Below are 144,179 nucleotides of genomic sequence, written 5' to 3'. Positions count from 1 at the left end.
ATGTCGACATGTGAGATTTCAGCCACCTGATCAAATTAGACACTTCAGGAGGCTCCCAGATGGAAGGTTCTTAAACCAACTTTGCCTTGACCTACTCTAAAGTAGACATTTTTTTTACAGCACCCCCTTCACAATACAAAATTATTTTAAGCCTATACCTCTACTACAGCGCAACAATCTGGGAGATACATATTAAACAGGTGAGGGCTGGGGCTATAGCTCAGTTGATAGAGTGCTTGCCTAGCACATGTGAGGCACTGGGTTCGATCCTCAGCACCACATAAAAATGAAATAAAGGTATTGTGTCCATCTACTATAATAAACATCTTTTAAGAATTATACAGTTGACCTAAAATGCAGTTACACAATCCGAGTAAGCATAGGTCTTATTCAAGAAGGGTTCTTGCTGGTTACAGGCATCCCTGAGAATTTTAGACTATAGCCCAGCTCCTAATTCCAGAGCTCTTACCCAATGACACTACTTCTCTCTACAGGCCTAACGGAGTTCCCTTTAACCCTCAGAACCCAAGAAAAGCAATGCTTTTGCCCCCAAGGTACTCTTGACTATAGGGCAAATCAATTCTTCTCAATTGTTCAATGCACTAACCCTGGTAGGATCCTGATTTGACCCATTAAGGCACAGTCAAATGTCCTACAATTAAAAGGTGATTTGTGGGTTGGTGTCCTCTGTAGACTGTTTTTTATGAATTCATCAGTGCAAAAATTAAATGTTTAAATTTTTATACAGCAACCTGACATTACCAAGATATCCAAACTGAAGATCATTGGACTCATCTCACACAGGGTTTATAACACATGTTGTATAAACATGTGATTAGTCCTATGTAACATACTGTATGCTAGACATGTACAAAAGAAAAATTTCTCTATGAAAGATCAGCAGTGGGAGGAGGGGATTAATCCTTAATTACAGGTAGTCTGAGAAGCACTGTTTTAATCTCTTAATTCAATTTTCCAAAGCCAATCCAGAAAAATCTTATTTAACACATTAGCAATCTTTTTTATTTTCAAAAAGTTTAAAAAACATGAATGGCAAGGTAAAGGGTCAGCAATATAGCATGTCCATCTTTTAATTTTTCAATGAAAGACATTTTTGAACTACAGTAAATAACCAAAGGCTACAATTCTCATAATTATTCATAAAAACAAATTTAATGTAAAAACAAGAAAGCATAAGTTTCTGACAACTGTAAGTTATCTTATGTGGACATGTACAGCTATGTCTGAAGCATTTTATCTGTGTTTTTGTCGTTATCTCCCTTTGAATTAGTGGAAACACTCATAGACTATTATTAGACTCACATTTAGGAACTGCTGGTCTATTAAGCTTTCCTGGTCCCTATTTCACCCACCCTTAATTCTTACCATGCTACCAATGACCTTGCTAGAACACAAATCAATCATACATATAGCCCTACTTCAAACCCAACTGGCTTCCCTTGGCAAGAATGAAGTTCAGTTTCCTTAGCCTAATACATGAGTTTCTCAGTGATTTAGGTGCTGTTTACTTCTCCAACATTCATTCATAAGGTAACCCCCAGCAACACACTAAACATTTTCAGTTCCCTAGAATGTTTGGATGGCCTCAGACATAAGGCATTTCATATAGGCTGGCAATTACAAATAAATGAGATTGACAGAATCCAGTTGGTCCCAATTTAATATGCTGGAATGCTTATGAGAGCTCAGGCCCCTTTATCTCCTCTCTGACCTGGTCATTTTCCTCTCCATCTCAAAAACAGATTTCAAGGACCAATTCCCTTTTTGCCAACTACCTAGAAATACTCATGGATTCAATTAACAAGTATCACTTGCAATGTAGTTACCACATAACTACATTTTTTTTTCTGATGCTTGGAAAAAAATCTGAATTATGAGGGCAACATCAGATTTATGGAAAATTTAAATACCTCATACCAGCAGATGTGTTTCATGCTGAGAACTAACATTAATATTTCTTTCTGATTTCTTTTGTAGATAGCTTCTATATTCTATGGGAAGTTTCTGATTAACTATTTCCTTCTCAGGATCTTTTTTATCTTTATTTTTTAAAGAGAGAGAGAGAGAATTTTTTTTTTAATATTTATTTTTTAGTTTTCAGCGGACACAACATCTTTGTTTGTATGTGGTGCTGAGGATCGAACCTGAGCCGCACGCATGCCAGGCAAGCACGCTACCGCTTGAGCCACATCCCCAGCCCCTTTCTTATCTTTTTAATTGTTTTTATTTTTTTAAATACATGACAGGGAATGCATCACAATTTTTATTACACATACAGAACACAATTTTTCATATCTCTGTTTGTATATAAAGTATGTTCACACAAATTCATGTCTTCATACATGTACTTTGGATAATGATGTCCATCACATTATACCATCATTGTTAACTCCCTGCCCCCTCCCTTTCCCTCCCACCCCTCTTCCCTATCTAAAGTTTGTATATTCCTCCCATGCTCCCTCTCCCTACCCCACTATAAGTCAGTCACCTTATATCAAAGAAAACATTCACCCTAACCTAAATAGACATGTGGTCATAAATACAGTTATCTCATACTATACAAAGATGCCAAAAACACATATTGGAGAACAGATAGCCTCTTCAACAAATGGTGCTGGGAAAACTGGAAATCCATATACAGCAAAATGAAACTAAACCCGTCTCTCACCATGCACAAAGATCAACTCAAAGTGGATCAAGGACCTAGGAATTACACCAGAGACCCTAAGCCTAATAGAAGAAAAAGTAGGCCTAAATGTTCATCATGTCGCATTAAGCCCCGACTTCCTTAATAAGACTCCTAAAGCACAAGAAATAAAATCAGGAATCAATAAATGGGATGGATTCAAACTAAAAAGCTTCTTCTCAGCAAAAAAAAAAAAAAACAATCAATGAAGTGAACAGATAGCCAACATTTGGGGAGCAAATTTTTGCCACACGCACATGAGACAGAGCACTAATCTCCAGGATATATAAAGAACTAAAAGTCTTAACACCAAAAAAACCAAACTACCCAATGGGCTAAGGAGCAGAACAGATACTTCTCAGAAGAAGATATACAACTAATCAACAAATATATGAAAAAATGTTTAAATCTCTAGTATTAAAGAATTGAAAATCAAAACTACGATTTCATTTCACTCCAATCAGAATGGCAGTTTTCAAGAATACAAACAATAAGTGTTGGCAAGGATATGGGGGAAAGGCACACACATACATTGCTGGTAGGACTGCAAATTGATGCAGCCAATCTGGAAAACCATATGGAGATTCCTTAGAAAACTTGGAATGGAACCACCATTTGACCCAGCTATCCCACTCCTTGGTCTATACCCTAAAGACTTTAAAACAGCATACTACAGTAATGCAGCCACATCAATGTTCATAGCAGCACAAATCACAATAGCCAAACTGTGGAACCAACCTAGATGCCCTTCAATAGATGAATGGATAAAGAAACTGTGGTACATATACACAATGGAATATTACTCAGCAATAAAAGAGAATAAAATTATTCATTTTCAGGTAAATGAATGGGGTTTTTGGAAAATATGCTAAGTGAATTAAGTCCAAAAAAAATCAGAGGCTGAATGTTTTCTCTGATAAGTGGATGCTAATTCATACTGGGGGCGGGCATGGAATGGATGGAGAAACTTTGGATGGGGCAAAGGGGAGAGGCAGGTAGGGCATGAGGGTAGGAAAGATGGTGGAATGAAATAGACATCATTACCCTAGGTACATGTATGATTGCACAAGTGGAGTGACCCTACTTTGGTAAACTAGAGAAGTCAAAAATTGTGCTCCGTTTGTATACAATGAATCCAAGAGCATTCTGCTGTCATGTATAACTGATTAGAAAAAAATAAATAAATTTAAAAAGAATTTAAAAATAAATAAAATAAAATAAAGGTATTGCATCACATAAAACCCTGTAAGACCTCAGGGTCTTATTTTCTTCCTATCCTCCTTAAATCAGAAGATAGTTTCTATCATTTTAGTAATAAATGTCACATGGAATTTGAAAATGGATTCTTCAGGGAGAGGGACTTAAAGTTAAGTTGATCACCAACTGTAGGGCATGACTTGCTGCCCACTTCGTGGTCTTGGGGCCACACATGTGGCTGGGATGGCGCCTGGAGATCAGCCAGGGGGCGGTGCTGTGGGTGGTGACGGAAAAGGCGGACCACCTCCAGGATAGGTCCAGGACTCTTCTGCCCTCTGGACAGTTCGTGCCTTCCCTTATGGACTATGGGATGGGTGTATACATGAACTCGCTCCGCCCCTCTGACCTTTATCCTGATTGGCCCCTGTGCAGTATATAAGCTGTGTGTACTTCCTCAATAAACAAGATCCTGCTTCAACTCTTCTCCTTGGCATGTCTGCAAGGGAGGAGGGAGGGCTGGGTGCAGGCCGCCAGTCGACCTTTAACTTTCTTGGCTCGTCCTGGTCGGGGCGTGCTTTCCCCACTTCTCCCGCTGGTCAGGAGGAGACAGGGGGGCTAAAAACCCCAACATCCAACAGCTAAGAATTTAATCAATAATGCCTATGTAATGAAGCCCCATTAAAACTAAAAAGTTCAGGGTCCAGAGAGCTTCTGGAATGCTGAGCATCTGGAAGTACTTAGCCAGGAATCTTCTCATCTTTACCCTTATACCTTGGCCTGTGCATCTCTTTCATCCAGCCATTTATCTATTTTGTAGTTTTGTTTTCTTGGGTTTTGGGAGATGGAACCCAGAGCTTTGTGCATGCTAAGCAAGCACTCTACCATTGAGCTATATCCCCAGTTTTTACTGTTGGCCTTTAACTTGCAATCCTCCTGTCTCAGACTCTCAAATAGCTGGGAATTTTGTAATAACCTTTAAAATAAAGTGGTAAACATGTGTCCTTGACTTCCAAGACGCCCTTGCAAATTAATGAAACCTGAGAAGAAAAATATGTGAACCCTGATTCAGAGCCACTCAGGCAGAAGTATAGGTGACAAACCATTGTCATTGATGTCTGAAGTAGGAGGCAGTCTTGAGGGACTACACCCTTAACCTGTGGGATCTGATTCTATTCCATCCTCTGCATTGTGGTATATTTAGCATCATCTTTGACCTTTCACCAATAGATGCCAGAAGCAGGCCACCACCAATTGTGACAACAAAAAATGTCTAAAAAATGCCAAATGTCCCTTTGATAGGGAAGCAAATTACCTCCCATTGAGAGCCACTGGCCTATACAAATACATTCACTCATTCTATGAAAGAGAAAGACATGATTGAGAATTTGAAAGAAAAGGAGGGTTGAAGTTAACCTAAGGGGGAGATGGAAGGGAGAGAGAACCAAATCATAGATTAAACAAATTAGTAATACAGTTTTGAATATGTACCTAAGAAATTTGGATTTTGTTTTACAAGTAACAGAAAACCATTAAAGGATTTTTAGAAAGGGAGTGGTATGATTAGATTGCCATTTTAAGAATGGCAATTCTTATACATATGGAGAAAGTAGCATCCTGGGAGTCAAGGATAGACATTTTCAGGGTGTGTAAGTAATCAACAGAGATAAAGACTGTAGAGAAGGTGGAGCCAAAGAAGCCAGTTGTTCTAGTAACCTTAGCTTAGGGAGTTTAGTGGAAGTGGAAGTCAATCTCTATGGGTTAAGAAATGAGGGGTAGAAAAGAGAGGAAGTATAGCTAACAACTAGCCCAAAGGACAACTCCACTTTGAGGGGCAGGAGGAGCATGTGGACCCAATGTAGGTGGAGTCAGCATCAAGGCTTTATGGACAGATGTGTATGCTCTGCGTTGATTTTCAGTGTCTATATTTACATCATCACTCATGCTTCCTTCTGGTATTTCGGTCACTTTTTTCAGAATGCCTTTCATTTTATGCATCCTGGCTTGTTTATTTTTAATCTCATTTACCATAAATTTCCAGCATGCACATCTCCCTCTTTTTCTCATGGCCCATTCACACAGATTGGCATGTTTTCAAAGGAACATCAGGTAATCTGCTCTGCCACACCTAGGGCAGATATTTCAGGGATCACAGCTCTATTTGCATGAAGATTTCTTCAGCCTCCTAGAAAAATAATAATGTATATTTGAGGCCTGGCAGTTAGATTCCATGCATTCAGAATGAATAATTTCTCAAACAGAAGGAGGCAGAGCCAAAAACTATGTCAGTCTCCCAGGATACTCCTGATGGGCAGAAAACTCATTCCAAGATAAAAGAAACTTATAGAGGAGGACACTTCCCAAGACTCCAATTGCTTTCTAATTAACAAACTTACTTTCTGACTTCTTACACGTCAATTCTTTCTTCTTTCTTTTTACTAGCAATAGAATTAAAATCCATTTGTTATATATCACCTGAAAACAAATGAATAAATTTTTACTAAATTTAGTGGGTACAATATGGTAAAAATCAGAAGGAACTGGGTCTTAAGCTCCATTCATGCTGGATACTGAAAGGATAAAAGAAATTGAAATTAAAATGTAAAGGACCAGGTTTTGTAAAGTTCCTAAGCTGCATTCAGAACCTTAAATTCCTGTGGCAGTTAAAACAATTCCCGGAACTGCCCATTAGATGTGTGTTGAAATCTCCCCTGACCACCTAGTTGCTTAACCACCCCCTCCCCGAGACCATGCAGTTCAGCATGTATACATCTTAGGGCTTAAACCAATCAGTTTGAATGTATACCCCTCCTTAGGACTGACCTATCACCCCCGCCCGAACTGTTCCTGCCAGTGAATGTACTAATCATGTTTAAGAGTTGTTATTTGATTTTCCTGCGATGTACAGTGATTTGCTAAGGGAGGCTATGATGTATGTAGAGTCCCTGCCGTCTCCAAAGAATGTATATAAACTCTGCTTAAGTTGTTCTTGGGGCTCTTTGTTCTCTGCTCTTCTGAAGTGAGCTCTGACCCCCAGCATGCTGGACCCCCAATAAACCCTTTGCTGTTGCATGAGACGGTCTCCTGGTGGTCTTTTCCTCCGACGTTCGCCCGACCTTTTCATCTGGAGCCCCCAGCGAGATATCCGGCAGCGGCGGACGAAAGACCCCCAACGGGCTCCTCTTGGGGTAAGTAAGGCGCCTCTTTCTGGTTTCGGGTTTCAGGTTAGGGCTTGGCAAAGTGGCTGTCGGTAAAGAGTGTGAGCTCTCTCAGACGGTGGCTGACAGACGTGTCACAGAGCCACAGGCCACGTCCCTGGGGGACGCTCCAGAGGACTCGGGAAATCGAGGAACAGTAGTTTCCTCAACTCGGCAGTATTCTGCTTCGGATTCGGTTTGCTAGCCCATCAGGTTTTGCCGGCTACTCAGTTCTGGTCTCTGTCTCAAACTCGTGTTGAATGTTTACTGTCTGTCTTTAGTGTCTCTGTTAAGTGTGATGGCATTGTTTTACTTTGGACAGATGCAGAGTCCCAAATTCCAATCTTCCTTAGATGTGTGTAGGTAACTTTAGCTAAATTTTAGCCTAAATTGTCCCTAGTATGCTTCTCCCATAAGGGACCAAAAGGGAAATGCCTGCTGGGGATCTAAGAACTTTGATATCTCGCTTTAACTTTTCTCAAAACCCTGTCCTCATTATTAAGTTGGCATTAATTGGCTTTGGGGATGGGAACCGAACTTTCAGTCATAAATTTTGGCACCCCAGAGGGGAATTTAGAGGAGTCCCCACTCTGCCTTCTTGGGGAAGCCTAGCACTCGAAACAACTGCAAGCAGAGGATGAACTTTTTGGGAGCTGACTACTGAAAAGTTAGGAGATGTGGAAAATGCCTGGTGCCTGGGGTCAGACCAAACCAGAGGAACTAATCCTGTAAGTAAAAGGTGGGACTAAGGGACTCCCAGCAGCTGCCAAAGCCATTTTGCTTTGGGGAACTCCCTCTTCCTTACCTGCACTTTAAGGATTACTCCACCTCTGTCTACTTAAAAAAAGGGACAATGAATGCAGTAATGTGTTGATATTATAGATTGTTCTTGGGGATGATCTTGGCTGAATGTGTATCTAAAAGATTTTTTATTGTAACAATCTGGTATCTAAATGAGTTTGAAGCATTGCACAATCTTGCAGTTAAAAGTTGGGGTTAGGTAATTGTTTAGTTTGTGATTTCAGATAATTCATGCCAGAGAACTTAAATAGGATGGAAAATTAAAGAACTCTACTTCCAAGTTGGCAAGTAACTCCCAATCATTTAGTTTTATTTTTTCATCAATTTTGAACTGGGTAGCCTGAAAAGATTTCACTAGGTGTACCAGTACATTAACTTGGACAAGGATAATAAATTATGATATGATATCTGTTCCCCTCAGTGTGTAAGATTCAGGAAAAAAATAAAAGGTGTTAAATTAAAACGTTGGCCTGGCGTATTGAAATGACATTAATTAGCAACAGTCTTGGGAATTTTCAAAGCTTAATTTTGGATATACATGGTAGTGTGTGGTTCTCTTTTAAAATTTTTTCAGGTGATTTAATGTAACTTAATACTACTTTAGGAACTTCAGAACAAAGAAAGTAGCTTAATGATCCTGAAGGAATTTCTTCTGATGGTAACTTTTATATTATCAAGAAAGATCCTGTTTTCAGTTTTGTGTGAACAAGTTTTTCTAGTGTAGAAAGATATAAAGATATAAAATTTTGAGAATTGCATCTTAAACTTGTATCATAATTTTCAACATCCAAACCTGGAAATTATGACTTATAGTTAAAATGCATTAGGCATGAGGTTTCTGCTCAGAATTCCAGTTTTCCCAGTTCCTTCCAGACCTCAGCCAGGACTTAAGTTGATATGCAAATAGAAGAAGCCTGGAGCACTCAGTAGGAGACAGATCTGAGGCCCAAGAAAAAAAAAAGAGTAAAAGTATCTTTTTACCTGAACTCAAACTAGACCAAACCAAAAAGTAAATTGTATGGCATTTACTAATTACTGGCCGGTCAATTTTTTTTTCTAGGATTTTTGCCTTTTCTTAGATTCTGTATTTTTTTTTTTTTTTGAGCTCATGATTTTGATCCTACAGATAAGTTAATGTTTTCTGATCAGTTCTATTTTTGATCAACTGTGGAGTTTTTAAACATTGCAATGGAGATTTCACCTGAGAAAAACTACAAGGCCTTATGTATGTGTGCACACTTGTGTTATGTGTTGTATGTCTGTATGTCTGTATGTGTATGTCCATATATCATGCAGTTATATGACAATTGGCAGATATATGAGGAGCGCTCATAAAAAATTTAAAAAATGGATCCAAATATCTTTGATTCACGTGATTCAAATGGTTCAATTTAAATTGGGTTAACAGATAAAAGTAAAGATGTCTTTAAAATTAAGCTTATAAGTTTTTCTAAGTGTTCAAAAAGACCCTAATAAAATGTTGATGTCTATGAAATAATCTGCTTAAATTCAAAAATTTACAAGTATTGTTTCAAAATGTGAACAGAAGGAGGTTAACAGATGGAAAAGAGAAACTAGAAGGTTCTAGATATGGATTTAATAGAGGGAAAATGTGTTTCTGGATAAGAGAGTCTATGTGATTAAGTAATTAAGAGGGCTTAAGTAAGTGATAAAGAAGGTTTGTGTAAGTTGGTTATATGTGTAAGTTTTTGAGCAAGTAATCTTAAAAGAAATTAAAAATTATACAACTATGGTTAAACAACAACTGTTATTTTTCAATATTGTAATGTTATTTGTTTAAAAGCTAAACTTGGTTAATATAAAATCATCAATGTAATTATGGTGCTATTAATGTGTTCATATCTTCCAGGTATACAAGTTTGTAAGGTAGAAGCTTTAGAAAGAGCATTATATCAAGCTGAGTTCTAAAGTTGTATGGTAATTTTAGGCTTAAAAAAGAAAAACATGTTGGAGATTTATTTATATCATTTGTATTCTATAACTGGACTTGTTATCAATAAGTTATGTAAAGTTCCATGTTACTTTTTACACTGAGATACAATTTAAATATATTTTTAAGTTAATGAGAGCCTAATCTATGTAAAGGTTTCATTGCAAAACACAAAAATATTTTGCTACTTTTCTACAAAAGGTTAAAAGCTTTCAGCTTTTCTTTAATTCATGTTTTAGATGTGATATTATGTTGTGTTAGCTAATATTCATGTGAACTTGAGCAACAATTTATGTAGGCTTTGTAAAATGATGTCTAAAAAGCAAAGATCAGCTTCAGAACTATAGTACTTAAGATTTATGAAGAGCCCCGTCTTACCTGAGATAAGGCTCTACATGTGAAAGTGACTATGAAAGAAGTAGACCAAATTTCAGTACATTTAAAGTTGTGTCCAAAAGTTGGTTTTTGTCACGATTGCCAGGATCTCAAACAGGGGATATACTCCACCAAAAATTCAAGATAGCTATTATATGAACTAAATGTTTTTACTCTTGATAATTTTATTTTGTAGTTTTCTTATAAATGATTTAAGATTGCCTGTTAATGTTTTACAGAGGTACTGATTTAAGAACACACAACCTGGGTTAATTTAGGATAAGGAGTTATCACCTACAGGATAGAGAGATAGACATTAAAGCCCAGTACTCTTAATATAAGGCTGTTAACTTATTTGCTAGATGTTTAAGATTAAGTTTTAAAATTAAAGTTAAATTAAAAAGGCCAAGAAAACCAATATTTGGCTCTTGCCCTCTGAGTCAGTCTGAGTCAGGGAATAGGGGACTTCTCCAAAGAGCTTTGCAACTCTGGGCCACATAACCTCCCGATCAGATCAGGGAGAATAATGAGACGGCTGGAGGACAAAAAGCCAATCAGTGCATTTGCTATGAAGAGGAGGGTCATCAGAAAAGGGAGACATCCCTGATGCTTCCAAGGGAAGCCACATGGTCAAGCAAGGCCTGGACCCATCCTAGCGCAAATGGCACTAGCAGAACTGAGAAGCTGCTGTAAAGTTCCCCAAGGACTCCCAGGGAAACTCAGCTGACTCTTAACAATAGATATAAACAAAAGTCAGTTTGACTTGCTTCATCTTAAACACTTAGCAAAGACAGTCAAAGCCAAAACACAGCTATTCCTGGGCATTTTAAATAATAATAATAGTTAAATGTAACTTCAATAAATAAGTAAACTGGAGGCTGCAAAAGAGATTCTCAGACAGGAATGCCTGATAACTATCAAAAGGAACTGCCAGAGTAGTTTTTAGTTTAAGGCCTTTATTTCTAACCAACACAGGTAGGCTTAATGTTTGCTAGTATGGTTATCCAGCCCTAAGTAACAGAATTAAAGATTTCTCTATTAGACACAGAGGTCATACTAGTAAAAGGATTTTGCAAGATCAGATGACATTAAATTATTAAACTGTATCTTAAGGAAAAGGACATCTGTAACCCTAAAAGTTAAATGTTGTGTTTACATCCCTGACATTTCTGGCAATGTGACAAATATCCTTAAAGATATACATGCTCAGATGAAGCCATGTCCTCAGCAATTTTCTCATGGAAACAATATCTTAGCTCCTAGTTCTCTGTTACTTCCTGGTGGAAAACATTGTTAGTCTTTGTCTTTGCCATCATACTCATTGGCATATTCCTGTGCTATGGCATTTATTGCTGCATCAATATGGTTCCAGTACTAATGAATTCTTGTTTCTCTTATAGACCACCCATCACTCAAATGGCCCTCCAGCCTATTACTTCTCAATCGGACTTTTATCATGGACCACTCAATAGACCCGATTTTTAAAGGGGGACTCCAAACTGCTTGCCCCACATCGTCCCTTTTCAGCCTGAAGAAGCCAGAAAGATCTTCTTCGCCCCCCTTCCTTACAGCAGTAAGGAGTTCCCAAATTAGAGGGGGGAAAGCCAGATTTAAAATTAGGTAGTCAGTGTAGTTAGGTAAATCGGGTCTAATACCGAGTGAAATCTAAAATGGAGGCCATGCTGAGAATGATTCCAGGAAACGCAGGACAACTCATGGAATGTTAATGAAGTCCTGAAAAGGCCTTAGGCCAAAGTCCATCCCAAAGAAGTGTTAATGAAGTCCTTCCAGAGCACTCCTAAGCACATTCCCACCCTGCTAAGTTGTTTATCTACAAATAACAGGAGAGATCTGCTGTGCCAGGTGTGTCCCTTACTCAGTCAGGCTAGGTGGGGACCCATAGCAGCCCCCTAGCAGCCACCAATCAGGCATAGTACGCACTAAAATTAAGCAGCTTCAAGATCTAGAAAAGAGAAAAAGGGAACTATTTGAAAATCCCCTCTGGACTGGGCTTAATGGATTTCTACCCTACCTTCTTCCCCTATTAGGCCTTTTATTGGGTTTACTTTTAATGGTGTCCATAGGACCCTGTGTGCTCAACCGTGTCCTTTCTCCAAGCTCAAATTGGACAAGTTAAACTCATGGTAATTAGACAGCAATACGCTCCGCTGACAGAAATAGAATGTGAGACCCCTCAATAATTATGATTTATTACTTTTAAGATTAAAAGTAGTCAGAAAAAGGAGTGGGAAATGAAAGGATAAAAGAAATTGAAATTAAAATGTAAAGGACCAGGTTTTGTAAAGTTTCTAAGCTGCACTCAGAACCTGAAATTCCTGTGGCAGTTATAACAATTCCCGGAACTGCCCATTAGATGTGTGTTGAAATCTCCCCTGACCACCTAGTTGCTTAACCACCCCCTCCCCGAGACCATGCAGTTCAGCATGTATACACCTTAGGGCTTAAACCAATCAGTTTGAATGTATACTCCTCCTTAGGACTAACCTATCACCCCCGCCTGACCTGTTCCTGCCAGTGAATGTACTAATCATGTTTAAGAGTTGTTATTTGATTTTCCTACGATGTACAGTGATTTGCTAAGGGAGGCTATGATGTATGTAGAGTCCCTGCCGTCTCCAAAGAATGTATATAAACTCTGCTTAAGTTGTTCTCGGGGCTCTTTGTTCTCTGCTCTTCTGAAGTGAGCTCTGAGCCCCAGCATGCTGGACCCCCAATAAACCCTTTGCTGTTGCATGAGACGGTCTTTTGGTGGTCTTTTCCTCCGACGTTTGCCCAACCTTTTCAATACTACAGTTCTGATTGGACTGGACATGCTGGAATGAGGGTGGGCTGAGAAATACCACTGCTCAACTCTAACATGTTTATCACTTGAACCAGACACAGACAGCCTTTCTTTAGGGAAAAAAATATATATGAAGAAAAAATGATTAAAGCCAGTTTTTTTTCTTTTGTTGCTAAAATAAGAAAGTAACTTTTCACTCTATAAAAGCAACTTTCAACTCAACCACAGAGATGACTTTGAGCCTTATAGGCTCTGTCACGAGGTATGAACTCAGCAATAATAACTAAGTACCTAGCAGATCTCAACCTAACACCTTGTGTAAGGGTAAAAGAAATTGAAGTTAAAGCATAAAAGTTAAAGGGTAAAAGACCGGGTGTTGTAAAGTTTCTAAGCTGCAAGGTCTGAGTTAAAATGTAAAGGATTAGGTATTGTTAGGTTTCTATGCTACCTGCAAAACCTGAAATCCCTGTAGCTGTTAGGACAATACTGGAACTGCCCAGTAAATATTCCCACTGACTCCCTGGTTGTCCAATAACTCGGGACTCTGTGTAACTGGTCACGTAGTCCTTTAGGCCCTAAAACCAATCAGTTTGAATGTAACCCCCTCCTTAGGAATGACCTATCACTCCAGCCTGACCTGTTCCCGCCAATGAATGAACTAATCATGTTTAGGAGTTGTTGTTCAATTTTCCCGCGCCTCATGATGATTTGTTCTGATGTATACAAAGCCCTCCGCCCTCCCCAAAAAGTGTACTTAAGCAGTGCTCAGCCCCTGCTTGGGGCTCTGGGCTGCTTTCCCTTCTTGAGTGGGCACGGAGCCCCAGCATGCTGGTTCAATAAATCCCCTTCTGCCAATTGCATGAGTGGTCACTTGGTGGTCTCTTTCTCCGACGCTTCGCCTGACCCTTACACTTGTTATTCCACAGTGATCTGACTTAACATAGAAGTGAATGTGATTAAAAAAAATTACATAGAGCAAGTTAGGAAGATAGGAAGCTATGTACTAAAGAATCTGGGAATGAGTATGTTTTCATCAAGTTTTGAAGGAATGTTATGGTAGTGACTTAAAAGATCAGTTAGGTGGTATTTATGAAATCAACTTTAGGACACAAAAGTCACCTTAGTCACTCAACCTCTGTGCAACTGAGATAAAAATAAGTAGCTTGTATTACTACTAAAATAAGGGGGCAAATGCAATAGTAAGGGGCTGTATGATAAAACAGAGCTTACAAATAAAAGTCTGTTACAAATGACAGAAAACTCAATCTAGCTAGCTATTTATTTATTTATTCTTTACTTTTAGGTGGACACCATATCTTTATTTTACATTTATGTGGTGCTGAGGATCGAACCCAGTGCCTCGTGCATGCTAGGTGAGCATTCTACCACTGAGCCACAACCCTAGCCCCTCAATCTATCTAGTTTAACAAAATATTTTTATCAGCTCATATAGCTAAAAAGTTTAGAAGTAGGTCTGCTTCAGGCCATGCTTGACCTAGTGGCTCAAACAATGTTGGCAAGGAACTAGTTTCCCCGTTTTGCCACTGTTCTCTTTGGCATTAGCTTTATCCACAGGCTCTACGAGGTATCATCTGGAAGCTCTAGAATCTCCCCTTTTCATAGAAAAAAAAATAGTTGCTAGGGTCCCAGGCCTAACATTTTCTTATATGACACACAAGGGACAGAGAATCTCTTTTGGTAGCTTTCAAAGATGAAAAAGTCATTCTTCCAGAAGACTCAGTAAATATCTCATGCCACATAGCTTTGTGGCCAAAGGGATGGGAAAGCTGACTGACAAGCTAAACAGGGTTGTGACACGAAACTCATGAAACTGTGGGTGGATCCAAACCACCTCGCTGAGAACGGATACCTTCCGAAAGAATATTTGGGTTACTCTTGCCAGAAAGAAGTTGAACAGATGACAGAAAACAAGTCAGAGATGACAATTACAGAGTCCTAACTGAAAGCCTCAAAAGCAGATGCTCAGAACTGCAGACATGAATTTGCAATTGAGTTGCTTCTAACACAGGCAACTTTTAACTGGCTACAGCTTGCAATATAGCAGGAACTTATTCATTCCCCCAGGGAATTCTGGGTAGGTTAGCTACTTTTCAGTATTCTATTTCCATACATCCACATTTTCTAATCCTATATTTTTTTAATTTGAAGACAAAATTTTACCATAATAAATTTTTATGCTTTTTAATATATTATTATTGTAACTTATCAGAAAATGTTAATTTCCACTGTTTACATTTCTCCAAAATTTAGGAACTAGGTATTAATATTTTTTTCATCTTCTGACTTTTACATGTTTAGAAAGTGTCATTACAAATTACATCTTTCATGATAGGAACTTAGGGCTTCTAAGTGCCTGCCTATAGGCCTCTGGTAAGGAAAAAAACAGTTGGAACTCTCCTAGTAGGGGCCACCCATTCCCACATGCATCTTCCTAATCCTTTAGAATACCTATCTTTTGCTGTATTTTGGTACTTCTCATTATGTTACTTATGAATCTTGCCACCCAACCACTCAACCTACAAACATTTCCATCTTTGAGCAGTGGCATTCCTAGGGTTGATCACCTTCCCTGATGCTCCATGGTAGGTCCAAACTGTTCCTTCTCTTGCATGATTCTACTTCCTCAGGCTTCTGATGCGTAAACTCTCTTTCCAATTTTTAAGATACTGACCTCATCCAGCACATATTCATCATTCTGACTTTGGGAGCTTACGAATATTTAGGGTTTCGACCATCATCTCCTAGCAGCCCTTGTCCATGTTCCAACCCTATTTCAACTGCTGCCTGTAGTGTTGTCAACACCTCAGGGCTGCCCTTTCTTAGCATCCCTTGCTGGTACCTCCCTCTATCCAGCTCCCTAAATACTGAATTGATATTCCATAGCTCTCTATCCTGGGGTCTTGGTATCTTGCTACATCTTGAAGGCAGCACTGTGTAGAACTTTCTGCAATGATGAAAGCCTTCTAAATCCGTGCTACATAATAAGATGGCTACATATGGTATGCTTGAAAGGTGGCCACATATGATATGCTTGAAATGTGTATAAAGGAACTGCATTTAAAAATTTTAAATAGCCACATGTGGCTAGTGGTTTCTGCATTGGACAGTACAGCTCTAGATTTTATAAATTTCTTCCCATCCTCCAGGGGATTTTGTTCATTGCTTCCCATCCTTTATGTCTCCTGCTCATTTGATATCTCCCAAATAAACAGCTTTAGTCATGGCTAACATGGTGTTCTAGCCCATAATATACAATGGCCAACTTGAACATCTCACCCATATCTCAAATGTGTTAATCCAAAATAAGGGTTATTGACTTCTCCCTTCCCGAGCCTATTCCTCTTCTAATATCATCCATTATAATCAATTGTTCACTCACTTTTTCAAATCAGAAAACGATCCCTGACCCCTCTTAGTCCATTACTCCTTGTATTGAATGCATCTGCACATTATGGCTTTATTTCCAAAATATATCCACCTACTTCTGTCTCCACTACCACCAGTCTCTCTGGGCCATCATCCTTTCCAACCGGGGCTACTACAGTCCCCAACATAATCTCTCCTTCCATTCTTGTCCTTTTACAAATCATTTCTATGTAGCAGAGTGACCATCTTAAAGCATGACTCAAAATATCACTCTTCCATTGGATGGCTTCTTTTCGTTCAAAGAAAAATAATATTCTGGCCTGCCTAATTCCCTCCAAACCCAATTTGTGCCATACACCTTTCATTGTTATACCATATCTAAAAATCTTTTGTGTGTGTGTGGGGGGGGGGGGGGTTGTGTTTATTTGAACCCAGGGCCTTGCAAATGCAAAGCATATGCTCTACACTGAGCTATATCCCCAGCCCCTCTTTTGGTTTCTTGAACATACCAAGCTCCTCATACAGCAGGGAGTCTTCACAGCTGTTCCCTCTGCCTGCTGTTCTTCCTGTTCTTAAGAGGCTCTTTCTCACATATCTTCCATTCTTGTCCTTTTACAAATCATTTCTACATAGAAATCATAGAAATGATTTCTATGTAGAAAGTGCTCTCATATTCTTGGTTTTAATGTTACCTCTTAGGATAGGCCTTCACTGATCACCTATATTAAGTGGGCCCCTCCCATCAGTCCATCTCAGTACCTTGCTCATTTTCTTCATCACATTTAGACTTTTAATAATTTTGTCTAATTATCCTGAAGGGGTACTCTCTCACATTAGGTTAAATGTTCCAGGAAGGCAGGAACAGGTCTGATATATTTAAAAAGCACCTGACAGCGTGCTTTTCACACAAGTAGTTTCCCAAATAATATTTGCATACAACTTCCCACTGTTCACATCAGTCATTTCCATTTCTTGGTTCCATGTGGTACACAAGTTTTGCTGCTTATTAGATGTTACCCAAGCTGGGCTACCCTGGAAAAAGTTCACTTTATTAAATGACATTAGGTTTCAGCAATCAGGAACTCTAAAGTTACGAATATTTGTGACTTTTCAGGAAGCAGAAGTTTGGGGCAGGCAGGCCCACGGTTTCTCTTCCTTGCTCCCTGGTCAAAAAAATGGGATGCCTCAGCAACAGTGAAGCAAACTGCACCATCCACAAAAAGTGGTTCTACAGGTAAAGAGTCTCGTGTTTCAAATCTGTTTGGATCAACGTTCTCCGCTGAACAAGGCCTTTCATCCTCTCAACCTTTAAGGTGGTTAGGGCCACTTTCTAATATCCTGTATCTTTCACAGTACTGGCAGTTTGTATTCTCCTTCTAAAACGTTGAAATCAGACTCCTGATTTCAAAAGGAATTAATTTTAGGCTTCCTTACTTTCCTGCATAGAATCTATGTATTCCTAGCATTTGTTTTCTCTGATCCTGGGCCTAGGAAGAATTTAACTCTGATACCAAGACATTGGGTTATATGGGAATTTTTCAACTGCTAACTGAAGGATGTTACCTAACAGAGCATTAACCACCACCAGAGTAACCACTATCCCCTACCCTTGGTGATGGCCCCATGACTTATTTTAGGATATGGACTATCATAGTGATGAGTAGGGGACAGCCTGGGAGATTTAGGATAATAGAGCAGTAAAGGGTTTTAACTCTACATATTTTTATGAAAAAAAAATCTTCACGGGGTTTATGTTTTCCCAATCCTAGAGTGCTGTCTCATAACACAGGGCAATGTGGTCTCTCAGCATTGCACAACATGAACCCCTCTCTACTGCTTTCCCTAAGTTACCCTGAGACCTCCAGAAGGACCACAACTTCAGAGTAAGGGAAGGTCCTGAAGTTGGCAAATGTGACCTATATCAAATAAGGTTTTCTGTGAGGAAGACTTATGAAAAGCAATATTAAAATTTGCATATACAGAAAATCTCCAAAAAGATTCACAACCTATAAAAGTGATTGCTTCTGGGGAGAACTGGGAGACAAATGACAAGAAAATTTACTTTTCACTGAGCATCCTTCAGAACTCTTTTTTTTTTTTTTAAATCATGAGCATGCTCTATCTAATATTTAAAAAATAAGCTTAAAACTTGAGAAACAAAAGAAATGCAATATTGGTCTTCATAGAGTTATTCAGATGGAGTCAAAACTAAGAGACATGATACTGTTTGAAAAACATGAGATAGCATATAATTAGATACTAACTTGGGTGGCACTGGTTACAAGTAGAAGAGGAAGAAAGGTCTGCTTAATTGAGTAGGTGCTCAATCAAGTGGTGCTTCATATAAACACAGCAGTACAGAGGATCTAGACTTGCTAGAGTGGTATCTGTTCAAGATAATACTGGCTATTAGGGTTATAGCAAATTGTAGAAGGGCATCTTACTTGTCTCTGGGGCTCCTATAGCCTATAAATTATAAGCAAGGATCACCAATATGCATCTCTAATGTTCAAGAATGTGAGAGGTCCAACAGTTATAGGGTTTCTCTTTAGCATGGCGCCTTTGGTGCTTAATCAAGACAGAATTCTGACTGAAGGCCTTCCCACAGTCATTACACTTATAGGGTCTTTCCCCAGTATGGATCCTTTGATGTCGGATAAGGTGTGCCTTGCAAATGAAGCTTTTCCCACAGTCAGTACATTCATGAGGCTTCTCTCCAGTGTGGACCCTCTGATGCTGTGCAAGATCAGAGTTCCACATGAATCCTTTCCCACAATCTTTGCATTCATAAGGCTTCTCCCCAGTGTGGATTCTCTGATGCCTAAGAAGAGCTGGGTTTCGAGTAAAGCTTTTCCCACACTCCTTACATGTGTATGGTTTCTCCCCAGTGTGGATTCGCAGATGTTGTATAAGACTTGTGTTCTGACTAAAACCCTTCCCACATTCCTTACATTCAAAGGGTTTTTCTCCAGTATGTATTCTCTGATGCCTAATCAGGTTTGACTTCCAAACAAAGGCTTTGGCACATTCTTGACATTCATAGGGTTTCACCCCACTGTGAATTCTCTGATGTGCAATGCAATGAGATCTAAAACTGAAAGCCTTTCCACATTCCTTACATCCATAGACCTTGTCTCCATTATGAGTTCTTTGATGTTGACCAAAGTCTTCATTTTGATCAAAACATTTGCCACATTCTTCACATATGTAGAATACCTGCTCATTTAGAATTTTCTGATGCATCCTGAGGTAGTTACTAACATCAGTATTCTCTGAACCCTCTTCTACTGAGACCATCTCATCCTTGACAATCACTTCTACAATGTCATTTGTAGTGTTTTCCAAATTTCTCCTACTGGAGTAGCTAAGCCATATCCTTAACCTGCTTTTCTCCTCTTCACAGGTTTTTCCAAAGGAGAAATCCTGGGAGCCATACCACTGGGATCCACTTGATAGCACCATGAGGTCCTGTGTCTCCTCAAAAACTTCCTCTTTCAGAATAAAATCTTCTTTCTCACTCTTCAACATGTTCTCTGAAAGAAGAAATCAGAGCTGCAAATATCATTACCTATAATAGTGACAAAGGTCACTAAGTCATATAAATATATCCCTGTCTCTCCAAGGTCACCCCTTGTCTCGATGGCCCCATCTTAGCCAAAAATGACAAAAATAGGGCTAACACATGAAAAGCAACCAAAAGTAAAAGGTGGAAACTAGATAGATTCCTCAGGGACTGTAATTCCACAAAACCAAGCTAAGCGCTAAAACCCCAATCCATGACTATTTAATTAATTGAGCTTATCCTATTAAAATGTGGAAGCTCTGGTCTTAAGTTTCCTCTTAATAAATTGGTTGATGTGAAAATTTTGGAAAGTCATTTATTTAGAACATGAATGGCAAAATGGGTTTTTTTTTGGGGGGGGGTGGTATTGGGGATTGAACTCAGGGGCACTAAAGCACTGAGCCACTTCCTCAGCCCTATTTTCTATTTTATTTAGATTCAGGTCTCACTGAGTTGCTTAGTGCCTCACTTTTGCTGGGGCTGGCTTTGAAATAAAGATCCTCCTTCTTCAGCCTCCTGAGCTGCTGGGATTACAGGCATGCATCACTGTGCACAGCCAAAATGGGCTTTTAATATTTTAAAAAGAAAAGACAGAGGAAACTCTATGACTGAAAGAAAAATGCTCATTTCCTTCTCTCTTACCAGTATAAATTAGGCCTGGACTCTCTACTGGTAGTTTCAAGTTCAGTGGCTCTTCCAGCTGCTCAAGATGGGAGATCCCAGCAGGCTTTAGAAATGGATATCCTGCCAGGGGCAAGGTACAAATAAGACTGGCTCAGTTGGAGGAGTGTGACCCATTAGGAATGGAGCAGAAATGGAAGTGGTGAGGGAAGAATTAAGGTAGGTAGAAAGATAGGTTACACAAATGATCAGCAATTCAAGGGAGATAGGAATATAATGAATAGAAAACAGTGGAATAGGAAAGTTGCAATTCCATCCCTTCCCAATGATATGAAAGCATATCACTCATTGTAAAATGTCAAGAAGAAATAGAAAAGACCAAGTCCTCTTCTATGGGTTGTAAAAAGTTCACATACAAAAGAATCAGGATAGGATAGAGTTCAGAAGAGCTGTTCCTAAGGACTTTCTGTCTAGGCAGGATATTCTAGGAAACCATAGTCTCTTGGTTTCCTTTCTTCTTCTCCATCTAATACCATTTATTCCACAAAGGATCAATGATGGGTTTGTCTGTGACATCCATAAGAAATAATATCACAGCCTCACTAAGCCATTTCTAGAAGTCACTTCTTAGTCTATGACAGACATCTCTATTCACAAAAGTTCACTCTAGCAATTTTACTTCAGGCTTACGTAACATCTGTCACTGTGTAGTTCTATCCATAACTGCCTAAGCAACAGGTCAGTTCTACACCTTCAAACGACAATCTTATATATGGCTGAAGCCAAAGACTCTGTGTCCCCTGAGATCATCTTCTCTAAGATGAAAGTGGACTGAGTGAAGACAGATCTACTCCAAGGAAGTCTGCTTCAGGTCAGGGAGTTAGAGTTTTGCTCAAGGAATAACTTAGCTGTTGATTTTTTAACTAAGGCAAAGGAGATAAATTCGCAAAGGTGGAGAGGAAAGGAAGCACTGAGATCCTGAGAAAATGCAGGAGACATTGATTACTCCTTCTACATTCATTCTACACCTCACCATTGTGGAGTAGCTACAGCAGCATGGGGAGTGATCCCAACTTCAGCTCCTAGGCTAGGCTCTGAAATGGTCTAAGCCAAGCAAGTTAATCCTATCCCATTCACCATGGAAAACTGGTTCAGGGATCAGCAATTCAGCCCAGTCAATCAGTATACATTATTTCCCTGGTCAAGTGACTGATTAAGGGCTGGCTTATGACTTAAGAAGGTACATTAGAGCAATACTTGAAACTTTTAATTTTCTCGGATAAAGCCTAAGGAAGATCTATCCTGTTTTCTTTCCCTAGGTACGAAGAAGCAAATCACCTTACAACCACAAGAGAAGCCCAGACTGTAGGCAAAGCCAAATACATGGAGACAGAGCAGAAACTGTTAAACTGTACCTGTAGCTCACGACAGCCCTCCCAGTTACATAAAACAATAAATTCCTCTTTATTATTTAAGCCAGTTTTAATGGGGTTTATACTTGCAATCAAAAGTATCCTAATATAAAAAAAGACTGCCAGAACAAGAACATGGAGGTTGCAGGCACAGTTCAAGTCTCACAGAGCGGTAGAAGAGCTCTGGGGGGGGAAGATGGAAGTTTTCCAGAAAGGCAACAGGGAGACACAGTTCTCACTAGGAGAGCAGGAGAACAAGCTCTTTCTAGGAAAACAAGAAAGATTTGTTTGGGGCAAAAGTAATACCGGGGCTTTTCCTATCAGCAATCCCTTAAGAATAAGAACTATTTGGCTGAGGGTTATTAAGATTCTGTGCTCTTTAATGATAAAGAAGGCCTTCATGTCCCAAAGGGCAGCCAGAATCTTTTGCTGGAAGTCTCTAAGCAGGTCAGGAAAGTAGAAAGGCCACCTCCAGTGGGAGTAATCAGGAAAGTCAGGGAATACATAAATGGTGGTTATGACAACAGCAGAGATGAGGAAGAGGCAGAGTTGAATAAAGATGGCTCAGAGGAGCTAGAATGAATAAAACAAGAACTCAAAGAAAACCATGAGAATACAGAGAAAAAAGGAAATCCAACTAGTATCTATGGCACTAGGTTAAAAGAACACATATCCATTACATTTTTAAAAGACATGATGACTAGCATATGTCCTCACTCACCTGAGGAGATGGCCCTTGGACCCTCTCCATCCAGAGCTCCCCAAGGAGCTGAGCACCAGGGTGCTTCCCCTCGCTCCAGCTGGGAAATCAGAGTCGGTTTGGGAAATGGAAATGCCGCTTGAGGGGAAGGAAATGGGACAGGCAGGTGAGTGGGGTGACACAGAGCAATCCCAGGGCTCCTCCCAGGCCTGTGTCTTCAGGGGCAGAAGAGTAAAAAAAGGAAAATAACTAGGAAGAACAGGGAAAGGAAGTCCAGGGAAAATAGCAGGAGACCCAGGGGAGAGGGACCAGGAAGCTTTTTATATATTTTTTATTCTTACAAAGATTCAGAAGTTGACAGAGTACATAAGAGGTGCTCAATGACAGTTTCAGTCAGGAAATGCCTGATTCCACTGATTAAGGAACTGAACCTTCTTATCTTCTCCCTTTTAGAGCAATCAAGTTTAGACATCTACATGAAGATGTTTGCCACTGGGCAGGATCTCCCTACAGGGGGAACCAAAGACTCAGTGGGGCGCTCAGTGGGGCACTCAATGGGGGTGAGACATTGGGCAGCACTAACTGCTCAGCAAGGGAATCCTGTGCAAGGCCCAAACTGATCCCAGGACTTCCATTTCCCAGCAACTGCTCAGGTTAGATCCTGAAGCTACCACTGATCTGGGTATTATTAAACTCCTGAGCCTTTAAGAAAGAGTCAGGAAACTCTAAAGGGCAGAGGCAGAGCCAAAGGGAAGAGATCCTTACCCAGGGAAGTCACAGTCCCATAATTCTCCAGCATCACATCTCTGTACAGGGCCCTCTGAGCAGGGGCCAGCCCTGTCCATTCATTCTCAGAGAAGTAGACGGCCACATCCTCAAAGGTCACTGATTCCTGAAACAACATGTGTTTAAGTGTCCTAGGTCAATCCCAGGCTCAGGCTTGCCGTAATGGCAGACAGGATACCAAGAGGTACTGGCAGGGATATCTGCTGTGTTTATGGATTCTGAACATCTATGGAAATGCTCAGATTTTTGCCCCCTACTTACAAACATATAAGAGATCAGCCATCAATTTTCTCATGTCTGTTCATCTTTATTTCAGTAATAGAAACATCCTTCTTTTTCATGAATCTCTGCCAAAGTTTTCTTTCCAAAACCACCCTCTGTGGTCTAGATCCCATCCTTTCTCCACAAGAGGTCCTCCTTCAAAGTTCACCACCCCTTGGTAACAACTATATTTTACTGAGCTGTGCCAAGTTCAGTATATTTTCACATATTACTTAATATCTCACTATCTATGGAGAAGGGTACAGATCCATTTTACAGAAGAGGGCACTGAGGCTCAGAGAGATTAGTTTCCTCCAAAGCTACAGAGCTGAAACAGCCTGTGTGACTCTGACTCTTGCATACTGTGTCAGACTGCCTTCAAATGTCACCACTCCTGCTGTGTAGGACCCTTCCTCTTTTTCCCTCCCAGCCACCAAAGTGCCTCTGACCCACCCAGGTTACCCTGGGATAAATCCTGAACTGTGGCTTTATTCTCAGAATCCCCCACCCCTATAAACTCTCCAAAACGTCCCACCCCACTCTCTTCCACAAGGGCCTATCTCGGGATCTGTATCTGTAGGAGCCTCTGCATCTTCTCTTTTTTATCTCATCCTCTTCCTCAGAAAACACCAACAGTGTTAACCTACAGCCATCAAGAGTTCTTATAATTCTATCCACTGCCTCACTCAGCATCTGTCTTTATATTACTGAGGAGCAAGTTCTGCTCTATTCCACTGCCATCCTTGCCCACAAAGTCCCCACAGTGATTTATTAAGCACCACGGGGCTCAAAGGCTTTGGCTGGCTCCCCTCTGCCTACCTAATAAAGATTCCAATTCCTGGGCACGGAGAGAATTCCTTCACTATTCAGAGAGCCAGCTTACCTGCACCATCCCTACTCTCTCACCATTCGGTTGGAAAACCAAACTCTCCTCCCCATGGCTGTGCCCTGGCACCTGCAACTCCCCCTACCTAAACAAGTGCTTCCTCCTGTACCTGTCAATTCTGGTTCATCCTGAACCCAGCTCAAACATAACCAGCTCTATAAAAACAGCCTCATCGAATTTTGACCAGTTCTGGTCCTTCGCCTCCGCCCACACTGATCAGCGAACAGCGCTCCAGCGCTCGACTCCCGCCTGCGCGGAGCATGCCTGCTTCCCCTCCCGGGTGGGCCGTGGAGAGTGCCCAGTGCTCTGGACCCTGCCAGTCCCTCGGGGCCGCCCTCAGGGCTACACCTCATTCCCAGGCCGCCTCCCGCCCCCTCCCCGCCTCCGATCTGCGCCCGGAGCCCGGCAGCTCCGAGCCTGCAGGAGCACCCGCCCGCACTCACCGGGCGCGCCCGTCCCGGCAACAGCTCGAGGACCCGGCGGAGGCGCGCTCCGCTCTCCAGGGCCGCGGCCGCCATGGCCCGGTGGCCCTCCGGGTAGGCGAGCGCAGGGGCCGGCGGCCCGACGCAACACCCTAGTCCTAGGAGCCGCCGGATGAGAGCCGGGTCCTCGTCCAGCCAGCCAGCTCTGGACAGCCGCGCTCAGCGGCCCGGACCCCAGCAGCTGGAGGCCGAAGCCGCGCGCCTTACCGCTATGGCTTCTCTAGGACGGCGGAGGCGCCGCGTCTCTGTGGTTCTTCTTCCCGCCCGGGGCGGGAGGAGAGAGTAGTCGGGTCTCCCCAGACACCAGCAGCCCCGCTGCACCGTGGGGCGCTGGGGGGAAGCAGTTGGAGAAGCAGGCCTCTCTGGGAATCCTTTCCCATGTTCCTGATCACCCCTTCCTCTCCACCTCGCTGCATCGTGATGCTGGCGGGAGGCAGCATGTTGACTGCAACCTTCCTCTACTTGCCTCCGTTTACTAATTTCTCCCTTATCCAAGAGCTGATTATGTCCATGATTTTTTTTCATCCTTGTGCCTCTAATGTTCACCCAACTAAAGCCAGAATTAGACAGGCAGTCAATGTAGATAGGTAAGTCGAGTCAGGTTGGATCAAGGAGGTCAATTTTAAGTGAATCTTGGAAAGTTGGAGACTGTCCCCTGAGGAGTTGAAATGTTAATTCCTTCAGATCCCTTTCTGCGCCCTTATCAAGAACCTGCCCCTGCTCCAACCTGTTGCCAAAGTAACCAGTCCCCCCTACTGGGAGCTATAAGGTTGTTTATGGGTCCTTGGCTACTCCCTCCTGCCCTTCCCCCTTCAGCCCCCCTGTTTCCCACCTTTTGACAATCCCGTGGAGCATTCCTGGGCCTAGTCGCAGGAAGGAGAAAGTTAAGGAGGAAGAGGCAGGAGAATAAAGAAAGCCTAGGACACAAAAAGGGCAGAACACCTCGCTTTTTGGGATACCATGGCCCCCTTCTCCCTCCTGGAAGAAGTATATGTCACCCCTTTTTAAATAAGCCCTGCTTTAGATCTTGCCTCGGTGTGCTTCAAACTTCAACATGTGTGTTCAAACTTCAACATGAGGGGAAGCAGGACTCTGCACCGATAACCACCAATATCACAATGTCTAGCATCTCTGGGAGCCTAATTTTTTTTTTCAAGTATCACCATGTTTATGGATAGATACAAGTATATAACATCAGGGCATGAACATTGCTTGATAAGTAGACTTAATTGCAATACTATAAGAGGGGCCAATTCAAATTCTCACCATTTGTTTCACAACCATGAGCCTCCGTTCTTTAAGCACCAAGGAATATTTGTTCAATAGAAGAAAACTAAATGTGGAACCAGTTTCTTCAGTTGACAAATGTAAGGTCGAAAGAGAGGAAATGGATTGCCTAACATCACACAGCATGCCAGGAAGGTAAAATTTTAAACAGAATTGTGGCAACAAATGAAGACCACCCAAATCAGAACAAGCAAACGCTATTCATTCAGAACTTGCTACAGCAAGGGAGTCAGCCACCACCACTTGCATCTGGCAGACTGAAAATCAGGCAGAAGAGAGCTTTATCAGGGAGAGCTTTGTAGTGATAAAGAGGGAAAACTTCAGGTGGATCCTGATTGGGACTTGTTGACCTGGAAAGCTAGAGACTCTCAAAGGAGAACCCCAGCTTCTTAAGTGATTGGTTAGGGGAGCATATTTGACTTTCTTTAGTTGATCCCAAGTTGGAAGCAGGGGCAAAAATTAAAGAATTTGTCAGTTATTAATCAAATCTTTTGCTGTTTGGGGCTGATTGCGACAGGAGTCATTGTTTTTCTTCCTGGACTGGCTGATACAAGTAGTAGTTTGACTTCCTGATGTGGTTATTGGGGGGGGAAAAAAGACTTGGCTTCATGGACTGGTTGATTCAAATTGTAGGTAGAGTTCTGTTTTCCTATATGGGCTAGTCATTAACCATTCATATAGCCAGGGTGAGCACAGTAGGAAGATTTCTATTTCACAGGAATTCAAGTGCACAGGCTGAGATGCTCAGGTGCCTTACAAAAAAAGTTCCCCAGATACTAAATACTTACCAGAACATGAAAAAAAAAAAAATACAGTGCAAAGGAAACCTTCAATGGGTTCCAGGGCTGGTTTGTTTTCAAGAGGGTACTGAGGAGGCTCATAAATGGACCCTAACTGATAGCCTGTGAGTGCTAGAAGGAAATATTGATTCTTACCATGGGGATAATTACTAGGTAGATTGAATATGACAAAGGCCCCCATGGTTTTCTTGAGAACAAGATGGAGAAAACTGTACTTGGTGACAAAACAACTCAGAGGGTTTTAGTTCTGAATAAGAAACTCTTTGAGATGTATGATTATTCAGCCATGGTCCACCAGGAAGATCTTCTCTTGCTATAAGCAGTGTTTTGGTTCAAAACTTTTGGAAAACTAAAGAGGAGAGGAATAAATAGTCTCTTTTACTTGGCCATATTTTTACTCTTTCCACTATTCTTTCTGTAAAAACACACAGTAGCAGGCAAGGTAAAAAAAAAAAAGCCATTTTTTTAAGATTCAAACAATGTATTATTAAAATAGATAACAAAACTAGTCAAATATGCCAGCTCCCCAGGTATTTGGCCCAGGCACCAAAAAGAAATATATTAGTCCTTTTTATTCTAACAAAATACCAGTGGCAGGCTACTTTATAAAGAAAAGAGGATTGTTTTAGCTCAGAGTTCTGGAGGTACAACGTTTAAAAAGCTTTGGTGATGGCCTTCTTTCTGGCAAAGTCCTGATACAGCTCAGAGTATCACATGGCAAGAAGAAGTGTGTGTGTCTGTGTGTCTAGTCTCTCTCACTCTTCTTATAAAATCACCAGCATTCAATGTTTAGCCACCCTAATGAACTTATCTAAATATAATCCCTTTTCAAAATATAACTAAACACTTCTAAATATCATAGATTAAGTTTCCATCCTCTGAATACCTCTCAAGGGGGTTTAAATTTCAACATGAAGCCTGGTGAGAGTGGGCAGAAGACCTGGAAGGGAATGGGAGAACACCTTAAAAATCTCCTCTCATCTCTCTCGTGTTCTGGAAGGATCTCAAGATAATCTTTCAAGACTTAGATTAGCTGTAGTTCATACCTTGCCAGCATGACTTATCTATAGGATGTACAAGAAAGCCGAGGTAGCATAGTAGAAGAATTCCCCTAGAACTCCACCTCAACATTTACACATACAGTTAATAATTCCCAGGCTCACAAGACACCACCTAGGTTCATAAGATAGTCTAATTAATTTTACTGATAGGGGCTTTGATGAAATCCAATTCTCTTAAGCAATATTGGTCTACAGTGACTACAATTATGATTTAAAGAGGCCCACTGGAGGGTAGACCACAGCCAGGCTTCCCATTTGGAACCATGCCAGCTAAATATGTTCTCATTAGGTGTTGGCAATGGCACATGCCCCACCTGAAAATTACTAGTAGGGAATCCAGAGCAGTGTAACTGTCTACTATCGGTTGTGCTAGAGAATTTCAAACAGTAAGTAGTCTTTGAGAAAGCATCCAAAGAGACCAAAAATATCAGAATGAGGCTAAAGAGAAATTTGTGGGTCTTCAAAGTTAACCTTCTTCTGTTGTTTCTTGCTGAGAGTATTCCATCTGGAGTTGGTGCCTACTGGGATGATTCTGAAAATATTTAAGATTATTTGTTGGCCAGTGGTTGAGAGAGGTGGCAGAAGACTGGGTTAAATTGACCAGATATCTTGCAGAAAATGGCTGAAAGAAATTAATGGTCCCTCCCTCTGATCCTGACTATTCCAGGGCTGAAGATATTCTTTTCTTACCAATTAGGGTTGTTCCTTACCTTCCACAGCCAAAATCAATATGACCAGTCTCTCTGACGATTGTTTCACCATTTCCCTAACCCTCCCCATGTCTTTCCCACACCATACACTGGTGAAGGCCTTCCTGCACCTGCTGTCTGACAGGGTCACAGTGTGGGGGATGCTGCGTCAGGGCCGCACCATCTGGAAACTGGAACCATTAGGAATGTTAAGTGTTTTGTTTATGATACTCATGATATGGATAACAGGGCATATTGTATTGCCCTGTCAATTGTATTGCCTGAGATTGCAGGAAAATTCCCAGAATGAGACTAAGGATATAATTGAGACACGCCATGAGATGTGTTTCAATACCTCTCAGGATACAAACAATGGTGTTATTCCTGAAGCCTAAACAACAGAAATATTTATCCCATGGTTAACAATTTACATTAGCCCCCACCTAACCCCATGCTAAAGCCACAACTTGCACAATAGCCTAGTTACAGAAAAACAATTGCTGTGCCAACAGTACAAGGACCATCTATGTAGCTTATGGTATCCTCTTTGAGGACAAGAGGCTAATAAAAATACATTCCTCCAACCAATAGACCCTCCTTTGCCGTAAACAGAAACTAATGATGAAAATGGAAAACACATAGTTAATATAAATGACAAATGGATTGAGGTGTAAAGCATGCCCTTTAGTTAAAGATTACTAAGACGTAAGAATTGGTATGCTTTGACCAAGGATCAAGGAAGTTCTTTAAGAAAGCAGTTGAATAGGTCATATGAAAAAAAAGAAATTACCTTGGAAATTAAAAATAGAATAATGTAAAATTAACATAGATATAGTTTAGAGGCACTTCAGAGTAGTAGGCTTTTAAATAATAGACTTTCACTACTTTAAGTGTGTTTACTGGGATTTTAGTTTAGAAGTAAGAAAGCTTACCAATAATCATAAGTATGCTTTAAAGTTAAAGGTTAATGAAATAATTATAGGTATGCTTTAAAGTTAGAAGTGAATAATAGGTCAGGAGTCATGTAATCTAGTTGTGTCGCCTAGCACCTAGTGATTGAGGTGAAAACGTAAAAGCTTAATCATGATTGACTAAGGTTACAGAAAAAATATTTTGAACAATGTACTCAATATCTTAGGTAATCAATGTATGTCAGAAAAGGTTGTAACTCTTGAAAATTATGTAACTCAAAAAGTTTCGGGCTTTGAAGCTATCCATTAACTACCTAAAAAAAAAACACCTGTAAAAAAAGGTATAAAAATAAAGATCCGTCCAGGGGCAGCAGAGATTTCTTCTGGAGGCTGCTCATAACTTGCAACCTGTCGACTCTTCTTTCACTGACGTCACTCCTCCTTCAGGACCCCTGGAATCCCACTACTCCCCCTCTACTTACCACCGGGGCTGGACCTCAGCAATACACTAAGACTCATCCCTAGTTAGCTCCGGACTTCTAGTGTATGTGCACATACCCATGTATATGTTGGGAATTCAACCCAGGGCCTCATGCGTGCTAAGCACACACTGAACCTACTCTAGCCCCAGTAGTTCCTTTCTTATGCAATTTGTAGCATCCTGGAATATCTCCTTCCCTCCTGACATGTGGGCCATGCCAAAACCACCTCATGAGCTATCATCTCATATTCATATCACTATCATCACCATAATCTGTAACTGCCCACATCCAGTAAGTATATCTGTGTGACAATAGCAATAGACACACAAACACATTCTTCTCCCACTCCCTGGCTCATGTTTCTTACTTTCAAATTTTAGAAGTCCAGTTTCTCAGGAATAGGCATGAGAAGAAAAATAGGGTGAGAATGATGAATTATGTGGTTTGGGACTCTTGCAGCCAACTGGGACCTTCTCCCACTCCTGAACCTCATGATTACACATTATATTTAAGTGGGAAGCACTTTTAAGGGGGACTTGTCAAATTAAGAGTTCAACTGATGATCTTGAGTTGTACACTACTGAAGTGAGGGTAGAAGTCCTATGCCCTGCCTGACTCCACTGACACTGGTTAGAGCTTGGGGGAATAGAGTGGCAGCTAGCAGTGTTCCACACCATACTACTTATGTCTCAGATGGGGGTGGAAGGTCAGGTTTCACTGGGACCCCATGACTCCTCCCCAGCAGAAAAACCAAAGTACCAGCTAGTACTGCTTTGTATTGCCTAGTTCTGCTGCTTTGCTGCTTGATGAGGTGGAAGTTCAATTCCATTTTCATCTCTTCTGCCAGTTGGGGAAATAGGGCCAACTCACCCCATCTTGCTGCTGCCAGGTTGGACTGCAGATCCAGTTCCTTATTCAGTCCTGGTGGCACCACAGGTTGGGAGTGTAGCCACGGTGGCAGAACCACTCCCAAGATCCTAGACTGAAGGACCCCAAGGCCCCAGGCCCAACATTAGGAAAACTAACCCCTGTGCCCTGAAGCTGCAAGATGTTCCATATAGATAACCCCGGAAGGGCCAAACTTGAGCAAACAGGGTAAAAACAGGAACTAAAAGGACAGGATGCAATTTTATGGTTTTTCTGAGAACTAAAGTGGGAAAACAAGTTTACCCCCCTAGGTGACTCAACTGCTGAATTCAGAGGGACCAATAGGAAGGCTGTTGCTGTGCTAAGCTAAGACCTAACCCACCTGTTCCCTATAAAAGATCTATACCCCAAAGCCCGGTGTGCCAGTTCACCGAAGCTCCGGCTGAGGTTTTGCTGTGCACCCGCAGGCGCCTGTGTGAGAATAAACGCCTCCTGCTTTTTGCAGCCAGTGTCTTGTGTGGTTCATTCCGGGTTTGGGATCTGTGGATATTTCATTGTGGAGGTTCCACCGAGATCCAAGATCCCGGTTCCGGTTCCGATCCCGGTCCCTATCCGGAGGACACCCGACATCACTGGGAGGTAAGCTGGCCAGCTCAAACTGACTGTCTTGTTGTCCTGTTGGTTATCTGTTCTTTGTTCCGCGCAGCGTCTGTAAGACTATATGATCCTAGGCATAGTCATTTAGTATTCTGAGTATTCTGAGGCAGTTCTGTCATTTAGTATTCTGAGGGAGCTTGAGAAGGAGTTGACGAACTCGGACTTCTCCCCTGCCACCCTGGGAGACGTCCCAGGGATCAGAAGGGTCCATTTCTTTGGGGCCCCCGGTGTTTCCAAGGGTTACACCATTTTTGTAGGCGACAAAGAAGTACAAACTTCTCCCAGGCCATCTGATTTGTTCGGTTTCCACCGAAGCCGCGCAGCGATCTCACTGTTTGGTTTCGTTTTTGTGTCATTGTGTCTGTCTCTCTATTTCCTCTCTGAGAATAACATGGGACAATCACTAACAACCCCTTTGAGCCTAACTCTAGATCATTGGCAAGACGTTCAAGATCGGGCAGACAACCTGTCCGTGGCAGTCAAAAAAAAAAAATGGGTAACACTCTGTACCACGGAGTGGCCAATATTGGCCCACCCTCGAAGTTAAATGGCCCCCAGGAGAGTCCCTCCATCTCTCTCTCTAATTTGCAAAGTCAGAGATTGTCTTTCAGCCGGGGCCGCATGGCCATCCAGATCATGGCTTTTAACATTTCAGGACCTCTGCGAATCCCCTCCTGCATGGGTGGGATCCACGCAGTCCGCCGGGAGGATTCCACCCGGCGGTATGGCGGATCTGTCCCGTCCCTGTTCCTCCCGGCCCCTCCACCCCAGGAAGCGAACGGGTCTTCCTGGAGTCGGGCTGCTTGGAAATGCAGCCCAAGGCGGATGATAAATTCTATCTAAGGCTGAATACTGAGACTAGGGAAGCAATGTTTTCTTCCCCCCCCCATAACCGGCTTGAGTGCAAATAGAGATGCCTGCTGGGGATTTAACAACTTTGACATCTCGCTTTGACTTTTCTCAAAGCCCTGTCCTCATTATTAAATTAATGTTAATTGGCTTTAGAGATGGGAACCAAATTTTCAGTCACAAATTTTGACACTCTCAAGGGGACTTTTAAGGAGTTCCCACTCTGCTTTCTTGGGGAAGCCTAGCACTCGAAACAACTGCAAGCAGAGGATGGACTTTTTGGGAGCTGGCTACTAACAAGTTAAAAAAAAAAAAATACCTAAACTAGAGGAACTGATCCTGTGGGTGAAAGATAGGATTAAGGGACTCCCAGCAGCTGCCAGAGCCATTTAGCTCTGGGGAGTTCCCTGGGTCCTTATCTACATCTTAAGGATCTGTTTACTTAACCTCTGTTTACTTAAAAAAAAGGGACACTGAATGCAGTAAAGCCAGTCACACTGAGACCCTTGATTTTACACCTATAGTTGCCCCTACGTGAAAACATCTGGTCCACTCATAGGAAAATCTATGGTGCCACTGTGCCGCAGTCTGGCTGGGCACACAATCACGAGCCACCACACAGCTTGTAGGTTCAAACAGCAACTCTTTATTCCCGAACTCACACCAGCCGTCTACCAACACGTTCTGGGGAAATCCACGTTCTCTTCCCAAATTCACCTCCACTGGGCTTCTATCTCCAAAATATACTGTCTGAATCCCGTGAGAACTCAAGGGGAACTCAGGCAGCAGGATACGCCCTATTCCCAGCAGGAATAATCTTAAACCTTAAACCTGGAACCTAAACTGGGAACGCCCTAAGATTATCTTAAAACCGGGAACACCCTAATCTGCCTTGGTCCTTGAGCAAGGTTAAGTACATTCAATGTTACTGCAACATGGGGTACGCTGGCAAGGAAATTGTCATACCTACTTGGCTAATGGCTCCCAGCATCTCCCCCCTTCTGATTAATTAAACAACAAGCAATGTGGCTTAAGGACCGTGCCTGGTAGGTTGTCCAATTCAACATATGGTTCTTACCCGTCATCGGAAAACTGACCTTTAGGCGTCAGCCTCCTGTCTTAGGTTGATACCACTGCAATTGAATCATACCCGTCACTGACTACCGGTCCAGCATACAGCCATACTTGTGGATAGGTCTATGCACCAGTGGGGGGGTGAGGTTCTTTGCCTCACCTCTGTTGGCCCCCAAATTTGGCCTTGGTGCCAGTGGGGGAGTGAAGTTAATGTGGCTTATGGACCGTGCCTGGTAGGTTGTCCAATTCAACATATGGTTCTTACCCGTCATCGGAAAACTGACCTTTAGGCGTCAGCCTCCTGTCTTAGGTTGATACCACTGCAATTGGATCATACCCGTCACTGACTACCGGTCCAGCATAAGCCATTGGCCCCCAAATTTTAGACCATCACTAGCAGAAGGGAGGAGGATACAGAAATGCCACGACACCAAGCCAATTGACGGCTCCTTGGGAAAAATTGCATCACTGGTGACACCATCAGCAAAGATATGTCAGCACTACCACAATTCGCTGCACCAAATGATAGTTACATAGTCCAGGCAAGTTCTGCAAGCAGTTCAAAGCAGAGGAATCTATCAATATGTCCATTTCCTCCCAAAATCCGTTTCCTCCCAAAGTAAGTTGACTCTTTGAGCATTACTTGTTGAGTTCTTCACCGGCACTGGGATGGAGATAGGAATTCTGGCAATGATCCTAAAAAGACATTATCCTGAAAAGAATTATTAAATATAATGAAAAGGAAAGGTGAAAGTAAACAAACAGATCTGTTAACCTACTTTAAAAACAATGCTTAACAGCTTTTTACCTAATTTAAATTAGTAAACAAACAGATCTGTTAACCACCTTTAAAAACAATCCTTAACAGCTGTTTACATAATTTAAATTAAACCATTTAAATCACGTGAATAAAAAAATAATAATAATTCGGATCCATTTTTTCATGAGCGCTCCTCATATAAGAAATATGGACATACGCACATACAGACATACAACACAAAACACAAGAGTGTACACAAACATACAACACATAAGAAAATAGTAAAGGCCTTGTAGCTTTACCTAGGTGAAATCCCCATTGCAATGTTTAAAAACTCCACAGTCAAAAAATAAAACTGATCAGAAAAACATTAACCTAGGTTTGTATGAGCTCAAAAAATAAAAATAGAACCTTATGATGTGGAAAAATGCAATAATAAAATAGCTATTGAAAAAAGCATCCTGGTTAATCACTGTCGCAGATGTAAGAATGGCCAAGCTGGAGTTCTGGATATCAGCTGTTATGGATTTGAGTCAAATCATCTTCTTTTCGATCTGTAGAAACTGTTTTAGTTAATCTCTCTGGAATCCAAATGGGCTGCTGTTCTCCCTGTGGAAAAACACAAACAGACCCCCGACTCCAGACAATCACTGGGTCAGGACCTTTCCATTGTCCTGTTAGAATATCTTTCCAAAGTACTTTAGGCTTATGTACATTTTTTGGATACATATGCCTTTCCGCAGCACTAAGTCCTGATGAATCCAAATTTAAAAAGTTTAGAGTAAAAAGCGTTATTTTAAGTTTATCTTTGGGGGATATATACCCCTTTCCAATTCCCTCTTTTTGCTTTAATAAGTATATGTCTGTATCTAATAGTTATCTTAGCTTTTTGCATTTTCTATCTGAAATACCTTTACTTGACATTTTCAACCATTTTCTATCTTATTTTTATCTTCTAGTTGTCTTTTTTTAAGGTTTGTATTTTTACCCTTAGTTGCTTATTTTCCTCCTAGTTTTTTTTCTTTTCCCTATTTTGTGGGTTTAAAATTCTTGTCTTTCTACATCTTTTTTATCTTCCTACATCTTTATCTTTTTTCTTTTTAACTTTCTATACTTCCCTCTTTAAAGTTTTTCACTTTAAATTTTTAATCTTCTTTATCTAAATATCTTTTATCCTATTATCTTCCCATTTTTTTAAAGTAATGCCTTTAAGATTAACTAGGCTTCGAATGATGCAATAAAGCAATCTTTTTTCCGCCATGAAGGTATCTCGACCACCTTCAATTTAACCTTTTAAAGCCTTTTAATTATCATCTATACTGTACTTTTAAATGTACTTTTTCACCCCCTACAACTTCACTCTTTTAAACGAGGCTTAGATTCTATTTAAATCGCTTTAATGTTAGTTTACATGGCTGCCCTTCAACCAAAGGCTTTTTTTTTAACTCCATTGAGAAGCTTTGTCTCAATCTGCCATGTACAAATACCTTTTTCTTCTTTCTTCCTTTCTCAAGCTTTTAAATTAAGTCTAGTTTCCTCAAAATTTTTTTAAATGACATTTTACAACTTTTTACTTTACCACACAGAGATTATCTCATCTAGAAACATTTCTTTCTCCTTTAACCTTTTATATTAAAATATATTCCCACATCTTGAATCTTTATCTCTTTTTTAACTGTTAACCCTTTTTATAAATTTACATTCTGAAACAACTCTTATAAAATTTCTGATTTAGACAAATTACTCCACTTTAATAAGATGAAAGACTTTCATGTTTTTTATGATACTATAATACTATAATTGAAACCCAACTGAAACTTCTTATACTCTTTGTATATAAATTACACATGATAGAATCTTAACTCTTAGTAACCTTGTTTTAGCAAAGACACAGACACAAAGCAATATTAAACTTTTTTTCCATTTACCAATTTATGAAAACACACATAATGTTTAAATATATTACCTTATGGAACTTAATAAGTAAAGAGTACTTGATTTCATATTTAGTGGTTGATATTTTAACACTTTAGCTTTGTAAATTAATCAGATGTCTGTAAAAACCAAGATCTTAGACAAGTGTAGTAAACAGAACTAGCCATCTCTTTCTTGTTGAAGAAAAATCCTTCTACAGGATACCATGATGGTCTCATTAATATACTTAATAACTCATCTTTAAAAAGCCATTGGCTACATTTTTGCATTGTATCAACATATGCCCTAACTGTTGTTGGTCTTACTGGGGTGCCTCCTTCCTCTAACAATTTCTCTTCCTCGGAGGCGAACAACTTCAAACCTTGAGTCAACCATTTTCCCCAGTTTGCCTGAGAAAGTTCTAGGAACAGGCAACTTGAAATAAAAACAAAATAAATCAAAACAATAACACATTGTTTTTTGAAATGTTCACCCATTCTTTCTCTCTTCCTCAAGGGTGAGAAATTTCACTTACCTCTAAGCTTCAGAAGTTCCCCGCACGGGCCGCCAAATGCCGCAGTCTGGCTGGGCACACAATCACGAGCCACCACACAGCTTGTAGGTTCAAACAGCAACTCTTTATTCCCGAACTCACACCAGCCGTCTACCAACACGTTCTGGGGAAATCCACGTTCTCTTCCCAAATTCACCTCCACTGGGCTTCTATCTCCAAAATATACTGTCTGAATCCCGTGAGAACTCAAGGGGAACTCAGGCAGCAGGATACGCCCTATTCCCAGCAGGAATAATCTTAAACCTTAAACCTGGAACCTAAACTGGGAACGCCCTAAACAAGATTATCTTAAAACCGGGAACACCCTAATCTGCCTTGGTCCTTGAGCAAGGTTAAGTACATTCAATGTTACTGCAACATGGGGTACGCTGGCAAGGAAATTGTCATACCTACTTGGCTAATGGCTCCCAGCACCACTGATGGGAGTCATAATTAAATGAAAGTTCAAAACCTGGAGAGATATTTTCTTATCTGGTTGTCTAATTGTTTCTTAGGGATAATCTAGGTTAAATATGTGTCTAAAAAATAAATAATAATAATTTTTTATTGTAACAATCTGGTATCTAAATGGGTTTCTAAAGCATTGCACTATCTTGCAGTTAAAAGTTGGGTTTAAGCAATTGTTTAGTTTGATTTCAGATAGTTCATGCTAGAAAACTTAAATACTTGGGATAAAAAAAATTTTAAAAGTTTCAATTTTGAACTGGGTAGCCTGAAAAAAAAAAATTAAAAATAGATCCAAATATCTTTAATTCACGTGATTCAAACGGTTCAATTTAGATTGGGTAAACAGATAAAAGTAAAGATGTCCTCAAAATTAAGCTTATAAGTTTCTCTAGGTGTTCAAAAAGGCCCTAATAAAATGTTAACTCTGCTTAAATTTAAAAGTTTACAAGTATTGTTTCAAAATGTGAACAAAAGGAGGTTTATGTAATTATGGTGTTATTAATGTGTTCATATCTTCCAGGTATACAAGTCTGTAAGGTAGAAGCTTCAAAAGAACATTATATCAAGCTGGTGTTCTAAAGTTGTATGGTAATTTAGGCTTAAAAAAAAAATGTTGGAAATTCAATTATATCATTTGTGTTCTATAACTGAACTTGTTATCAATAAGATATGTACAGTTCCATGTTACTTTCTACTCTAAGATACAATTTATGTATTTTTAAGTTAATAAGAGCCTAATCTGTGTAAAGGTTTTATTGCAAAACACAAAAGTACATTACTACTTTTCTACAAGAGGTTAAAAGCTTTCAGCCTTTAATTCATATTTTAGGTGTGATATTATGTTGTGTTAGCTAATGTTCATGTAAACTTGAACAACAATTTATGTAAACTTTGTAAAATGATCAGCTTCAGAACTATAGTACTTGAGATTTATAAAGAGCCCTGCCTTACTTGAGATAAGGCTCTGTCCCATCTCACTACATGTAAAAATGGCTATAAAAAAAGGTAAGCCAGATTTCAGTACAGTTAAAGTTGTGTCCAAAAGTAGGTTTTTGCCAAGATTACTAGGATCTCAAACAGGAAATTATGATGTATAACCCTGCCAGAATTCAAGGTAGCTATTATATAAGCTAAATATGTTTTTACCCTAGTTAGTTTTGTTTTGTAGTTTGCTTATAGATGGTTTAAGGATTGCCTATTAATATTCTAAAGAGGTATTGCTTTAAGAACACAACCTGGGTCAACATAAGATAAAGAGTTATCACCTACAGGATAGAGAGATAGACATTAAAGCCCAGTGCTCTTAATATAAGGCTGTTAACTTATTTGCTGGATGTTTAAGATCAAGTTTTTAAAATTAGTTAAATTAAAAGGGCCAAAAAAACCAATATTTGGCTCTTGCCCTCTGAGTCAGTCTGAATCAGGGAATAGGGGACTTCTCCAAAGGGCTCAGCAACTCTAGGCCACATAACCTCCTGAGCAGGGAGATTAATGAGACCAGTGGAGGACAGAAAGCCAAATGGTGCATTTGCTGTAAAGAGGAGGGTCATTAAAAAAGGGAGACATCCCTGATGCTTCTGAGGGAAGCCATATGGTCAAACAAGGCCTGGACCCATCCTAGCGCAAATGGCACTAGCAGAACTGAAAAGCTGCTATGAAGTTCCCGAGGACTCCCAGGATAACTCAGCTGACTGTAAACAATAGGTAGAAACAAAAGTCAGTTTGACTTGCTTCATCTTAAACACTTAGCAAAGACAGTCAAAGCCAAAGCACAGCTGTTCCTGGACATCTTAAATGATAATAATAATTAAATGTAACTTCCATAAATAAATAGACTGGAGGCTACAAGAGAAATTCTTAGACAGAAATGCCTGATAACTGTCAAAGGAACTACTAGAATAGTTTTAGTCTAAGGCTTTTATTTCTAGACAACACAGGTAGACTTGATGTTTGCTAATATGGTTATCCAGCCCTAAGTAGCAGAATTAAAGATTTCTCTATTAGACACAGAGGAAAAACAAAAGGCTCTTTTGGAAGCTCGCAAAAATGTGCCAGGGGACGACGGGCGCCCCACCCAACTCACAAATTTGATTAACAAAGCTTTTCCTTTAACCCGGCCAAACTGGGACTATGCGACTGAAGCAGGTGAGAACCACCTACATCTCTATCGCCAGTTACTCATAGCGGGTCTCCATGGAGCAGGGGGGTCTCCATGGAGCAGGGCGACGGCCCACCAATTTGGCTCAGGTAAGACAGACTATCCAGGGGTCAGAGGAAACTCCGACAGCCTTCTTAAAAAAATTAAAAGAGGCTTATCGGAGGTTTACTCCCTTTGATCCTGATAATGAGGACCAAAAAGGAAACATTTAATGGGCCTGCCTTCGTCTCCCAGGTAAGTCAGGCGGTAGCCAATACATTAAAAATTAATTAAAAATTACATTATGGTTATAGACCCCAAAGTTCAGGACAGGTAAAAAAGATAAATAGAACCATTAAGGAGACTTTAACTAAATTGACACTTGAAACTGGCACTAGAGACTGGGTACAACTCCTACCTTTAGCCTTGTGTGGGGCCCAAAACACCCCAGGCCCACATGGACTAACCCCATTTAAAATCCTGTACGGTGCCCCACCTCCCGCTATTAACTTTTATAAAACTAAAACCTATGCCTCCCTCACCCCATCTATGCAGACTCATTTGCATGCTTTGCAATTGGTCCAGAACGAGGTCTGGAAGCCTCTAGCCGCAGCATACAAAGAGGAACTTAAAACCCCCTTGCTGCCACATCCCTTCAAGGTCGGAGATACCGTCTGGGTACGCAGGCACCAGAGCAGGAACCTCGAACCGCGGTGGAAAGGACCCTACACTATCCTGCTGACCACTCCTACTGCACTCAAAGTGGACGGCATCGCTGCTTAGATCCATGCTTCCCACGTGAAGACTGCACATCCACAGGAGTCCGCAGACACCTCTCCGGATCCAGAATGAAAGTTGCAACGTACCCAAAATCCGCTAAAAATAAGACTCACTCGCTGTTAATTTTTCTTGCTTTGTGCTGTGTCTTCCCCATATCAGTTAACCCCAACCAATCTGTGAGCCAGACATGACAAGTATTATCGGGGACAAGAAATATAATTTAAAAAAAAAAAAACAAAACAGGATCCCCCACTTTCTGCCGACTCTTGCAGGAGCCTGAAATGGTACGGGGCAGGGCCATGTACCGCATTTGCCTGCAACCCCTTAAACATTACCTTTACTCAGGCAGGCAAAGCATCAAAAGATTGGATAAAAAAAAAAAACAATGGGGCCTGAGAGTATATCATAAAACTGCCTATGACCCTGGGGTCCTATTCAAAATTAGATTAATAGTAAATACCAACCCCCAACCAGTATGCTGAGCCGTCAGCTGAAATAATGCTGGAATCCGAGCAGATGGGTCAATGGATATAAGATTATATCCATGATATAAAAAAAGGGGGGAATGAAGGACCCCAAGGCCCCAGGCCCAACATTAGGAAAACTAACCCCTGTGCCCTGAAGCTGCAAGATGTTCCATATAGATAACCCCGGAAGGGCCAAACTTGAGCAAACAGGGTAAAAACAGGAACTAAACGGACAGGATGCAATTTTATGGTTTTTCTGAGAACTAAAGTGGGAAAACAAGTTTACCCCCCTAGGTGACTCAACTGCTGAATTCAGAGGGACCAATAGGAAGGCTGTTGCTGTGCTAAGCTAAGACCTAACCCACCTGTTCCCTATAAAAGATCTATACCCCAAAGCCCGGTGTGCCAGTTCACCGAAGCTCCGGCTGAGGTTTTGCTGTGCACCCGCAGGCGCCTGTGTGAGAATAAACGCCTCCTGCTTTTTGCAGCCAGTGTCTCGTGTGGTTCATTCCGGGTTTGGGATCTGTGGATATTTCAAGACTAGAAGACCCATCTGTGGGCAACTCCAGCCTAGGAAGGCCACACATGAGACACCAACCCAAGGGAACTGTTTCATGAACTGTACTCAGCAAAGCTGTGGGGGTGAGGTGAGCTGGAGCCCTGAGACCAGACCATCACCCCAATGGGTCCAGAAGGTAGAACATGGGGTCAAAGATGATTCTCTAGCCTTAAAATTTAATGCTCTTTTCCCTTTTAAATTTTGAATTTACTTGTAACCTATTATCCTTTTCAAATTTCCTGTTTCTCTTTTGGGGAATGGAAGTGTTTATCCTGTGGCTGGTCCCACCGTTGTGTTTTGGAAGCACATAATTTATTCGATGTCACAAACTTCCAACAGGAAGAGAATTGCCTCAGGATGAGTTGCACCTTTGAGTTTTGCCACATCTAGTTTAAATGAAACTCTGGACTTTAGGTTTTGGGGTTGATTCTAGAATTTATTAAGACACATGGAACTATTAAAATGAAATGAATGCATTTTACATGTGAGATAGGCATGAATTTTGGAGTGTCAAGGACAGAGTGCTGTAGTCTGAATGTGTTCCTTTAAAATTCATGTTGAGCCTTGTGCAAAGGCACATACCTATAATCCTATCAACTTCAAAAGCTGAAACAGGAGAGAAAATTTAAGGCTAGCCTCAGCAATTTAGAGAGACTCTCAGCAATTTAGTGAAAACCTGTATCAAAATAAAAAGAAGTGGGGATATAGGTCAGTGGTAAAGTGCTCCTTGGTACAATCCCCAGTAACAAAAAAATAAAGAAAATAAAATTCATGCTGAAGCTCAATCTCCATGTGGTAGTATTAAGAGGTAAGGCCTTTTAGGAACTGATTTAACTGATGAGGTCTCCATCCTCATGAATGGGATTAGCGCCTTTATAAAAGAGATTGAAGGGAGCTTCCTGGTCCCTTCTGCCATAGGAGAATGCAACAAAAAGGTGTCATCCATGAGGAATGGGCCTCACCAGACACCAAATCTGTTGGTACTTTGATATTAGACTTCTTAGCCTCCAGAACTATGTACAATAAATTTGTGTTTATAAATTATTATTTTGATATAGTATCAGGTACAGAGTAACACAAAGTGCTTTTTTGCAATTCAATATGAACTTAAGAATCAGCTTCTCCATATCTGTGAAAAAGGCTGTTGGAATTTTGATCAGAATTACACTGAATCTGTAGATCACTATGGGTAGTATTAACATATTTTGGGGGAGGATACCGGGGATTGAACTCAGGGCAGCTGACCACTGAGCCACATCCCCAGTCCTATTTTTATTATTATTATTATTTTATTTAGAGAAAGGGTTTCACTGAGTTGCTTAGTGCCTCGCTTTTGCTGAGGCTGGCTTTGAACATACAATCCTCCTGCCTCAGCCTCCTGAGCCACTGGGATTACAGTTGTGTGCCACCATGCCTAGCAGTATTAATATCTTAATGATATTAAAATGTCTTCCTGCCCATGAACACTGGATATATTTCCATTTATTCAGATCTTCTGAATTTCTTTCTGCCATGTCTTGTAGTCATGGCATATAAATCTTTCATCAATTTGGTTAGATTTAGTTCTAAGTATTCTTAACAAAATTGATTTCTTAGTTTTCTTTTTGTTCATTTTGGTATATAAAAACATAACTGATTTTTGTGTTTTAATTTGATACCTTGCAATTTTGATAAGTTTTTTTTTTTTTAGCTCTGATAGTTCTCTTTTGGTTTCTTTTGAGATACTCTGTATATAGGTTTATGTTATCTTTGAATATCGTTTTACCTCTTCCTTTTTAATTTTGATATCTTTTACTTCTTTTCCTTCCATTACTGGCTTCTAACTTCATCCCACTGTGGTTGGAGAAGAAATATATAATACCTGTCTTTCTAAATCTACTAAAACTTGTTTGTGGCCTAATGTTTGGTCTCTCTGGGAAAATGTTCAATGTACTTTTGAAAAGAATATATCATCTGCTATTGTTGGGTAAAGTGTTCCATATGCATCTGTTAAGTCTAGTTGGTTTTCTGAGATGTTCACATTCTCTATTTTCCTATTTATCCTCTGATTGGTCTATATATTTTTAAAAGTCTTCCATAGTTTTTGTAAAAATATCTCCCTTCAATTTTATCAATTTTGTTTTATGTGTTTTAAGAGTCTATTAGTAGATGTGTTATAACTGTTACCCTTTCTGCTGTATTGAACCTCTTATTTTTTAATTTATTTTTTAGTTGTAGATGAACAAATACTTTTATTTTGTTTTATTTTATTTTTATGTGGTGCTGTGGTGCTCTACCACTGAGCCACAACCTCAGCCCCAATATTTTAGTTATATATAAAGTCCTTCTTTGTATCTTGTAACCTGCTTCTTGTAATCTGAAACTATACCATCAAGCACTTACGCCCTATTCTCCTAGCCTCTGGAAATCACTATTCTACTTTATGTCTCTCTTAATTTGATTAGTCTAGGAAACTATTGTGAAAGGAATCATAGTACTTGTCTTGTTATGACTGGCTTATTCCATGTAGCATATCTTCAAGGTTCATCTCTGTTATAGCTAGTATCAAAACAAAATGCCCTTCATTTTTAACAATATTTTTAAGTTATACATTGACACAATATCTTTATTTTGTTTATTCATTTTTATGTGGTGCTGAGGATCAAATGTGTGAGGCAAGTGCTCTGCCACTGAGCTACAACCCCAGCCCAAAATGTCCTTCATTTTTAAGGCCAAATAATATTCCATTGTATGTACAATACTACATATTATCTATCCATTCATCTGGCAATGGCCACTTGAGTTGCTTCCACCTATTGGCTGTTGTAAATAATGCTGCTGTAAACATAAGTGTACAAATACCTTACGTCACTTCTTTGGGGTGTATATCTAGAAGATAAATTTCAGGATCATGTGGTAATTCTGTTTAATTTTTTAACCATAGCATTTTCCACACATGCTACATTTTACATTCTCACCAGCAAAGCACAAACCTTCCAATTTCTCCATATCTTATCACTGGTTATTTTCTATATATTTTTAAATAGTAGCCTTCTTAATGGATTTGAAGGGGTATGTGTTTGTCTTTTAAGTCATTTAGAAAATTTAAAGTAGTTACAAATCAAGATTACAATACTAGGTCTTATTATTGCCTATTGTCCATGTACTTACCTTTCACAAAGACTTTATGTCTTCATACAACTTTGAGTTACTATCCAGTTAACTTTTATTCCAACCTGAAGGATTCCCCGTAGCATTTCTTGTAGGACATGTCTAGTGGTAACAACCTACATCATTTTTCATTTATCTGGGAATGCCTTAACTTCTCCCTTATTTTTGAAGGCCACTTTTACCAAATAGACTTACTTTCTTTTCATTTCCCTCCCTCCCTCTCTTCCATCCTTCCTTCACCTCCTCCTCCTCCTTCTTCTCTAACTCTGCCCACCCACCCACCCTCAGCCAATATATTGACCCACTGCCTTCTGGCTTCCATGCTTTCTGAGATATCAGATGATGAACTTATCTAGGACCTCATGGATGTGACAAGGGACTTCTCTCTTACTGCTTTCACATTTCTCTGTCTTTGACTTTCGGCCACTTGATAATAACGCATTTCAATGTGAATCTGAGTTTATTGTATTTGGAGTTTGCTGAGGATCTTGGATTTGTATTCATTTATTTCATCAAATTTGAGAAGTTTCAGACATAAATTTCCTCCAATATTTTTTCTTTCAACCCTTCCCTGATTTTCTGCCTCTCTCTCCTCTTTCTAGGATTCGCATTATATGTACATGTTGGTGTGCTTGATGCCGTTCCGTAAGTCTCTTAGGCTTTGTTCACTGTTCTTCACTCTTTTTAATGATTCAATAATTTCAGTTGTCCTATCTTTAAATTTGTTGAATTTTTTCTGCTTGCTCAAATCCATTTTTAACTCTCTCTAGTGTATTTTCCCTTTCAGTTATGAATTTATTTTCAGTTCCAGAATTTTTTGATTACTTTTTTATAATTTCTATCTCCTTATTGATATTCTGATTTTGTTCATATATCATTTCCCTTTCTTTCCATGTTTCCTTTTAGCCCTTTGAGTATTTTTAAGACAGTTGTTAAAAATCTTTTGTCTATTTAGTCCAATTTCTGTGCTTCCTCTGGTTATTTTTTGTTGTTATTGATTTATCTTGTTTCTTTGAATGGCCTAAATTTCCTTTTTCTTCATAAGCTTTTGTTAATTTTTGTTGTGATTTTTGAACCTGGACACTTGAATCTGGAATATTCATATACTGGAATAATTCTGGAAACCATATCCTCCCTGCTTATCTCAGAGTTTAATTTTTTTAAGTTATTTAGGGTATCTCTTTGCCAGGAAACAGACTTAAGTAGAAGTTTAAGGTTTTCTCAGGTCTTTTTTGAACCCAAGTCTTTCCCTGGGTATGCCTAGTGGCTTTCCAACCAGCCCCATGTTCAGAATTGGTTTTTAATTAAACACACACACACACACACACACACACACACACACACGTACAGCTGCTTTAAGTGTTCTGGAAACTGCTTCCAAACAATGGTAGCCAGCTTCTGTGCTTACATTTCATTGATCAGGAACCAGCAATTACAACACAGAATCCTGATATTTGGAGGACAGGGGTTCTGGCCCCAGTGCACTCTGGCTCTAGCAAGCCACGTTGGAAACATGCTGCAGCTGCCTGCTATGAGACTTGCAGGGTGGGTAGCTGCTACCATGCAAAAGGCTGAAATCAACTGGTACTACCACAGCATAGTACCAGTCAAACTTCCCTCTGGAAGCAGCAAGCATCCCAATAGACTCTAGAATTCAAAACAAGTCACCTCCAACAGTTCTACCAATATAATTGTTGTTTAGATGAGCAGATTCCTGGTGTTTTTCCCTCTGTCAACTTCTTTAATGTAACCCTGGGATCTTCCAACATGCTCCTAAAATTATCCTTCCCAGACAACATGTGTTCATGTAACTCCACTTAAAATACACCTACACTTAACCATAGTGTTAGTTCATTATGCCTAGACTATTTACATAAACAATATGATCCATCCTGAACACCTACTTTCCTCCTAGAGTCTGGAATTTTGGTAGGTGCTAGGCAGAGGGTCCTTGGGCACTGACTCTCTCACAAACTTCCCTGGCTACAGATGTGACATACATGTTGCTGCATTTTCATTGCTAGGAGTGAGCACTGTGTGATCATCACCGGAGGGAGAAAGCATTAGAAAGCCTTCACATGGATTCCTACACTCGATTTGTTTCTTTTCCCCTTATCATCTGGATATGTGTCCTTACTATACAACTGGAATAAATCCTAAGCATGAATATACACATGCTGAGTCCCATGAATTCTTCTAGGGAATGGACTGTGAGGATAGTCTTGGGTACTCCCTGCCACGGGTTAATATGAACATTAAATGCCCTAATATGTGTACAACATTTAACATAATGCCTAGGTCATGAACAGTTCTCAAAATAAGAATGGGGATGGTTTTGGTGGCAGTGGGGATGGTGCTCATAGAACCATAAACCCTATCCCTCCATCCTCTCCCACTATATGCTCTCATATCTCTTAGCCTCTTATTGAATACACAACCTGACACCTTTGTAATAGTATTTTACTAACAAGTATCTCAAATTCAGTCTCCTATTGTGCCACATCAGATTAGCAAGGCCCAAAGAGATCAAATGAAATGGTCCAAGTCATGTCATGGGTCAGTGAGAGCTGAGGGAAGAAACCAAATTTGTCGTTTATGTCCTACATTGGCTTCACTGCCGCCTGGTATATGTGAGGCAGGCTACGAATAAATATAGTTAGCCTTGAGCCAGGCTGTCAAGAACCTAGCTGCCATGAAGGGGTTTTCTTTTTTCTTTTTCTTTTTTTTTTTTTTTTCCGTGAGCGAGAGTGGGGTGGGGGGCGAGGAACATGAAAAGCTAGAAAGGAAAAGGAGCCATAAAAAGAAAATGCACATTATCTGATGTAAAGGCAGGGTGAAATGATTTCTCCTCTGCATCTCCAATTCAACAGTATTACTCCGAGGGTGGGATGAGGGGTAAAGCAGTGAGCAGAAGGTGGCACACCCTGGGGGAACAGTTAATATATTCCAGAGTTGGAAAAAGGCACAAAAAGGACTAAAGAGAGAGCAGAAGCCTACAGCAAAGAATTCCTATATAGGAACCAGAGCCTGTTAAGAGAATCCTCGGTCGGTTCTCAAAATTCTGGATCATATATGCAACTCAAAAGACGGGATCAGACGGGACCAGAGACCCACTTGGGCCCAGTCTAGAGAACTCAGTCCACCCTCCTGCCCTCCACGGAATGAGCCAATGAGTGAGCAAGAACAGAGCACCCAAAACATGCAACAGGACAGCCAAAAAGACGCTCCCGCGGACCTTGGGCGATGAAAACTCCCGGGGCTGTGGACTGAAGAGATGACCTGGCTGAGCGCGCCCGTGGAGAGCAGCGACCGTGGAGGGGAGGAATCAGTCCCCTCCTCGCGCCCTTCCCCAGCCCCGGACCCATCCCCTCCCGGCTGGCCCCGCGACTGACAGATACACCTCGCCTGGGCGCAAAGACCGCAGACCAGCGGCCAGGTCGCCTCTGGCACTGACAGGACCCCAGCACCTGTCCAGGCCTGCTGTCCCGGAGGTCTTCAGAGCCGGAAATGCATCACCCACCTTCCTGCCCTCAGCTCGCGCCCCCCTCTAGCACACCTAGAGGCCCCCTCGGCTTGCGTGTGGGTGGTTCCTCCTGGGCTCCGCCCACCCGCGTAGCTCCGCCCTTAACCTCCCACGGAGCTGGGGATCGCTAGTCCCCAGGGCTGGCAGGCTGACAGCCCGTGGGCAGATTTCCCAGGAACAGGCCAGGCTCTGCTGGAGGAAGAGCCAACATTCGCTACCCGTAAGGAAGGTGGCTGGACCGGCTGGCATTACAGGAATCATTGTCGCATGATGTTTCAAAGACAGAATCCCCTCTATGCCTGGTCAAAGACAGAATCTCCTCTACGCCTGCCGGACAAGACCCTGGGAGAGACTCACTCCTTTTCTGAGCTTTGCAGCCACAGTGCCCCAGAGGGCAGTGCTCCTGCACCTTGGGACAAACTTGTCAGTGTCCCTTGAGTAGCACCTCCCCTCCCATCACCACTGCCACTAACAGCACACATGGACTTGGTCTCCTAGCCCTCCAGGACTGTGCTTGATCACCACCTGATCCACGTGGACTTCCTGACTCCTCATCTCCTTTCATGCTCTGCCCTTTTTTGCAGCATTTAACACAATTATTTAATTTGGGCAATGATTTAACATCTTTCTCCCTCTATTAGACCATAAACTCCAAAAGTGGCAGGGATTGTGTCTCTCTCACTCATGGCTATATTTCCAGCTTTTAGCAAAGTTTCTGCCAGTAAGTGACCAATAAATACCTTTTGAGTGGATGGATAGGGCTACTCCAGAAAGGAGGGAACAAGTGGATATGGGCAAGAATGAATGAACGAAGGTAAGAATGAATGTAAAATAGCCTTTCACCCATTAAAAGCCAGGGAATGCATTTCAGCTCGATGGATTTGGCCCAAGGTTTCTGACTGTGAATTCTAAAGCTAAGAAGTGATAGTGCTAAGTTCTTGCTGTAGCTGCAGTCAGAGAGGGCTTCCTGGAGGCAGAATGTGGATGGTTCCTGCTCTCTACCAAGAAGAACTACACAAGCAAGGAAGCTCTCAATCAGGAAGGCATAGGACTGATGTTTGTCTGAGGAGCCAGAGCTCCTGTTTGCAGGTGAGGAAGTTAAAGAATAATTTAGAGGTTTTCAGAACTGATTGAACCACATCAATTGCACCAGTAGGCTAGGCTGCTTGACTAAAGCCTTGGTGTCAATGTCATAGCTTTCTCTTCAGTGAGCCTGCTGGCAGGAACTGGCCTGACACCCCTTGGAAGACCCCTGGTCAACAGGCCAAGAACAGCTATCAGAGAAAGTCCCTGCTGCACTTGAACCTAGAGCCTCGGGGTAAAAGGAAGCTATTGGTTGAGGTCCCCATTGGCTTTGGCATCTCGTAATTCTGACTTTTTGTTAGAGAAGTGCACAGACAAGGCAGCTGAGCCAATGGGAGGGAGGGCTCCAGGTGAGAGGCTCAGAGACTAAGGGCTGAGCTTCTGCTTGAAGGATCCTCAGTCTAGAAAGTTCTGTGAGCCCCTCAGATGAAATTCACTCACAGTATCTTCCAAATGAAGTCAGTACCCCCCTCCACCTGCTCAGCTTTTCTAGGGTCTAAAGCCCAGCATTGCTGCTTTTATCCTCTGGGTTAGGATAGCAAAAGCCACCATGGAAAGACATACATTGATTCTTCCCTGGCCTTGGACTATGTATGCAGCTAGAAGCAAATATCAAACATGACTCCCACAAGGCTCCATCCACCCCCAGAAAAGATCTTTGACGCCAGAATGGAAGACAGACTAGGGGAAAGATGAAGCAATAAATACAAAGTGGCCCTGGGGGCCAGGGGAGCAGGGTAGAAGTATGAGAAGAGGTTTCAGTATATGAACTGACATGTATGGAATACTAATCTGAGCCTGGGACTGTTCTAAGTCTTTTCCATGTTGTATCTCTTTTTCCCTGTCCCCATTTCACAGATGAAGGAATGGAGGCACAGTGAGGTTAAGTAACCTAACCAACTAGGAAGGGGAGCATTAGTGAAGCTATTAAGAATGAGAAAGGGGTGCATATGAAAATTTGTAAATGCTTGGTACACATCTGCTGAGTGAATGAGCTAGCAAACAAATGTGTGAGTAAATAAAGATTTGTGTTATGGTTTGGATCTGATGTATTCGCTGGCAGCTAATGTATGAGATCATGCTGGAATGGTGAGATGTGAAATGATTAGATTGGGAGAGCTGTACCTAATCCGTGGATAAACCCATTTGATTAAAAATTGTGAAAAGATTACTATGTTGAGTATTACTATACTTAACCACTGTAAGCAGGTAGGATGTAGGAAGTAGGCCATTGGAGGCATACCTTTGGGGGTTTATATTTGGTCCCTCGTACTTCATTTTCTTTCTCTGCTTTTGAGCTCCTATGAGCTGAGCAGCTTTCCTCCACCATTCCCTTCCACCACGGTGCTTCGCCTCACCTTCGGCCCAAAGCGATGGAGTAGGCTGACGTGAATTGAACCTCTGAACCCAAAATAAACTTTTCCTCCTCTAAGTTGTTCTTGGCAGTTATTTTGATTACAGTAACAACAAGATGACCAACACAACATGAGCTGTCAATAGGTCATAGAGGTAGGAGTAGACTCGAGCCAGGCTTAGAGAGAAAGTGCCAGCTCACAGCAAAGAATGCAGCTGGTAAGCAGGCTGTGGCCATAACTAGAGGTTTCTCTCTGACCTTCCTTCTGGGTACCTCCTCCTGCTCTCACCTGATCAGGCTCAGTCACGTGTAAAATCAGGAGCATATATTTCTCCCAGGTGCTAGCTCACTAGGGTTATTTACCACAATTTTCATCCACAGAGCAAGGTTCAGGTGGACAGACCTTTGCATTCCCGACCTGTCAAAGCTTCACAAAACTCTTCTGGCATCCAGAGAACACCAGAGCTTAGCCTGCAGGAGCATAGCCATGGTACTCTGGGGTCAAGTGCTGGGAGTCTTGCTGGTGATCCTTGTGGGATACCTGTGTCTTCCAGGGCTACTCCGACGACGCAAGCCCCAGGAACCTCCTCTAGACAAGGGCTCTGTGCCCTGGCTGGGCCATGCCATAGCTTTCCGGAAGAATATGTTTGAATTCTTAAAGGGAATGCGGGCCAAGCATGGGGATGTTTTCACAGTGCAGCTAGGGGGCCAGTACTTCACCTTTGTAATGGATCCCCTCTCCTTTGGCCCCATCATCAAGGACACTCAGAGAACACTAGATTTTGTGCAGTATGCGCAAGAACTGGTACGAAAGGTATTTGGATACCAACCAACAGAGGGGGACCACCAGATGATACATTCAGCCAGTAGCAAGCATCTGATGGGAGATAGCTTGGAGGATCTCAATAAGGTCATGCTGAACAGCCTGTCCTTGATAATGTTGGGGCCCAAAGGCTGGAGTCTGGATGCCAGTTTCTGGCATGAGGATGGTCTCTTCCAGTTCTGCTACAATACCTTGTTCAAGGCTGGTTACCTGAGCTTGTTTGGCTATACAAAGAACGTGGCACAGGACCTGCTACAGGCAGAAGAGCTATTCATGAAGTTCCGCAGGTTTGATCTTCTTTTTCCAAGGTTTGTTTACTCTCTGCTGAGTCCCCGGGAGTGGCTAGAAGTGGGCCAGCTCCAGCGTCTCTTTCACAAGACACTCTCTGTGGAACACAACCTGGAGAAGGATGGCGTGAGCGGCTGGTTATGCTACATGCTTCAGTTTCTGAGGGAGCAGGGAGTGGCCCCAGCTATGCAGGACAAGTTCAATTTCATGATGCTCTGGGCTTCCCAAGGGAACACAGGGCCAACCTCTTTCTGGGCTCTCTTGTTCCTCCTGAAGCACCCAGAAGCCATGCAGGCTGTGAGGAAGGAGGCCACTGAGGTCCTAGGTGAAGCCAGGCTGGAAGCCACCCAGTTCTTCACCTTCAAACTGAGCGCCTTACAACACACCCCAGTGCTGAACAGCGTAATGGAGGAGACCCTGAGGCTGGCAGCTTCACCCACCCTCCTCAGGGCAATACAGAAGGACTATATCTTGAAGATGGCCAATGGACAAGAGTACCTGCTCCGTCATGGAGATAAAGTGGCTCTCTTCCCCTACCTCTCAGTGCACATGGACCCTGACATCCACCCCAAGCCCACTACCTTCAAGTATGATCGATTCCTGAACCCCGATGGCAGCAGAAAAATGCACTTCTATAAGGAGGGCAAGAAGATCCACCACTACAACATGCCTTGGGGCTCAGGCGTCTCCATCTGCCCTGGTAGGTTTTTTGCCCTCAGTGAAATTAAACTCTTTATTTTGATCATGGTCACATATTTTGACCTGGAGCTGATGGACCCTGATACACCTGTGCCCTCTATGGACCCACAGCGCTGGGGCTTTGGCACCTTACAGCCCAGGCACGATGTGCGCTTCCGATACCGCCTAAAGTGTATGGAATAAGCTCTGCCAAGGCAGCCAAGCCTGGTCAGAGGGGCCCACTGTGGTCTCTCGCCTTTTCTCACTCTTCTGCAGCTCCAGGCCCTCTCTGACTATCCCTCCTTCTGGTTCTATGGCCACTCTGACTCTATCCTGTTGTCCTTGCTGTCTGACCTCCTAGCCATCTGTCAGGTTTACCACTCTTCCTTTAAAACACCATCTCTCCCAACGGGTTCTGCAGAACCCTCTTCTTGCAGGAAGTCCAAGCAGAAGGGGAGATGTCTAAGAGCAATTCAGTTTGAGACATGGTGCCTGCCTTGAGTAGTCCTGCATACAGAAACCGGCTCCCACGCAGAACATGGCATCTTGCAAACATGGAACTCTCACCCCACATTGTTCCACAACACTTATTCCACATCCTTTTGGGGGTTTGCGGGGTTTGAGGAGGTGGGGGTGGGTTTTTGTGTGTGTGTGTGTGTGTGTGTGTGTGGGTGTGTCTTTTCCTTTTGGAACTGGGGGTCTAACCCAGAGTTTCATGTATGTGAGGCAAATGCTTTGCCACTGAGCTACATCCTGGCCCTGAAACTCAGGCTCTAGAACAGTATTGTCATATAGAAATATGAGGCAAGCCATGTATGTCATTTTAAATTTTCTAGTAGATATATTTTTCAAAAATAAAAAAGTAAAATTTCTTTTGTATGTTTATTTAGCCCGATATATCTAAAGAACTCACATTTCAATTTGTGACCAATATTAAAAAAAAATAATGAAATAATTTACATTCCTTTTTCTTTTTTTTTTTTTGTCCTATCTTCAAAATCTGGTAGTGCGGCATTCCTCAATGTAAAATAGACACATTCCAGGCACTCAGTAGTCAAGGGTGGGTGGTGGCTATCACGCAGATCTAGAGAAACGCTCCCTTTGATGTAAGAGTTATTCTAGGTCCCTCCTTGGTGCCCTCATCTCCTCTGTGCACCTCCACCCCAGCGTGGTTTCAATCTCCCTGTAGTTACCTCAACCATTGCTAAGTTGGAGCTTTCTCTAGCCCCAGACCCTCCATCTCCCCATGGGAGACCACAACCTTTGATCCAGCTTGTCCTCCCAGAATAAAGCATTTCTCCTGAGCGCTGTCCGGAACACTCCGTCCTGATTTCCCTGCCTCTCTCTGCTCAGGACTTTCCTCCACATCCCACTGCCAAAGGCACACCCTCACCCTCTCTTGCCCTCCCCCACATATAGTTAGGCCCTTGTCCAGTCAGCTTAATCCCCTGTAATGGCCCTGAAATGTATCCTCTCCTCCTACCCACAGCTAATTTTTAGACCCATGACTTTATAACGAGAATTAAAAGCTGCTTTTGCTAAAAGCACTCACTTTTTACTTGGGCATGCAGATGCTCAGTGGGTAACTGAAAGCAGCATAAAACTTGGCATTTCTGCCTTCATTTTGTATGTTTCCTTTATTGCCTTAAGCTTTGGGTCTCATCCCTGCTCAGCTCTGTATATAGGCATGTAAATATTTAAGGAATGTTCATCCAAAGCTAATAATCCTCCCCCTATGGAGGCTGAAGACATCAAAATAAGGAAAACCAGGGTATTTTCAAGATTTTAAGCGACATCAAAAATCTTGGACAGCTTTTACAATAATCTGTTCCAGATTCCTGGAATGGAGCGTAGAAGTCTCCAATCATTGCTCTACACCTTCCAGGAACAGCAGAGCCTCCCAGGCAGATCGCTGTATGATGAAACTGTCCCCAGCAATTAGAAGCAATTGTTTCATGAGAACTAAATGTCCCCCTTCCAGAAACAAAAGTCTGATGGATAAGAATTCTGTGACGCAGATGAAGATTGCCCCCTCAATTAATAAAGGACTTTTCCAGAGTCACCTCACAGAACCAGAACTGAGATAATGATCCACCAGAACACAGTTTGACTGAAACTGCTTAATTATGCTCACCTCTCACCCCTGCCTCAGTACTTCCTGTATTTAAACCTAAAGTTCATGTCAACACCCCAAGATGGGCTGAGGTGCTTGGTTTCATTGGTCTTCCCAATATGGTCACATTGATGAGAGTCCCTTTCCTGCTTTCCACCATTCCTTTTCCCATTTGGCTTTTGGGACAAGTGAGGCCCAAGCTTAGGACTCTGGTAACACCTCTGCATTTCTCTCTACATTAGGCCTGCCTGTCCTTGCTTCATACAGCCACTAGAGGCCCTTTTCCAAAAGCACCTCTGATTGCCACCTTTTTACTTTCCTGGCTCCCCATCACCTCTACACACTGAACATTTGAGTTTTGCCATATTTGGTCCCCAAATATCTCCATCCAGTGAAATTCAACTTTTTCTGATGGAATTGTTCTTAAAGCAGAAGGATTGCTTTCTGCCAACCCGAGTGCCAGCTATTTCTAAAAGGTTTCCTGTGTTTCAACCACCCCATCCCAGAAATGACCTCTGTCCCCTTGGGTTCCCTAGTACCACTGGTATCACAGAACATATATGTCATTGCTTTATGTCTTGACTGCCTCCTCCTGTCCCAGACTGGAGCTCACCAGGGGATGATATCTTATTCATTTTTATGATTCCCAATTCTCTAAATGTAGATTAAATGCTAGCACCCTGACTTCTAGTCTCAGCTAATTTACTTTGTGTCCTCAAATCCCTTCCTGCCCCTCCCTGGCCTCAGCTTTCTGATATAAGAAATGGAAGTAATTCCCATTGGAAGCATGCTTATCATGGCCAAGAGGAGTTGGGAGGGTGTTGCCGCCAGAACTACAGCTATCTGATAGAGCCATCTGGAATTGGGACAGATCGAGGAGTAACTGTGGGAGCTGGATAGAGGGTCTCAGAGAAGGTGGGCCCAGGCAGCATGGAACCTCACAGCAAGGTCCAGCCAATGGGGCTTCTCTCTCCTATCCTGCATCTCCCATTGGCTTCTCCCCCAATTAGCTGTGTGACCCTGGGTCAGGGTCTGCTTTTCTCTGGGTTTAGCTGTCCCCAAATGATGATGCCTGCCTGGAGAAAAGGCTAGGATATCCCATCCTATTCCACAAGGTCCAGAAGCACAAGGAGAGGAGTTGTGTAGAGGGCACAGGAGGAGGAGGAGAAGGGGGCTGGAAATCAGAAGCCATCTGCAAGGGACTTACCAACAACCTCCCCAGACAGCCAGGCCCTGTGTTCAATAGGGATGAGGGTAAGGGGACACGGTACCTTCCTTGCCCTTGCTGAGATCTCAGTGCCATGTCCCCTCCCTTTCCCCACACCCAAGAGAAAATGGAGCAGGATCTTGGCCTGTGGAAAGGCTGGGACACTGCTGAAGGCTTGAGTCCACTGAGTCAGGACTAAAAGGACTCAACTAGGAGTGACCATATGCAAATCTTAAGGAAATTCATGGACTTTGTGTCCTGTTGAGAGCCCAGAAAGAATGTTTGGGACCAAGGGAAGTTTCAGAGGGTTAGGTGTAATGTGATCGCAGGTGCTCCATCCCACAGTCAGGGATACACAATGTAAACAGTGGGTTTCCCAGGAAACAGCATGCATCCCAGATTGGGGTGTGCAGATGGAGCCTAGTGTTCACCTGCTGGCAGGGGAGGAATTGGGACACCTCTGATTCTGTGCCTTCTGCATGAGGATGGCTAGAAACAATCCTGGAAGAGGCCCTGAGGCAGTAAGAAGTTGAGATCCCCAAAGGTGCAACTAGTCACCACCTGCCCTGACCCAGTAGTTCTGCACCCCACTTCCTCATTTCTGTACCAAATATTCTCTCCCTCTCACCCCTTTTCTCATGAGGACCTCAGAGTAAAGCCTGAAAATGTATTCTCTCTGAGGATCACTTATAACAAAATAAGATCAGGTATTATTCTCCAGTGGTGGAATTCTAGGCAGAGAAATTCTGGAAGAGAAAAGAGATGTTTTTTTTCCATACAGAGTGACTGCTGTGAACATGCAGATCACACTCTGTGGGAGGTTGCCTGTCCAGGGCTGAGCGTCCTCTCTCAGCCTTGAGTAAGGGAGGTGTTTGGTTTGGCATCGCATGCCACACACTGTGCAAAACAAGTGGCCTTCACCTTCGCTCAGCAAAGAAGTTGCTTCAGCTCTGGATCTGAGTGTTACCCAATGGGGTTGGACAACCCTCCTTTGAAATCTTATCCCCTGCCTTATTTGGTGAAGAACATTCCATCAAAACTCCTTTGTGTCGCCCCCCCCCCATAAAAATAAAGAGATTCCAGGTGCACTCTCTCTTTTCAGCGCCTTCCAGCATGGAAGCTGACCCTTAAAGTCTAAGGGCCGTCTTACCCTTGACATGAAAATTACTTCTGTGTTCTGTGCTTTCTCACCGTTTTCTCGGCTTAATGTTGCAGCCAGCTCTTTTGAACCCAGCTCTCTTCAGCGAGGGTTGCAGGCGAGAACACTCCACAGAGTGAAGGGTGGCAGCAGCCCTGCCCACAGCAAAGCCATCCCTGCATTTTCTTCTGAGTGAGCCCTAGAGAAGAATTCGGCTTTTCTCAGAGCCCGAGGGTCAAGGGAATTGAGGGGGGTTTTCTGAGACCCCTGGAGAAGGTTCAGAGAGTGAAGTTGGGGAGTCAAGCCTTGTCAGACCTTTGGGAAGACAGAGAGCAGGAAGAGGAACCAGGCTGGGAAGTAAGGTCAACACGGAGAAAGCTCTGTCTTGGCCTGGGCTGGGATAGCTGGTGAGTTTAGGTACACAGCACTTAAGACAGTGAGAGGGAACAAATGTACTTAGGGCCAGACCCCCTACTCCCTGTGGGAACTACTTACTATACATCTGTCTTTTGCAGGGAGTGCACACATGTGTGTAAACACATACACACACAAAGATACACAAGAAGAAAGAAAATCCACAGGCACATACCCACACCACAAGAACAGAGTTACATATTCATTTTGAATCCATATATACTGTGCACAGCTCACACAGTAATACATGCAGGCATATCAACACAGACATGCACACAGACTCCACAGGCTAACATACAATCACATCCACATACCTACCAGTGCTGGTGACAAGCCCTGCCAGATGTCCCTTACCTGGCATACTTTGTTCCATCTAATCAGTGCACCAAGGGCACAAAGTTAGGGATTTTTTTTTTGGGTGTACCTAGACCTATTGGTACAGCTCAAGCTGCATCACATCAGCATTGTTGGTGTGTGAGCAGGTCAGAAGTCCGTTGTGGGGCAAGATTTCAGGAGTTCTAAAATAGAATGTCATCCTCCACGTCCTCAAATAAATCACCACCTCATTTCCCAGGGGACTAAGCAAGCTCAGAGTCCTTCCTGACAGTGGGGAATCTGGGGCCTTGGAAAGGGAGAACTGAAGGCACCAGTGGTGAACGAGATGGAGGAGGAAAGGCAGAGGTGGAAGAGCACCAGAGGCAACTCAGACAGCATCAAACAGCAGCTGAGCTCACAACCTATGCACCATGAGTAGGCCACACAAAGCTCAGGGGAAGAGAAGAAAAGAGTGGGTAGAATCCTCACTGTGGCTCAGTTCATTAGCCATTCATTCAAAATAGTGCTTAGTAAGAAATTGAGATAGATAGATAGATAGATGGATGGATAGATAGAAAGAAAGAAAGAAAAGAAGAGAGAAGAGGAAGAGGAAGAAAAGGAGGAGGAGGAAGAGGTAAAGAACAAAACATAAGAGGAAGACAGTACAAGAAGTACTTAGTGAAATTTTACTGCATCATGAGCAGCACTGGTAGCAACACGGAGATTAGAGATTTTTCACATGGTGAAGTCCCTGTTCTTGCAGTACCCAATCATCCAATGCTACCCCCCATTCCATCCTCCTAGATGATTCATTTCCTGTGTCCCAGGTTCTTTGTTTGGTCGTACAAGACAGAAGTTTCAAGATGTGGCCAAGCTGTGGTGGTTCTGTGAGGTAGGGGAAATGGCGAGCATTTTAGAAGCTCAGGAAAGAGAGTGCCATTGTGGTCTTGGGGGCTCCCTAGAGAAAGGTTTCTCAGGGGACCTGTCAGAGGGCAGGAAGATGGCAACCATGGGAGATTGAAGAGAAAAGCATCCAGGTGGGGAATATTCATCAGGAATCTTTAAGTTGCAACAAAACAACATGAGTCCACACTGGGAAGGGCTTTATTGGTTCATGCAACTGTCAAAATCTCAGGTTTGGCATGAGTGTCAGCCTGCCTTGATTCTGAGGCACAGATACTGTCCCCAGGCTCTGCTCACTCACTTGTGCTATTCCTTTCATCTTCCAAAGTTCAGATGATGAAGGAGCAGCTCCAGACTTCATACCCCCTCATCGTCAGTTTCATACTTTGTTTCAGCATGTTCTAGCTGCATCATATTTTACTGGCTGTTCCTAGGTCATATGCCCATCCCTGAATGATGCACCAAGGCAAGGGAAATGGAAGGCTGTAACTGGTCTCTATATTGTAAGCTTCGTGGTACCATAACAAAATGCCTGAGCTAATGAGCTTTAAAAGAGAAAATGTTTATTTTGACTCCTAATTTGGGGATTCTAGTCCAAGATCAGGCAGAACATTACTCTGGGCCTGTAGTGGGCCAGAGTAATGATGGGGAGTAGATAGCACAGCAACCTGCTCTCCCCATGATCTAGGAAAGTAAAAAAGGACAGAGAGAGAGAAAGAAGCCAAGGTCTCACAATTCCCTTCAAGGGCACATCTCCATCACATAAGTGCCTCCCACTAGGCCCCATCTCTTACAGGCTCCACCACCTCTCAACAGCGCCACCTTGGGGACAAAGCCTTAAATACATGGGCCTTTGGGGGACACTTATCCAAACCATAGCAGTTTATGCCCTATGTTGTACCCAACCTCCACCCAAAGCACAGGGCAGAATGACAAAGCTTCTGGACTTGATTGTTTAGGCCCCAGGGAGACTGAAAGGCTCCTGAGACAGGGCAGGAAGAGGGTGTGTTCACTGTGTTTCCTCCTGTAGATTGTGCATGTTCTTGGGCTGTTCCCTAGGAGGAGCATCTGCAGCCTCTTCTGATGGCCAGACCCTGGAGCTGCCATCAAGGTTACAAGGATCTTTTCCCAACTGAGATGCAGAAAACAGGGCACTCTGGTGGGTGGAGGACCTCTGGCTTTTCTTCTCCAGCAGTGCCACCAAAAAAAAAAAAACAAAAAAAAACTCTATGCACACATCCCAAAGATATTTCCTGAATACCTTCTACACTCCAGGTCCTATGCTGGGGGCTTTGGAAGAACAGTGAGCTGTGCACCAAGATCCTCACCCTGTGGAGCTCACTGCAACAACGGGATTGGGGACTATGTTAGTCAGCTGTGCATTGCTGTGACAAAATACCTGAAAAAAATAAACTTAAAGAAAGAAATGTTTATTTTGGTTCACAGTTCAGAGGTTTCAGTCCATGGTTTATCACTCTGGGCCTTGGTGAGGTACAGCATTATTGTAGAGAGGTTGTTGCAGAGCAAAGCTGCTCACCCCATGGCATCCAGGAAGAAAGAGAGAGGAAAAAAAAGGGCTAAACCAGGGACAAAATATAGTCCCCAAGGGCACGGCACCAGGGATCCACTCCCTTCAATCAAGTCCCACCTCCTACAGTTTTCACCACCTCCCAATAGTCCATTCAAATTATGAATCCCTCAATTAATTAACCTACTGATGAGGTCAGATCCCTCATGATCCAATCATTTCCTAAAAGACCTACCTTTGAACATTGCTGCACTGGGGACCATGCACTAGGGACATGAGCCTTTAGGGGGTCATTGAAAATCCAAACCATAATAGGGACAATAACCAATAAACATAAAAATAAGAGAAATATATAGAATATGAGAGAGTAGTAAGTGCTATTGAAAAACAAAAAGGAGAGCCGAGGGAAGAAGATTAGAAACAACAGATTGTGCATTAAATATTGTGAACATCTGATAGAGAAAATGGGAGCTGAGTCAAGAGCTGATGAGGTGAGAGAATGAGCCAAGCTCTTCCTGGGGGGAGGGTATTCCAGGAAGATGGCACAGAGGAATCTCCTTAAAGGGATATGCCTGGAATGTTTGAAAACAGCACTGGAGGCCAGTGTGTCCAGAGCAGAGTGAGCAGGAGGGAGTGGGCTGGAGATGAGGGCAGAGGCTGGGAAACAGATCACAGAGCCCTCTAAGGAGCACTGTAGGGACTTGAGCTGCTACTCTGAGGGCGAAGAAAGGACAGCCAAGAGTGTCATGATCACTCTGACTGTTGGAGGCACATTAAGCAACAGAAGTACACGATGACTGGAATACAGAGATCAGTTGGGAAACTATTGCAGCAATTCAGGTGAGAGTGTGTGGTCCTGAAAGCCAGTGAAGAAAATGAAGGAAGAAACAAGGAGCGAGAAGGTGATGCTGATGGTTGGGAACTAAAAAGTGACCACTGGGCTTAGCAGCATGGTCACTGAGATCCTCAGAGGGATTGCTTCAGGCAGAAGCCCAACTGAGTAGGCGTCATCTTCTCTCTCCAGACTGTGGTATGGCCACTCAGGCTGAACTATTCCCCTCAGTCCCCTTGTTAATGGCTCCTTCAGTCTGCCTCTCCCCAGGGTCTTTCATGTCAGTCATTTCTTCTTGGTTAGTAAGCCTGCTGCTCTCAGAACAGTTGGACAATGAGGCCTGGGCAGTACCAGGTGCCAGACGCCGCCTGAGCATAGCAGCCAGGAAAGCCTTCAGGTACCTGCGGAAACGGCGACTGGAGAAGGCATAGAGGACAGGGGTAAAACAGCAGTGAAGAAAGGCAAGGCTCTCTGTCACCTGAAGTGCATAGTCCAGATGGTGGCTGACCTGGCAGTCCCCAAAGATATGCAGGTCCAGCAGTGAGTGCAGAAACAAGGTGAGGTTGTATGGGAACCATAGCAAGAAGAAAGCCAGTACTAGTGATGCAGCTATTCTTAGAGCCCTGCCCTGGCCTGGGGGCTTCAGCTTGACCAGGACACAACCAATGCGGGAGTAGAAGAAGATCATGGTCAAAAGTGGAAGGAGAAACCCCAGGAGATTCTGTTGGAAACGGAGGAAGAGCTTCCAAATGGTCCCGTGTCCACCAAAATCCGCGTAGCAGTTCCACACACCCTTGGGGTTTTCATGTATCTGTACAAAGACCATGTCAGGGATGGAGATGGCCAGGGCCACGGCCCACACTATGGCAGCAAGCAGCAGACTTTTGGCCCGAGTCCTCAGCCTGTGGAGGGGCTGAGCATGAACAATCTCCAGGTACTTGTCCAGGCTCATGCAGCTGATGAAAAAGATGCCACTGTAAAAGTTAATGGTATACAGGGTGCTCATCATCTTGCATAAGAAACTGCCGAAGACCCAATGCCAAGCCACGGAGATGCCCCAGAAGGGCAAAGTCACCACAAACAGGAGGTTGGAGATGGCCAGGTTCAGAAGGTAGATCTCAGTCATCCGCCTGCAAGGCACGTAACGGAGCAAGACCACGAGAAGGAGGAGGTTCCCGCTCAGGCCCAACACAAAGATCAGGCTGTAGAAGACTGGCAGGAAGACTCTACCAAAGGACAGGACATCATCCTTCCTGCAGAGCAAGAAAGCCACCTCATCTAGGTAGTAGTAGTCATAGAAGGAACTGTTCTCAGAACTGGCATCCTCGGTGGTGAGTGGCAGAGGGGAGATGGCGGTGGCCATGTTGAGAAGACACACTCAGTACTGAAGTTCTGCTGTGCTGTGAGAGAAAAATATGGTGAGACTTTGCATGCCCTGCCTCTCTCCAAACCCACTTTGGCTATTGCCCTGGAATGTCTAATAGACTCTTCAAATCTAGGGCAGAACCTGCAAATAAGAGCACATGCTTGGAAGCCCAGCCCTACCACTTACCATTGTGTCACCTTGGATAAGTGCCTTAATCATTAAGGTGTTGGTAAAGTATTCAGGTCTTTCATTGTGGTCTCAATGCTTTATTTTTCCTCCCTCATCATTTAAAATGATTGATAATGTCTTTCAGATTTTCCTTTATTGTTTAGGGATACCAATTCACCAATTTATTGTGTCCCCTGAATCTTCCTCATGCACAGCTTATAATTATGCTTCCTTCTTTGGCTTTTAATTTTTTATAATGAGAGCTTCCCTTCAATGGGATTTCTCTTATCTATAAATGTACACCATGTCCACTCTGTTTTGGGGTTTTCTTCATTTTTAACAGGTAAGGAATTCCTTTGCTCTTGATAGTTTTAAAATATTTAATTTTATATCAATAGTTTCACTTATAAACAATTAATATTTTTAAAGAGTTTTATCCAATATTTCTATGTATAAGAGAAAGTGTGATCCCTCATGTTAAAGAACCCAGAACCAACTAACACTTATCATCCCTCAGTTTCCTCACTTTTAAAATGACATAATAGCTAAATTATGGAACCAACCTAGATGCCCTTCAGTAGATGAATGGAGAGGGAAACTTTGGTATATACACAATGGAACATTACTCAGCATTAAAAGAGAATAAAATTATGACATTTGCAGGTAAATGGATGAAGTTGAAGAATATAATGCTAAGTGAAGGAAGCCAATCCCAAAAAAACAAAGGCCGAAAGTTTTCTTTGATATGAGCATGCTGACTCATAATGACAACTAGCAGGGAGCATGGGAGGAATGAGGAACTTTAGACAGGGCAAAGGGGAGGGAGGGGAAAGGAGGAGGCAAGGGGAGTAGGAATGATGGTGGAATGAGTTAGATATCATTACCCTAAGTACATGTATAAAGACACAAATGGTGTGAAAATACTTTGTGTACAATCAGTGTCTTGAAAAATTGTACTCTATGTGTAATATGAAATGAATTGAATTCTGCCATCATGCATGACAAATTAAATTTTTTAAATTAAATTAAAAAAAAAACTTAATACCAAAAAAACAACAACAACAAAAAAACAAATAACCCAATCAATAAGTGGGCTAAGGAATCAAACAGACACTTCACAGAAGAAGAAATAAGATCAATCAACAAATATATGAAAAAGTGTTCAGCATCACTAGCAATTTTAGAGAAATGCAAATGAAAATTACTCTAAGATTTCATCTCACCCCAGTAAGAATAGCAATTATCAAGAATATAACAACAATAAATGTTGGTGAGGATGTGAGGGAAAAGGCACACTCATACATTGCTGGTTGGATTGCAAATCGATGCAACCATTAAGTTTTCTCAGAAAACTTAGAATGGAACCACCATTTGACCCAGCAATTATCCTTGGTTTAAATCCAAAGGACTTAAAATCAGCATACTACAGTGATGCAGCCACATCAGTGTTTATACCAACTCAACTCACAATAACTAAACTATGGAACCAACCTAGATGTCCTTCAACAGATTAATGGATAAAGAAAATGTGACACACACACACACACACACACAATGGAATATTGCTCAGCCTTAAAGAAGGAAGAAATTATGGCATCTGCTGATAAATGAATGGAGCTGGAGAATATCATGCTAAATGAAATTCGCCAATCCCAAAATAACAAAGGCCAAATGTTTTCTCTGATAAGAGGATGCTAATTTACAATAAGGAGGGGGGCCTAGGGAAAAATAGTTACTTTAAATTAGGTAGAGGGGAGTGAAGGGAGGGGAGGGAGTATGGGGGTAGAAAGGATAGTAGAATGAATCAAACATTATTACCCTATGTACATATATAACTGTACGACCTGTGTGATTCTACATCGTGTACAACCAAAAGAATGAGAAATCATATTCCATCTATGTATGATATATAAAAGTGCATTCTACTGGCATGTAACTAATTAGAACAACAACAACAAGTCATTAGGGTGAAGCCCGCATGACTGCATCTTGGGGGTTTAATTAGAAGAGAGAGCAAAACCAGACAGACATTAGGCAATCCTTGCCTCTTGCTATATGACACTCTTTATCATTCTCAGGACTCAGCCAGCAAGAAGGTCAATGAGGTTCTTAGATCTCATATCACCAGAACTATGAGCCAAAATAAACCTGTAAAAAAATAAAATAAAAAAAATAGCTCTTAGCTGGATTCTCAGAGAAGTTTGTCTCTGGGCCTCCTGGGATGCTCTGGGTGTTGGGGGTAGTGGATCTCAGTTACTACCTATTGTGCGTCCTCTCATGTCACACCAAATGAACAGAGCAGAATATGCTGTGCCTGGAGCTTCTTGCTGGACAGGTTGAGGGAATGCTGACTGCACCAGGGCTGGAGTCCCTCTGGAGGTTTTTAGTATGGGTCCCCCGGGGTGTGGGGAGCCTTGTCAATTTTCATCAGATTCTCTTCCAAGTTTCAGTGTATTTAGGCAAGTCTGAGGTTTCCAGTGTGTGCCCCCGAGGCCTGGCAATCATCCAAGTGTCCCCAGCATGCCTCAGGTTTGGAGGAGCCAACCACTGTTCCGCACTGGAAAGTGAAGGAACAGAAACTTGTCATCTGCGAGCCTCTGTCCTGGAGCCTCCAGACTTGATCCCAGTGCAAAACCACTGCACCTATTGTCACTCTTGTCACAGTGGGTGGGATCACTGACCTTGTTCCCTCCATTGCTCTTCATATCACAGCCCTTGCTCCCCCGGGGTTCTTGTCAGATATCCCTCAATCTCCAAGCCACCACTGCCTCAGGTACCCTCTCCCACCCAATCAGGTCCTCTGAATTGTGAGTATTCTAGGTTTTCTGACCCCAGAGCAATTTAGTTGAGATGGCTCCTGATTCTAGGTCTTGAGTATCTGCTGAACCATGTAGTGAATCTGTTCTCTAAAGCAAGCTTGTTCAGGAGTCGCATTTAGACCAAAACCCCTTAAAGCATGTAAGGATCATGAATTTATTTCTCTTACAATTAGGACTGCAGGATGCCATTATTACCATGGCCACTTGCACTTTACAGTTTAGGTTATGTTCCGCACCCTTTGGTTCCCTGCCCCCAGCTGAGGAGCAGGAGTTGAGGTTGCAAATTGCTTTGTCCATTTCTCTATTTGGCCTTTCCGATTTTCTGTGCTGTTTAGGTTTCTCATGGCTACTTTATCAGTTCTCAGAGTTCTTCCTCGCTCTCCTTGGAATATACTTTCTCCTTTGCTGCCCTGAATTTTTTCTCCTGTGGAGTCCAGTGAAGGGTACTTCTCTTCCACCATCTTCTAATGAGAATCCTTCTTTGAACATTTAAAAAATATATGTACAGCACACCATAATTATCTATATTCACTCTACTGTGCAATAGCAGGCAGAACTTCTTACTCCTAACTTAGTACCCACTGATAGACCTCGCCCCAGCCCTCTCTCTTCTCCCTCTCTCCAGCTTCTGGTGACCACTATTTAACTCTCAACCTTCATGAGATCCACTTTTTTACATTTCACATTTGAGTGCATCATGGTATTTCTATTTCCAGTTTGTCAAAAAACCTCCATACTGTTTTTGATAAGTGCTGTACTGATTTACATTCCCTCAGCCATGTATAAGAGTTCCCCTTTCTCTGCATCCTCACCAGCATTTGCATTTGGTATTTGTCTTTCTTATATTAACCATTCTTACTGGGGTGAGGTGATATTGTATTGTGGTTTTGATTTACATTTTCCTGATGATTAGTGATGTTGAAATTTTTTTTCATATACCTTTTGGCCATTTGTATGTGTTCTTTTGATAAATGTCTATTCAGATTATTTGCTCATTTTAAAATCAGATTGTTTGGGGGCTTTTTGCTATTGGGTTGTTTTAGTTCTTTATAAACTCTCAATATTAATCACTTATCAGATGGATAGTTTGCAAATATTTTTTACTCTATTGAGTGTCTCTTTTGCTATGAGAAGATTTTTAGTTTGCAATAAGTCCATTTGTCTAGTTTCACTTTATTGCCTTTGCACTGGAGGTAATATCCAAAAAATCTTTGCCCAGACTTATGTCTTGAAGACTGAAAGTAATTTTTAAAAGAAAACCTCATATGAACCAGGGATGCAAGTCTGTCATAAACCAAGAATTATTGAGCACATTAGATTGTCCACCAATGGGGAAGGGGCTTTGGGGAAAAGAGAGGAAGAAGTTAAAAAGGTGCATAGGACCCAAGAGACAATTATGGAGAGTCACTAAAGTGGGCCCCGTCAGCTGGTGAAGATAATGCAAATCAACTCTACTGTGTACCTCTGCATTTATTTCATATTCTTTTATTTAATCTGCAATTGAAATTTTTAATACGTTAAATGCCAGTTTGTATTTTTTCTGTGAATTATTTATGGTTTTAAAGGGTGGGGCTCTCATTTTATAAGAGGTCTTATGTAGTATGGATTTTTGTTTTCTTCATGTGCAATGCAAATATTTTCCCTAGTCCTTTCTGGCAGAAATTTTGCCCTTTTTTTGGCAGGAGGTGGGGTACCAGGGATTGAACCCAAGGCACTTAACCACTGAGCCACATCCCCAGGTCTTTTTGTTTTTTATTTTGAGACAGGGTCTCACTAAGTTGCTTAGGGCCTTGCTAAGTTGCTGAGGATGACTTTGAACTTTTGATCCTCCTGCCTCAGTCTCCTGAGCTGCTGGGATTATAGTACCACCCTGCTCTGTTGCCCCCCCCCTTTTTTTTTTTTTTTTTTTAAGAAATGTTAACAGGCAGAATTTTAAAAGAACTGTTGACTTGAGAGGGCTTCTTTTGATCCTTTTAGTATTCACGATGCTGTGAGCTCACTTGTGATGGAAACCTTCACAGCTGCTGAGGCAGAATCTCTCTCCAGGGCCCTAGAGTCCTCCCAACCATGAACCTCTGCTCCATCCTTGGGCTCCTATCAAACGGCATATGAAGCAGATGTTGGTAAAATAACATGTGTCCTATCCCCACTCCAGGGGCTCAGTTAGAGCAGCTTTATCTAAGCAGCTCTGCTTCTGACAAGCCTTAGCCTCAGGAACTTGGTCCTGTGCCTTCTTCTATTCCCATCCTGGGCATCTGAGCCCTAGCCCCTCCCCCATGGGCAGTGATAAGATCATCCCAGCACATGACTGGTGTTGGGAGTCTGTGAGATGCTGGGAGGGCCAGGGAGGAGGAGGGGGTGCCCTTCTTAGGTCTACACGGGACTTACTAGTCAGGATAACAGTAATTGCACACCACTCTTTTCTGAGCTGCCAGCATTGGCCTTGATCTTCATCCAATTTCTCAAAGTCTCTTTGCTCAGCAATCTTTTGCTTTAGCAAACAAATGAGACTGACGAATGTTTAGATCAAAACTCAAGGTCAGAATCAGCAGAACCTGGTCTGGTCCAGGCCACTTTTGAAAGTCTCTCTTCACTTGGAACACTCTGACCCCTACCCACCCAAGGCCTCCAACCCTCTGATCTTTGATTCTGGGAATCCTTCCAGGTCCTCCTGCTTGTGGAACGAGCTATCACTTTTATCAATAATATCAACAATGGCTCAGCAACCAGCACCCCATATGTACACTGTAGTTGGCTGGACACCTTCATGTCAGCTGTGGTCATCCTATAACACAAATCAGGGAGGGCTGTGGCCTTATTTAACCAGGAAAGCAAAGCAACTTGTCTGGGGGTACATAAGACCCCAAACTTGGATCTTCAGACTCTGGGCACATGGTACCTTGCCCCCAGTTTCCTCTCATCCTCAGCCTCTTTTCTACCCCACCCAGCTGTCACCATAAGGGGACACTAAGGAAAGTATGACTGAATTATTACCCTCGCTGGTTGTTCCGGAGACTCTAGATGTCAGAATGACATCAATGTCAAGGCTTTCTTGAGCCTCCTTGTGAAACACAGCCCCCCATTGAAGCCAGAATCATAGACACCCCCTCCCTACCACCAAAGATATCCATATTCTAATCCTGAGTCCTGTGGATACATTACCTTAGATATCTATAGAGTCAATCAAAGACCTAGAGATGGGGAGATTGCCCTGGATTACACAGGTAGCCCAACAAAATTCCAAGGATCCCTGTGAGAGGGAACAGGAAGGTCAGAAACAGGGAAGGAGGCATGGAGAAGTAAGTGTGGGGGAGGTGGTCAGAATGGCACAATGGCTACATATCGGGCACAGAAGCCTCTAGAAGCCAGAAGAAACAAGGTGCAGATCCCCTAAACTCCTGCGGGGCCCAGCCCTGCCCATCTACTTTAGATTTACCACCTCTACAATAGCAAGATAATAAATCTGTGTTGTTTGAAACCACCAAATGTGTGGTCATTTGTTGCGGCAGCAGTGGAAATTAATGCACTTCCAGAGGCCTATTGTGCTCTGAGAACCTTGGCCTGAGAGAACACAAGTGCATCCTGTCTACCTGTCTTGAATTACAGGCAGGTAGATTGAGACCTGAAGAAGGGGAATGACTGGTACAAAGCATGCAATGAGCATTTTGTCTGAGCCTTTAAACCCCACGCTCCTGACTATGGTTCAGATCTTGATTCACCTCTCTCTGAAATGTCCCCCATCTATCCCCCCTCTGTTTCCTTTTTTGTTTGCACTTTTGCTTATTGCCTGAATTCATTTGGCTTTCCAGCAACACCTTGATAGGAAATGAGTGAAGTCATTTACATCTTAGTATAAAGCAGCAGGTAGGAAGGCAATCCTGGGTGAAATTCTGCAGAGTAAGCTTTGAGGAATCCAGAGAATTACATAGGGACTGGAGAGGGAGGCCTTATAGAATAGGGAGGGTCAAGGTCAAAGAGGCAAGCCACAGCTTATCTCTGGGGCAGTAACATTATCTTTTTGGTGCTTCCTGAGCTGCTGGCCTGGGCTAACTGCAGCTTTGGCTTTGCAAGAATCTCTGGATACAAAGTAATATCTCCTGCTGGGTAACCAGAGTTTACCACCAAAGGCCTCTCAGAGAGGCTGCAGTTGAGGCAACTAAAGGGAAGATATTGTTATGTCCATGTAGACAAGGAGGCAGCCATGTAAGTTGAGCTCCTGCTGTGACTGACCGCTTACATGTAACCTTCTCATTGATCCTCATAATGGCCCTGGGAAGCAATATCATTATGGTCTCCATAATGGTGAGGAACTTGAGGCTTACAGAGTTGATATCCAACTGCCCACAGCCTCAGATTAGCAAATGATGGACCCAGGATTGGATGGAATTGGTGAGCCCTTCCCCCGAGGTTCCTCTTTTAAAATGGATCAAACTTCAACTTGAAGGATGAGGCTCAGAGGATGGGAGTTCTGGCCTCAGCAACAAGTGGCAGAGAAAACTCAAAGCCAGTAGTGTGCAGGGCTAGCTCCCACAGGCTTATGAGAACCAGCAGTGTAGCATCTCAGAGGCATTCAACAACCGATCTTGGAATATACCAACTCTGCATTCAGTGATGTTAAGTTGTTTGCTTGGCATGGGAAATACTGTCACCATGGCAAATACTCTAAATTAGGGCTTCCCCTCCTTACCTTCCTCTTCTACCTACCTGCTCCCAACCCAGAGCTATTGTGAGATCTCACTAGCACAGCCCCCCCCCACACACACACACACACATCTTCCTCTCCCACCTCCCACATCAGTTCTGCAGCCACCTTCCCTGTCCAGCCAAGAGCCCTTAAGGACAGGGTCACAGGTGCTAGGCGTGTACCTTTGCTGAGTGTGTTATTTACTGGGCACCTGATAAAACACACTGGTCAAACAAACAATTTCAAACCTGACCCCAAGAGGCACACCAGTTTTTGGAATGTAAATCCAAGAACATCATTTAGGATTATTCCTAGAGGAGAATGCTAATGTTGGCTTCTTTGGACTCTGGAAATCCTTTAAAATGCCCCCTAATCCCTCCCCTCCCAGGAGCCTGTCAGACTGCTGGCTGGGGAATTCGTGCCCCAACCTCTGAGCAAGCACTCACCAAAGGCCACTCCTCAGCCTCAGAGATGCCTTTGGACGATCTCCTGCCTCCCCTGTTAGTCAGGGTGACAGTCGTGTCTCCAGGACATGCCAGTACAGGGCCGGCATCTGAGAGGCGCTGAGCAGATGATGGCTGAATCCATCAGCACAACCTCCTCTTTCCTCCCTTGTCATTTTTTCCTTTCCTGTATTTTAGCCTCTCCACCACTCTCCAAGACACATCCTCCTTCTATGAGTTATTCCCCAGCCTGGGCCAGCTCTGCCCCTGCAGCCTTGGAGCCCGTGACCAGGCAGTGTGACTCAGAGCCCCCGTTTCCACATGAACCATGTTTAAGTGCTGCATCCAGCTGGCACAGCCTTCTTGACTTGTGTCAGGGAGGCAGCCCTGCAGCTGCTTTGGGGAGGATGTGTGTGTGTGTGTGTGTGTGCGCGCGCGCGCAGAGATGGAGTCCTGGCTCAGCTTGGGATGGCCCCAAAGCCCTCTGGCCTTCCCATCCTGCACTCCTGGCCTGATTGTGGCTGGAAAAGTCGAGACAGGAATTTTGAAATGATCCACACCCCAACCATAGCACATGGCTGCAAAATGCCCTCTGGCTTTGGAAGAGGCCCAGAGAAATTAAACCCAGATGGCAGAAAACCTGCCTCTGGGGAAGCTGGCAACTGTTATAGCTCTCTTCTTTCTTTCTCTTGGGCCAGGAGAACCCCAGATATTAAATTCTATACAACAATGACATGCAGCCATCATATAGCACATACTACAGAACAGTCTCTATTCTCAAAACTTTCCCTGTATTCATTCATTTCATCTTTGCAATGACACTAGGAGGCAAGTAGTATTGTTTCTATTTTACATCTGAGGAGACTGAGACACAGAGAGGCTAAGGAAATTGCCCAAAGTCACACAGCTAATAAATAGCTAATCTGGGATTTGAATCTAGGCCCAACGCCTAAGCTAGCTCACGAAACTAGAGATGGAGAAGTAATGAGAGACCACACTGCTGTTACTTAGGAGGTCTAAATGGGAGGCTGGCTAGAAGGCTGATGGCCCATGAATGAAAAAGGCAGCACAGTCCCACATGGAAGACAGGAAAGCCATTTAGTGTCTTAGGAATGGCACATTAGGGACAAGAACTTGTGGGTGGCCACCTCGGGAGGCAGACCTAGCTCTACTTCCCCAGTCTGTTTTGAGGTGCCTTCGGACTTAAACCTTCAGGCCCTGCCAAAGTTTTCCCAGGACAAAGCAGGGCTTTCATCCAGAGCCCTGGTCTTCCACTAGTCAAGTTTCTCACCCACACAATGATCCGTAGGTACAGTAAAGGATTTTATGAACATTCAATCTGATGTAATCCCTGAACCCTAACCATGTACTGGGCCCTGCGAAAGGGCTCTAAATATTTTAAATTATTTCATCTTCACAATTTAGCTTATAGAAGTAAATACACGGATAGAATAGCTCTGTTTTACAACAGAGGACACAAAAGCAACAAAGAGAGTAAAGAGTTGGCCCAAAGTCATGGAGCAATTGAGTAGTAGAACCAGGATTTGAAAGCCAGAATCCATGCACTTAAACACTAAATACTCTGCCTCTCAAAGAAAATAGCCAGCAGGTCGTGGATTTCCTCCTCTGAACTTTACATGTATTAATAAACTGATGACTCACAGTTTTATGAGATAGGCCCCATTTTACAGATGATGAACTGAAATTCAGAGAGGGAGAATAACGTTCCCAAGGGCACACAGCAAGTACAGTCAGCCCTCCATATTCACAGAGTCTGTATCCATACATTCAAGCAAGTAAAGATCAAGAATATTTAAAAGAATTCCACATGTATTAAACAGGTACCAACTTTTTTCTTGTCATTATATTCTCAAAAATACAGTACAGCGACTATTTACATAAGTCTCCTGGAGGTGACTTAAAGTATACGGGAGGACGTGTGGGGTTATATGTAAGTACTATGCTAGTTTATGGTATAAGGGACTAAAGCATCAAAGGATTCTGTTTTCACAGAGTTCGGGGCAGAGGGTGTCCTGGAACAAATCCCCCTTGTGACACAGCCAGGGACCTCCCATAAAAAGCAGGCCCTCTAAGGGTCCAGGGATTATAACCTCTCAGGAGAAATAACAGAGCTAAGTTAGCTCTCCTTCTTGCAGGGTTAACAGTAATGTCAAAAAATTAGGAGTTAAAAAAGTGCGTCAGCCTTCAAGGCTCTGGGAGTGAGATAAGATGCCAGGGGCTGGGAAGTCAGCTCAGCTCAGCCTTCTTTCTGGATTATGTCGGCAGAAACACCAAGAAGCTGGAGCCAGGCAGCAAAAGCACCAAGACAAGGTCACTGAGTCAGGGCAACAGTACACCCCATTCTGAAAACAATTCTTTCCCAGAGTTGAGGCAAATACATGGATATAATAGTCACTGAAGGAAACTTCGGTTCCCTTGATTTTATCAGCAGAATAAAACGCATGCACGCAGGAAGGGACTGAAGATGGTCTCGAGACCTGTGACACATGAATAAGTATGACAGAGAACAGCAGGTGCAGGTGAAACCCCACCCCTGGCTGGGATGACCTCCAGAGACCGCAATTTCCCTACCCCACAGACGCCAAAGTTGTGCATCCTTGTCCTGTGCCGGAGCCATCCCAGGGTGGATGATGGACAGGCAGCCTCCCAGAACCAGAACCAGGCAGAGGCACAGTGCAAGCAGAACGAGGCTCTTTGCAGAGGGCCTCTGCTTGAACCAGAAGGCAGACATTGTATTTGTATTTCAGCAGGATGCTGAGTTCAAAATGAAACACCTCCCTACCTGCAGGAAGAGTGGTAGATATAGCCAGAAGATCAATTAATCCACTTCTTACTGGCTGAGTAACCGGGCTAATTATTTAACCTCTCTGAGCCACAGTTTTCTCAGCTCCCCCAAAATGTCAGGATGGATTGCTGCTGTTTTACCTTTTTTGGTGATGCTGGGTCTTGAACCAGGGCTTCAGGCAGGCCAGGCAAGCACTCTACCTCTGAGTCACATCCCCAGCCCCTGCTACTGTTTTCACCACAATTTATAAATCATGTTCTATCTGAATGTGCTGCTCCCAGGGTGGATGATGGACAGGCAGCCTCCCAGAACCAGAACCAGGCAGAGGCACAGTGTAAGCAGAACGAGGCTCTTTGCAGAGGGCCTCTGCTTGAAGCAGAAGGCAGACAGGACTGATGGAAATCCACAAATTAGATTCTCAGAGCCAGGGGGAGTCAGGGGGGAGAGGCCAGCTAACCAACCTGCTCTCCAGGTGCTGGGGCAATCATCCCAAAAACTGAACTAGAAAGGAAGCTCCTCAAGGACCCTTCCTAACGCCTCCCTCTCCCAGAACCGGTGCCCACTCCCCAGGCCACTGCATCTGTCCCTCCCTGTGGCCTCTGGGCAGGCCCACCCTTCCCTGAATATGGCCATAACCTACCAGGGTCAGAAAGACTTTCCTGGAAATGTAACCCAAGCCTGGGAGGAGAGCAGCAGTCCCGGTGCCTCTTCCTCGGGGAAGTGCTGTGGGAGTGATTCTCAACTCTCTAAACAGCAGGCTGCACACATCCTGCTTTAAGACTGGGGTGGGGTGGGGTGGGGTGGGGTCGGGGGAGGACATCCCTTTACTAGAGCCCCAGCCCTCCCATCAGCTGCCCAGAAGTTGACAAATGTGTCAAGCTTGAATGAACCCCCACCCCACTGCACCTCAAGGAGGAGAATCCCCAAGGACATTCTAACTACTTTGGAAAAAGTGCATCCCCAACCGGATCTCTCTGGAATGACTCCCTAGCAGCTGGACCAAGGATAATAACACCCAGTCCAGACCTCAAGGTCTGACTGTGTCCTCCATCTGGATGGCGTTCCAGCCCCACTGCCAGATATCTCACACCCAGCATCATAGACGCTGGACATGCCCCCAGCAGGATCCCCCTGTCCATCTTCCTCTACCCTAAACTCCTCCGAATCTCCTCCAGCCATAACTCTCTCCAAGTTATGCTGTCAGTTTCAACCAGAGTAACAGTAATAATCCAAACTCCTTGACTTTCCAAACCATCTTTCCTCCTCCCCTCCTTCTCCCCACACCACTCCATCCCAGCACTGTAGAGCTAGATTTAGTTGTCTGTGTCCTCACTGGATAAGGAGCTCTCAGAGCAAGGACCATATCTGATCCTCTAGCTCAAGCCCAGGGCTGGGTAAAAGCAGAGACTGATTTAATAAATGTCTGCATATGCTCAGAAGTATGAAGGTTCCCCTCCCATGTGGTCCAGGATCAGGGTCTCGGACACCTTCAACTCCAGGGCTGCTATTTGCTTGACACATAGCAGATGTAGTACAGCAGTAATGCCAAGTGGATTCAAGGCCCTGGTATTGGGGTCACAAAGAGCTGGCCTTGAATCTAGATCTGTATTTACCAGCTGTGTGACCTACAGAGGATGGCTTCACCTCTCTGGGGCTCTGTTTTTGCATCTGTATTGAGGGTGGGGTTGATCCCTCAGATTGGCATCAGGAAATTGAATGTCCCCAGGGGTAGACATGGACTTAGACAATGCCTTTCTCTGGGGTCCACAGGCCACCCAGAGTAGAGATCAAGCCCGTGACAAATGTTCACTCAGACAGAGGGGAGCAGGGGATCCTCTAGGAAGATGGATCTCTAAATCTTTCCAGGCCAAATGTGAATTATCAATAGCTCCAGAGAATAAGGCCCAGAGAGTTGCCCAAAAGAGCCACGAAGACCTGGCTACCTCTCAGACAACAATTAAATTCTAGAAACTGGGCTCCTTCTTCACCACTCCTGCTTTTTAGGTTTTTATTTTAAAATTATTTTTAGACTTGCAAAAAATAATATATAGGATTCTTGTATACTTGTCAATCAGCTTTCCCCAGTATTGACATCTGATATAGTCATAGTGCAGTGATCCAAACCAGGAAATGAACATCGACACCATACTATTAACTTACAGAATGCTATGGTTTGAGCCATATGTCCTCCCAGAGATTCATGGCCCCCAGTGTAGTGGTATTAAGAGATAGTGAACTTCAAGAGGTGGGATTAGTGAAGGTAGTTAGGTCATGGGGATACTGCCCTTGAAAGGGATTAATGTTGGTCTCTCAGAGTAGCTTAGTTCTTCAAAGAATGCTGTCTTGCCACGTGATCTCTTCCACACGGATTCCCACTATGATATTACCTGCCTTGAAGTCCTCTCACCAAAGCTGAGCAGATGGTGGCACTGTGCTTTTGAAATGTGAACTAAATAAACCTCTTTTCTTTATAAAGCATCCAGCCTTGGGTATTTTGTTATAGCAACATAAGATGGACTCATACACAGATCTTATTTAAATTTCATCAACTGTCACACTAATGTTCTGTTAGTGTGAACATTGATGTTTCATGGCCTTGATGGTTTTAAAAAATGCTGTCCACTTCTTTCAGGATGTCTCTTCATGATCTAACTGGGGTTATGCATTTTGGGTAGAGCAGCACAGAAGTGATGGGTGTCCTCACTGCATCATATATCAGAGGTACACAATTTCAGAATGTCTCTTTACTGGTGGTGTTAACTTTGATCATTTAGGAAAGCTGGTATCTGCCAAGTTTTTCCACTGTAAAATTACTATTTATTCCTTTTAATTAGTAAGACTTTTGTGGACAGATTCTTGGAAACGATGCAACTATCCTGTTTCTCATCATCCTTTTGCCCACTAATTTTAGTATCCATTGATGATACTTTCCAACAATCAATCATTACTGTGGTGTTTGCCAATTGACAATTTTCCATTTCCTTCATTCTTTCCATATTTATTAATTGGAGTTTTGCTATAAGAAAGAGTTTGGTCCTTCTCCTAATTTATTTATTTTTTTATATCAATAGGGATTCAAGTGCATTTATTTAATTCTATTACTATCATTATTTATCTTGCTCATCAAGTTGTCTCATCCTTTTTAAAATATCTCAACCCATCTGCTTCCTGTTGCACCAACTTTCTAATGAGACATGTCCAGAGGCTAAGTCACCTGCCCTCCATGTCACTTCCCAATCAGAACACATCAAACACTGTCTGGCAGGTAGTTGGGTTTCCCTGGAACCCACCAAGGCACCATCCCAGCAAGGATGGGACCTTTTCCTGGAATAGACAGGCTGCAGTTAGGGAACATGTGTCATAGCTCCATAGGCAGGAAGTTACAGATAGGGTTGAACCCAGCCAGGTGGCCTCTGGTCCTGCCACTTGCCATCCAGCCATTCATCCTCCCTCCTGCACCACCAAACTCACATCCTGAATTGTTCCTGCTTGCATCCCCCTTCCTGCTGGGCTGAGAAGCCAAAGCAGCAGGCAGCTGGCAACATCTACCCAAAGTTTTTTCCTAATTTGCAAAGGAAATACTCTCCACCCAAGGGATGATTACCAGCTGCTCTCCACCAGTTACAAGGGCAGCCAAAGGAGACAAGGCAGTACACAGCTGCCAGAGAAGCTCTAGCCCAGGAAAGGAAGCATTTGCCAGTGTTGAAGTGAGCCCGAGGGAGAAGGCTGTGGATACATTTCTCTTGTTTCAAGACATGCAAGGATTCTGTTTGCCCTGGGAGAGAAGTGGACCCAGTTTTTGAGGTCAGGAGCTGGGTACACAGGGCTCCTCCCAGGGTTGCAATGCTGCCTCACCTTCAGAGTAGACCTAGACTCCTTCACTGTTCTGATGTACTTCCTAACATACTTCCACTCTTAACATATGGGCTACATCCACAGTTACAGTGAAAATTAGCATCATATTTTCAAAACACCTGCTTCTCTCTTCAGCTGAGCCAGGAGTGTGCACCTGTGAACCTTTGGGCTGCAGAGGATCCTTCCTGTCTTGCACCCTCCCACGCCCCCCCCACGCCCCATCCTCCGACTCAGCTCTAGGCCCACCACCCCCTGGGAGCCTCCATGAGTTTCTCCAGGCCTCTCTCTTCCCCTGCTCTCATTCCTGTATCATTTAGGGACACATCTATCTCCCTACCACAATTGCGAATTCCTCACAGTCAGGGTCTTGTTCATCTGCATGGAGTACCTGGCACTGTCCCCACGCAGAGCAGGAGTTGATTTCCCAGCATCACCCAACTGGCACTTTGCAGATTGGCACTTTGATGGGAGAGGCCTGGTTGGCCCTGCCTCATCCTCTAGCTCACTCTGTCTCTTTCTCTCCATTTCTCTGTCTTCGTGAGACAAAGCTCATCTCGTTCTAGCTGAGCCTATGAGCAGGTTGTCAAGTCTTCCTCTAGGGCCATAAGACTCTTGAATTCCTAAACCACAAACTTACCCACCAATTTAGAAGCTTGGTTAGTGCCCATATTTACTCACTTTGATTAGATGTTCTGCCGGAGTCTCAGACTAACTTCTTCCTATCATGCTCCATTGACGGCACAACAGGAAGCAAATGTCTCTCAGCTCACCTCTCCCATTTCCTCTTTCTGCACAGCCCCCAGGCTGTCTGTCCATTCCAGACCTGTGATGTCTCCTCTTTAGTACATCTTCACAGGGACTTGTGCTCAGGGCCTCTGGAGGGGCTGCTGACACTAAACAGGGAGTTTGTAACCCTTCCCCTAATCTCAATCTCTTGCCTTGATGTAAATGTATTTCTTTGATATCAAGACATTTATTCCAGCCATATATTACTTTTTAGAGTTATAGTGTGGCTTTCCAGATATCTTCTCTGGGGATTAGGCCAGGCTCCATGCTTTTACCTAACACCAGTTTCAATGATTCTTATATACAAAGATCCCACCACCCCAGAATTCCCAGGAGCTCAGTTTCCCTGCCATGGACCAGTTGTAGAGGGTGGGATTCAGTGATATCCATGCACCCATCATCTGTGACATCCTGTTTTGACTCTAAGAATTTACCTTTGGAGATTGCTGTTTGTGCTTCTGCAAGCCCATGACTGGAAACTGGACACCCAGCCAGTTCAAGGTCAGGAATGGCAAATAGTAGCATTTGGGCTTGGAAGTGGGTGGATGGCTGCCAGCTTTGAGTAGCCAGTCTAATTTCTCTAGAGTTATTTCCTTTTAAATACTTTCAGTGTCTCTGGAAACTCAAAAAGCTGGCTGCTAATCAACAGTTGAGAACTGGAGACCTTTCCCCAACCACTCTTTCACCTCTTCACCCGACCTCCCCAAGTACCTCTCTGGGCCATACCCCAGACAGAGCACAAAAGGCAGAATAACATACTCATTCGTGCTTACCTTGCACTTGACTGGACTAGATCTGCTTTCCATGACCCACACATATTAAGCTGTCCCATCCTCCTACAACCCCATTTTAAAATGAGGAAAATCAGGCACAAAGTGATTAGGTAATTCCAAATTTCAGGGCTGGGATTTGGACCCGACTATCCCCAACTCCACCCTCAGCCTCCACCCTGTTGGTTTATTGCACCCTCCCTTCTGAATCCAGATGTTTTCCCCTCCTCACCAGATAGTTCCTGCCATTTTATTAAATAAGTTGTTTATTATGGCAATTTTGAAATATGTCCTCCAAAAGTGCCAGATGGGGATAACGAGCTCCCAAAGCATCCCCCACCCAGCCCACCAATGACCAAACAGCAGCCGATCTCTTTTGCCTACTCTGCCACCTACTTACTACTTTTGGTATTATTTTGAAGCAAATAGCAGATATCATATCATGTAATCTGTAAATATTTGAGGTACCTTTGAAAGATAAGGACTCTGACCACTGTCACACCTAAAAAAGTCAACACTGAATCCCTATCATCAAATATCTAGTCACTCCCATATAAATGCCATAATGTTTCCATTTATCATGTATTTGAATCAGAATTCAAATAAAGTCCCCATGCTATGAGTGATTGACGTACCTGTATACATATATGTGTATAGACAGACGATAGCTGCACATGATGATGATGATTGTAGACAGATGTTTTTCATTTCCCAGTCCCTCTCCAACTCCATCTTCATGCTTTCCCTTTCAACTTATTTATTGAAGAAACTGGTTGTTCCTGCTGTACATTAATTTTCCCAAGATCTGGATGTTGTTGACTGCATCCTCTGGTATTGTTTAGCATGGCTTTCTGTCCTCTGCATTTCCTTTAAAGTGAAAGTCTAAGGTGTGATCAGATTTGGGTTTGAAGATGTTCACCAGACTCCTTCACAGATGACGCTGTGCTTCTGTGGCTGTGTGATAGGAACCTGGCTTAACTTTGACGACATATTCTCCTCCTGTAGACCCTTTCCTATCTGCTTGAGCATCTTCCTTCTAAATGGCTTCTTAGCTACTGGCATTCCTTAGCACTTGGCTACCAGATCCCTACGCAAGCCACAGTACCACCCAGGGCTGGGCATACAAAGAGGAGACAGAATACAAACTCCACCTGAAACTGCCCAATGGATGGCTGGTTTTAGGCGATGGGAGGATGGAAGGTCATCACTAAGGGAATTCTCCTCACTTCTAAAACTAAACTAAGAAAACTCTCAACAAATGAAATCAGTGTCAGCTGATATCACATTGTCCTTTGACAATGGGTTTGTCTCTAGCTGGGGATGGCCCCTGCACAGTTCCTGGGATCTGTCATTTTAGCTCTGGGCCTTTGCTCCTTGAACTTCCCATCCTCTCCACTGCTCACTTACTGCAGCTGTTCTTATTCCTCTGTATGCAGGAGTGGGGCTCTGTCTATCACTGTGCTTTCTCTCCTCAAAGCTCTCTGAGCAGGGCAGATTTTCCTGAGGTTTGGGACGTGATTAGGTTTCAAGTTGCCCTGAGGCTGGGTCCCTTGTCATCTTCTGACTCCCTAGGCCACAGGCTCACTTCCTGTCATTATAGTGCAGCTCAACTCTGGTTGTCCCTTCAGTGACAGGGACTATCTGCTTCAGATCTCACCCCAAGAGCTCAGAGGACCTGGTAAAGCTCTCAGATTTCTGCCCCTTTCTGCTTCCATTCCCACGCAGTCTCTGTGGATAGAAAGGAATCATGTGAAGGGAAAGATGCTTCTCCCCTTAGAATCACATTTTGTACCAATGGGTCCCTTGGACAGTCCAGCAAAGTCTTTGAGTTCCCTCTCAGAACAATATTCTTTTAATATAAAATAAAATATATTTAATACAAATTATAACCGGGTATGGTGGAACATACCTGGAATTCCAGCTACTTGGGAGGCTAAGGCAGGAGGATCACAAGTTTGAAGCCAGTGTCAGCAACTGAGACAGACTCTTTTTCAAAAATCAATAAATATATTAAAAGAGCTGGGGATGTATCTCAGAGGTAGAGTGCCCTGAGTTCAGTCCTCAATACCAAAATAATAAATACACTTAGGAAAAAAAAAACAATTATAGCTCCAATCTGGAAATAATCCAAAGGTCACTCAACAAGCAAATGGTTAAGCAATCAGTCCATGCCTGCTGTGGAACATCACCCAATAAGACAAAAGAACAAGTTGTTGATCTGCACAAACAAGTCGGATGGGTTGCAAGAGGACTGTGCTGGATGGGGAAAAAAAAACAATTTCAACAGTTTTGTATTTCTGAGAGTCATGAATTTCCAAAGGTAAGAGATACCATTACATGACATTATTTACATAATCCAAATTATACAAATAAAAAACAGATCTGTGGATGGCAGGGCCTAGGGAAGGGAGAAGGGGGGAATGTCTGGTTTTCAAAGGACCATGTGAGGGATCCATGTGGCCACTGTGTGTTCACAGTGGTGGTGGTCACATGAATCTACATGTGTGACCAAATTATACAGAACAAAATACACACACAAACTGGTGCATGTAAAACTTGAAACATCTGAATAAGACCCGTGGATTTGATCCATGTGGAATCCTTGGTTGTGAGGGTACACCACAGTTATGCAAGAGGTCACTGCTGAGGGAACTGGGCGAAAGTACTCTTGATTATTTCTGTATTATTTCTTACAGATCCATAACCGCATGTATCTTAAAAATTTAAACCTGAGGCTGGGGCTCAGTGGTAGAGCATTTGCTTAGCATGTGTGAGGCACCAGGTTCAATCCTCAACACCACAAATAAATGAATAAATAAATAAATAAAGGTATTGGGGTCCATCCACAATTTAAAAATTTAAAAAATGTTAAATATTTATTCTGAAATAGTTACTAACATTTTAAAACCCTCATGATATAGCAATATATGCATTATCAAGATTAACATATGAAAAATGACCTAGTGATGGATCCTACAACTGCCACAATAGTGATAGTCTTCGTCCCTTGGGAATGCTGTAACAGAATACCATAAACTGTGTATTCTGGAAATTTATTTTTTACAATTCTGGAGATTGGGAAGTTTAAAGTCAAGGCACGTGCAGATTCGGTGTCTGCTGAAGGTCCCTTCTGAGGGAAGGGAGCAAAGAGGGAACTTGCTGGGGGTCTTTCATAAGGATACTGATCCCATCCAGGAGGGCTCACCCTTGTGACCTAAACACCACCCAAGGCCTCCACCTTCAAACACCATCCCAATAGGGATTAGGTTCCAACATATGGAGGGTAGAAGGACACACACACCCAGTCCAGGGCAGTGAGGAATATGAACGATATTTCAAGATCCTTGGGGCAGGTCCTGCGGATATTACTGTGCTTTGTTGCCTATGGAGGCTAATGAAGGGAGCTAATGAAAATGAAAATGTAAATTGTTTCCCATCCAAATTCAGGGATCCCCTGAATTATACCATGGACTCCAAGTTAATTATACCATGGACCTAATTGTTTAAGTTAACAACTTTCTCTCTTGCATCACACAAACTATCAGGGCCAGAAGGCAGAAAGTAGCAGACAGGGAACCTGTGGAGGGTTAGTGCTGCAATGCCTCATCTGGGGCCAGGGTGTGTTCCTTGGGGGCTAAGGCAAGATAACCTTTTAAAACGTTCAGTCATGTTTCTCCCATATGGCCTTCCTGCCACCTAAATGGCCAGACCTTAGGGAAGATCTCCAAATTTTCTCTTGGATTTTGAGTATAGGAAATTAAGGTTCTCTTTCTAGCCCATATAAAATTAAAAAATGTTCCCAGAACTGGGGAAGAGAAAGTAAGAGGGACGCAGACCAGTGTAGACATCAGAGGGACCCTGTTCCTGCCTCCTGGCCAGAATCCTAGAGTTGGTAGGAATCAAGGGCAGAGGAAGCTGAAACATGGTGAGTCCAAGGTGAACAAGGCCACAGGTAGCCCAAGTCCATGTCCTAGACTGGCATCGAAGCAAACAAATGATATCTTCAATAAAGAGTCAGGCCTGAAGGTGTTGGTGGACTACCATGAGTATGGATGTGTGGGGCTGATGATCACCAGGGAAAGCAGGACATGAGGACTAAGTAGAGGCTCATGAGGACAGATGCCACCAAGAACCAGAGCCCACCACGATCCTAGGTCTGGGCATCAACCAGTTGCCTGGAATTGATGCAATTCTAGGAAAGGGGTAAGACTGTCAAAGTGCTGAGATTTCACTTCCCTAGTTCTGTAGAATGGGGTCCCATGATAGAAAACAACTGTTGGGGGAAAAAAGTGATTGCATTTTCTTGTCGACTTGAGTTTGAGCCCCAAAGTGCACACTAGAGGCACTTTTGGAATGCACTGGCACAGCTCCTGCAGCACGTGCTGTTGGCAGCCCTCCGGTGCCCTTTCCCTCCCGTACTCAGGACACCATGGCCGATATCCAACAGTCCTTACTCACACTGCTGTGTCTTTGGCTGTGTCTTTGTAGTGAACGATGCCTGTTGTGCCCCAGTCCACCAGTGCAGTGTGCCAGCAGTTCCAAGAACATAATGTCCCTAGCCCCTGGCTCCCAAGAACCCCCCAACCAAAGGCTAAGGTCGGTGTGTATAAAAACTCACTTTCCTTGCTCCTCTGGTGGGATAATGAGGTATGTTATGTGTGCTGTCTCCCTCAATTAATCCAAGAGGATGAAGCTTCAACTGCCCACAGAGAAAGTGGTTAGAAAATGAATCTTTTTGCTGGCTGCCTTCTCTCTCCTGCCTCGCTCCTCCACTCTCCTGTTCATGTCTCCTTCACCTGCCAAATAGAATATTAGCAGATCAGGGCATGGTGGCACATACCGGTAATCCCATCAATTTGGGAGGTTGAAGAAGGAGGACCACAAGTTCGGGGCCAGCCTCAGCAACTTAGTGAGACCATTGGCAACTTATGGAGTCTCAAAAAAAGGGGGGGGGGCTGGAGATGTAGCTCATTGGGAGAGTACCCTCAGGGTTCAATCCTCAATTCTGAAATATAAATAAGCAAATATGGAATCATATGATATTACTGATATTTGGCCTTCTTTGACTTATAAAAAATGCCAATTTCAGGAGGATGGGATAGAAAAGATAGTACAATGAATTGGACATAACTTTCCTATGTTCATGTATGAATCCATGACCAGTATAACTCCACATCACAAGAATGGGAAGTTATGCTTCATGTAGGTATAATATGTCAAAATACATTCCACGGTCATGTATAAAAAGAACAAATTTAAAGAAAAAAATGCCAATGTAATATAGCTCAACCTAAAATTTACACTCAAATCTTTATCTTAGAGCTGTTCCAGGATGACCCCCATTACAACAATTATATACATACTCTATCCAAAAACTGTCTTTCAGGTCACCACCCAGCTACACTTGGAATGAGTCTTTGGGAGGAAACTGCTGAGCCAAAGTCCCCAGGAGCCCCCGCCAAACCCTCCAACTCCACAGCACAGTGGGTGGGTCTCTGGAGAGGTGGAGATGGAGCCCAGAGAGACCACTTCAAGAGTGAGCAGCACTCCACCCAATCACATATCACAGTGGGAAGGGTGGCCACAAAAGAAGGAAATCATGAGAGATAAGGAAACGCTGTAACTGGAAAAGTGATGGAATGTTTGGAAGCAGAAACCCTGGGTGTGGACTTGAAGTCTGGAAAAGGGAACTCTGGGGGACTGCGGAAAGCCCAGGAGTATGACTGTCCTGATCCTCGTCTTCCTTCCCAGAGAACACGATCCCACAGACGTGGCATCCAGGCAGGCTCAGGAACACCTTGGCTAAATCAGAAACCCTGGCATAAACATAGCTCTTTACCTTCTCAGCCACTTGATGCCTTTGAGGCTCAGAGATCCGAGGACCACACTGTGAGATAGCAGTGGGGGAGCAGGAGGAGAAGCCAGGTCTGGTTCCAATGCAGCAGATGTTTTTGCCTGCAACCAACAGTAGGAAGTGCATTCTATTGGTCATCTGGGTGCACAAGCACACACCTGAAGATGTCTCAAAGTGATAATAACCCTAACTATCAGAATGCACTTTGATACTTTTATTCTAATCTGTTTCATATTTCTAAATGCTAGCCATGACCCTAATTTCATAACCCACTTCTGGGTGGTGACCTGAGGTTTGAAATCCTGACTATTAGTGTTACTAGAAATTAAAGGGTGTGGTGTTGCTGGGCTTTTTCCACATACCATGTGTTTGCATCAACCTCTGGGTCCTATTCAGAGTTTGGGGGATTCTTGGGCTGAGCCAAGAGAATCTGGAAAATTCCATTAAGTGAAGGCTGTTCCCATCTTCCAATACAGTGACTCAAAGCAGCCATCACTACAACTTCCCTGTTTTTTTGCCATGGCGTAGGGCGTATGAATGCACTCTCTAATCAAATTATCACTTTTTAAAACCTAAATTACTCAGTCTAACCCTGTCTTTGGGAGTAATATTGGCAAAATCACAGGTTTGATGTTATTCCCGATGCAAAATAAAATAAAAGCATGCTTGTCTGTGTTCCACCTTAGGTCATCAGACCAGCAGCCCCTAGTCCCTACCCAGTTCCTTTCATAAGGAAAGGCTCCAGTCTCTGCACAGCTCGAGCTGTCCCTGACACCTAGAAAGGCCTCACCCTTCTGTCCACTTCTCCAATGGCCATCAAACCCATCATCATAATTAACAGCACTTAAAGTCACTTAATCTTTATACCACTGCTAGGAGGTATCAGAGTCACCTCCATTTACAAATGAGGAACTGGAGCAGAGGGATCAGAGAGACTTGCGTGAAGTTCCACAACTAGTAAGCAATAGAACCATGTTTTAAACCCAAGCCATCTCATGACAGAGTCTGTGTACCTAATCACTAAGCTCACTGCCCCACAAACCTATCACCATCCTCAGCGCCTGTGTTGCCTCTTAGAGACTCCACCTGGACTTCCTGGCCATGGGATGAAGCTTCTTTTCCCAGAGCCTCACATCTTGTCTGCTGATTCATTTGAAGTTTCATCATAAGCTACTAAGGGACCTCACCTCTACCAGAAGGGGGCTTATTAAAGGGAAGTTTGCATCTTATTCCTCTATGTATCTCTGGGTCCAACAGACCATTGAGGCAGTGAAGGCCTCAGGAAGTGTCTGTGGAGTCTGTGGCCTTATTGTTTAGTGAGCACCCAGCTCTCTCTGCTAGTTACCAACTTGCAGGCAGTTTTCTAGAGAAACCTGGGAATAGACAAGGGTAAGGGGAAATGAGTCAGAGGCAACAGACTCCAAGAGTCTTAACGCAGGGTCCACAGACCCTGGTGGGCCCACACCTAGCATGTAAGAGTAATCTTCGGGCTCAGATGGGAACAAGATTACGCCCTTATCTTCTCTAACCTCTGATGGAAATTTAGCATTTCCTTCCATGGGAATGTGACCCATGACTCTTTCACCCATAAAATTCACGACAGTTTCATTTCACATTACCATCATACCAGACATCTAAAAATATTTATAATCACTTCCTGGAAACTTTATTTTTCCCAGAACCACAGCTAGATCTTGAATTTAAGACATCAATCAATAATATATATATATATATATATATATATATATATATGTCACAACTTTAAAAAATCTTTCAGTAAGACTGGAATTCTTGGCAATTTCAACAGAACTGGTAATCATAAGTATTTTATTCTACTTATTTTTAAAACATAATTCTGAGGTAGGCCCATAGGTTTTGCCAGATGGACAGGGGGAGCCATGACACACAAAAAAAGGTTGACACGCTCTATGAAGAGAGTCATGGTTTAAAGCTGGAACTTGGAGTCAGGAGAACTGAGTTTGAACCCTAGCTCTGCCATTTATAAGCCAAATTACCTGGGCCTTCGTTCCCTCACCTGTAAAATGGGCATTACTACCTACCTTCCTAGAGTAGCATCCAGCACCTGAGTAAAGGTGATTCCCAAACCGGTCCAGGACTACCTGGTGAGAGGTCAAGGCTGGGGACAGTGGAGCCCTCAAGGTGGTATAGGGTCCACCTTCCCTCTCACTTTCCTTTCTCTCCTGTGAGATGTCATTTGTCTTCTCAGTATGGATGAGCCCAGATTTCTGTAGTACGACAAAAAGGCTGGCCTTGGGCTGGGGATATGGCTCAAGTAGTAGTGCACTCACCTGGCATGCGCGGGGCGCTGGGTTCAATCCTCAGCACCACATAAAAAATAAAAAGAATAAAGATGTTGTGTCCACCAAAAACTAAAAAATATTTAAAAAATTCTCTCTCTTTAAAAAAAAAAGCTGGCCTCAGAGTGTTTGGGGATTCTCTATTCCTTTGCTGAGTCCATAATCTACACCCCATCCCCAAAATTAGCTGCCACCACCAGAGGTCTTTGAGAGATGCCACCCAAAGTATTAAGCTTTGATGTGCACTTCCACATTTGTCCACTGGGCGGGGCTGGTTCACACTCAATCCGTCTGCTGAAATAGGAGCAAGGAACTTCTCAGAGCTGGACCATTCCATCCCACCATCCTCTCTTACCCCTCTCACCTCCCTCTCCTTCCCCACTACCATCCCAGATTGAGTCTTACATACAGAAAAGCACTGCCTCTGTACCCCTTTACAGTCACCTACTGTCCTAACCACCCTAATAATAGTGGTAATTTCCCTGATTGCCAGCATATAATAGGTCGCTTCTAAAAATGTAGTCAAGGAATACAGACATCCTGCCATTCAACTTTGCAATGATGAGACAGAGTACCCACAAGACCATTCTGGTTTTCACCTTTAGTACAGTATTAACAAATTACACAAAATATTCAGAACTTCATTTGTGTTAGATTATTTTACCCAACTAGGTACTAACATAAGTTCTGACCATGGTTAAAGTGGGCTGGACTAAGCTACAATGCTTGGCAAGTTAAATGTATTAAATCATTTTCAATTTAACATTATTTTCAACTTGTAATGGGTTTATCAGGGATCTTTGTTGAGGAACAGCTCTATATTCTTTTGTGTTTGGTTTCTTCAGATCAACATCATGAGACATGAAGTTGTAATTCATTCTCATTATTCTATAAGTTCCATTAGGTAAATAGGCTTTTTTTCTTCTTTTATCCACTCATTCACTCACTCAACATTTGAGTAGTTTCCAGGTTACGGTTTGCTTCGAGGCTGCTCTGTGGAGGGAAGTTATCACCCCCCTGACCCCAAACTGCTTCAGAGCTCCAGACTGGTGATGCTACACACTCATAGGAGGGTTCAAAAGGCAGGCCCACCCTCAAGTGGGGCAGTTTGGCTTGGGCCAAAGAAGGGGCAAGTGGCTTTGGTGTATATGGTGGTCAGGCAGAGGGCAGGAGGATCCAGGCTGGAGTTTGTGTAGGTCGAACTTCCCACCTGTGCCAAGGAAGGGAACCGTGTGCTTTCCTATGGGCATATCCAGGTGTAGGCAAAAGAGAAAGCAGAGTGATGGGGATTGAAAGTTGTCATGGAAGAACGTCCAAACTGGAGTCTTTATTAGATACTCTAAGTTATTATGTACTCTTTATTATGGGTTATTATGAGTAGTAATGCTGTAAACATTCTTGTATAAGCTTTTTCTGTTGTGTATATTTCTAGGAATGCAATTTCTGGGTTTGACTTTGGTAAATACTGAAGAACCATTTTTCAAAATAATTGTACCCAATCACATTCCCTCCAACATGATGGACGTACTACAATTTGCTTATCTATTCTGTAGCTGAGGGACATATATTTACAATTTATGTTTACAAATTATGTTTACATAAACATTCATGTGCAGATTTTGCAGGGGGGGTCCATGGGTTTTCGTTTCAATTGAGTAAATGCATAGGAATTGAATAGCTGTTGTAATATGTTTAACTGTGTAAGAAACCAGCCAAACTATTTTCCACAGGGGGGCTCCACCTTCTCACATTTCTACCAGCAAAATATCAGTTCTATTGCTTCACACCCTCCTAAGTACTTGATATCATCAGTCTTTTTACTTTTAGCCACTCTAAGGTGAAGCAGTATCTCTTGTGGTTTTCATTTGCATTTCCTTGCAAACTTCTGGTGTTGATCTTATTTGCTTGCCACCCATATATCTTCTTTGATAGTGTATTTTTTCAAATATATTGCCCCCTTTTTTGGTACAAAACCAGGTTGTTTTCTTGGTATTACATTTTCAGATATATGATTTGCAAGTGTTTCCTCTTAGTCTGTGATGTGTTTTAACACTTTTTTTTTTTTTTTTTTTTTTTGGTGCTGGGGATCAAACCCAAGGCCTTGTGCGTGCAAGGCAAGCACTCTACCAACTGAGCTATATCACAACCCTTAACAATGTCTTTTGAAGATTAGAAGTTGTTGATTTTGGTGAAGTCCAAATGGTTTATTTTTTGTTGACGGACTGTGCCTTTGGTGCCTTAGCTGAGAAATATTTGTTTACCTTAATGTCATAAAAGATTTTTTTCTGTTTTCTGCTAGAAATTTCATAATTTTAGTTTTTATAGTTAGGCCTAAGATTCATGAGCCTATAATGGAAAACTTTGGAAAGTTCTTTTTTAAAAAAATATGTTTTAGTTGTAGGTGAACATAATAACCTTTATTTTATTTTTATGTGGTGCCAAGGATTGAACCCAATGCCTCATACATGCTGGGTGAGCACTCTACCACTAAACTACAACCCCAGCCCCTGGAAGGTTCTTTGAAAGGGGGTTCTGCTGAGAGCCACAGCCGAGTCTGTATGGCCCCTGGCATTTTGCCAACAGTATTGATTGACAGGCGAGGCATTACTATCCGCCTCTGCTGCAACTTTTGAGTTCTCGCACTATTTTGGAGTTCTCGTGGGGATTTCCGGGGATTCCCCGAGAGTTCCCATTGGTTGGGGAAGTGCAGGAGGAGGGATTTCCAGGAGAGATATTTCCGGTTGGGGGTTCCTGGACAAGCCGCCTGGCGTTCGGGAGGATTCCCCGGGAGCTGTGTGAAGTGTTTTCCTGCAGTTCAAAAATAAAGTTTGTTCCTGCTGCAGTGGCTCATGATTTGTGCCCAGCCAGACTGCGGCATTTGGTGGCCCGTATGGGGAACATCTGAAGCTTCGGGGTAAGTGAAATTGCTTGCCCCGAAGGGAAGGCGAGAGAATGGGTGACCATTTTAAAAAACAATGTGTTCTTGTTTTGATTTGTTTTGTGTTTGTTTCAAGCTGCCTATCCCTAGAATTTTCTCAGGCAGATTGGGAAAAATGGTTGGCTCAAGGTTTGAAGTTGTTCGCCCCTGAGGAAGAGATAGAAATAGACCACAAATGCACATATCAAGAAAATAGGAACACTCCTGCAAGGTAGGCGGGCCTGTGACCCACCGGCAGAAGAGGAGCAGCGGCCTGCTGAGAGGCTGAGCCGCCCCCTCCCCCTGTGCCGGCAAAGTAGAGGGAACTGTGACCATGCACGGAGCAGGCCCAGCGGCCTGCTGAGGGGCAGAGCCGCCCCACACCCCCCGCGCCTGCCAGGTAGGGGAACTGTGACCACCGACAGAAAAGGCCCAGTGGCCCGCGGCGGGACAGAGCTTCCAATCACTCCTGCAAGGTAGGCGGGCCTGCGACCCACCAGCAGAAGAGGAGCAGCGACCTGCTGAGAGGCAGAGCCGCCCCCTCCCCCCAGCGCCTGCAAGGTAGACGGAACTGTGACCACCATCAGAACAGGCCAGACCTGCAACCAAGAGACAGAACAGGCCCAGTGGCCTGAGGAAGGGTAGAGCCGTCCCCCCCCCGCGCCTGCAAGGTAGGCGCACCTGCGACCCATTGGCAGTACAGCCCCAGAGGCCTGCAGAGGGGCAGTGCCGCTGCCTGCGCCTGCAAAGTAGACAGAACTGTGACCACCGACAGAACAAGCCTAGCGGCCCGCAGAGGGACAGAGCCGCCGCCCGCGCCTGCGAGGGAGACTTTGCAACTATACAAGACCAATATAAATATATAGGGGGAAAATTCAATAGCACAACAGTTTCACCAAGTAGAAAGGAACGCGAACAGTATGAAGAGACAAGGAAAGAAAGGACCACAAGCATTGCAGGTCAACTCAACGTTAGAAGAGGTAATAGCTGCAGCAGATGGAATGTCAGATAAAGAATTCAGGATATACATGCTTCAGATGATCTGGAGTCTCAAGGAAGACATCAGACAGCAAAATCAGACAATGAAAGATCACTTCAACAATGAATTACATAAACAAATCCAAGAAGCAAAAGATCAACTATACAGGGAAATAGAGGTTATAAAAAACAAACAAACAGAAATCCTAGAAATGCAGGAAGCAATAAGCCAACTTAAAAACTCAATTGAGAATACTACCAGCAGAGTAGAACACTTAGAAGACAGAACATCAGACAATGAAGATAAAGTATTTCAACTTGAAAAGAACATAGACAGCTCAGCAAGACTGTTAAGAAACCATGAGCAGAACATCCAAGAAATATGGGATAACATCAAGAGACCAAATTTAAGAGTCATTGGGATACAGGAAGGGACAGAGTTTCAAACCAAAGGAATGAGCAATCTATTCAATGAAATAATACGAGAAAACTTCCCAGACTTGAAGAATGAGACAGAACCCCAAATCCTAGAAGCCTACAGGACGCCAAATGTGCAAAATCATAAGAGACCCACACCTAGACACATTATAATGAAGATGCCCAACATACAGAATAAGGAGAGAATTTTAAAAGCTACAAGAGAAAGGAAGCAGATCACATTTAGGGGTAAGCCAATCAGGATAACAGCTGATCTTTCAACACAGACTCTGAAAGCTAGAAGATCCTGGAATAACATATTTCAAACACTGAAAGAAAATGGGTTCCAACCAAGAATTGTGTTTCCAGCGAAATTAAGCTTCAGGATGGAAGATGAAATTAAAACCTTCCACGATAAACAAAAGTTAAAAGAATTTGCAGCTAGAAAACCATCTCTTCAAAACATCCTTGGCAAAACATTACAGGAAGAGGAAATGGAAAATAACAATGGAAACCAACAGTGGGAGGTAGGACACTAAAGGGGGGAAAATAATCAAAGAGGAAAACAAACCATGTTTAGTAACATAAATAAACAAATATGGCTGGAAGAACAACCTATATCTCAATAATAACCCTAAATGTTAATGGCTTAAACTCACCAATCAAGAGACACAGGCTAGTAGAATGGATCACAAAACAAGACCCAACAATATGCTGCCTACAGGAGACGCATTTGATAGGAAAAGACATACATAGGCTGAAGGTGAAAGGTTGGGAAAAATCATATCACTCATATGGACTTCGGAAACAAGCAGGAGTATCCATACTCATATCAAATAAAATAGATTTCAAGCCAAAGTTAATCAAAAGGGATAAAGAGGGACACTACATACTGCTCAAGGGAACCATACACCAACAAGACATAACAATCATAAATATATATGCCCCAAACAATGGTGCAGCTATGTTCATCAAACAAACTCTTCTCAAGTTCAAGAGTCTAATAGACCACCATACAATAATCATGGGAGACTTCAACACACCTCTATCACCACTGGACAGATCTTCCAAACAAAAGTTGAATAAGGAAACTATAGAACTCAATAACACAATTAATAACCTAGACTTAATTGACATATAGAGAATATACCACCCAACATCAAGCAGTTACACTTTTTTCTCAGCAGCACATGGATCCTTCTCAAAAATAGATCATATATTATGTCACAGGGAAACTCTTAGACAATATAAAGGAGTAGAGATAATATCATGCATCCTATCTGATCATAATGGAATGGAACTGAAAATCAATGATAAAAGAAGGAAGGGAAAAGAATACATCACTTGGAGAATGAACAATAGGTTACTGAACGATCAATGGGTTATAGAAGACATCAAGGAAGAAATTAAAAAATTCTTAGAGATTAATGAAAACACAGACACAACATATCGGAATCTATGGGACACATTGAAAGCAGTTCTAAGAGGAAAATTCATTGCTTGGAGTTCATTCCTTAAAAAAAGAAAAAACCAACAAATAAATGATCTCATACTTCATCTCAAAATCCTAGAAAAAGAAGAGCAAAACAACAGCAAAAGAAGTAGAAGGCAAGAAATAATTAAAATCAGAGCTGAAATTAATGAAATCGAAACAAAAGAAACAACTGAAAAAATTGACAAAACTAAAAGTTGGTTCTTTGAAAAAATAAACAAAATCGACAGACCCTTAGCCATGCTAGCGAAGAGAAGAAGAGAGAGAACTCAAATTACTAACATACGGGATGAAAGAGGCAATATCACAACAGACACTTCAGAAATACAGAAGATAATCAAAAATTATTTTGAATCCTTATACTCCAATAAATTAGAAGATAGTGAAGGCATCGATAAATTTCTTAAGTCATATGATCTGCCCAGATTGAGTCAGGAGGATATAGACAACCTAAACAGACCAATATCAATTGAGGAAATAGAAGAAACCATCAAAAGACTACCAACTAAGAAAAGCCCAGGACCGCATGGGTATACAGCAGAATTTTACAAAACCTTTAAAGAGGAACTAATACCAATACTTTTCAAGCTACTTCGGGAAATAGAAAAAGAGGGAGAACTTCCAAATTCATTCTACGAGGCCAACATCACCCTGATACCTAAACCAGACAAAGACACTTCAAAGAAAGAAAACTACAGACCAATATCTCTAATGAACCTAGATGCAAAAATCCTCAATAAAATTCTGGCCACTCGGATACAAAAACTTATCAAAAAAATTGTGCACCATGATCAAGTAGGATTCATCCCTGGGATGCAAGGCTGGTTCAATATACGGAAATCAATAAATGTTATTCACCACATCAATAGACTTAAAAATAAGAATCATATGATCATCTCGATAGATGCGGAAAAAGCATTCGACAAAGTACAGCATCCCTTTATGTTCAAAACTCTAGAAAAACTAGGGATAACAGGAACATACCTCAATATTGTAAAAGCAATCTATGCTAAGCCTCAGGCTAGCATCATTCTGAATGGAGAAAAATTGAAGGCATTCCCTCTAAAATCTGGAACAAGACAGGGATGCCCTCTCTCACCACTTCTGTTCAACATAGTTCTCGAAACACTGGCCAGAGCAATTAGACAGACGAAAGAAATTAAAGGCATCAAAATAGGAAAAGAAGAACTTAAATTATCACTATTTGCAGATGACATGATTCTATACCTAGCAGACCCAAAAGGGTCTACAAAGAAACTATTAGAGCTAATAAATGAATTCAGCAAAGTGGCAGGATATAAAATCAACACGCATAAATCAAAGGCATTCCTGTATATCAGCGACAAAGCCTCTGAAACGGAAATGAGGACAACCACTCCATTCACAATATCTTCAAAAAAAATAAAATACTTGGGAATCAACCTAACAAAAGAGGTGAAAGACTTATACAATGAAAACTACAGAACCCTAAAGAGAGAAATAGAAGAAGATCTTAGAAGATGGAAAAATATACCCTGTTCATGGATAGGCAGAACTAACATCATCAAAATGGCGATATTACCAAAAGTTCTCTATAGGTTTAATGCGATGCCAATCAAAATCCCAACAACATTTCTTGTAGAAATAGAGAAAGCAATCATGAAATTCATATGGAAAAACAAAAGACCCAGAATAGCAAAAACAATGCTAAGCAGGAAGTGTGAATCAGGTGGTATAGCGATACCAGACTTCAAACTATACTACAGAGCAATAGTAACAAAAACAGCATGGTACTGGTACCAAAACAGGCGGGTGGACCAATGGTACAGAATAGAGGACACAGAAACCAATCCACAAAACTACAACTACCTTATATTTGATAAAGGGGCTAAAAGCATGCAATGGAGGAAGGATAGCATCTTCAACAAATGGTGCTGGGAAAACTGGAAATCCATATGCAACAAAATGAAACTGAATCCCTTTCTCTCGCCATGCACAAAAGTGAATTCAAAATGGATCAAGGAGCTTGATATCAAATCAGAGACACGCCGTCTGATAGAAGAAAAAGTTGGCTACGATCTACATACTGTGGGGTCGGGCTCCAAATTCCTCAATAGGACACCCATAGCACAAAAGTTAATAACTAGAATCAACAAATGGGACTTACTCAAACTAAAATGTTTTTTCTCAGCAAAAGATACAATAAGAGAGGTAAATAGAGAGCCTACATCCTGGGAACAAATCTTTACTCCTCACACTTCAGATAGAGCCCTAATATCCAGAGTATACAAAGAACTCAAAAAATTAGACAATAAGAGAACAAACAACCCAATCAACAAATGGGCCAAGGACCTGAACAGACACTTCTCAGAGGAGGACATACAATCAATCAACAAGTACATGAAAAAATGCTCACCATCTCTAGCAGTCAGAGAAATGCAAATCAAAACCACCCTAAGATACCATCTCACTCCAGTTAGATTGGCAGCCATTCTGAAGTCAAACAACAACAAGTGCTGGCGAGGATGTGGGGAAAAGGGTACACTTGTACATTGCTGGTGGGACTGCAAATTGGTGCAGCCAATTTGGAAAGCAGTATGGAGATTTCTTGGAAAGCTGGGAATGGAGCCACCATTTGACCCAGCTATTCCCCTTCTCAGTCTATTCCCTAAAGACCTAAAAAGAGCATGCTACAGGGACACTGCTACATCGATGTTCATAGCAGCACAATTCACAATAGCTAGACTGTGGAACCAACCTAGATGCCCTTCAATGGATGAATGGATAAAAAAAATGTGGCATTTATACACAATGGAGTATTAGTCTGCATTAAAAAATGACAAAATCATAGAATTTACAGGGAAATGGATGGCATTAGAGCAGATTATGCTAAGTGAAGCTAGCCAATCCCTAAAAAACAAATGCCAAATGTCTTGTTTGATATAAGGAGAGTAACTAAGAACAGAGTAGGGTCGAAGAGCATGAGAAGAAGATTAACATTAAACAGGGATGAGAGGTGGGAGGGAAAGGGAGAGAGAAGGGAAAATGCATGGAAATGGAAGGAGACCCTCAGAGTTATACAAAAGTACATACAAGAGGAAGTGAGGGGAAGGGGAAAAATAATATAAGGGGGACAAACGAATGTCAGTAGAGGGAGCAGAGAGAGAAGAGGGGAGGGGAGGGGAGGGGGGATAGTAGAGGATAGGAAAGGCAGCAGAATACAACAGACACTAGTATGGCAATATGTAAATCAATGGATGTGTAACTGATGTGATTCTGCAATCTGTATATGGGGTAAAAATGGGAGCTCATAACCCACTTGAATCAAATTGTGAAATATGATATATCAAGAACTATGTAATGTTTTGAACAGCCAACAATAAAAAATTTAAAAAAAAAAAAAAAAGAAAATAGGAAAATTGATACAACGATTTTTTGTTCCGTTTTTGTTTCATTCTGTTTTGGTTTTGTTTTGTGTTATCTTATTGGGTTGCGTTATCTTTATAACAGATTAGAAATTAGTAAAAAACAAACTGAAAGAGTGTTAAGTAAATTGTTAGAGGTTCAGACCATGGAGAAAGACATTTTAGATCAAGCAAAAGAGAAGGTCTCTCAAGCTAGTCAGACAGAGGAAGAAAATTTAAAGGAAGAAAGCTTAGAGGAGAAACAGCTATTAGGGAAAAAGCTACAACAGGAGGCTGCTACTAACACCGTTCTATCACCAGAGGGCGTAATTCAACCAACAGCTCCCCCTATGGAGATAGCTGAGTGGCCCTCAAACCCCGTAGTTGATAGATGGGATCCTGAGACAGGACCTCAAAGATTAGCATGCCCTATACTTGAGCAGGCAGGAGGGCAGCGAATTCACCGTGCTTTAGATTTCAAAACAGTGAAGCAGTTAAAGGAGGCTGTAACAACCTATGGTCCTCAAGCACTGTTCACTGTAAGCATGGTCGAATCCATTACCAACTTGGACATGACGCCAGCAGATTGGGCTAGTATGTGTAAATCTGTGCTAAATGGAGGACAATATTTGTTATGGAAGGTTGCCAATGAGGAATTTTGCAGGGAGACAGCTAGGCGAGATGCAGCAGCTGGTTATCCTCAAAGAAATCTAGATATGTTGTTAGGAAAAGGACCTTATGAGGGTCAACGGCAACAAATTGAATATGATCCTGGCGTATACGCACAAATTGCTGTAGATGCGGTTAGGGCATGGAAAACTTTACAGGGGCATGGAGATTTACAAGGTCAATTATCTAAGGTAATACAAGGAACTAATGAACCGTACCCTGAATTTGTAGATAGGCTTATTCAAGCAGCTTCCAGAATTTTTGGGGATACAGAACAGGCAATGCCATTTATAAAACAACTGGCTTATGACCAAGCAAATTGTTGCTGCAGAGAGGTCATTAGACCATGGAGACATGAAGATTTAAACACATATATTAAATTATGTAGAGACATTAATGAACAAGGGCAAGTCTTAGCAGAAGTACAACAGGCTTTAGATGCCAGGCCAAAAACATGCTATAATTGTGATCAAACAGGACATTTTAAAAGGAGTTGCCCCATAGGAGGAGGGTTTAACAAAGCTAGGTATCAAAGGAATAGAATACCGGGTATTTGCCCACGATGCCATAGAGGGAAACATTGGGCTAATGAATGCCGTTCTCAAACCACCATAGAGGGTATTCCATTATCAAAAAACAGACAAGGACCAAGTGTTTACCCACGATATCGTGGAGAAAGGCATCGGGCTCCATTGTCAAAAAACGGACAGGGGGGCCCAATGCTCCGGGGCCCACGACCACAAATGTACGGGTCACTGGAGGAACCCAGAAACACCATGGAGGAACCCAGCAACACCATCAGGGTAGTGCCCAGGACACATTATCTATCAGATCTCTCATCAGACGAACCAGAGGGAGCGCAGGGTTGGACATCTGCGCCTCCGCCAGAGCAGTACTAACTCCAGAGATGGGAGTTCAAATCATTCCCACAGGAGTAAAAGGACCTCTTCCCCAAGGAACAGCAGGCTTATTGTTAGGACGCAGTTCTTCTATGCTAAAAGGACTTATGATAAGTCCTGGGGTAATTGATCCCGATTATGAAGGTGAAATAAAAATTATAGCTAGTTCTCCAAAGGGTATATCAGTAATTTCACCAGGAGATAGAATAGCACAGTTATTAATAATACCCAGCCTACATGATAAATTTTCCAGTAGTACTATAGAAAGAGGTTCCAGGGGATTAGGCTCCACAGGTGTAGATTGGGCTATGCTGTCTTTAAATTTAGATTCTCGCCCCATGCTAAAACTAAATATTCAAGGACATGAATTTAATGGGCTACTGGATACAGGTGCAGACCTTAGCATCATCTCTCGTCAAGAATGGCCAAAACATTGGCCATTACAACAAGCCACTCAAACGCTTCGAGGCCTAGGAGTGGCAACTAATCCCCATAGAAGTGCAATGGTATTAGATTGGAAGGATCCTGAAGGATGTGAAGGAACTATACAGCCATATGTATTGGATCATCTTCCTATAAATTTATGGGGACGAGATGTCCTAGATCAATTAGGTTTGACATTAACAAATAACATCAATCCAAATGCGCCCACTATTAGGGCTAGACAAGGTTTCAGGAAAGAAAAAAGATTAGGAGAACAAGGCATAGCAGCACCAATTCAAATAGATCAAGGAATAAATAGACATGGACTGGGTTTTCAGAAGGGGTCACTGAGGCAATAAAAATTACTTGGAAATCAGAAAGACCAGTATGGGTTCCTCAGTGGCCCCTGACTAAAGAAAAGATACAAGCAGCCCATGACCTGGTCAAACAACAATTAGCGGAGGGACATATACAACCTTCCGTATCTCCTTACAATACTCCCATTTTTGTCATTAAAAAGAAATCTGGTAAATGGAGATTATTGCAAGATTTAAGAGCCATTAATAATGAGATGGTTATTATGGGACCTGCTCAATCGGGGATTCCTCAATTGTCTGCTTTGCCAAAAACCTGGTACGTTTTAGCTATAGATATTAAATATTGTTTTTTTTCAATTCCAATTCATCCTGAGGATAGTCCACATTTTGCATTTACTATCCCTGCACTGAATCATGAAGGTCCTGATCAGAGATATGAATGGAAAGTACTCACTCAAGGGATGGCTAACAGCCCAACTATGTGTCAAATTTATGTTAACAAAGCAATCCAGCCACTTAGAAATCAAAATCCTAAACTACAAATATTTCACTATATGGATGATGTATTGTTAGCACACAAAGATAAAAACACATTGCTAGAATGTTATGCCACACTTACAAATTTATTAAAAAATTATAATCTAGAGATAGCAATAGATAAAGTACAATTAAATTTTCCAATTAATTATTTAGGAGTTCTATTATGTTCAACGATGGTCCGTCCACCAAAAATTCAAATACGAGTAGATCAACTCAAATCACTTAACGACTTTCAAAAGTTATTAGGAGACATAAATTGGATAAGGCCTTATCTAGGCATACCAACAGGAGAGTTGGGACCTTTATTTGATATCCTAAAAGGTCCATCAGATTCAAATTCACCCAGCATGTTAACGCCTGAAGCAAGAAAGGCATTAAAAATTATTGAAACATATATGGAAAATATGCATTTGGATAGAATTGATATAACTTTGCCTTTATTACTTATTGTAATACCAACAAAAAATATTCCTACAGGAGTATTTTGGCAAGAAGGTCCATTATTGTGGATACATTTATCTTATTCTCCTAACACTATTCTTACTAGGTATTCTGAGGCTGTAGGACAATTAATACTCAAAGGAATAAAAGCAGCAAAGGGAGTGTTTGGAATTTCTCCCAATAAAATTATTACTCCATATACTATGGATCAAATTGATGAGTTAGCTAATGAGTTAAATACTTGGGCAATAATCATGTGTAAATCTAATGTTTCATTTGATAACCACTTACCATCTAATCCTTTGTTGTCTTTTTGGTCTTTGCATCCTGTAGTTTTTCCAAAAATGACAAGAAAAACCCCTATCATGAATGCTCCAAATGTATTCACTGATGGGTCAAATAATGGTACAGCAGCAGTAGTTACCCCTGATCAAACTTTTACATTTTTAGTACCCAAACAATCAGCTCAAAAGGTAGAGCTTAATGCAGTTTTACAAGCTTTTGTGATGTTTAAAGATTCTGTATTTAATTTATTTTCTGATAGTCAGTATATAGTTAATGCTATAGTATCCCTTGAAGATGCTGGCAGGATTTCCCCTTCCTCTACTGTTTTCTCTTTGTTTTCTGCTATACAAAGTCTAATCTGGGACAGAAAAGATCCATTCTTTATAGGACATATCAGAGCACATACAGGATTGCCTGGAGCCCTTAGTTTGGGCAACGATTTAGCAGATAAAACTACACATGACATACATATTTTCTCTACACTAGAAGAAGCTACACATTTTCATAAAAGGTTCCATGTCAATGCTAATACTTTACAAAAGCGTTTTAAAGTAACTAAGGAACAAGCTAGACAAATAATAAAACAATGTCAAAATTGTGTGACCTTTTTACCACAAGTTAATCTTGGAGTCAATCCTAGAGGACTGATACCTAACAATATTTGGCAGATGGACGTCACACACTTGCCACAATTTGGAAAATTAAAATATTTGCATGTTACAGTTGATACTTCTTCCGGATTTTTGATGGGCTCCCTTCATTCCGGAGAAAAAACTAAAGATGTTATAGCTCATTGCTTACAAAATTTTGCCACTGTGGGCGTTCCAAAACAGTTAAAAACAGATAATGGTCCTGGTTATACTTCTACCTCTTTTAAACAATTTTGCTCATCATTTGGCATTACTCATATAACAGGAATCCCAAACAATCCTCAGGGACAAGGCATAGTTGAAAGAGCTCATCAAACTATTAAAATGTACTTACTAAAGCAAAAAGAGGGAATTGGAAAGGGGTATATATCACCCAAAGATAAACTTAAAATAACCCTTTGTACTCTAAACTTTTTAAATTTGGATTCATCAGGGCTTAGTGCTGTGGAAAGGCATACGTGTCCAAAAAATGTACATAAGCCTAAGGTACTTTGGAAGGATATTCTAACAGGACAATGGAAAGGTCCTGACCCAGTGATTGTCTGGAGTCGGGGTTCTGTTTGTGTTTTTCCACAGGGAGAACAGCAGCCGATTTGGATTCCAGAGAGATTAACTAAAACAATTTCTACAGACCAAAAGGAAGATGATTTGACTCAAATCCATAACAGCTGATATCCAGAACTCCAGTTTGGCTATTCTTACATCTGCGACAGTGATTAACCAGGATGCTTTTTTCAATATTTATTTTATTATTTGCCTTTTCCCACATCATAAAGTTCTATTTTATTTTTGAGCTCATACAGACCTAGGTTAATGTTTTTCTGATCAGTTTTATTTTTTGACTGTGGAGTTTTTAAGCATTGCAATGGATATTTCACCTAGGTAAAGCTACAAGGCCTTTACTATTGTCTTATGTGTTGTATGTTATGTGTGCACACTTCTGTTTTTTGTTGTATGTCTGTATGTGCGTATGTCCATATATCATATATGAGGAGTGCTCATGAATAAATGGACCCGAATTTTTTTATTCACGTGATTTTAATGGTTTAATTTAGATTGGGTAAACAGCTGTTGAAAATTGTTTTAATATGTGAACAAATAAGGAGGTTAACAGATCTGTTTGTTTACTTTCACCTTTCCTTCTCATTATATTTAATAATTCTGTTCAGGATAATGTAAATTGTTCAAAAAATTGTTTTCTTAGTGCCTGTTGGAATGTTACATAATTTTTTTCTTAGCATCATTGCCAGAATTCCTATCTTCATCCCAGTGCCGGTGAAGACAAACATAAAACCAAACTACAGCTTCTTCGATAGTTATCACAACAAACTGTATAAACTGATGCATCAATGAATAATAACTCAACAAGTAATGCTCAATCAAGGAGTCGATTTACTTTGGGAGGAAATGGACATATTGACAGATTCCTCTGCTTTGAACTGCTTGCAGAACTTGCCTGGACTATGTATCACTTGTATGCATTGTGAACTATCTGTTGGTGCAGCGAATTGTGGTAGTGCTGGAGTATTTTTGCTGATGGTGTCACTGGTGGTACAATTTTTCAAAGGAGCCCTCAATTGGCTTAGTGTCATGGCATTTTGCATCCTCCTCCCTTCTACTAGTGATGGTCTAAAATTTGGGGGCCAACAGAGGTGAGGCAAAGAACCTCACCCCCCCACTGGCACCAAGGCCAAATTTGGGGGCCAACAGAGGTGAAGCAAAGAACCTCACCCCCCCACTGGTGCAAAGGCCTATCCACAAGTATGGCTGTATGCTGGACCGGTAGTCAGTGACGGGTATGATCCAATTGCAGTGGTACCAACCTAAGACAGGAGGCTGACGCCTAGAGGTCAGTTCATCCGATGACGGGTAAGGACCATATGTTGAATTGGACTGCCTAATAGGCACGGTCCCTAAGCCACATTGCTTGTTGTTTAATTAAACAAAAAGGGGGTTCTGCTGAGAGCCACAGCCGAGTCTGTATGGCCCCTGGCATTTGATTGACAGGCGAGGCATTACTATCCGCCTCTGCTGCAACTTTTGAGTTCTCGCACTATTTTGGAGTTCTCGTGGGGATTTCCGGGGATTCCCCGAGAGTTCCCATTGGTTGGGGAAGTGCAGGAGGAGGGATTTCTGGGAGAGATATTTCCGGCTGGGGGTTCCTGGACAAGCCACCTGGCGTTCGGGAGGATTCCCCGGGAGCTGTGTGAAGTGTTTTCCTGCAGTTCAAAAATAGTTTGTTCCTGCTTCAGTGGCTCGTGATTTGTGCCCAGCCAGACTGCGGCAGGGTTCTGATAAAATACATTTTTTAAAAGGTTATGGTTTATGCCCAGCAAAACACTGAAGGTTTATAAGAATGGTCATAGTTTCTGTACAGAAAGTCAAATGTTAAAGGTTTCTGTCCATTCAGACTTGAACTTTTGGAATAAACGACCAATATGAGTGCCCTCCTCTTTGTTTCCTACCATTTACAGATGTTCTGCTACAGTGTATATTTAGTAGGCTATAAACATGTCCTTTGACATTACAAAGAATTCTAGCCTTTCAAAAAGTTAAGAGGTGGGAAGGAGATTTGTTTAATAACATGACAAGCAAACCCTAAGCAGCATAACAGGTACATTAGGAATGCACCTTGCAACCTAGATAATTAATTTGTAACTAATAACTTTTAATGAGTGCCCACCTATGTCTAGGATCTCCTGACCAACTAAAGGAGTGTTCCTCTCTTGTGGAACAAAGATCCTGGGATAACCCTGTAATTTTATGGGTATCCTTTTCTATCTACCTTGAGCCACAATTATGAGTTCATAAGCCATTTTATTTTTCCTTTACAGAGGCAAGAGACAATTCCTTAGTTTGTCAACCCACAATGGCATCCCTAAGTCCACAGACCTTGTTCAAGAATCCCCACAAATTTTAAAATGAGCCTCTCAAGTTCACAATCTCAATTCCCAGGACCAGAGGTAGAAAAAACTCATAAATCCATGATTTTCTTACTATTTTTAGAGGGATCTTTATATATCCTGAATACAAATATCCTTTATTAGTCAAAGAATTCCATTAACCAAAACAGTCTATTCTATTGCCTCAGATCCAAGTCTGAGGCACTTCAGGGATGGGAGAAATGTTTATGGGGTTTTACACATTGTGTCCCAAGAGTGATACATGCAAGAATCAGAATTTTAGGGAAGATGCTAAAACCTGTTGCACACCAACTACTGGGTTACCACTGCAAGACATTTGAAAGAAAGACATGGTGGGAAGCAGTGGCAAAGAAGGACCTTCTTTGTGGGCACAGTAAACTACAGAGGTAAGCAAGGTAAGGACATAAGAACACTATGGTGGGTATGAGCCCAGTGGTCTCCCATTTCACACACAAGTCCTCAGGCTGTGCCTCTGGAATATTACTGCAGTCCTGTGAAACAACCTTGCAGCTGTCTTTCAGTTCATCTTTTTTTTTTGTACCAGGGATTGAACTCAGGGCATCTCGACCACTGAGCCACATCCCCAGCCGCTTTTCAGTTTTTACTTAGAGAAAAGTTCTAAGTTGCTTAGCACTTAGCATTGCTGAGGCTGACTTTGAACTCACAACTCTCCTCTCAGCCTCTCAGTTCATCTTGAATCCCACACAGTAGCCCCCTTTCCTTTCTACGCTAAGCTGCCACAAGGCTTTGGTGGTCTCTGAATTGTACCCAGGCTCACTTTGTTCTGTTTGTGGCTTGTTTGGTCAAGAGAATGTCATAGGGCTCTTTCCGCCTGAGCTTTCTTGAAATTCCTTTCATAGATCTTGTATCCCGCTAGAATAGCATGCTGTATGGATTCCAGGTGCCCTGGCCAGCAGAGGAACCCAGGACCTAAATGAGCACTTGATAGTAAGAAAGGGACACAAAAAAGAAACCCCTTGGGGTGGAATGAAACTACTGAAACACCAGCTAGATGACTAGGTTGACAGGGCCTGAGACCTGGAACCTGGTGGATTGTGGAGTTGCAGCTCAAGTTCACCTTAATCCTTGGAAGGGCTTCAGGCCACTGCAAGCCTGTTTATTGCAAAGTTTGTTTTTTTTAATGCTGCAGACTTGCTCTATCTCACTGCAACTTTGAAGTTTTTAAGTGGTATACTGTTTGTGATTTATATGCACGTTGAGAAAATTTGCCCCACAAAATGTGAATATTAGTCTGTTTAGATTGGAGGATCTTTTCTGAACTTCTGGGTAAATTCTTCTGACTGCAGTAGCATACAGGGTCCAGTAGGGGTCTCCTAAGACTTCCTGGAGAATAAATCATGCCTACTCAGATCCAGCAGATGGCTCCCAACACTCCAATGCTCTTACAGGGTGTTTCCCTTACTCCTAGTGACACAAGAAAGGGCGTGTATGTGTTCAGCGAACCCAGGTGCACACCAAACATTTCTTATTGGATGAATTTTGTCCTTTAATAAAATGCTCAGACTTAGATGGGCAGGGGGCAGGACCTCAATGTAGGCTATATTAGATGAAAGGGACATACAGGTGTCCAGCCAGCCTTTTCTATGCAGGCCTCTGCTATCATTCTCAACATAGAAAGTGACAAGGGGTTGAGGATCAGAACAGTGTGCTTGTGGATGTGTCTCCCAGGTGGACTGCTTTATCTCAAGCATTTATCTGCATGTACTTCAACAGCTTTAATTTAAAACTTTCCTGGTACTAATTCATACTAATAAACCCAATACACTAAGCTTATAAATAAAAGTAACATAGATGTTCCAATAGTAAGAATAATTTAGTAAGATTTCACCTTAAAATAAAAACATCTAAATTCTTCAAACTTTCCAAATTGGATTGACAGAGTCATCATTCTCCCCAACTAAATTTGTCCTTCTTTAACAAATACATAAAAGAGCAAATATACAAAATAGCTTCTTAACATGCACAAAATATTAATACAAATGGGTCTTTTAAGTATTTGTTTTATTCCAAAGCTTTCTAGGTTAAAAGATGTTTACTCACCTAAGAAGGCAGTTACTACACCAGAACCTATTTACTAGCAGACAGTGTCTATAAGAGGCTGAGGATCTTGTCTGATACCCCAATGGGCAACACCAGACTCTCTATATAATTATATTAATGATTCCATAACTTCAAGGGGGACATAACTGGGTTGAATGATGATGTCTGAGATTTGCTTTGAAGTACTTCAGAAAAGAAAGCTTCCATATAAATACATACCTAACTACATCAATAAGGGAATGATCATCTAAGCTACTTCCCTGTATTCAACTTATATATTATCCATTTTTTCTCCTTAAAAGTCTGTAGCTCCTACCCAAGTTCATCAGTTTGAAATCTTTATATAAATGTACCTATATTAAGATATGTAAACATATTTATATCTAAGGGTAAAGATATATAAATACCTCAAGATCTTTAAACTTAATGTTCCATAGTAAAGTCTCTGTTTAATTTTACAGTATTAACACTGTATAGAACTGCATATTCATTCATATTCATAGGGCCACATAAATGCTTAGAATCCTTAAAATTAGATCCAACTAGATTTTGGATATTTTACCTGACTTTGATTGACTCAAGATCAGAATTTACAGGTTCATTCTAATATTCCACGAGTCAAAAAGTGTCTCTTAACTGCTATTTTTAATATTTCTGTATTCTCCATGATACTAATAAATAATTTAACATCAACAGGATTGAGGAACAAGCCATCTACTATCTCTTACACTTTTTTAAAAGACAGGCTGGCCCCTGCTGGCCTCCAACTCCTGGGCTCAAGCCATCCTCCTGCCTCAGTCTCCTGAGTACTTGGACTATAAATGTGTCACTATGCCTGGTTCTTAGAATATTTTTTTCCACTTTTCGCTTTCCTTATTCTTATGAACTCATGTCTTTTAACAGCTTCAAGTATTTCACAGCCATATTCTCCTTTTGATGCTTCAACTGTCACAACTTCTCAGTTTTTAAAACCTGTCTTTTGGTTGGTTCCTGGGTCGTTTTCAGATAATCATATTAATTTTTTAAAACATCCTTGTTTTCTGGCAGATACACAAGAGTGCTCCAAGCTCCCAAACATAAAATCTGCCATTTTTCTAAGGATCCTATTAACAGAATAAAGGCATTTTAAAGTCAAAATGGAATCATGAAATGATTTTGCTACTGAGCTACTGCAGCTGACAGAGCTGAACACATACATACTTTTTTCCACATATGGGTGAGAGTTCATATGATACTTAAAATTTAATTCTTACAACAGTGTTCCTAAGTTCTGTGTCGTACTTTTGTGTTTGTGTGGTATTCTGTGTTTGTACTTCTTTCATGTTGAAAATCTTGATTCCTAGAAAAAATACATGTAATCAATAACGTTTTTATCTAACAAAAGAAAATGGTTTTTTAATACAATATTAATATGATCAATAAAGTTACAGAATAGAGTCTGATTTTGTAATAGTTTGTTTTTAAATACTGTCTCCTAGACTGTCACTCTCATTAGTTATGTAAATTGTATTCTAGAGCTGCACTGTCCAATACGATAGCCACTAGCTATTATGTGGCCATTGAGAATTTGAGAAGTGACTCGTCCAAACTGAGAAGTTCTAAAAGTAGAAAGCACTGGTGTGGTTTAGATTATTGGGGACATGCCCTTGAAGGGAATAGTAGGACCCTGCCCTATTCCCTGTTCTACTCACTCTAGCACACTCCTTTCATGATATGCCCACCCTCACAAGATACCCAAACCAATGGAATCACCTGATCTTGGACTTGAACCTCCAGAACCATCAGTCAAAACCTTTTCTCTTTATAAAATTAATTTCCTCAGGTATTTCATTGTACTAATAATATGCTGCCTAATACAAATACACACCAAATTTCGAAGACAATACAAGCACAAGAATGGAAAAGATTGCAATATTTTTGTGTTGCTTACATCTTGAAATGACATTTTCAATTTTTTGTGCTTTCATTTCACCTGTTTCTCCTAACCTTTTTAGTGTGACTACTAGAGAATTTTAAATGATACATAGCTCACTTACTTCTATTGAATAGACCTAGTATGGAATCACTCCTAGTTGTACATTCTGTGTGTAGTAATGTAGTTCCTGAATCTAGCAGATGGACTGGTGCTGCTTTTTCCATTCTAATTTGATGGCACTGAATTTCTAACAGCTAATGGCCCTAACATCTTAAAAGATGAACGCTTTCTGCTATTAGATTGTTTTGGGTACAGATACTCTTAGAAAAAGGGGAGAATTTGCTCTCTCCAAGAATCTCAGTCTCCAGAGTTTTATTTCACTACCTTAAAACCATAAGATGATTTAAAGCCAATTCTAAGTAGAAAATTCATAGGCATGGTTTCTGACTGAATAAACTGGTACTGCATTATTTTGTTTAATTTCTAGTATTATAAGGACCCATGTTTTTCCACATGTTCAGTTGATTTTGAACTTACCAAAACCTAATAAAAAGAAATTTCTTAACACGAATAATTGCATTTTGGGCATCATGGTCCATGAAGGAGAGTCAGGACAGTAACCACAGTAATTTGAACAGGAAGTTGTTCACTTATTAACTCAAGAGACATAACTACTACAAAAGAATAAAAGAGAACTCTAAATAAATACCATGGGATGCAGGAGAATATTTAAGGAAGGCATTACCTTGAAAGGGGAGAGGCTCCTTTCAAGGCTAGGATGCAGATCTCTTAGGGAGAGTGTGACTGCAGCCACTGGATGGCAGAGAAGCTTACTGGGTTGCTGCAGCCAGAGCTGTCCACAGTCAGCAGCTGGGGCTGGCAGAGAGGAAACCCTGGACTATGACTTGACCAGTAGGACCCTCCACAACTGGAGTACTGGAAGGCAGTTTAGAGGGCATTTCTCTGCCAACAATAGAAGCAATTGCCCGCCACAATGTCCCATTAGTAAATCTTAACATTGTAGCAGCAGCAAGGGAGAGATTTTCATTCATCACAATCAGAGCAGCGAAGATTTGGAAAAGGCAGGCATTAAGCGACCCCAGGCACACCTCCTCTAGAGATGGAAGATGTGTATTTTCATTCTTGGGGTGTTTGAATGGGTCCATAAGAAGTTTTTCCCTGAAAAGAATTTCTCTGATATCCTTAATGAGGTTTTGCCAATTCTCTTGGGTGTGGGGGACAGTAAAAGAGTCCATCTTTTACCGTTTAAGCCTTGTCTCCTCAGATCTCTGAATCCATCTGGCCATGATGAGAGTTCCCTTTTCTGTTTCAGGAAATTTTAGTTCCAGGATCACTTTCAGAAAACCATGGGTTGTGAGTCATCTCTGGTACACCAATCCAAATATTACAGAACAAAAACATTAGAATTAACTGGCTTGAGGGAGATTAGAGTTCCCTTCTTCACCTACATGGAGCTGCTCATAGACATCTACTGGGACTAAAGAAAAACAGAATGTACCTGATTTTGAAGAGTCTGAAGAGGGATACAAGAGAGTTCAGACTGTTCAACAGACCAACAGGTCCTGTGTTTGATGTTTGCCAGAAACAGCAAAACATTTCAGAAAAGAGAAAGAGCCCAGGGATGGAACTTAAACACAGTGTCACCTGTAGTGGGAGGCAGGAAGGACACAAAAGACCTTACCACATCTCACCAGGTGGGCACCTGGTGTCCTGCATTACAGCTCTGCTCCTCTGAGAGGTGCTGTTACTTCATATTTTGTTAGCTATGACACATTTGGGAGGAATGCGTCAAACTCCTTCTACCTCTACACATATTCCCTGGAACACCTTGCAGTCAGTCAAAGGACAGCCCCTTCAAATTTCCCTATGGCCTGTTCTATGTCCCTTTTGCCTCTCAGATGGCATGAAGAGACTCGGAAAAAAAAATTACATGGCAGAGCATAGAGTGGAGATGAAAGGGGCTGGTGTTCAATAGACCATTCTAGTCTTGACTCTGAAATCTTCATGCTTAGGAAGAAGCTGTCCCTTGTCCTAACTATACAATGAGAGCGTCTACACTCCAGAAGCCCATCTGAAAAATCAAAGTGTGAAAGAGGTGACAGCTGGGACTGGGAAGAAAGTGAAGAGAATAAGGAGCCAAAGCAAAGGCTCTGTGCCTGGCCTCCTGGTATCAGCATTGGGGAAGAGGTGACTCATCTGGACCCACCCAGAATTGCCCATTATTCCTGGCCCACCCTCTCCCCTTTTCCTGACCTCCTCAGGAAGAAAATTTGAGAAGTCATAGGATTACTTGAGTCATCAGCTATTGCCTGGAGCACAGTTATGTGGATCATTTATTTGCCCCAAGTGAGCTAATCTTGTTTGGAAGTTGACACACCTATGTGAACACGTACACAGCAATTTTCCTGTGCCTTACCCCTACCAAAGTCCAATTTGCCACCTTCTGTATACTCTGCATTGATGAAATGTGTATCTTACACATGCCAACCCCTATGGTCCTCCCGCTGACCCCTGGTGTTCTCCCCTTTCTCTCCATGTAAAGTTCACCCACTTTTCCACCCTGCTCAAATCCATTCTATACCAGGAGACCTGCTCTGTGCCTCTTCTAATGCTCTAATTCCTTCCAGTTTCAGTCTGTTTGATGTTCCCCTCTCCTAGCAGTGTTCTGCCCTCAACTGGCTGTCAATAAATGTGTCCATGACCATCATAATAAAGATACCTTTTAATCCACTGTTCTGTAAAACTGAGTCCCTGCTTGTATTGTCCTCCTGCTTTACTTATGGGTACTACTAAAAATGAAGGTCTTACACTTCATAAATAATTCTATTCTCAGGTTACTGAAGAGCTTAAATCTAGCTTGACACCTTCTTCATCACATTGTATCTGATAAGAAAGCACCAGGAACCCCCCAATTATCCCAGAAATCATCAGTTTGTGTCCCAAATTAGAAAGAATAAAGTGTCTAGCTGGCATGCGAGATGAATCCACCCCTCCAGGTCTCATGCCCTCAGACCTGACAGGCCTCAAAAAAACAGGTGAGCTCTAGGAGAAAAACAGGCTTTGAAAACAACCCCTTTGGGCTCCTCCTGATGTGACCCTCTCAGGTGAGCTCGATCTGACTTTCCTCATCTGTAATTGAAATGTAATATAAGCATCCTTTTACCTATTCCAGCAGGGTTAGAGCTTATGACCAGAGCTTTCCTCTCCCTGTTGACTTTACAGATATTCTTTAGGGCTTATAGTTTCTTTTATGGAGAATATTGAAGGGTGTATTACAATTAAAAGGCAATTTGCCTTTTCCTCACTACCCAAAGTTGGCAAACAACCATCATCAAGTCCTGATAAGGAGTGTTGGGGCCTCTCCCTCTGGGTGACAGTGTCCAAGTGGAGGCTGATGAACAGATACCAGAAGACTCTAGGGTTGTTCCTACCTCACAAGTCTCTTTCTCATGCATAGGGAGAAAGATAAAGTAGACAAGCCAAACTCCTAGGGCCCCCATCTTGGCACTTGGTCAAATCCTGTCTTAAGGTTTCCCTTGTAAACATCTTATTTTCTGTACTAAACTGTAGATTCCCAAGAGGTGGAATGCACTGCCTTTCTTCTGCTCCAGTCTCCACAGTACGTAGCCTATGTTTAAGAGGCTCACCGTTTAAGAGGTCCTCAGTGACCACTAGATTATTTCATCCATCCAGTGGCATGCTTTAAAGCTACCAACAGATATAAAGTTTCAGAGGAAGAAATCAGAAACAGTCCCTGCACAAAGAAACCCTAATATCAGAGTTTAGAAAGACTGACTTGTAATAAAGATTATAACACAGGTATAAAAACTGGCAAGTGATAGAAGTTCAAATGAGGAAACTATACATTACTTTCTTAATCCACAGGGAGATGGGTTAAGAAAGATAAAATAGATGAAATTCTTTGGACCTCAATCTCCAAGGATGAATAGTGTTTACCAGGTGAAAAGCGAACATCTAAAAACTCATATAAGTAGAAGAGTCAAACCCAACAACAGTAGAATACATGTTCTTCTCAAGGACACATGGAGAATTCTACAGGACAGACCACATAGCAAGTCTCAATACATTTAAAAAATTTTTTTTAGTTGTAGTTGAACACAATATCTTAAGAACTGAAATAATATATATTCTCAGGGAAATACAAATCACAATGAGATATTACTTCAAACACACTAAAAATGGCTATAATTTTAAAAGAAAGATAATTACAAGTGTGAAGAAATGGAACCTCCTTACACAGTGCTACTGAAAATATAAAATGTTGCAACCACTTTGGAAAATAATGTGGCAGTTTCTGAAAAATTTAAATATTATCCATCTCGGAGTATGCCCAAGAAAATTGAAATCATATGTCCCTAGAAAAAAACTGTATGTGAATTCTCCTAACAACATTATTCATAATAGCCAAAAGTGGAAACAATACAAATGTCCATCAACCAATGAATGAAAAAAAATGAAAACTGAAAAAAAAGTGGCATATATCCTTGAAGTGGAATATTATTCAGCCATTTTAAAGAATAATACATGCCACAGCATGGATGAATCTTTGAAAACATCATGCAAAGTAAAAGAACCAGATATAAAAGCCCACATATTATATTATCCCATTTACGTGAAATTCCAGAATAGGCAAATACATAGAGAAATAAAACAGTGGTTGCAAGGGTAGAGATGAGGACAGCAATGCGGAGTGACAGCTAATGGGTGTCACTTGTGTTCAGAATAATAAAAAATGTTCCAGAATTAGACAGTGGTGATGATTGTACAATTCTGTGAATATATTTAAAACCACTGAATTTTACACTTTAGATGGGTGAATTTTTATATATAATTATCTCAGTGTTTTAAAACTCAGACCCAGGTCATGGTATTAGAATCATAATATTACATATTTAGTATAGAACAAAGTGGTACTAATTAAATTTTTTTGTTCACTGTAATCATGTTAAGGGAGAAAAACAGAGTATAAAAGACAATAGAGGGGCTGGGGTTGTGTTCCAGTGGTAGAGCGCTCACCTAACTTGTGCAGCCTGGGTTCGATCCTCAACACCATAGAAAAATAAATAAATAAAATAAAGGTATTGCATCCAACTACAAAAAAAAAAAAAAAAGCAATAGATTTTAGTAATACATTTTGCAGAAGTTTATGGAGCCTGTAACCCAGCTACTTGAGTTTATGGTGATGCCTGTAACCCAGCTACTTGAGAGGCTGCAGCAAGAGGAGAATGAATTCAAGCCCAGCCTGGGCAATGCATAGAGACCCCATCTCAAAAAAAGAAAAGAAAGTTAATTCAGGGGAGTCCTTGCCAACTATGTACCTGTACTAATTGCTTTAGAGTATACAAAGTTGAATAAAACACAGCTCCTCTCCTAGGGAGAGGTTTAGAAGTTAATGGGGCAATTTAGAAGAGTGAACTGAGGGCCAAAAGAGGTTTGGTTCTGCGTGCCTATCTAAGTACTGGGCGTGTTGGGGAAAACCACCAGACTTCCAGTTCTGGGAGTCCCACACAGGCCTCCAAAGGAAGAGAATGACTGGAGAGATGAAGGCTGACAGTCTGCCAAGGAGAGACACTGGAATAAGTTATAAAATGAAAGTCACACCTTTATTTACCAGACAGAAGAGTCAATAGTCATAAACCCTTTCGGGCCCCAGTTGAGGAGAGATTGGACCAGATTACTCTGAATCCTGAATTAATTTAGCACTGTTAAACAAAAATTATGTTAAGAGTATTATTTTGGACTGAGCTCCTGTACTAGGCCCCAACAGACCAGACCAAACCAAAATGGAGCCATTCATGCCAAATGCCACATCATCACACTGAAACTCTTAATGAAATATACCCCAAAACAGACCAGTAAATTTTTTTCCTGAAAATGGTAGATTACAGTCTACTGGAAAGAACAAGGAAGTCGCCTCTTCTTCAACCTTGGGAAAAAAAAAAACTAAATTAGAGGGACAGCATCATGCAAAGACAAATACCAAGTGAGCTTTCATTAAAGGCTTCTTTGATTCATAAATCACAAATAAAAGCTAATTAGACCTACAATTAAATGTTATTTTGCTTTTCTTGCTACCTCTTTAAACCCTATGGCCACTGTTTACACTTTCTTATTCATTTCATAACCTATAGATCATTTGTGTGAAGTATGATGTGTAACTTCAGCATTACAAATATTAGTAATTAAGATAGGAAGAGAATTAAAGAACTTGAATTGCCCAGTTCAGGGCTATCAAGTGAGCCATAAGTACTTGGTGAATCAATGCTGATGAAACATAAAGCTTGTGAATTTACTATTATTCAATAAATTCTGACATGTTTAATGTACAGCTCACTCATAACACTCAACAGGCAAGAGATAACTTTTAAAAAATACAACCTGGGTGGGAAGAGAGAGTCCTTCTCCCTTTTTAGAAAAGTGAAAAAGACCAGAGACAAACTGGGATGTGGTGGGTCTGGCTGTCAATAAATGAAATGTAACCTAGTCTAGCCCAAGTGATGGAAGAGGGACAGCATCATGCAAAGACAAATACCAAGTGAGCATTTTTTTTTAAAGAGAGAGAGAGAGAGAACTTTTTAATATTTATTTTTTAGTCATTGGTGGATACTGCTGCAGTCTGGCTGGGCACAATTCAGAAGCCACTTGTCAAAAGAAACAAACTTTATTTTTAGAACACACACACCACACCACACAGCTCCTCAGGAAAACCCTCAAAGCCCAACTGCCACCACCGGCTTCCCACAAGCCTCTTCACCTCCCCCACTCCTCCTGCTCTTGAGGCCGATTGGCTGGGTCACGTGGGCGGAGCCAAAAAAAAAAGTCCCCCAAAGAGTAGTTCTGTGGTCTGAAAGGGCAGGGAAACGGCCCAATGAGCATCACCTCAGAGGAGTCAATCAGTTGGCAGCTAGAAGTTTGCTGGGGCCGCTGTGAGCCAATCATCAGCTGTCAGCTGGAAATTTGCTGGGGCCCCTTCGGCTGTGGCTCTCAACAGGACACAACATCTTTGTTTGACACAACATCTTTGTTTGTACATGGTGCTGAGGATCGAACCTGGGCTGCACGCATGCCAGGCGAGCGCCCTACCGCTTGAGCCATATCCCCAGCACCACCAAGTGCGCATGTTTGACCCATGTCATATGATCAGCTTTGTGGAGGACATAGCTTTCAAGTCATAGGAAGAGACACAGCAGGAAAGTCCTAGCTATCATGCTATCATGATGGGGAGGAGGGAGTGAGTGTGACTAGAGTAACTTTTTTTGTGTGTGTGCTGAAACTTGAACCCAGGGCTAGGCAAGTACTCTACAACTGAGCTATACCCCAGACCCTTAGAGTAACAACTATTCTGCTATCATTTTTATTGGTAGCTGTGCCTCTTTCTTTTAAGTTGATGGGCCTAGAATAATTGAAGTTTCACAGACTACACAGCAAAACACTAAAAATTACCCCAAAAGGCATGGGAAACACATGCTATGGAAAGGCATGTGTTTCAAACAAGGACGAGAAAGGATCAGCTTGGATATCAAGAAAAGATTGTATTCAGACAGCAGCATATGAACTTAAAAGCATGTGAAAGGTTTTAAAGATTTTTTTTCTGATCACAGTAATAAATTTCATTTAATAATATAGAAAAACACAAAAGAAAATATAAATTGCAAAGTATTCTACTACTCAGATTAAACCACCATTACCAATTGGGGAGTATATCTTATTCATAAATATAAAGTAGATAAATATAAATACAAATATTAAAGTACATGAACATAAATATATTCATAGACAAATGTGATTGATGAGTGTTCTGACGGGGGAAATTGAAGGTTAAAAAAATCATGAGAAAAAAATACAATATGAGCACAGGCAGGGAAAAGAAAGGACAGAGACACAAGAGTGTTCCAGAAAGTGCACGAGCTGGGTTCAAAGGACTGGGTTCAAATCCTCCCTCTGCCTCTATGGAACCCCAGAAAGTTTTTAACCATGCTAACCTTGTTTCCTCCTGTATTTAGTGGGTATAATTGTACTTACTTGATAAGTAGTTTAGATTATCAGACACACCTTGTCTATGTGTATCAAGTTATCTACTAGCATACCCAGAGAATGGTAGTTTCTGAACAAGAGATGGTGTTGTATAGTAGGTGTCTGTATAGCTTCATGTGGTTCTGTGAGCAGAAGGGCAGCCTGAGGAAGCAGGATGAGGCTTCTCACCACTAGCAGCCTGAGAAAACAAGATGCAAACTGTCTCTCCCATTCAGTAGCTTGAGAAAGCAGGATGCAGACCATCTCCCATCCTGTTCCTTTGCTCTAAAATAGTTTTTTTAAGAAATCCCCTTAAAAGACGTTTTTCAGATACAATGTTCCACAATCTACCCTAAGGAGCATGCATCAATGACCAAGAGGCAAACTTTACTTCATTATAATACCAAAAATTTGCATCCAAGAAAGAGCTGAAGCCTTGTTTCCATGGAAAGTATAAAGGAGATGCTGTCAGACTGTGCCTGTGCAGGACCATTCTGCCCATGTGAGGATGCCCTTTCCCCTTGGGAATATACATTGCTGCACAAATAAAAAAAAAAAAGTTTGCTAGCTTTGGGGAGTCCTAGCTTTGGAAATGATTCCCTGTGTTCTCCTTACTTGCTGCAAATTTCACTTTATGTGACAAGTATTCTTGGAGTCTTGATCTGATTCAACTCCCACCAAGAAAGAGATGGACCCAGTGAGTCTGATGATAATTCTGCTGCTTCTGGTGGATAATATATCCAAGTAAGATGGAGGCCAGGAACAACTCACTCAGCCCATGGATCAAAAGGATTCCAGATCCTGGTTAGCCATAAGAGCACATTAGCCAGAAATGGTAACAAGCCTTTTGAAAACTATTAAATTGTCCTTAAGCAACAGCCCAGGGGCTGGGGTTGTGGCTCAGTGGTAGAGCGCTTGCCTCACCTGTGTGAAGCACTGGTTTCAATTCTCAACACATAAACAAATGAATAAAATAAAGGTCCAGCAACGCTTAAAAAAAAAAAAAAAAAAAAAAAAAAGCAACAGCCCACACAATTTCTAGAGACACCATAAGCTGCACAGTGCACTCAGTTCATTCTCATTGATTTGTAATTTCTCTTTGGTCAGCCATATTGTACTCAGCAACAGACCGAAGTTACTAGCTCAGTTTACTAGACTGTTATTTTAATACTCATAACTCATAGTTAGTATTTGACTATTGATTTACTTGGGTCAAGCAGAGATCATCTTTTTCTGATTTTCCCTCAAACAGGGCAAGCAGTTTCCTGTTCCTAGCAAAACCATTAGCACAGGGAGAGTCACTCAGGGACACCAATTTGGGTGAAGTATCTGTTTGCATAATTCATTTTTCTCCTAGAGCTATAAAAGTAATTGCTAATTCATCTCTGGCAAAGGAGACCATTACCCTGTCCTTACTGTGATTTGGATCTAATTTAGATGTCAGCTACACTTATGAGCCCTCAATTCATTAAGCTGTCAAGACAAACAGATGGAGCCTCGTAATCAGTATGAGGGCAGAATGGCTTGGAGAGCTTGGAGATCAGTCAATAAAAACCTATTTGCAGTACCATTGAGTATGGCAGTGCCTCCTGGAAAATTAGCTCATTCGGAGGATTAGCAGACCATAAAAATCACCATAAGTCATTATTGGGAAGACACAGTGGGAGAGATCAGTATCCAAGAGGTATCAGTATTCAAGGGGTATGGAAGGAAGATTGTAGGTGGCAGGTGATCAGGAGGGTCAGAGACCACTGCAGCACTAGCAGCTGTGAATGCAGCCAGTGTCACTGTCACTGTACTCAGTTGCTTGCTTCTGCAAAGAGGCAGCCTGCAGCATTCAACCAGTGTTGCATGGAGGCCTTCTGTGTGCAGGACACTAGCAAGCTCTGTGGAAGATTACAAATACAGATACAGCAGGAGTTCTGCTGCCAGGGTGCTTGTAACCCAATGTCCATGCATAACCACAGTGCTCAACATAATCCCACGTGACAGCAACAAGCCAGAGAACCCAGGTAGCAAATCATGTTTATCCTTTCCACTTGAAAGAGCTTTTGCCTGTGGTCAATAAAGAGCTTTTGCTTCTAGCAATCAATGATTTTTTTAATTTTTAGTTTTCGGTGGACACAACATCTTTATTTTATTTTTATGAGGTGTTGAGGATCAAACCCAGCACCCCGCGCATGCCAGGCAAGCGTGTTACCGCTTGAGCCACATCCCCAGCCCCAGCCTCGCAATCAATGATGTTTTTGTGTAATATACTCTCATATCTGTATAAATACAGATTATAAATAAAGCAATCTTATTAAAGTTATAAGCTTTCTAATTTTTAAAAATCAGGATATGTCCCACATAAAACTGAATACTAAAAAGATCAAATTTTGCCTTCTCAATATCTACTGAAAATATATTTAATGACAAAATGATATAAAATTATGTACATTTTTAAGACACGGTTGTGTTGTTCATTCTGAATATAATGTCTTCAAAACATAAAAGAAGGCAAACTTGAGTTTAGTCAGGAAAAGTCTGAACCCCACCTGCCCATTCTCCCCACAGGAATTTGAGGAGTTGGGATATATCCAAGATCCATTTTTAAGTGACAATCTCACAGGTTGTTGTTTGAAAATACTGCCATTAAAACCATCTTGTGTCAAGCCTAAAATTATGCAAATGTCTTTCTTAGGTCTGTTTAAGTGCTTTCCTGTTCAAATGACCCTCTTAGTATGGATGCTTATGGAAACTGCAAATCTGGCTCAGTCTGGTAAGAACACAGTGCTAAATAAAAAAAAAAAAAAGATTTTGGAAAATAAACTATAAAAATGATTAAAAAAAAGAACACAGTGCTATGAAAGTGAAGACAGTCTCATTATGGCCATAAATTTTATAGGGCTGTCCCCTCATCATTTGGTTCTCAGCAAAGATGTCACTGGTTAGATGTGGAGAAAGGAGGGCACGGCATCAGGGATCTATACATTTCATATTTGATGAATGGGGTGGATAGCAGTTTGACCAACCAAGTTAGGGAATTTAGGAAAAAGTGCAGGTTTTGGGGAAAGGGTTATCCCAAGCAGAGGGAAGAAGAGAGATGATTAATTCAGTTCATCATGAACTTGTTGTCTGTGGAATCTGAAGATGGAAATGTCTAACACACAACTGAATAGTTTTGGAACTCACACAAGAAGTACAGCAAAGAGAACATCAGCATACAGATGAAAGTAAAACCCCACAAAGGTACATGAGATCACTCCAAGAGGAAGAAAGAGGGTAAGAAAGAGAGTGAGCAGAATCCTGGAACACCCCAATATTTAAGGTTAGAGGAAGTTAATTCAGTAACAATAACTGAGAAAAGAATGGCCAGATTGGAAGAATAAGAATATAGGTGCCAATCAAAGATTCCTAATGCCAATATGTCAGAGGTCAAGTAGGATATGAACAGAAACTGAAATATGTACGTTGAATGATGTCCTTCACCATCATAGGCTTGGAAGTATAGGAACAAGAACCATTGGGTTTGGTTAATGGTATGGATTGGGGGAGAGGTTGAGAGAATATGTGCTACTTTTTTTCTCCAAAGCTGGCAATGATTGCTGTGCAAAGGAAGATGGTACTCAAGACCACAAGAAATGACTGAAAAGGGTATATGTAAGTATACAAGTGGAGGCAAGAGGTAAGGAAGTTGAGATAATTTCTCAATGGACTCAGAGAAAAGGGTTAGTGGTGAAATCAGGGGAAGGGAAGAACAGGCTGAACAGAGATAAACAAGAGGACCACTTTGAGCGTGGGGTCAGGAAACTTGAAGGTCTAAAGAAAAGTGGTTTTCCTGCGGTTGCATCACTGGTTACTGCTTAGAGACATGGCAGCAAGTGGAAGGAGACTGCCTAAAGAGGGAACTAACATACTATTACAACACACTGTTGGTGGTGTAATAGGGCCTTTAGATCTCTCAAACCAATCCTGTAAGGTATTTATTTATTAATACCCCCATTTTGTTGATGAAAACTTTGAGGTTCCAAAGAGCTACATAACCTGTGCAAGTCATAATGTTAATCAGCATTCAAACTGGTATTCAAATCCATGTCTTCTGACCTCATGTGTGGTAGCAATCGTGGAGCACCAAGCCAGGCCTCTTTCCACTCTATATTTTTCTCATTAGTACTTGCTAAGTGTTCTACTGCCCTGAACAAAAATAAATCATACTAAGTGCATCAGTGGAAAAATCCATTCAAGACTAAAATATTTTAAATATAATATCTTTGTTCACTATGACATAAATACATAAATCCTACTGTTACTGTGGTTACTAATGGAAAAAATATTTTATACAGTTGACTGAAACCAGTGATATAAAAATAGGAGACTATGTAAACTAGAGATAAAAAGTACCTATTATTTGCTTATTTTTTTGCTAAAGTATACCATACTAGTTCTGAGCATCCTGTATTTTATCATTTTTATGGAAATCTTCCATAACCAAACGTAAAGCTCATACATACACTATATACACAAAATGAAACTACTGTTTATAGGTAATTAAGTGGGACCTAAAAAAAATCTATAAACCAACCCCCCACCAAATATAATGATGAACATATAAGGCATTTACTACATGCCAGGCAACGTTAGGGTTTAGGTACTATTAACACTCCCTAAGAGTTCTACCAGGTAAGTCCTTATTAATGTACAAATGAAGAAATTGAGACACAGAATGATTAAATAACTTGCTTGGGATCACACAGAAGCAAAGCAAGCTTGAGAGTCTGTGGTCTTAAGCAGTGTCACACTACCTCTCATATGAGAGAATGGACAGATCTCATCCATTTTACTCTACAACCAAGAACCTCATATGCACCCTGCTCTTGTCAACATCCTGCTCCAGAACCTTCAAGGGACACTTAATAGAATACTGTCCAATTAATACTTTAATTAGCATTTAAGGTCCTCCCAACTGTTACTCAAGTCTACTTTCCATTATTCTGACTCTGGTCACAAAGATTTTCCTTTTCCTACTTATTGTCAACAGAGCTACATAGTCTACTTCCATTCTGCCCCCAGTTTGCTCCTTCAGAAATACCCTCCCAATATAATTGCATTCTAGTTATTTTCCAGAGCCCATTAAAATCCTAGTCCCAAGAAGCCTTTGAAACTGTTCCATTTACTATGATATGGACCTGAAATTCCATTCAAAGCACTTACAGACTATCTTTACTAGGTCTATATACCCATTCCTTTGACCTACTCACACTATAACTTATTTCAAAGCAGGTTGAGTCCAGTGCAGTACCCAGCACAATAATGCTCAATAATTGCTGATGGTGACTCCCAACTCTGGTTTAAAAATACCTGTAGATATTACCAATCATCTCAAAAGATTTAACATTTGTTTTAAACAAAGTTCAACAAAGACAGCACAGTATTTTAAAAGGATGACAAGAATAGCTCAATGCCCTTTACGTTGGGCCTTAGCTTAAACAGACATCTGAGTTTAGAAGCCCATTTCTCTTGCAGTTGATATGATGATGTCTAGACAGCTACTTGGAGCATAAGAAGTTACAGAAAGTTTCTATGAAGAGGGGACAAGAGCAAGGCTGGCAGACATTCTTGCACTGCTTTTCTTTATTCTATAAACTATAGGTGAGTTGATTTGATACTTTAGAACCCAGATCATTTTTAAAGTCTTCTGCATCAATTAGATTTCAAAATGACACACAGTAAAGAGAATGAAATAATAATCTTACACATTTGTTAACAATTATAATGTCGACATTATAAAAAATGTAAATTTGCTATTGTTTTCTTATAACATGATATGGAATAAAGTGTAGAACAACAATTTCCATTTAAAAAGTCTTCTGGTATGGGAATGTAGCTCAGTGGTAAAGTGCTTCCCAGCATGTCACCCCCCCCCCATCTGTTTCAGATATTTATTAACATTTATCAAAATTTTGGGTATCTACCTCCTAAACAGAAAAATAATTTCTCACACAAATTGGCAACAAAACCGCAAGTAAATTGGCACAAACAGAAGTCCCTTATTATTACATTAAGCTTGTAATATGTTCTAATTTGCAAGAATTAAAGTTTCTCAGGATGAGACTGAGGTCATTGATGTAAAACTTAAAAACATCTCACTATGGAATAAATTCCATGTTCTGTTCCTTGCCAGAGATCAGAAAATATACAACTTCCTAACAAATAAGGTAGTTTTGAGTTTTCGTATTCTGAAACAGTGAAGTATTTAAACAGTACATAAAAGAATAAAGGCATAGTGTACTAGAGTTACAAATTCTTGAATTTGTATACAGACGATTTGTATACAGAGGGCAAACTGAAACAATTTAATATTATCCACTGTAACAGACTTACTTAAAAATATATTAAAATCCTTAGGCACAGTGGCCCACCCACATCTGTAATTCCATTGACATGGAAGACTGAGGCAGGAGGATCACGAGTTCAAAACCAACTTCAGCAATTTAGCTAGGCCCTAAGCAACTAAGTGAGGCCCTGTTTCTAAATAAAATTAAAAATGGGCGAGGATGTGGCTCAGTGGTTAAATGCTCCTGGGTTCAATCCTAGGTAACAAAACAAACAAAAAAAAAAAAATCAAAATCAAAACAAGGCCATACTACAGCTCTTGTGACAAATTTTGATTTGAAAATTCTTATTTTTTCTGATGGCCCTGATGTTAAAATAGAGCTCATTTCAATCAAGACCAACATTAATAGCATTGTTCACATTACATAACTGTTTAAATCAATCACTTTATCACATCCAAGGATGTAAATCAAAAGGTTAAAAACTTTCATTAAAGGTTTCTCGGGTGTACGAGTTCTTTTGGAGCTGGGGATGTGGCTCACGCGATAGCGCGCTTGCCTGGCATGCGTGGGGCTCTGGGTTCGATCCTCAGCACCACATAAAAATAAAATAAAGATGTTTTGTCCACCGAAAACTAAAAAATAAATATTTTTTAAAAATTCTCTCTCTCACTCTCTGGAAAAAAAAAAAAGATTTCTCATTTTACTCTGCATTACAACATTACAATACTAAATGGTCTGACCCCATGACCTGGGGCTGGTTCTCAGGAAGGCTCATTTATTTAGGTTCTGCCTGTGTCACTTAAATCATTCACTTAAATTCTCAAAATCTCTATTTGCATAAAAAGTGAACTAGATGATTTTTAAGGTCCCTTTAATAACACAAGTCTAAATCTTCAAAAAAATTTAGAAATGTGTTGTTTAAAATCTTTCATAAACATTTACACTTTCTCTCTCTTGAAAAAGTAATAATATGAAGGTATGATTACCTGAGGAAAAACTGTATCCATCCCAATAATTTCCTTAAGGGCCTGCCACAACAAATGTGGTCCTATTGTAACACCCCTAGCTAGACAAGGGCTGTTAGGCACTGAACAAATCTGGGGTATAGGAAAGGGCAATGATATATCTGTGATTTTTTTTTTTTTTTTTAAAGAGGAAATGAGGCCTGTTTACTTACTCACCCAACTTTTTAAACAATTTCATCCAAAAACTGATTACATTTTACTTGATTCATATTTCAATCAAATACTAATAGACTGGACTGAAAGTTATACCATTTATGTGACTAATCTCAATAAAAATGATTTTAAATGATGCATTGTTTTGAAATTGAGAAAATATCTGTCACTGCTGTTTTTAATGTTCTATGACATCCTCTCTTGACTCAGTTCATACTTTCTCCCTTAACCCAAACTGACAGGGCTGTTACACTTTTGTCAAAAGATGAATCTTTTATTCTCCTTCAAATTTAATATCACTTCAAGTTGGGTCAGATCAATGAAAATTATGTCAAATAATGCATAATAGTCTCAAGAGAAAGATTTGAGGACATAAGTGTGTATCTTCCACATAGTCACAGCTGCAAAGGAAGTGCATTACCTAACTCTACTTAAATTACCTATGTGGCTTGGTCATCCCAGAATTATCTAAACTCTAAATAATATTATATATAATGTTTAGAGTAATGAGTTCAGTAGGTATAAAACTTCTACTTCTAAAAAATGACCTGCTGTGGAAACAAAATTCCTAGTTTACCATCCTGGAACTCTGTTACTTAGTAGCTATATGACTTTATACCCAACATCATGTCTAACAGTAATTGGCTTTACAGGTGCATATACTTACCACATAAATTCCTAGAGGGCAAGGTCTGCTTTTCACACAATAGCTAACACTCTACATGTGTTTTCTCATTAACCATCACAACTATTACCCATTTTAAAAGTGAAAAAAATGACATTTTGAGAAGTTAAACTCAAGATCATAGCTAACATGTTGCCAATCTGGGACTTCCACTCAGATTTGCCTGACCCCTTATCTCATTCTCTGGAACCAAGCAAGTTACCTAGCAGTAAAGTGTATGAATCCCCTTCAGGAATGACTAATCTTTGGTCTTTGTGATTGTCAGATTTTGTATTTCCAGAATCAAAGGACTTAATGACTTTTGGTTTACCTTCGTATTAGTCAGTGGGGTGCTTTAATTTTAATAATCCTAAATGAGTTCCTGAGTTTATCTTTAAAGTTCTCCAGTTATTGCAGCAGTTTCGTCTTACTTCATTTACCTTTATTGGGTTCCTACTGAACACAAATAGTGTACAAGGAAATACCAGGATCAAAAAAAAAAAAAAAATGCCCCTTTGGGTAGTGAAAGCTACCACAAAAATCAAAGTATGGAATTTTTAATTTATCATACAGAGCATGAACTGTTTCCAACAAGGCTTAACTCAAATGATTTTCAAAATCCTCAGCCCATGGCATTTTAGTACCTACCTGTATGCTACAGCACTTAGCAGTCAGCCTTGTTAAATTCCAGTTTACTCACAGATACCTCCACAATGCAATCGACAACGTTTTCCATCAGTTCGTCAATATTCACTGATTATCTGTCCTATTAACAAACAAGGAGTCCTGTCCCCAGAAACTGGCAGCCACAGGCCTCTGACTTTTCTTTAAAGTTCCCCACCCCTGTATGAAGTCGCTACTCTAGCGGCCACTGCTCCACTGGAGTGTGAACTTGAAGGGATTCCAAAGAGACCAGACTGCACACGTTCAGAGCGGATAATCGCCGGGGCGCGGAATGGATAGTAAGCTTAGCAGCCCCGCCGCCCCGGGACCGGCGCGAGCTCCCGTCACACTCGCCGCCTCCCGAGAAGCTGCGACCCACGCGCTCACAGCCCGCCCTTCCGTGCCTGCGGCGTTCCGCAAGAGGCCGGGTTCAGAACTAGGCCTAGAGCGAAGTTCGCTCCCGCTCCCGGAAGGGAAAAGAGAGAGGAAATCTGAGGAGCCTCAGAACCGGTTCCAGCAACCAGGGAACAACCCAGTACCAACTCTCAACTGTGAGGCCTCACGTCTAACACGCACTAGGCGCAAGAGCCAGGGACGTGAGCCCCACCCGCCCGCGACGTCCCAGCCAATCCGGGATCCGCTCCGGTAGCCTCACGCACCGTGCACACACGCACGCAACGCGGGGACACGACCCTCCCCGCGACCGGTTGCCAGTTTCTGATTGGCTGGGATGGGCTGTGGGCTGGAGTTGGAGTAGCCGCGCGGACGGGGCGCGCGGACTGGGTACACAAGCGGGTCCGGTGGTGAAGGGTTTTGTCGCTTTCGGTAAGAGGGTCGTGAGGCGGGCATTATGAGTCGGCAAACCCGACGGCGGCCCCCAGAAAAAGCGGGCAGCGCTGGGCTGGATCTAAAGGATCTTGGGAGGTTTGGGGCCAGTGGCTGAAGGGGAGCGATGGCCGGGGCAAGGGAGGAACGTGTAGCTGGCGGCCTCGGGTCTCGCGGATCGTGGGAAGGAAGGGTCGGTAGACAAGGCCGGGTCCTTTCGGCGAGCGGATGCGGAGGCAGAGAGGTTTGAAGCAAGAGAAGTGTGAGACCCTGGGGCCCTGGGGAGGGGATGCTACTGGGGCCGGTTGTGGGGAGGAGGAGCCTGAGCACGCCCTGAGCTCGGAACCGTGTTGGGATCCGGGGCTGAGGAGGGATAGTGAGCGTGAGCGCTCCGGCCTTGGAGCCCTGACAAGGTCACGGGAAGAGAGAGGACAAGAGGGTGAAAGGTTGAGGAAAGGGCGTGGAACCAGAGGATCTTCCAACCTAGATCTTCCCTGATCCCCAGTCCGGTGTTTCCTTCCATCCTTTGCGACCCTGTCCTACCCAGTGAAGGTGAGAAGGCCTAAGGCTGGTATAAACCATCTGTAGCAGCATTAAAATTTCTTTCTGACAAGTAAACCTGCCAGTTGGAGGTTACAAATGCGTAGCGTGAGTTCAAAACTGTGAGAAGCCAAAATGATTTAGCAGTATTATTCGTCTTTCGCTTTTATTCTTGGTTGGAAGGAGCTCTTTCCTTCTTCTGAGTAATACCCACCAAAGGAATCTATGCTTCAGAAAGTACCAAGGCACTTTTCAGTGTGACCGGTTTGGTGGCAAAGTTATGAAAATTGAAGTAGTTCAGCACAACACGAATTCGGAGTCCTGTATAGCAGATACTCTCATACTTTTTTGTGCACCAGAATCATTTAAGGGGGCCTCTTTAAATACAGATTCGTTGGGTCCTGTCCCAAATCATCTGAATCAGAATTTCCAGGCTGGGGCTTTGGCAGCCATTTTAAACAAGCTGACAGGTGATTGATGCAGAATCAAAGTTTGACACATTGTATTAGATCATAGTTACTCTGACCAGATCCTTTACATCACCCTATGCTAGGCAGCTCATTTTCCCTTTCACCTCTTCTAGTAGTAGTAAGCTTACAGAATAATTGGTGTTCTACAAACTGAATATCTTGTTATCATTTCCTCTTTTTGTCTCTGTTCAACTTTCTGGCAGATCTGGAGTAATCACTGTGGGTGAATGAGATACTAAAGAAAAATTAGTGAAAAAGACGATTGAAAATCAAAGAAATAAAAATTGTTGGATTAGTTAAAATCATTGAGGGAATAAGACTATTTAATGTAGACATGCCTTAAACAATTTTTTACAATTCAAAGAGAGTGTTGTGGGTTTTAATTAAAGAATGTACTTTTATTTTTTCAGATTAAATTTGTACCAGCATCAATAGAATGATGGTTTAGTAATCTCTTATCAATCCAAAAGAACCCTGGACTCTATCAGGAGAGCTGGATCTAATCCTACTATTCTGATTCTATTCTCCCTGAGATGTATTCCTGGTTTTGAGCAATTCATATAATCCTTCAGGACCCTTTTCCCACCTATAAAATAAGGGTATTGATAATCATCTGGTGCGTGTTGCTTTCAAATTATATGATTTGTGGTTATTGACTTTGAAACTTTAAGAATGACATTTTCAATTTTAGTAGCTATAAATCATGAATACTTGGGAAACTCTAGGTGGCATTAAGACAATTATCAAAAATTTATATTCAGAAAGTATTTTAGTTATATAGAATATATAGACTACATTAGAATTATATCATTTATAAAAATAATATAGAGTTATAATTTGAATTTAGAACAACAACTCTGTGATATGTGTTAGATTTTTAATATTCATCTTTACTGACTTTTATCTTGAAATGTGTACATGATGTGTTCCGGATCAGAGACAGATAATCATTATTTACCTTTAATTTATTTTTTATGTGGTGCTGAGGATCGAAACCAGTGTCTCACATGTGCCAAGCGAGTGCTCTACCACTGAGCCACAGCCACAGCTCCTAATCATTAGTGTTTTAAAGCAAATAATAACCACAAGGTTTTCCACACCCTGATTCCCCACCCCCACCCCCCTGTCCTGGGGATTGAACATAGAGGGGCTCTACAGCTGAGTTATATCCCCAGTCCTTTTATTTATTTATTTTTTGGTGGGGGGAGGGTCTCACTAAATGGTTGAGGTTGGCCTCGAACTTGAAATCCTTCTTCCTTCTCCAGAGTCACTGAGATTACAGGTGTGTACTACTGTGCCCAGCCCTACACCCTGATTCTTACTGCAAAGCTTCTCTCAGAAAGCTAAATCAAATATACTACTCATACAAATTTCAGAGTCTGTATCATAGATAAGGAATGGAAAATGACAGACTTCGTCTATTCTTCTTTGTATGTACAGTAAAGAGAGAGTTATCTCCCCCCTTCCTGAAAGGAGAAAACCTTTTTGCTTAATGGATCTGTGGATGATTATAGTCATCCACATGTGAAATAATTAGAGGAAAACCCACCAACTTTCTAAATTTTAAAGTCAATAGTCAAGTGATATTTTAGATTGGGAATAATTAAGGCAAAGGAGGAAAACATATCTGCCAAAGAAAATGTATTGTGGTCTGTAATGGTTTTGTCTCTTGAGGCTGCAAGAAACCAAGACCTTAGCTCATCATTTATTTTTTTCATAGATATATATGAATAATAAAATAAATTAATGAGGCTGTGGCTGTGGCTCAGTGGTAGAGCACTAGTCTCCTACACACGAGGCCCTGGGTTTGATTATTATAAAAATAAATAAAAGAAAAGTAAATAAAGATAAATATAAAAATAAATAAAGATAAAAAATTTAAAGAAAAAAGAAATTATCACTGAAGTATATACAGTTTGGTTTTTTCATACTGACTGATTAACTCTACAAATACATATAACTTATTTTTAATTGTTGAGAAACATAACATTTTGTGGTGTACTTATTCTGTGCAGGTCGTTGCAGTAAATCATGGAGATAGATACAGAAAGTATAGGATTGCATAACCAAAGTACATATTGTAGACTTAAAGGATCAAAGAGGACTTTCCAGAGGAAACTAGTAAGGATGTAAACCTGAAAAAATAGGGGTTAGCTAAGAAAGTTTCCGAAGGAGATGAAAAGTGGGGAGAGAGAAGAAAACTGTCATAGGAAAAGGAGTCAGCTTTTGCAAAGGCCAGAAGTATAGAGAAAATCTAAGAGATTTAATGTCATTACAATGTGGCATTGAGGAAAAAAAGGTGGAAAGAGGATTTATGATACACACAGTTATATATTTGAGAAGTTTATGAATAGGTATGAAGGCAGCTAATAAACATCCCAGCCTAAAATAAACTCAGTGTTAAATTCCTCTGTTTAGTTCTTCAAATCAAATCTCATGTCTTTTCTTTATGAAACTTCTCAAGCCTTCTTTAGACATCACTCCTTTGAAATTCAGTTTTGTCTCTTACATTATTGGCAATTAATCACATTTTCACTTTTCTTTTTAAATAGTACTTAGTTTTTGAACCATTAGTTCCTTTAGTATTTATATTTATCTCTTTAAATATACCAAGCATTCTGGACCTGGACCTTATTAAGCCTTGTATATAATAAAATTTAATAAGAGTTTATTCACTTTTGAAATAATGGAATACCAAAAAAAAAAAGTCTAATTTGAATTTTCCCCTGTAAAGTTTTCTTTGTTAGATGGTTCTTCTCAATGGAGTGGGGCTTTGAGGGATGAATTCAATTCTCAAACTAAACATGCCCTTGATGTACTATGAATTGAAATGCATTCTGCTGTTGTATATAACAAATTAGAACAAAAAAATTAATTTAAAGAAATACTAAAAATACCACCCCCTTTAGAATTGCATTTTCTTGAGGGCCCTTACTGCCATTTATCCTGTTCAAATAGCACATTGTTGATGAGGGCTTCTCTTATTGAAGGGAGTGTGATGCACATGAGAAATTCAGAAGTGAAGGTAGGATTTTATATGGATAATGGAATATGGTCAGTGCACTTATGTATTGTGTTTGACTTCTTTATTTTATCTGTAGGGTAAAGTTTATGGGCAGTTCAGATAAGTGTCAGGCTGGTCACTTGCTTTTTTGGGTACCATTAAAGGAACAATATAAGAAAAAAGTAGTTTTAAAAGGAGCCATTTCTGAGTATTACTCTGCATTAAAAAATGACAAAATCATAGAATTTACAGGGAAATGGATGGCATTAGAGCAGATTATGCTAAGTGAAGCTAGCCAATCCCTAAAAAACAAATGCCAAATGTCTTCTTTGATAAAGGAGAGTAACTAAGAACAGAGTAGGGTCGAAGAGCATGAGAAGAAGATTAACATTAAACAGGGATGAGAGGTGGGAGGGAAAGGGAGAGAGAAGGGAAAATGCATGGAAATGGAAGGAGACCCTCAGAGTTATACAAAAGTACATACAAGAGGAAGTGAGGGGAAGGGGAAAAATAATATAAGGGGGACAAACGAATGTCAGTAGAGGGAGCAGAGAGAGAAGAGGGGAGGGGAGGGGAGGGGAGGGGAGGGGAGGGGAGGGGAGGGGAGGGGGGATAGTAGAGGATAGGAAAGGCAGCAGAATACAACAGACACTAGTATGGAAATATGTAAATCAATGGATGTGTAACTGATGTGATTCTGCAATCTGTATATGGGGTAAAAATGGGAGCTCATAACCCACTTGAATCAAATTGTGAAATATGATATATCAAGAACTATGTAATGTTTTGAACAGCCAACAATAAAAAATTAAAAAAAAAAAAAAAGGAGCCATTTCTAGCAACATTATTTAAAATAAGTCTTTGTCTCTAAAAGGAATAAAGGTAGGTAGAAAATTTGGCTATTTGAAATAATCTTAAAAAAATCCCACCATCAATAGCAGAGATTAGTGTAATACAGTGGAAATATTCAAAGGTGGCATGTTGGAGTTACCAAATCAGCAGTTGAGGGCAATTAAAACTGTGTTTAACTATACTTTAAAGTGCTTAATAGAATTTCCAACATGATATTGAAGAGTCAGTAGGAATTATCACTTTGTTTTGAGTACTGTTTTTAATAGTATGATGACATTTAAAAGAAATTGGTTGTTTGGGAGAAAATTATGGAGTAACAAATATATACAACTCTAAAGATGGCTATAGATTTAAAATAGTAATTTCTAAAAATATTTTTCAAAGTTCATGAATAACACATATCAGGTTACTCATGGAAATTAGGAATATTTACATTCATTCAGGTATTGAATAGTGTTCTAGATGCTTTTATAGAACCTCATAGAAATTCTCTTTCAGGAAGTTTCTTCAAGCAATTACTATGTCAACCAACACAGATGTTTCTCTTTCTTCATATGATGAAGATCAGGGATCTAAATTTATCCGAAAAGCTAAAGAAGCACCATTTGTGCCTATTGGTAAGTTGGACTTCGATATTCTAATACTCAGTCTGCTATAAGCTTAAAACAATGAAAGCATGATAAGCTTATTCATTGAGCACATCCTAAAATAATTTATTTTCAAGTATTTTTTTATTATGTTATCGAAATATGCTGAATACAAAATTCTTCTGTGTGTATTCAGACATCTTATCTTATTGACTCATATATCAGTGAGGAGTTGAGGAATCCCAAGTCTACCTTCAGGCTCAATGACTTAGCAAGACTCAAAAGATTCAAAAAAGCATTAGAGTCATGGTTATGGTTTATTATAGCAGAAGGTTATAGGTTAAAGTCAACAAAGGCATGTGAGATAAAGTCCAGGAGAAACCAAGCATAATGTTCCAGGTATCCCCTCCCAGTGGAGTCACACAGTGACATTTAATTTTTCTGGCAATGACATGTGGCAACATATGCAAAGTACTGCCATCCAGGGGAGTTTACCAAGCCTTGGTGTTCAGGTTTTACTGGGGGTGAGTCACATAGGCATGCAGTCCCTTGGAAGACATAAAATACAAAACTACGTGATCATCTCAATTGAAATCTTAAAATCGGTGTATTAGAATCAAGTTTATTCCAGAAATCAAAAAGAAATACAAATTATACTTTTAGAGTTGAAACATTAAAAACATACCCTTTAAAGTCAGAAATAAGACAGGAATATATGTGAACACTATTATTGTTGTTTGAAGTTGTATAAGTACATGAAAAAAGCTGTACATACTTTAGGAAGTGGGGTGTGTGTGTGTGTATTTTTCCTATATAGATAGTTACATATAGTTTTATATGTATAACTATCTGTATAGGAAATCTAAGAAAATAAGTGAAGAACAACTGAAATCAATTTCATGAATGCCTCACAAGATATCTAGGAATATTTAAGGCTTACATAGAGAAATTAAAACTACAAAATTGTATTTAAGGACACAAAAGGTTTGAATGGAAATTGATAAATGTACCACATTCTAAGATCTCCATTCTCCTTAAATCCTTTCTCATTTCTAATGGTGTCTTTTGATTTTCTTTGTCTTTGGTTAGTCTTCCTAGAGCTTGTACTCTTGATCCTTTTCAGTGATAATGTAATTGCTTGAATTTCCTAAACTCTCAGGTTTTATTTTAACCTCCACACTCAAGTAGAAGTACTTAACTTCTCAGTGGTTAGTGTGTGTATATATGGCTATTTTGATAACTAAATTTTGATTTTGTGTTTACAATCTTGGAATACAGCCTTTCTGGAATTTGAAAGTTTCTTTGTAGCCTAATACATGTTCTCATTTTGCCAAAGCTTCATAGACATTTGAAAGAATAGGTGATCTCTATGTTTTAAATTAAAATATTGAATTTTATTTATTTTAAAATATTATAATTTAGTAAAGTTATAATGACACCATTTAATTTGGTCATTTTCTAAAAGAAACATTATTTTTCCCATTTTTGTCATCTTCAAGTATGATATGCCTTATGTTGCTAACAATTTTTTGCTTCATTTATTTTGTTGCTATGTTGATTAGATTATTTAAAGTCTATGACTATTATAAACTAACCTTTTATTATAAAATACCTGCATGTATTACATAATCAGTGCTTTTTAACCTAGAATTCTACTTTGATATTAGTATTGACACCCCTGCTTTCTTTTTGTTTGCATTGCCTAGTCTTATCTAGGCAAATTCTTTTATTTTTAACTCTTTAGTGTAAATTAGTTATGTCTCCTGGAAGAATATGTCCAGGTTTTGTTTTTTTAACCTAGAAGAGGACATTAACCTATGTTGATATTATTGTAATAAGTTCTCTTAGTTTTGTTTCTACTATATACTTTATTTTCTGTTTGTTGTGCTTATTGTTTCGTTTGTTCTTTTACTTATTTATTTTTTTAATGATTTGGAAGTTCAGCTATTCCTATACTACTGGTAGTTAGTTTTACAATTTTAATTGGGGTGTATTTTTTCACTTACTTCAAAAGTAAAAATGAACGTAAATCATTCCCTAACTCAAGACTTTCAACACACATATTTTTTGTTATAATAATTATAACTTTAATTTCAGATTATTAATTTTTACTATTAATTTCCTCCATCACACCCAGGTATTTTTCATAGGATTTACTAACTCTATTGTTTTCCACCATATCTCACACTCTGTTTATTTCTTTCTCACTTATTAATTTCTTGAACTGTTTTTTTTTTTATTTCCTCAAGGTTTTATATAAGTACATGGGTGATTACACTTTGAAAACATCCAAGATCATGTCATTCCTGAATGTTTTTTGTCTTCTAAATGATTGAGAGCTTGGCCTTGCATAGAATGTTAGGGTCATTATCCATTTAATTCAAACTCTTAGTATTGCTCTATTGCTTTGTCTATGCAGTGCTATACTTTCCAGTATAGTATCTCAGATTTTGAAGTATATAGGCAAGATCTCTCAGTGCTGGTAAAGTATAGATTGTCTCTGTGATATTAAGTTATTGCCTTTAGGAAGAGCAGTAGGACAGGAAGGAAGAGTTATAAACTCATTCCATAACATATAAGACATTGAGCATATTTGTTGTGTTTTAATAATCATTAGCTTAATTCCTGTTATTCCCTGATACACCTTTAAAAGGACTTTATTTAGTGGCTCCACAAACCACATTATAAAAAAATAACCCTGACTTTCTGAATTTGCTAATGTTTGCTATCAATTATAGATTTTTGGGTTCTAGGGGGAAATTTTTTTTAAACTGTTATTTGTGTTCAGCTAATTAATGATCTGATAAATTATCTTATAGAAATAATAGAAAAGACATTGATTAATGTTAAAATCCTCTTGGTCCCCTTCCTCTATGCATCTAACATATTTACAACTATTTGTTTTACAGGAATGGCAGGTTTTGCAGCAATTGTTGCATATGGATTATACAAATTAAAGAACAGGGGAAATACTAAAATGTCCATTCACCTGATTCACATGCGTGTGGCAGCCCAAGGCTTTGTTGTAGGAGCGATGACTCTGGGTAGGTTTCTAAAGGAAATTTCAAATTGGTGGTTTCCCATTAATGTATTTCTCTAAAAACAAAACAAGAGAGGAACTTTTAGCAGACCTTGAAGCAGTTTGAAAATACAAGTAATTTTCACCTAAAAATTGAATTAATAAAAATAATTAAAGTGTGATACAGTTTTACTGTCTATGATATATCCTATTAAGGTTTTAAAGAAAGATTTAGGTTTTAAAGTCTATCACTGAATTTATAATTTCATTGAAGAATCTAGACATGCAAATAGGGTTGGTAGTAACATCAGTTTTCTGAGAAAGACCTGATTGCTATTTTACTGAGTTTTTAAAGATGAAAAAGATTTTTTAAATGGTTTTTTTTTTAATTTTTTATACCTTTATTTGTTTATTTTTATGTGGTGCTGAGGATTGAACCCAGGGCCTCGCATGTGCTAGGTGAACGCTCTACCGCTGAGCCACAACCCCAGCCCTTTTTTTTTTTTTTTTTTTTTTTTTTTTGAGAGAGAGAAATTTTTAATATTTATTTTTTAGTTCTCGGCGGACACAACATCTTTGTATGTGGTGCTGAGGATCGAACCCGGGCCGCACACATGCCAGGCGAGCGTGCTACCGCTTGAGCCACATCCCCAGCCCCAACCCCAGCCCTTTAAAATGTTTTTATATATATGCTTTGGTTGGCATTATAATTTTTTTTTCTGGCAGGGAGGCTACTGAGGATTGAACTCATGGGCACTTAACCACTGAGCCATATCCCTAGCCCTATTTTGTATTTTTATTGAGAGACAGGATGTCACTGAGTGCCTTGCTTTTGCTGAGTGTGTCTTTGAACTCATAATCCTCCTGCCTCAGCCTCCCAAGCCACTGGGATTACAGGTGTGGGCCACTATGCCTGGCTATAATTTATTGACTATCTGGTGTTATGGCAACATTGTGACTCCTTTTAAAAATGCTAGATCAATATTCGTTGATCTTTAAAACAAATATTGTAACATTGTGATATATTCATACTAGCCTTGAGAAATTATATATAAAAAGAGTTTTAGAAATTTAAATTGTTTAGGAAAATAGGATCTTATTCCTCTTGTAAATATTCTGTACTAGCAAGGGTACTATTTTTAGCTATTTTGTGAATGTTTTGTATTTTCTTACTATTGAAGAGAATATTTTAATACTTAACTAGCATTCTTTTTCTCTAGGTATGGGCTATTCCCTGTATAAGGAATTCTGGGCAAAACCTAAACCTTAGAAGAAGAGATGCTGTCTTGGTCTTGTTGGAAGTGCTTGTTTTTGTTATGTTAAAGTTATATGTTTATGTCAAAAAATAAATCCCTTGAGTGGGTTCAGGCTGTAGCACGGTATTTTGAATAATGGCTTCTTTTCTTGCCCACTTGATTTGCCTGGTTATCAAATTATTAATGACTTCATTGACTGGATCATTCAGGGAAGTCAAGTTAACACAAAAGAAACATATACTGGATAGTGTTACAACACTCACCTTCTTAAATGCTTATGACAGAAATTACTTCTAAAGAAGACAAAAGGCCAGGCCTGAATTACTCCCAGTTTACTACAGAATATCATACACATATTTTGAATGTTGGGTGGGAATCCTACTTAACCCAGTTAATTTAACTTTTTTCTGCCTGCCTTGTGAACTGGTTTAAGAACTTCAGTTTTTTAGTGTTAGTTGGCTCTTAAAGAACTATTTCACATTTCACAAACGTGCATGAAATATAACTTGTAAATCTTCCCACAACTGAGAGAGAGAGAGGAAGGGAGGGAGAGTGTGTGTGTGTTTAATCCATACCTGGAAAGCTCACAACAGAACTGCATAGAAGTAGTATTTATTTCAGAATCACACTTATAAACATAATAATTTAATTATTGGTTCCACTTTAGCTCTTTTATAATTGCAGAATTATATTTTTGCTGTTGTATTAGAATAATTTTTAAATGTTATCTTGAAAGAGAAATATGTATTTTAAGTGCTAATACAAAGGTAAATTAAGAACACGGTTTTAATGTGTGCAGTATAATTATTTTCTCTGTATGAATTGCAAGTGTTAAACAAATTACCTAAAATGGAAGTGATTGCTGGTTTTGAGCAAGGTGGTCTGGTCAGACATTATACACAAGCTTTGGTAAACTATAGCGTGTTTTAGTATACTTGTAAAATTCCCTTGTCTAACCTGAACTTACATTCCATGGTGATAACATGGTATATGTGTGGTTATTAAAATAACGAACACATCAAATGTCTTGTATCTGTTTGTTTGGAAAAATAACTCATTCTTCAGAGTAGCACAAAAATTAGGTTCCAAAAAAAAACAATGTTTTATGCTTTTTGTAGGAATCACCATTTAAGAATACCTATAAAGTGGAAATAATAAATAATATATATTGCGTATTTACTGTGTCACACATGCTCTAAGAACTTTTTATATGTGTCACTAAAGCTTCCTAACAACCCTAAGAGGTAGGAACTATTATTCTTGTTTCACATTGAGAAGACTGAGGCAAGGATAGCAGAAGCAACTTGCCCAAGGTCACATAGCTAGAGAAGGTTTTAAGTGTGGGACTAGAACCTGAGCAGCCTTGCTGAACAGCCAGTATTCCACTATATTATGCTGTCCCTAGAACTGAGCAAATGGTTATTTGTGTGTGTGTGTGTGTGTCTTTTGATTGGATGGATTGACTTTTTCCGTAAGAAGAGTAACAATCTACTATTTTGGAACTTTTTTTTTTAGAAAATCCCAGGATGATAAGTAATATGGTTGATACCAACTGGTTTTAGGTACTTGAGATGTTGGCCGATGTAAGATTAATGCTGGAATTACCTGGACTAAATCAGAGTTTTCTAGTCTTTTCTTACCCATGAAATGAGAGCTTAGACTAGAGAACTTCTGTGGTCCTGTCTAGCTGATAGGTCATTATGAGCTCTAATTAGAAACTATTTTTTTCAGCTTTGGATAGATAACAAGGTGCTCGTAGGCAATCTTAGCAATTGTTTTGTGAAAGATAAACTTTTTATAAAGGAACAAATTTGGGAATAAGTTTCAGAAATTTGTCCTCCCCCTTTTTTTGTACCTTACTTTAATTATATTTTGCTATTTAGGTGAATTTTAAGGTATTTTAATATATGATATGCTTTCTTTGTGGGTAGTTTTTGTTCTGGCAGTTGTAACATTCTTTGCAGCCACTAATAATTTCATATGAGCAATTTCTTTTATTTTTTTAGTGTTTTTGCTACTATGGATTGAACCCAAGGATTTTTACCACTGAGCAATAACTCTAGTTCTTTTTATTTTTTGTTTTAAGACAGGATCTCACTAAATTGCCAAGGGTGGCTGGCCTCAAACTTAAAACTCTCATGCCTTCGCCTCCTGGGTCACAGTGATTACAGACACACATCCCTGTGCAGCCATACGAACCATATTTAAAACTAGTGTAGTCTCCCCTCCACCTCTAATACTAGCCAATATTTCCTAAGAGTTTTCTCTTGTACTGTTTTAAATATGCTTATACTTCTATTTGATGTGTCAGTTCAGCTTTTAACTGATAGGCCTTGATTGCCAACCATTAGAGATTACATGACCAGAGAACTTATTCTATATCCCATGCCTTCTTTCTCCTTACCTTCGAGAGTTTTATTAGTTGTTTCATTTCTACATTGTGGGAATATATAATGTTTACGTTCTGTTCTGCCATTTGCACACTTCTTTCTCTCTGGTTCTACAATTTAAACATTGAAAACAGACAAACATTCTCAGTAATCTCTTGGTTGACAGAAATTAATGATAGTTTTTTAATAGTTTCCTCAAGAAAGACATATGGAAAAATTCCTCTAAAGTTTTGCATGTTTGAATATTTTTATCTGTAACCTTTACACAGTAAAAAACAATTTAGATATAAAATTCTTAGTTTACATTTTTCTTGGGAATATTGTAAATATTGACTTAGAGAAGCCTAAGTCTTGTGAAATTTCCCCTAAATAAGGGATTTTCTTTTTTTGCTTGTCTGCTCAAATTCTTTAGTAAGTTCAAAACTTCAATTATACTAGTCTTGGTGATGATCTTTCTATGTTCAATTATACTAGTCTTGGTGTTTATCTTTCTATGTTCTCTATGTTTTCAGAAAATTGTCATTTTACTAGATAGGTACCCTATTGATTTTGTTTAATTATTAACTTGAGAATCATTTTTCTAGACAAATGGCAGAGGGTTGTGATAGAATAAAGGTGAAGTGTTGAGATGATAATGAGCATTATATGATCAAGAGAAAATAAGTGGGAGTGCTTTCCTGAAGGAGGGAATGGTAAATAAGTTGGATGAATAGGGTGGAAGTTCTTGGAAGTGGCTCAAGTGGCTGTGATACTGTGTTTTATTGAATGGGATCCTGATTCCACCACTTCTAACTAAACAGCCATGGTTTTCTCATCTATAAAATGAGGACAAGATAGCAGTAGTAAGTGTAAAGGGCTCAACATGGCATGTGATACATTCTCAATTGGTGGTTGCTGTTGCCATTATTACTGGGTTAGGTATAGGAATGCAGCAGCACAGGAGAAATGGGCCCTGCCCTCTCCACATATAAAGTCTAGGAGGGGAGGCTGGTTTAAATAAGTTATTACATGATCACTACTAGGTACGGGATGCAATGCGGACATCTGGTTGAAGGACTTATCCCAGGGTTGGGGTTGGAAGAGGTCTCCTCAAGAAAGCAATATTCTACTTTAAGGAGATGGTATGTTGATTTTCATTGAAATTAGATTTCTTGGCTTAATGTTGGATGTTGAAGCGTGGGTGTATCCAGTATATTTTTGTTGAATTATTTAGAGAAGGTTTTGGGTTTTTTACATTCACAGTCCTGCCACCCCTAGAAAAAAGTTAGAGTTGACCCTCCATATCTGCAAGTTCTACATCCATGAATTCAACTTTGGATTAGAAATGTTCAGGGAAAAAAAATGTGTATTTACTGAACATGTACAGATTCTGTTTTCTTGTCAATAAACAAAGCAATTTAACAACTGTTTATGTGTATATATATATATATAGAGAGAGAGAGAGAGAGAGAGTGAGTTATGTATTATAATTAGAGACAACTTATTCGAGTATTTACATAAATTATATGCAAATACTATGCGATTTTTTATAAGAGCCTTGACAATCCAAGAATATTGATATTCACAAGGGGTCCTGGGACCTATCTGCTGAAGTTACCCAGAGATGACTATACCTATTTCTAATTTCTGAGCAACAGCGACCTCTAGTGGTTAGAGTTGGAATTTGAGTCCATAGTTGAGTCCCTAAGTATAGTTTTCCTTAACACAAAGCCAGAATTTTGGAGTGGTCCAAGCTCCACCATGAGAGGATTGGTTCATGTAGGTCTTGCCTCTTATCTCACAGATGAGCCTGCTGCTCATATAGTTTGAGGAAGTTGAATTTAGATTTCATCCCCATGTAAATCTATAGCCCTAGCTACATCATAGCTACTAGGCCAAAACCATGCTGATCTAAAGTTATCCAATAGTGGGATTGTCAATAACTTTATATGCTTTTCCTGTTTGAAAGCCCTTCAAATTTCAAAAGGTAAACTGAATGTGTGCCAGCCTTGACTGGATTGCTATTTTCCCAGTAAATGCTTTCACCTGGGATCAGTGTAGGGGAAGAACCAGCCCTGTACATGCAGCTGTTTCCTTCTTAAATAAAGAGAGACTGTATAAATGATGGATTCAGGTTCTGAAATTAAGTTTTTTATTTGCAGTCCCCCCCCCCAAAAAAAAGAGACTTTTAACCCTTAAACACTAAGGAGAGAAGAAAGAATTTGTTTTTAGCAATAACAAAGTGAGGCAAATTTCTTCTAAATTCAGCAGTGATAGATGGGTCTAGAATAGAGGTCAGCATGTGGTTATCCCCCTTGGAGGAACCCAGGATCAAGTCCTCTCTGTGAGTTTTCATAACATTGATGATTTTTTCCCTTGGTGAAACTAAGTGAGTAAATTTTTGCCATCACGCCTTTCAATGATGTTTAATCTCACCTCATCTCATACCATATTTGCTGTCTTCCCTGTTGGCGGCCCTTCCTAGGTCACTCATCTTGTCAGCAATACCTCCCTTGCTCACTGTCATCTCCTGGGCATCTTTCCTTCTTCCTATTCTTTTATCATTAAACCAATCACCAAGTCCTATCCGTTTTTCATTAGCAGAATCTCTCTCATCATTCAGTTTTGTCCTTTTTCCTCTCCCTGTTGCCATCACTAGGCCCTTCACCTGTTTTTGCCACCTAATGCTAGTCAATATTGTTTCAGCCTTTCTAAGAAGGAGGTTGAGGAGGTCTCACCTACATATACTCTTTACTATGGAGATGGTAAATACAGTAAGTGCATGAAGCCTTGGGGACCTCATCAACAGGACAGAAACAGATAATTACTGAAATCAGGTGACTCATCCAAATATTTTGCAAGACTGACATATGAGCCAAGAACAAAACTGAGAAATTAGGGAGGAAAATTACATTATTCATCTATTGTGCGGAAGGCTTGGTGGAAAACCAGGGTAGATCTCATCCATCAAGGAGTTCCTTGGGACTAAGGATTGCTAAGTCTTGGCAGAACATTGAGTTTTTTAATAAAGTCAACATGATGACTGAGATCACCATACATATAAACATATCTTAGAATAGCTCCATGGGTAAAATAAGACTTGATAATGGCCAAAACGATGTTAAGCTAAAACACAAAATGTGCTGGGGGAGTCTGTTGGAGGTTAATGGCCAACAAAGCCAAATCCATTGCAGAACGTCCATCAAGAAGGGGCTTGAACCTGGAGTAAATGAACATTTTTTTATCTACGTGGGTTAATAAGTGTTGAGCAGTATAATTTAATCAGGCTTAATCTTAGGCCAAAAATAAGGCAATTTGCTTCTGTTTGCTCTTAATTCAGGCTCATATTACCTTTGTGATGACTCTTATCTTCATGAGTGTCGAATTATGAGAAGGGAGAAGCTTTGGATACAGGCCACAACACCTGAATATAAACTAGTGCCTTAGTGTTCCTGGTTTACCTGTCATCAATACCATGACTCAAGTCTAGCCCAAAGAGACTCACAGAATAAAAACCAAATTGTATTTTAGACCTGAAAAGATTCAAAATGGAGAACAATGAAACCAGGCCAAATGGGACCATGGTTTTAGGCTGTAGCACTTCCAAAATGAGGCAAAACAGCTAAATCTATAGTAATAAAGATAAAATGCCTTACTACTAAAATAATACAAGTAACTAAAGAGCAGTACACAGTTTACAAAGCATTTTCATGACCTATTTGATTAAGGATAATATTGCTATTTATGAAAGAAGTTGAGGTTTGTGATTTGACTAATGACAGTTAAATCCAGCAATTCCTTCTGATTTTGTTCAATTCAGTTTCATTTCTGATAGTAAGTAGAACCACTGATCATATTGCTTATTTGTAGGAGAGAGAATAATTTCAGTGAGGGAAACTATTTGGTGATCCTATTATCTTTAAGAAGATATATAAGGGCTGTGGTTGTGCCTCAGTGGTAGAGCTCTTGCCTAGCACATGTGAGGCACTGGGTTTGATCCTCAGCACCACATAAAAATAAATAAACTAAATAAAGATATTGTGTCCACCTACAACTAAAAATATTTTAAGATAAAAGAGAAGATAAATAAGCATGGATAAAGGTACTGTGGGGAACTGTGGAAAGAATCTATTTTAGGAATTAGGAAAAGTAGTTAGACCCACACAAAAAGATGCTCGGTTTCTTAACAAAAAATATTGCAGTAACTCTGCACAAGATAAAATTTACTATTTTAACCATTTTTAGATGTCTAATTCATTGGAACTAAAAGATACTTAAAATACTGTGCAACTATTATCCAACCCTAGAATTTTTCATCATCCCAAGCTGCACAAGCATTACACAAACTCTCCAATTTCTCCTTTCCCCACCCCCATGACCTCTTCTGGTTTTCTCTATGAACTTGTCCATTCTTGATATATATGTGGGTAGATAATACAATATTTGTCCATTTATGCCTGGCTCATTTCACCTACCATAAGATTTCAAGGTTCATTCATGTTGTAGCATATATCAGAATTTCATTTGTTTTTAAGGCTGAATAATATTCAGTATGTGTGTATATCACATTTTGCTTATCTGTTCACCTATTGGAACACTTGGGTTGCTTCTACATTTTGGCTGTTGTGAATACTGCTGCTATGAACACTGATATACAAGTACTGCTATGAACACTGGTTATAAGTAAGTCACAGGTCACTTAATCACAGGAATAAATTCTAAGAAATGTGTTGTTAGTTGATTTGATCATGTGTCTAGTCCCTCTAGAAAACAATTTAGCAATTTCTTATAAACCTAACTATGTCCAGGCATGGTGGCACACGCCTGTAATCCCAGCGGCTCAGGAGGCTGAGACAAGAGGATCAGGAGTTCAAAGCCAACCTCAGCAAAAGTGAGTCACTAAGCAACTCAGTGAGACCCTGCCTCTAAGTAAATACAAAATAGGGCTGGAGATGAGGCTCAGTGGTCAAGTGCCCCTAAATTCAATCCCAGTAACCAAAAAAAAAAAAGGGAAAGAAAAACTAAATATGTGCCAGGTGTGAGGACATGTGCCTGTGATCCTAGCTACTCAGAGGCTGAGGCCAGCCTGAACAACATAGTGAGATAAACCATCTCAAAAGAAAATAAAAAACTATGCATTTACAATGTAGTCAACAACTGCTCACTTAGGCATGAATTCCACAGCAATGAAAATATGATCACACAAAAACCTGTACATGTATGATCATAACAGCTTAATTTTAACTGCTCCAAACTGAAAAGAGCCCAGATGTCCCTCAATAGACCTAAGAACACAAAAGAGCAATTCTTGTGTTATTTATTAAAGTGTTCAGTATATTACTGGTGGTGGATATGTGAATCTATGTATTTTAAATGCAAAAATGAATACAGTAAAATTATGGAAAAATATTTGGAATATATAATTGGAAAAATTATGGAAATAAGATCAGTGGATTTTATCAATGTCAGTATCCTGGTTGTGATATTGTAGAGTAGTTTTGCAAAATGATACCATTGGTTAAACTTGTAAAGTGTATAGAGGATCTCTGTATTGTTTTTTTACAGCTGCATGTGAATGTATAATCATCTCAATAAACATTTCAGATTTAAGAGCAATATCCTACAAGTAATTCTGGTAAGAGAAACAGAAAGCAGGCTGGGATTAACAAACATCTGGACAGTCTACCAGAGGAAGTTTTTGGTGACCCAATTTCCCTTGACTTCCTAGATGATAAAACATTAGGTTTATAAACTAAAGAAAATTCTCAAGAGACTAAAAATTATCAGGAAAAAAATGGCTGGAAAGCCTCAATACTAGCAGTGGAAAGATAACAAACCTAGAGAAAAGTCATTGCTGGTTTCATAAGAATGGATTACTGGAAAATCCTTGTCAAAAGGAATTCTTGGCAGGCCACTATGGCACATGCCTGTAATCTGAGCAAATCGGGGGGCTGAGGCAGAAAGGTTAAGTTCAAGGCCATCCTGGGCAATTTAGTGAGAACCTATCTCAAATTTTTTTAAAAAACGCTGAGGGGCCTAGGGGCTCAGTGGCAAAGTGTCCTGGGGGCTAGGGAATCTTTTGATTGCTGGCACAAATGTAACCAATTCCCTTCTTCTAAGGCATTCTAGAATGCCTATTCTGAAATTCTGCAGCCTTAACTTTGTCATAGATTGTTCTTATCTTAATGGAAACCTGGCTTTGGGTTGGGAATGGTGTTTTTTCAGAAGCCTTCTTAGTAGATCTAGCTGTTTGTTCATTATCCCATGCCGCATAATCCCCTTGTGATCCTGAGATGAATGAATGATGCCCCGTGTAAAAGACCCTACCCCTTGAGGCTCATATATGTACCTGAATCCCACTCTTCATCTTGTGCCTTTGCTATTGTTACAGAGCTGGAAGCTTCCAAGAAACTGAGGCAGTGCAAAGATCTGCCCTTCAAACGCTGATTCTTGCAACCAAGTCAGAAAGATTTCAGACATGTCTCTCAGAGTAACAGAAATGAGTTTATAGAAAGGATAGGAAAAGGCAAAGGAGTCACTCTCAAGGGAGACAGTAGGTCCCCTCAAAGAGGAGAGAGACAATGTGCCTGTCCTGCACTCCAGTTTTACTGGGGTTCCCAGAGAAGTTTTCTGAGAGTCCTGCCCAGGTCCACCTTTTGACTTTTGACTGACAGCAGGATGACATCAGATTTTCAAGTCCCCACTGCCATGACAACTCTAGATCACTTTGGCCCATGCTGACCAGTTCTAATTAGAACCATGAGTTCCTACAGATTTTATGGTTAGGAGGAATCCTTATCTCCCAGAGTTTCAGAATCTGGTCACAAAGTCTACCCCTTCAGGGTAACTTGGGTCCCTCTTATCAATTATTTTGGGCCTGCATTTCTCCTCCAGTGAACAGGCAGTTTGCTAAGGAATGTGACATATCCTAACCATTTAGGCCAGGCAGGGCTGCAGGTAAATTGCTTCTTGGGAAAAAAAGCATCTGGGGGTCAGCATAGGAGGCCCATTTTATAGAATTATTCTCTTAACCTCGTGTTTCCACCATCCTCATCTGTCTGTCCCTAACACTATCACATGCAGATTCCAGGTCTGTCCCCGTCAGCTCAGTAGGCAGGCAACTGGAGCCCAACCAGAAAGATCTGTTCATTCTTTATCAGAAAGTCTTGAGTTTATACCTGCAGTGCTGGTGGTGGTCTGGTACCACATACTCATAACTATGGAGGAAAAAAAAGAAAAAAAGTTTTGAGAAACATGAGAATTTTCAAAAACAGTACTGCAATTCCACCACACAAATATAACCACTTTAAATCACTGTATATCAGTCTTGATTTTGTGCCTAGTTTGAAAAAAAACAAATTATTTATTTAGCGTACTATTTGTGTCTTGTTTTGTTTTTTGGTTTTGTTTT

General features: G+C 41.1%; 4 protein-coding genes and 1 long non-coding RNA gene across 20 annotated transcripts; 3 read left to right on the top strand and 2 right to left on the bottom strand.

Moving 5' to 3' along the window:
- Positions 1-18,636: 18,636 nt before the first annotated feature.
- Positions 18,637-25,343, bottom strand: LOC124088131 (zinc finger protein 662-like). Of its 5 annotated transcripts, none has more exons than XM_046437541.2 (5): positions 25,087-25,343; positions 23,476-23,602; positions 22,732-22,848; positions 20,620-20,721; positions 18,637-19,948 (listed from the first exon to the last, which is right to left on the bottom strand). In XM_046437541.2, exons 1-5 carry the CDS (start codon positions 25,159-25,161, stop codon positions 18,918-18,920), a joined length of 1,452 nt encoding a protein of 483 aa, XP_046293497.1. In that variant the 5' UTR covers positions 25,162-25,343; the 3' UTR covers positions 18,637-18,917. The 5 variants fall into 5 exon arrangements, with proteins under 5 accessions (XP_046293497.1, XP_058432612.1, XP_046293498.1 ...); XM_046437544.2 differs by having other exon boundaries at positions 19,796-19,967; XM_058576629.1 differs by lacking the exon at positions 20,620-20,721.
- Positions 25,344-31,344: 6,001 nt separating this feature from the next.
- On the top strand, positions 31,345-41,368 carry LOC131423897 (uncharacterized). Its single transcript, XR_009226034.1, has 2 exons — positions 31,345-31,861; positions 40,190-41,368. It is a non-coding gene; the product is annotated as an uncharacterized LOC131423897 (long non-coding RNA).
- Positions 41,369-50,888: 9,520 nt separating this feature from the next.
- LOC124087568 (7-alpha-hydroxycholest-4-en-3-one 12-alpha-hydroxylase) lies at positions 50,889-53,211 on the top strand. Of its 2 annotated transcripts, XM_046436484.2 has the most exons (2): positions 50,889-52,361; positions 52,761-53,211. In XM_046436484.2, exons 1-2 carry the CDS (start codon positions 51,038-51,040, stop codon positions 52,838-52,840), a joined length of 1,404 nt encoding a protein of 467 aa, XP_046292440.1. In that variant the 5' UTR covers positions 50,889-51,037; the 3' UTR covers positions 52,841-53,211. The 2 variants fall into 2 exon arrangements, with proteins under 2 accessions (XP_046292440.1, XP_046292439.1); XM_046436483.1 differs by having other exon boundaries at positions 50,889-53,211.
- A 6,632-nt stretch (positions 53,212-59,843) lies between these two features.
- Positions 59,844-124,443, bottom strand: Ackr2 (atypical chemokine receptor 2). Of its 9 annotated transcripts, XM_058576805.1 has the most exons (5): positions 123,832-124,419; positions 84,326-84,441; positions 83,105-83,282; positions 79,122-80,214; positions 59,844-62,189 (listed from the first exon to the last, which is right to left on the bottom strand). In XM_058576805.1, the coding sequence occupies exon 5, from the start codon at positions 62,150-62,152 to the stop codon at positions 60,998-61,000; it is 1,155 nt and encodes a 384-aa protein (XP_058432788.1). In that variant the 5' UTR covers positions 62,153-62,189; positions 79,122-80,214; positions 83,105-83,282; positions 84,326-84,441; positions 123,832-124,419; the 3' UTR covers positions 59,844-60,997. The 9 variants fall into 9 exon arrangements, 8 of the variants coding, with proteins under 8 accessions (XP_058432788.1, XP_046292427.1, XP_046292428.1 ...); XM_046436471.2 differs by lacking the exon at positions 83,105-83,282; XM_046436472.2 differs by lacking the exons at positions 83,105-83,282; positions 84,326-84,441.
- A 73-nt stretch (positions 124,444-124,516) lies between these two features.
- Positions 124,517-134,525, top strand: Higd1a (HIG1 hypoxia inducible domain family member 1A). 3 transcript variants are annotated; one of them, XM_046436482.2, is made up of 5 exons: positions 124,553-124,671; positions 126,092-126,297; positions 130,036-130,154; positions 133,034-133,168; positions 134,364-134,525. In XM_046436482.2, exons 3-5 carry the CDS (start codon positions 130,058-130,060, stop codon positions 134,411-134,413), a joined length of 282 nt encoding a protein of 93 aa, XP_046292438.1. In that variant the 5' UTR covers positions 124,553-124,671; positions 126,092-126,297; positions 130,036-130,057; the 3' UTR covers positions 134,414-134,525. The 3 variants fall into 3 exon arrangements, with proteins under 3 accessions (XP_046292436.1, XP_046292438.1, XP_046292437.1); XM_046436480.2 differs by lacking the exon at positions 126,092-126,297 and having other exon boundaries at positions 124,517-124,671; XM_046436481.2 differs by lacking the exons at positions 124,553-124,671; positions 126,092-126,297 and adding an exon at positions 125,077-125,223.
- Positions 134,526-144,179: the final 9,654 nt, after the last annotated feature.

This window comes from Marmota monax, unplaced genomic scaffold (genome assembly GCF_021218885.2).
Source record: "Marmota monax isolate L192 unplaced genomic scaffold, Marmota_monax_Labrador192_F-V1.1 WCK01_AAM20220418_F8-fsc00021, whole genome shotgun sequence".
Lineage (NCBI taxonomy): Eukaryota > Metazoa > Chordata > Mammalia > Rodentia > Sciuridae > Marmota > Marmota monax.
The sequence above is the reverse complement of the archived record's forward strand: the minus strand, read 5'-3'. Positions and strand labels throughout refer to the sequence as shown.

Coding starts and splice junctions, on each gene's coding strand:
- LOC124088131 (XM_046437541.2), bottom strand. CDS start 25,161: ATGGCGGCCGCGGCCCTGGAGAGCGGAGCGCGCCTCCGCCGGGTCCTC. Junction 22,849..23,475: donor TGGGACTGTGACTTCCCTGG/GTAAGGATCTCT, acceptor CTTCCCCTCAAG/CGGCATTTCCATTTCCCAAA. Junction 19,949..20,619: donor TCCAGGCCTAATTTATACTG/GTAAGAGAGAAG, acceptor TTCTTCTTTCAG/AGAACATGTTGAAGAGTGAG.
- LOC124087568 (XM_046436483.1), top strand. CDS start 51,038: ATGGTACTCTGGGGTCAAGTGCTGGGAGTCTTGCTGGTGATCCTTGTG.
- Ackr2 (XM_058576805.1), bottom strand. CDS start 62,152: ATGGCCACCGCCATCTCCCCTCTGCCACTCACCACCGAGGATGCCAGT.
- Higd1a (XM_046436480.2), top strand. CDS start 130,058: ATGTCAACCAACACAGATGTTTCTCTTTCTTCATATGATGAAGATCAG. Junction 130,155..133,033: donor AGCACCATTTGTGCCTATTG/GTAAGTTGGACT, acceptor TTTGTTTTACAG/GAATGGCAGGTTTTGCAGCA. Junction 133,169..134,363: donor TGTAGGAGCGATGACTCTGG/GTAGGTTTCTAA, acceptor CTTTTTCTCTAG/GTATGGGCTATTCCCTGTAT.